The sequence below is a fragment of the Bufo bufo genome, chromosome 6 (assembly GCF_905171765.1).
Source record: "Bufo bufo chromosome 6, aBufBuf1.1, whole genome shotgun sequence".
NCBI lineage: Eukaryota > Metazoa > Chordata > Amphibia > Anura > Bufonidae > Bufo > Bufo bufo.
The window spans coordinates 171672391-171816569 of NC_053394.1; the positions used below are offsets into that span (position 1 = coordinate 171672391).

Below are 144179 nucleotides of genomic sequence, written 5' to 3' on the forward strand. Positions count from 1 at the left end.
ATTCAGGTCTGGGGAACGGGCGGGCCAGTCCATAGCATCAATGTCTTCGTCTTGCAGGAACTGCTGACACACTCCAGCCACATGAGGTCTAGCATTGTCTTGCATTAGGAGGAACCCAGGGCCAACCGCACCAGCATATGGTCTCACAAGGGGTCTGAGTATCTCATCTCGGTACCTAATGGCAGTCAGGCTACCTCTGGCGAGCACATGGAGGGCTGTGCGGCCCTCCAAAGAAATGCCACCCCACACCATTACTGACCCAATGCCAAACCGGTCATGCTGGAGGATGTTGCAGGCAGCAGAGCGTTCTCCACGGCGTCTCCAGACTCTGTCACGTCTGTCACATGTGCTCAGTGTGAACCTGCTTTCATCTGTGAAGAGCACAGGGCGCCAGTGGCGAATTTGCCAATCTTGGTGTTCTCTGGCAAATGCCAAACGTCCTGCATGGTATTGGGCTGTAAGCACAACCCCCATCTGTGGACGTCGGGCCCTCATATCACCCTCATTGAGTCTGTTTCTGACCGTTTGAGCAGACACATGCACATTTGTGGCCTGCTGGAGGTCATTTTGCAGGGCTCTGGCAGTGCTCCTCCTGTTCCTCCTTGCACAAAGGTGGAGGTAGCGGTCCTACTGCTGGGTTGTTGGCCTCCTCCACGTCTCCTGATGTACTGGCCTGTCTCCTGGTAGCGCCTCCATGCTCTGGACACTACACTGACAGACACAGCAAACCTTCTTGCCACAGCTCGCATTGATGTGCCATCCTGGATAAGCTGCACTACCTGAGCCACTTGTGTGGGTTGTAGACTCCCTCTCGTGCTACCACTAGAGTGAAAGCACTGCCAGCATTCAAAAGTGACCAAAACATCAGCCAGGAAGCATAGGAACTAGGGATCGACCGATTATCGGTTTGGCCGATATTATCGGCCGATATTGAGGATTTTGAACGTTATCGGCATCTATTTTGCCGATATACCGATAACGTTTTGAGAACACAGAACGCGCTGCTCTCAGCGCTCTCTGTGTTCCCTCCGCAGCACAGGGGAGAAGGAAGCAGTGTCTCCTCCCCCTGTGATGCTGCTGCCGCTGCCGCCAATGAGGGGATAGAACATAAGAGGAGGGGAGGGGCTGTGGCCGCTGCGCCACGAATGAAGATAAGCCTTTCATTCATTCATATACAGGAGGCGGGAGCTGGCTGCAGAATCACATAGCCGGCTCCCGACCTCTATGAGCGATAGCTGCGGTCCGCGGTAGTTAACTCCTCAGGTGCCGCGGATCGCAGCTACCGCTGATAGAGGTCGGGAGCCGGCTATGTGATTCTGCAGCCAGCTCCCGCCTCCTGTATATGAATGATCGATAGACTTATCTTCATTGGTGGCGCAGTGCGCCCCCCCAAGCCCCCCAGTATTAATCATTGGTGGCGCAGTGCGCCCCCCACCCCCATCCCGGCCAATAGTAAAAACATTGGTGGCGCAGTGCGCCCCCCCCCCCCAGTATTAATCATTGGTGGCAGTGGCCACAGGATCCCCTCTCCCCTGCTCCTCCGATCGGAGCCCCAGCTGTGTAAGCCTGGGGCTCCGATCGGTTACCATGGCAGCCAGGACGCTATTGAAGCCCTGGCTGCCATGTTCAGCTCCATGCTGCTGTGTGCACTATGCACAGAGCAGCAGGGACAGTGTGAGATCCTATTCACCCTGATAGAGATCTATCAGGGTGAATAGGACAAAGGTTCTAGTCCCTAAGGGGGTTAAAAGTTAGTAAAAAAAAAAAAACACAAAAATATTAAGTATAAATGAAAAAGATTTATAAAAAAAAAATACACATTAACAATAAACATATTAATTTTCAGCAGATTTGTGTAGGAATTTTTTTTTTTTTCTCAAAAATGAAAATTCCCAGAATATCGGTATAAATTATCGGCTATCGGCCTGAAAGTTCACAAATTATCGGTATCGGCCCTAAAAAATCAATATCGGTCGATCCCTAATAGGAACTGAGAAGTTGTCTGTGGTCACCACCTGCAGAACCACTCCTTTATTGGGGGTGTCTTGCTAATTGCCTATAATTTCCACCTGTTGTCTATCAATTTGCACAACAGCGTGTGAAATTGATTGTCACTCAGTGTTGCTTCCTAAGTGGACAGTTTGATTTCATAGAAGTGTGATTGACTTGGAGTTACATTGTGTTGTTTAAGTGTTCCCTTTATTTTTTTGAGCAGTGTGTGTGTGTGTGTGTATATATATATATATATATATATATATATATATATATATATATATATATATTTACAGTACAGACCAAAAGTTTGGACACACCTTCTCATTCAAAGAGTTTTCTTTATTTCCATGACTATGAAGGCATCAAAACTATGAATTAACACATGTGGAATTATATACATAACAAACAAGTGTGAAACAACTGAAAATATGTCATATTCTAGGTTCTTCAAAGTAGCCACCTTTTGCTTTGATTACTGCTTTGCACACTCTTGGCATTGTCTTGATGAGCTTCAAGAGGTAGTACCCTGAAATGGTTTTCACTTCACAGGTGTGCCCTGTCAGGTTTAATAAGTGGGATTTCTTGCCTTATAAATGGGGTTGGGACCATCAGTTGCGTTGAGGAGAAGTCAGGTGGATACACAGCTGATAGTCCTACTGAATAGACTGTTAGAATTTGTATTATGGCAAGAAAAAAGCAGCTAAGTAAAGAAAAACGAATGGCCATCATTACTTTAAGAAATGAAGGTCAGTCAGTCAGCCGAAAAATTGGGAAAACTTTGAAAGTAAGGGCTATTTGACCATGAAGGAGAGTGATGGGGTGCTGCGCCAGATGACCTGGCCTCCACAGTCGCCGGACCTGAACCCAATCGAGATAGTTTGGGGTGAGCTGGACCGCAGAGTGAAGGCAAAAGGGTCAACAAGTGCTAAGCATCTCTGGGAACTCCTTCAAGACTGTTGGAAGACCATTTCAGGGGACTACCTCTTGAAGCTCATCAAGAGAATGCCAAGAGTGTGCAAAGCAGTAATCAAAGCAAAAGGTGGCTACTTTTAAGAACCTAGAATATGACATATTTTCAGTTGTTTCACACTTGTTTGTTATGTAAATAATTCCACATGTGTTAATTCATAGTTTTGATGCCTTCATAGTCATGAAAATAAAGAAAACTCTTTGAATGAGAAGGTGTGTCCAAACTTTTGGACTGTACTGTATATATAATATAATATTTTTTTTTATTTTTTGCATCGCTATATTCTGACACCCATGACTTTTTTTATTTACATCTTTTTTTTTTTTTTTTTTTCTTCCAAGTACACAGCTGTGTGAGGGCTTGTTATTTTCGGGGTGAGCTTTAATTTTATTCTGTACCATTTTGGGGCACTTTATTAGTGGTGGTCTTTTTTTGTTTTTGTTTTTTTTTGTTTTTTCAGGTGACAAACGGGCAGCTTGGCCATTTCAGAGTTTCGTTTTTTTTTTTGTTTTTTTTATCCATCGCAATGTTCACAATGTAGGATAAATAATTTTAGAATTTGATAGTTTGGACATTTATGTAAGCGGCAATACCAATTATGTTTACTGATCACTTATGGTAATTCGAATTTGAAGTTATTTTGGTTTTTTTTATATTTAGAAGAAAAATAAAACCTCTTCACCGTTTTTTTTTTAAAAACTGACTTGAACATGCCGTCATAGATTGCAGTACTATACCATTTCAGTCTATGCAGATTCTCCGTACTTCCTTTTAGTCCTTAGCACGGGCAGGATTTAACAGACAGTTTACTATGGCAAGGCCTGGGAACTATCACAAGGGACCAAGCCGCCATATTGACTGATCTGCACCCCACAATTTCAAGGCATGCAGAGCGGAGATTAGATGTAGTCTCTTCCCTCAGACTACACTCTCAGATGCCACAGTCACTATTGACCTTACCATTTGAAGGGTTATATGACCGGCATCAGCATTCTCGCTGGTCATTGCGGTAGTGGGTCAGCGGTATTACACACCCAGCATCTGTTCACAATCTGAGCCTGCTCCACAGACAGTGATAACTCTGGAGTACAACTCATTAACATAGTAAACCACAACCATTTTCCACCCTCTTTTCAAAACTAGAGTAAGTGGTGTAAAAAAAATTGAAAAGTCTAAAAGTTTTTGCGCAATTAACCCCAGAAATTTGCAGAGACTTATTTTGTAACTTTTTGAAACCAGAATTCTGGAGAGGAGGTTTGATGAATTACCCCCTAATCCTATGTAGTCACCTACTGATGCTGTTCTGTATGTGTTGATTGTGTTTTCTCTTTTGCACAGGCTTTGGGAGGTGGATACTTGCATTGGGGTCACTTTGAAATGATGCGGTTGACTTTAAATCGTAAATTTGACCCCCAAGTGACATGGAGTAACTGGCTAATAGAAGCTCCCCACAAACCCATAACCCGCAAAGGACTTGGTCAGCGTATGGGTGGTGGAAAAGGTGCAGTGGACCATTATGTCACTCCGGTGAAAGCTGACCAGCTGGTTTTAGAAGTGGGAGGTCATTGTGAGTTTGCCGAGATCTTGCCAGTGCTAACTCAAGTGGCCAAGAAGCTTCCGTTCCCAGCCACGGCTGTAAGCCGAGAAACCTTGAAGCAGCTCCAGGAAGAGCTGGAGGAGAAGCAGAGAAACAACCAGAATCCATGGACTTTTGAGCGCTTGGTATCTCGTAACATGATGGGCTGCCGGAAATATCTTAGTCCGTATGACCTGCAGTACAAGGGCAGATACTGGGGCAAGCGCTGCATGAAGGATCGTGTCTGAGGGGACTGTTGCTATTATGGTAATGCTTCTGGCTGTAGCATATAATGGCTTCTTCTGGACTACGTGCCTCCTTTTGTTATCTGTAATAAATGATGATAATAATAATACAAACCGGTCTGTAAGCCATTCATTTCTTTTTCTTTTTTTCACAAACACCCTGATGCCATTGTTGTAATTGCTGTAATCTACAATGTATGTTACGTGCCTAATATGTTTCTAAAATCTTAAACCTGTTGTCGCGCCATTAATCCAGCATGAAATTTGGATTGCATGATATTTATTACATGTTTTATACACAGCGGGCCCAGAAGGGTGGTGCATTTTCTTTCCAGTTTCCTGGGTCAAGCTTTTAGATCAGCCTAGAGAAATCAGAACCAAAGACATGTTTTTTTTTTTTTTTTATTTGTTTTTTTTTTGGGGGGGGGTTCCAACTTTACAAACTACTGAAGTTATTCAGTGAAGTCACACGCAACTTCGTGAATAACTAATTTCGGCTCATTGGAGCCCATACATTCTAATACTGTACAGAGACTAATCTCCGTACAGTATTATTCCGAAGCTTTGAACAAAGCCACTTCGGATGAAGCATCTGAAGCTGGCATTGCTCAACACTAATTACGTGACCTGTCGCAACCGCTGTGTGGCCGTACCCTTAGGTGCAGCTTAGAGATGAGTGAATTAAAGGGGTTGTCCATGTTCAGAGCTGAACCTGGACGTATCCCCTTCTTTACCCAGAGAGCCTCTCTGATACGCGCATCGAAATGCTCATATTGGAGGGGCTTCCTGCTTGAAAAAGGGGATACGTGCCTTTAATTCATCTGGTTAGCAAGAGTTCTCCACCTATGAGGGGCTGTCACCACAGGTGAAGAAGCACCCACCTGCCCTTTGACAGGACATTTAGGCCCTGTGTCACTGCTCCGAGTAGTGACACAGGTGCCAAAGCTCAAATTTGGCTTCGGAAGCAGTGACTGTTCATGCACCACAGGTTTTTACCCACTAATATCAACTTTCATGCAATTTTTATGGAAAATTACATTTTGATACAAAATTGCATGAAGGTGTCTGTGTGTATAAAGTGGCATTTTGACAACATGCAGGGTGTCCACTTTCAGAAAATATATTGGTATGGCAGGTTGGCGTGATTTTTCTTTTTGTAAGGCTACTTTCACACTTGCGCTTTCCCTTTCCGCTATTGAGATCCATCATAGGATCTCAATAGTGGGGGAAACACTTCAGTTTTGTCCCCATTCATTGTCAATGGGGACAAAGCTGAACTGAATGAAACTGAGTGCACCAAAATGCGTTCTGTTTGGTTGCGGCCCCATCGCGGACAGAGTAACGCTGCAAGCAGAGTTTTTCTGTCCGTGATGTGGTGCGGAGCAAGACAAATCCATCCTGACTCACAATGTAAGTCAATGGTGCCGAATCCGTTTTCTCAGATCCGTTTTCTTTTGTGTCAATCTCCCATTGACTTGCAATGGTTTTAGAGAACAGATGCAGACAGTTGTATTAATTTGGTGGAAACACTTTTGCTGATCCATGACTGATCCAGCAAAAACGCTGGTGTGAAAGTAGCCTAACTTAGCTTTTTATTGGTACATGTAAAAATTTAAAATTGTCCTGGCTACCAGAAATGTAAGAGATTAAAACAGACCTGGCAATGAAAAGGTTAAGACCTTTGTCAATGTGCCGCAGCCCAGTTTGTTTTTTATGAAAGGGGTTATCTGAGAGAATTTGTTTTCGGACCCCTGATATTTAGTTTGCAACCTGCTCCTAGCCTCAGACTTCTCACGTGTAGGCGTATTCCTCCCAGTAACACATGCCGGATGTGAGGTGTGTCTCCAGGATGTTGCTGTCTTCACTCCCAGCACCCGCACCAATCAGCTGTTTGAAGGGCGACAACCTATCCTAAGGATAAGCCATCAATACCTGTAGTCCCGACAACCCCTTTTTATTTGTATAGTTTTAAGGAAGATCTTAAATGGGGGAAATTTACCAAAACCTTTACATAAGGTTCAAGAGTGAAACAACATGAGAACAAAGGGGCTTAGACTGAAATTAGTTGTGGGGGAAGATCATCAGCCGAAAACTTTACTGAAGGAGTAGATTCTTGGAACTAACTTCCAGGAGATGTGGTTGGAAAATTAATAGTATTATTGATTTAAAAAAAAAAATTTTTTACAGCTGATACCGATAATCTGTCTACTTTCAGGCTGATAGCCGATAATTTATACCGATATTCTGTGCATTTTCATTTTTGAAAAAAACAAAAAATTTCTACACATCTGCTGAAAATGTTTATTGTTAACGTTTAGCTTTTTTTTTTTTTTTTTTTTTTGGTAAATCTTTCTTTTTCATTTATACTTAATATTTAGATGGTTTTTTTTTTTGGTTTTTTTTTAACTAACTTTTAGTAAAAAGTTTATATAGAACCCGTCCTATTCACCCTGATAGAGTTCTATTAGGGTGAATAGGACCTCACACTCTCCCTGCTGTCCTGTGCATAGTGCACACAGCAGCAGGGAGCCGACTATGGCAGCCAGGGCTTCAGTAGCATCCTGGCTGCCATGGTAACCGATCGGAGCCCCGGGATTACTCTGCTGGGGCTCTGATCAGAAGCTGCCACTGTACCACCAATGAGGAGGGGAGATGGGACCCTGTGGCCACTGCCACCAATGATTAATGCTGAGGGGGCGCACTGTGCCACCAATGGTTTTTAATACTGGGGTGGGGGGGGCGCACTGTGCCACCAATGTCTTTAATACTGGGGTTGGGTGGGGGGGCACGCTGAGGGATAACTACCGCAGATCGCAGCTACCTGTCATAGAGGTCGGGAGCCGGCTATGTGATTCTGCAGCCAGCTCCCGCATCCTGTTGAATGAGTGAGTTAACATCATTGGTGGCACAGTGGCCACAGCCCCTCCCCTCCTCTTCTCTTCTGTCCTCTCATTGGTGGCAGCAGCGGCACAGGGGGGAGGGATCAGTCGATCCCTAGTATGCATGCCTGGGATAAGCGTGTATGGAATGGTCGGGGAGCTTACTGCTTTATATTGAAACCAGTACAGACACAGTAATCCTCACCTAGTGACGGCTGCACGCAGACAAAACTTTATCATTTCAAAGTTGGTCCAAGCACTATATAGATTTGAAATGAATCAGCTCATTAACCCTTAATGATTGGTTACTGTTTCTGGACGGTGGCCGTGCCAGTTGTCAGTCTGCACTGACACATTATTGTGTTGTTGCAGAAGTTGGGGGGGTTGTTTGCTCCAGGAGTGCTCCTGTGGTGAGAGCAAACTGTTACTAATGACTCAGTCTAGAGCAGAGAAAGATCCAATCCCGGGTGTTAACCCTTTGATTGCTGCTGTCCATTTGCTTCAATAGGAGCAACGCTGCAGTAACCAGCTCCGTCCATGGTGTAGTCTCGTTGGAGGAGGTACTGTAGAATAACCGATCGTTGGGAGTGCAGAGTGCTGGTCAGATAGTGATGGCCTATCCTGAGGATAGGCCATAACTTGTAAATGGTTGGACAACGCCTCCCAGCATAAGAACTCATTGCTTATTCAGAGGATATAAAACAAGTAGCTGATGAGCTGGGATCCCCATTGATCATGAGAATCGGGTCCCGGAGTGAATGGAGCAGCGTACTGCTCTATTCATTCTGTATTAGTGTTGGGTATAGCTGAGCACTGTTCTTGGCTATCTCAGGCAGTCCCATAACCAATTAATGGAGTGGCAGCATGCATACTTCTTTCCAGGGACTTCAAGGCCCCATTCTTGTGATTTTGGGGCTCCCCGTGGTCTGAAACCCACCATTCAGATACTTATTACCGATTCTGTGGACAAGTACTTAGTAGGACAACACCGTCAAGCATCTGCTGATAATCTTTTAATGCCAGATACCACAGGAGACCTTTAAAGGGCTTGTCGAGATCATGGGTCAACAGGTCAGAGCATAAGGAGGCCTACACCGTGTTATGCAGTTATTTAAAGGGCGTCTCTCAGCTACGTAGAAGTGTTTTAGACTGCTCATATCGCGTTATTGAACAGTTGCCCACCATTAAACTAGTACCTGTATTGTCTTTTCCACTTAGAGATCATGAAAAAAAATGACTTGATAAAGTTATGCTAATTAGGTCGCACAAGTGCCCAGGCCCCTTGCCGATGTGCTCCGATAACCGCTCCCCTTTTAGTCCTCTGACCTCGTACTTCTTCATCGCATGGTGCATGAGCGCGAGTTCCACTGCATTTTGGAAAACCAGTACAGCTAAAAGCCATCTCCTTAGGTAGAAGCAGTATTAACATTGCAATATCCAGGACGCACGCCCTCTATGCTCCCTGGATGAACAGTCACATCTGTAGGAGCAATAGACATAAAACCTTCCATACGTTACCATCCATGGAGTAGTGTTGATGGTACCCAGCATCGTTTGATAGCACATCTACAGTAAACTGAACACATAACACACTGATAATTTCACAAATTCTTTAATCATCAATATTCCTCATAGTCTCTTTAAATCCAGTGTCTTCTTAATCTTGGTTACAGTTCCACAGGTTTATGTTGTTTCACATCTTAATTCAAGGGGAAGAAGAATTGGCAAAATATATCTCATAAAATGTCCAATTTTCAACTCCACTAATCTACTCATTAGTTTATCCTGCTTATATTGTACATTTTCTACTCCATTCACTACCGAAGCTGCATTCAAACCAACAGGTAGCGCTCATCTCAGTTTCTCACTAGTTCATTGCTGTGTTGTTGGAGATGTAGTGTTTAGAAATGCAGTGCATAGTGGGATCTCAAGTAGGTTGTTAGTTAATTGTATTGATTAATTTAAATGGCAACCATTTCAATTTTGAAAGCGGCTTTGGATGTGACCAGAGAAGAGGCTGTAATGGCACTCACGCTCTATATAAGATGAGCAAAGTATTTTTACTTAGTGTAATATATAAATTTAAGGTGCAACTGTAGAGCTACACGTTAGTCAAAGTTCATGTAACATAGATGACCACCCATTACAGGTTCCATCTTTTACAGTATTGGTAATGCAGCTACAATGCCACCCACTACCACATAATACACTTCCATAGGTTACAATCAACAATAACTTAATATGTACACATCAACATAAATATTTTATTGGTTAGTTCATATAGTGCTAAGTTCTACCCCAGTCCCTTGTGACCCTCACCTCAGGCAAAGATTCCTCCGATTGTGGAAGCTGTGATAATGATGAGGATCACACAGCAAATCAGAATCATTATCTTCTTCTGCAGCATGTAAGATGTTAGAGAAGGGAAGGCTCAAAATAAATTGACACCTTAAACTTTTATCTACTATGGCATAATTGGAATGTTTTGGCTTGTCCACACTGGCATTTTCAGGTTAGGCCTTTAAAAAAAATGTTTGTGATGCTATGCCTCATTCTTCCTGCGGGGGTGCTGTAGTCAGACCAGTGCTGCAGACACCTGAGCAGGAGAATTCAAAGCAATGGATGTATATATTATTTCTATTGTTACATGCCCCTTCATACAGTCTGTCCCTGAGAGATCAGGTAGTTTATTTTTATACCACTAAAAAGGCTGTGTGGATAAGCTGTAAACATGAAAACCTCTGGGATATATTTTTGAAGGGGGTGTCTACTTTCAACTCCATGGCAAATGTTCAACTGGTATACCCAAACCCTCAAAGGAGAATATAGCATGTTATTGTGTTCAAATCAGCTAATTTACCTACAGCCATTTTGGTGAAGATAAACATCCCCTTTAGGAAGGACACCGATTAAGCACAGCCACAGTGTGTTTAAAGGAACTGTCAGAGATTAGAAAAACGCACCACTTTTGTGCATGGGCTGTGACTAGTATTAGTCATTGGGGCAGAGCTGCAATATCAGATACGCGCTCCATGAAGAAAAGTGGTGCTTTTTCTGGAAATAAGCAGACTCTTCTTTTCTAATCTTGTACTTCGAACCCTTTAAAACCATGTTTCATGAGCAAAGACAGGATAACACAAGAGGGAAGTGAAGGGGAGAGGTCTGTTCCTTCATTTAGTATATGTTTTTTTATATTCTACAATATATACAAATTTACAAAAAGGAAAGTAAGAAATACAGTAGATGATAAACAATTTTCTCTCACTAGAAATAATTGAAAAAAGAGGTAAATTTAAAGGGGGTTTCCTTATAAGCACTATTATACGCTAGGACAATCAGCACCCACTTAGGCCTCTTTCACACGGGCGTGGTTCTAAGGGAAAATAATAGCATTTTGAATACAGAATGCATAGTAAAATAGGGCTGGAGGGGTTAAAAAAAATAAATAATAATAATTAAACTCACCTTAATCCACTTGCTCGCGCAGCCCGGCTTCTCTTCTGTCTCCTTCTTTGCTGATTGCAGGAAAAGGACCTGTGGTGACGTCACTCTGGTCATCACATGATCCATCACCATGGTAAAAGATCATGTGACGGACCATGTGATGACCGGAGTGACGTCACCACAGGTCCTTTTCCTGCAATCCGCAAAGAAGGAGACAGAAGAGATGCCGGGCTGCGCGAGCAAGTGGATTAAGGTGAGTTTAATTATTTTTTATTTTTTTTTAACCCCTCCAGCGATGTTTTACTATGCATTCTGTATTCAGAATGCTATTCTTTTCCCTTATAACCATGTTATAAGGGAAAATAATAATGATCGGGTCCCCATCCCGATCGTCTCCTAGCAACCGTGCGTGAAAATCTCACCGCATCCGCACTTGCTTGCGGATGCTTGCGATTTTCACGCAACCCCATTCATTTCTATGGGGCCTGCGTTACGTGAAAAACGCACAAAGAGGAGCATGCTGCGATTTTCACGCAACGCACAAGTGATGCGTGAAAATCACCGCTCGTGTGCACAGCCCCATAGAAATGAATGGGTCAGGATTCAGTGCGGGTGCAATGCGTGCAACTGTGTGAAAGGGGCCTTAGAAACAGAGCATCAAGCCTATTGTATACCAAATACGACATATGTGCTTTTTTTTCCTGGTGGTACGATTTGGGGACATGTTGTTTAGTGGCAGCTTTTAAATGGGAATCTGTCACCAGTTTCTGTTGACCTCAGCCACTTTTAAATCCTGACAGCTCCAGCGCAGGCCAATGAGTCCCTGTATTCATGAGCTCACGGCTCTCCCCGCCCACCTGCCTCTGATTGACAGTTTGTTTCCATATAAGGCCTCATGCACACGACCGTTGTGTGCACCCGTGGCCGTTGTGCCGTTTTCCGTTTTTTTTCGCGGACCCATTGACTTTCAATGGGTCCGTGGAAAAATCGGAAAATGCACCGTTTTGCAGCCGCATCCGTGATCCGTGTTTCCTGGCCGTGAAAAAAATATGACCTGTCCTATTTTTTTCACGGCCAACGGTTCACGGACCCATTCAAGTCAATGGGTCCGTGAAAGAACACGGATGCACACAAGATTGGCATCCGTGTCCGTGATCCGTGGCCGTAGTTTAGTTTTTATACAGACGGATCCGAAGATCCGTCTGCATAAAAGCTTTTTCAAAGCTGAGTTTTCACTTCGTGAAAACTCAGAACCGACAGTATATTCTAACACAGAAGCGTTCCCATGGTGATGGGGACGCTTCTAGTTAGAATACACTACAAACTGTGTACAAGACTGCCCCCTGCTGCCTGGCAGCACCCGATCTCTTACAGGGGGCCGTGATCAGCACAATTAACCCCTTCAGGTGCGGCACCTGAAAGGGTTAATTGTACTATCATATCCCCCTGTAAGAGATCAGGGCTGCCAGGCAGCAGGCAGACCCTCCCCCCCCTCCCCAGTTTGAATATCATTGGTGGCCAGTGCGGCCCCCCCCCTCCCTCTATTGTAATAATTCGTTGGTGGCACAGTGTGCGCCCCCCCCCCTTCCTCCCTCTATTGTAATAAATCGTTGGTGGCACAGTGTGCGCCCCCCATTGCCCCCCCCCCCCTCTATAGCATTAACAACGTTGGTGGCCAGTGTGCAGCCTCCCATCTCCCCCCCCCCTCCCCCCCCCATCATCATTGGTGGCAGCGGAGTTCCGATCGGAGTCCCAGTTTATTCGCTGGGGCTCCGATCGGTAACCATGGCAACCAGGACGCTACTACAGTCCTCGTTGCCATGGTTACTTAGCAATAGTACAATAGTAGAAGATTAATACTTACCTGCTGCTGCGATGTTCGTGTCCGGCCGGGAGCTCCACCTACTGGTAAGTGACAGTGACAGGTCTGTGCGGCGCATTGCTAAATGAACCGTCACTTACCAGTAGGAGGAGCTCCCGGCCGGACACGAACATCACAGCTCCCAGGTAAGTATGAATCTTGTACTATTGCTAGTAACCCGCTGCCACCAATGATCGGGGGGGCGCAAGATGGGAGGCCGCACACTGGCCACCAATGTTGAAAATGCTATAGAGGGAGGGGGGCCAATGATTGCCACCAACGATTTATTACAATAGAGGGAGGAAGGGGGGGGGGGCGCACACTGTGCCACCAACGAATTATTACAATAGAGGGAGGAAGGGGGGGGGAGGCGGGGGGGGGGGGCACACTGTGCCACCAACGAATTATTACAATAGAGGGAGGAAGGGGGGGGCGCACACTGTGCCACCAACGATTTATTACAATGGAGGAAGGGGGGGGGGGGCCGCACTGGCCACCAATGATATTCAAACTGGGGAGGGGGGGGGGTCTGCCCCCTGCTGCCTGGCAGCCCTGATCTCTTACAGGGGGATATGATAGTACAATTAACCCCTTCAGGTGCGGCACCTGAGGGGTTAATTGTGCTGATCACGGCCCCCTGTAAGAGATCGGATGCTGCTAGGCAGCAGGGGGCAGTCATGTACACAGTTTGTAGTATATTCTAACTAGAAGCGTCCCCATCACCATGGGAACGCCTCTGTGTTAGAATATACTGTCGGAAATGAGGTTTCACGATCTAACTCATATCCGACAGTATATTCTAACATAGAGGCGTTCCCATGGTGATGGGGACGCTTCAAGTTAAAATATACCATCGGATTGGAGAAAACTCCGATCTGATGGTATAAAAGGGACTCCGGACTTTACATTGAAAGTCAATGGGGACGGATCCGTTTGAAATGGCACCATATTGTGTCAACGTCAAACGGATCCGTCCCCATTGACTTGCATTGTAATTCAGGACGGATCCGTTTGGCTCCGCACGGCCAGGCGGACACCAAAATGACTTTTTTTTCATGTCCGTGGATCCGCCAAAAATCAAGGAAGACCCACGGACGAAAAAACGGTCACGGATCACGGACCTACGGACCCTGTTTTTGCGGACCGTGAAAAAAAACGTTCGTGTGCATGAGGCCTAAATCAGCAGCAGGTGGTGGGGAATGTCATGAGCTCATGAATATGGGGACTCATTGGCCTGCGCTGAAGCTGTTCAATACAAGATTTTGGCAAAACAGCTGGGTCAATTTAAGAAAGTGACCCAGCATTTTGCTCAGGGGAATCTGTCACTAGTTTATGTTGCCCTTAGTTAGGACACCATAAAACTTGTGACAGATGTCTTTCAGCATGGGAAGATCTAATCATATATTAAGATCCAAACTTAGGAGTCAATGTTTAGTTGCCCAGCACACGTTCTTCCCCCATTACAGTAGATTATTTGGAGATGACAGATAGATTGTGGCATCTACCACCATGGCACCATTGGTACTTGTGTTTAGAAACATTCATATTGGACCTAGTATGTTTACACGACCTAAGACTTTTTTTTTGGCCCATAACTGTAGATCATTGGGGAGGAGGGTTCATTCACCATGGTGTTTTCTTTTCACTCAATCTCTCTCAAAAATCTATGTGCCCCTAAGCCACACCACTAGGGCTCATGTCATATCCCTTCCTGTTTCAGGGATAGTTAAGGTGATCATACATATTCGACAGAAGTTGGTTGATGAATGATGGTTTCGCAGACATGGCCATACACAGTTGTTCAAATTAGCCGCATATGTTCAGTGAAACCGGGAGTCAGCTAAAATGATCATTCATTGTTATATTTCACGTGACAAACATTCATTTTGATCAAAATCATACATTTTGATCAATTTAGACTGTGTATGGCCACCTTTAAATAATAGAAGAAACTATGCTGGGAACAGGCTCCTTAGGAAGATTCTGGTTAAGAGAATCCTTGTCATGTCCTGCCCCTCACAGGTCCTGCACCAGGTATAATACAAATGTAGCCATTGAAATCCATTGAAAAGTTTTCTTGCTATTCTTTAATTAACGCTTTATTCATAAAGATTAGCCAGCTACATCTGTATAGTTCAGCTTTACACAGTGTGCCTTTAAAATTGTCTTTATTTAAATGTTTCCACTAGGTGGCACTGCTCTGTTGCTATTTGTGCTGTTCTATGATTGAAATAATAGGGCGGTTGTGTCAGTATGCCAATACATAGGGTACTTCTCGCCATGCACAGAAATTACCTTTTTAACATGCAATTTCATTTGTAATTCATTAATAGTGGCATTTAACTCTCTAGCACCTGTATGGCTGGCTGGCACTTACGGTGCACCATTCTATGTTTGTTCTGCGTGTATCTTATTTCCGTTTGCCAGAAACATGGGACCCAAGTCTATGACAACACAGGAAGGTCAAGAAAAAGTTCAAGCTTCAAGAAAATGCTAATAATGTCAGTTATGTCAATGAACCTCTATGTGGTCAAGCCCATGATGTACCAAACACCACACTTTTCCGCATGTTGAGAGAGATGAGGAATGTTCAGAGCTTCACAGCAACAAGTTTTAGTGTCTATTAAGTAATAACCATAAAACCCACCAAACCTAAAATACAGGTTAGACTGGTCTAAAAATGCACTTCACATTACTAGACATCTTCAAAACAATTTTTAAAGGGGTTGTCTTATCTTAGACATTAGTGGAATACCGCCCCTATCTCCAGAACAGGACCCCCGAAGTGAGCAGGGAGCAGCTGCACATGCGCAGCCATCATCCAGTCATTCCTATAGGACTGCTGAAATAGCTAAGCATAAAAGTGAATGGAGCGGTGGCCACGGTTGTGCGGTGTGGTCTCCATTCATTTCTATGGAACTTTCAAAAATCTTTGGAACTCCAATAGAAATAAATGGAGAGCATGCCATGCACTCTCCTTCACTTTAGGGGGCCCGTTCTGGAGATAGGTGCAGGATTCAGAGGTGACTTTGATGACATATCCTAGTGATATGCCATCAAAGTCTGAGATGACACAACTCCTTTAAGCTACAAATCATTTTCTATTATATATGTTATACTAGTAGAAGGACCCGGCTTCGCACGGGTATATTTCATCGAATGTTTCTGTGTGTCGTTAAGGCTACTTTCACACTCGCGTTTGGTGCGGATCCATCATGAATCTGCACAGATGGATCCGTTCAGATAATACAACTGTCTGCATCCGTTCAGAACGGATCCGTTTGTATTTTCTTTAACATAGCCAAGACAGATCCATCTTGAACACCATTGAAATTCAATGGAGGACGGATCCGTTTTCTATTGTTCCAGATTGTGTCATAGAAAACGGATCCGTTCTGACACACAATGTAAGTCAATGGCTCAGTTTCGTCAGACGGACACCAAAACGCTGCAGGCAGAATGGAGACGGAACGGAGGCAAACTTATGCATTCTGAGCGGATCCTTTTCCATTCAGAATGCATTAGGGGAAAACTGGTCCGTTTTGGACCGCTTCTGAGAGCCCTGAACGGTCTCACAAACGGAAAGCCAAAACGCAAGTGTGAAAGTAGCCTAAAAGATATCGACAGTATCCCCCATAACAGTGACCTCTACTGTACCCCGCCCCCTTAACAGTGAACTCCACAGCCCCTCGCCTCTTAACACTGACCCCCCCACAGTGCCCCACCTCCTTAAAATGGGACCTCCACAGCAGCCCATCCCCTTAACTTTGACCTTCACAGCAGCCCGTCCCTTTAACAGTGAGTATCACAGCACCCCACTCCCTTGACATTGACCTCCTCAGGGGCCTGCCCCCTTAACAGTGACCTATACAGCACCTTAACACTGACCTCCATAGAGGACCGTCCCCTTATCTGTGTCCTCCACTTTTCCCTGCCCCCTTAACAGAGACCTCCACAGCACCCGTCCCTTTAACAGTGACTGCCACAGTACCCCGTTCCCTTAACAGTGACCTCACAGTACCCTGCTGACTTAACAGTGACCTCCACAGCAGCTGCCCCTTTAATAGTGGCCCCTGCCCCCTTAACAGTGACCTCCACAACGGCCTGCCCCCTTAACAGTAACATCCACAGTGAACGCCCCTTTAACAGTGACCTCCACAGCAGCTGCCCCTTTAATAGTTGCCCCTGCCCCCTTAACAGTGACCTCCACAGCGCCCTTCTCCTTTAAGGCTAGGGCTACACGACAACATTTGTCGCACCAATGTTTACACAGCCCAATAATTATCGGGAACAATGCAGACGCTCCCGATCATCAGCAAAGATGAGAGCTGAATTTACATGCAGCAATTACCTGCACAGTACGGAACATGCGATCGATATAGCGATTGCTTGTCCCCATAGAAAATCATTGTTCCAGCGCAGCAGATTGATGTTTATACAGGTCCTTCTCAAAAAATTAGCATATTGTGATAAAGTTTATTATTTTCTGTAATGTACTGATAAACATTAGACTTTCATATATTTTAGATTCATTACACACAACTGAAGTAGTTCAAGCCTTTTCTTGTTTTAATATTGATGATTTTGGCATACAGCTCGTGAAAACCCAAAATTCCTATCTCAAAAAATTTGCATATTTCATCCGACCACTAAAAGAAAAGTGTTTTTAATACAAAAAAAGTCAACCTTCAAATAATTAAGTTCAGTTATGCACTCAATACTTGGTCGGGAATCCTTTTGCAGAAATGACTGCTTCAATGCGGCGTGGCATGGAGGCAATCAGCCTGTGGCACTGCTGAGGTGTTATGGAGGCCCAGGATGCTTCGATAGCGGCCTTAAGCTCATCCAGAGTGTTGGGTCTTGCGTCTCTCAACTTTCTCTTCCCAATATCCCACAGATTCTCTATGGGGTTCAGGTCAGGAGAGTTGGCAGGCCAATTGAGCACAGTAATACCATGGTCAGTAAACCATTTACCAGTGGTTTTGGCACTGTGAGCAGGTGCCAGGTCGTGCTGAAAAATGAAATCTTCATCTCCATAAAGCTTTTCAGCAGATGGAAGCATAAAGTGCTCCAAAATCTCCTGATAGCTAGCTGCATTGACCCTGCCCTTGATAAAACACAGTGGACCAACACCAGCAGCTGACATGGCACCCCAGACCATCACTGACTGTGGGTACTTGACACTGGACTTCAGGCATTTTGGCATTTCCCTCTCCCCAGTCTTCCTCCAGACTCTGGAACCTTGATTTCCGAATGACATGCAAAATTTGCTTTCATCCGAAAAAAGTACTTTGGACCACTGAGCAACAGTCCAGTGCTGCTTCTCTGTAGCCCAGGTCAGGCGCTTCTGCCGCTGTTTCTGGTTCTAAAGTGGCTTGACCTGGGGAATGCGGCACATGTAGCCCATTTCCTGCACACGCCTGTACACGGTGGCTCTGGATGTTTCTACTCCAGACTCAGTCCACTGCTTCCGCAGGTCCCCCAAGGTTTGGAATCGGTCCTTCTCCACAATCTTCCTCAGGGTCCGGTCACCTCTTCTCGTTGTGCAGCGTTTTCTGCCACACTTTTTCCTTCCCACTGAGGTGCCTTGATACAGCACTCTGGGAACAGCCTATTCGTTCAGAAATTTATTTCTGTGTCTTACCCTCTTGCTTGAGGGTGTCAATGATGGCCTTCTGGACAGCAGTCAGGTCGCCAGTCTTACCCATGATTGCGGTTTTGAGTAATGAACCAGGCTGGGAGTTTTTAAAAGCCTCAGGAATCTTTTGCAGGTTTTTAGAGTTAATTAGTTGATTCAGATGATTAGGTTAATAGCTCGTTTAGAGAACCTTTTCATGATATGCTAATTTTTTGAGATAGGAATTTTGGGTTTTCATGAGCTGTATGCCAAAATCATCAATATTAAAACAAGAAAAGGCTTAAACTACTTCAGTTGTGTGTAATAAATCTAAAATATATGAAAGTCTAATGTTTATCAGTACATTACAGAAAATAATGAACTTTATCACAATATGCTAATTTTTTGAGAAGGACCTGTACACCATGATCTGCTGCACAGGAACGACATGAACACAGATGAGCAAGCATTTGCTCATTCATCGGAAGATTGCCAACACTTTTTACACTGGCAGATTATCGAAACGAGTGCTTATGCAAACACCCAGATAATCTGACAGATCATGGGTCCATGTAAAAGAGTTATCTCAAAAAAGTTGATCTGGCAGTCAACTTTTCCAACTTCTGATAATCTACTGGGGGAGGTTGTCGCTGTCCATGTTAGAACTGTAGCATTATATGTTGGCCCACAATCAATCAGTGGTTAGCAATCTATCGCTCTTTGATCTACATAAAAAAGTGCACAAAGTACAACTAAGTGATAGTCATAGCATATAGGAAAACAAATATATCCTTCATATAAAACACGCCCATTACCACTAGTACACAATGCCCATTTTGTTCTACTTTATACTGCATTTTGCCATAATGGCCACAGACAATTTAATAAGGCCAGTGTTGACATCTAGTTCCTAGTTGACCTGACTCACAATAGAGTTGGGCATCAATACGTGCACCAAAGAGACATCTGATATATGGTCATAAGGGGTCTGCAACTCTTGTACGTTAAAATCCGAAGCTAGAAGCACAGCAGTCTGAAGTGGAGAAGGCATGATTACTAAGCTGAGCTAACTTAGTGCCAGGCCAGAACCTCTTTAATAGCTACAAAACACCGACATATTGTGTAGTATTTTAAAGTGCCTATCGCCACTGTGAATCACATGCTAAGCTGTCTGTCTCCAGTGCATATACATAGAAGGAAGGCCATTGATTATAGTATGTTTTTGGATGTGAAAGGACACTAGGGCACCCGGAGAAACCCTGAACACGCACAAGAAAAACATACGAACCCCAAGGAGATGGAGATCTAGTTTTGAAGCATTGGCCTACAACACAATGGGCACAGGCTTAAAGAGCCCATCAAAAGTCAATTGTTAAAGCAAAGTCAGCTCCTACCAGGTTACTGAACGTTAGCTGAAGAAAGCCTAAAATATAAAAATGTATCAACCAGAATAATTTTAAATGTTTGCTTAAAGTTGCGGTGTTAGTCATTACACCATCTGTGGTAGTCTGCTGTTTTAACATACTGTACATAGAATGGCTTCTTGTTAGGCACATGCCCATATAGTTTATACAAAATGGTCTTACCAATTGAGCTTCTTGTAAGTGTACAAGATATACAGAAGTAATGTAAGATACAGCATTTACAAGTTTTTCCATCCTTCCCCTGATGTATATGTCAGGACAGCAGAGTAGGTTAATATTGTAAGCACAAGGAAAAAAACAGAGATCCAGGGGTTCCAGGCTGGGAGGAGGTTTCCAGGATGTCTAAACATGGATCCTTTTATTGATGGTGAAAAAAGGTAAACCGGGGTGGTGGAGCAGGTGAAGTTTGGGAGGAAGTTAGGATCAGTAGCTTTGGAAGGATTAGGTGTCATGGATGGAATATAACACTAAGGATAAAAGAAAAAGATATGTTACAAAAAGCTACAAGACACTGAATGACCACGTGTTTAAAGTTCCCATGTGAGATATATAACCTTTACAGGCCATAGAATTCTGAGATGTCTACTTCATAGGTCTAGAACAGGGGTCGGCGACCTCAGCACTCCAGCTGTTTTGAAACTACAATTTGCAGCATGCAACCTTGCTCAGCTGTTCTCAGAACTCCCATAAAAGTGAGTAGAGCATGCTGGGAGTTGTAGATTCACAAGAGCTAGAATGCCATTATCAGTGTCCTGTTCTGAATTCCAGAAAAGCCCAAACATATTAAGATTAGGCTGCACAAGACCTCGGCAAATTGATCTCTAAAAGATCCAACTATCTGTGATGTGGCCAAATTTCAAAGCTGTAGACCAAGTTGAGTCCAGCCAACCAGGGGACAATCTGGTCTGTCCTTGATTGATGCCATGTGTAATACTTTCTAATGACACCCAACTTTATGTGATAAAGTAACATTGTTATTAAGTGCCCTTATAACACTGCCAGACAGGTGCCTTGTAGAGTAGCTACATCCCATCCTGTCCTGTCGTAGGTATGGGCATACAGTGTGGGATCAGGGGTGTAAGCTCTGGGTGCCCAAACCATCTGGGCCCAGTGCTGTCCCCATCACTAGTGACAGAAGAGGTGCTCTGTATGACTACACAGATTGCACACTTCTAAGGCCAGACCTACGGACAACATAAATTATTACTTTTTATACTGTATATCATTCATATCTCCAGTCTAACTTGAACAGTATCCAACCTATATTGGGCACAGAAATCTGCACCACTCCATGTTCTAGCATGTTTAATGTTCCTTTCAGATGCTGAGAAATTTAGCAATACCTATAATATAGAGTATATCTAACCCTGTAGTGATAGCATCTAACGCATCTAATAATTAGGTAGTTATTCCTGATTGTTATCAATAAAATTGTACAGATACTGCGCAGACAATCAGGATTGATAAATCTGAATATGACTGGATGACTTCAGGCTGAAATGATCTAAATTCTGAATGTTACACATTCAGGTTTCGGAGAATATTAATACTGACCCACCAAATGACCTTAAGCTGATTTGTAATCATATTTCATAGTATTATTGCAGCCACCATGCCCAATAGGCCTTATAGTCAAATATCATTAATGACCTCCAAGTTCCCATAAGAACTATACACGGATGACCAATGAATACTTAAAGGGTCACTGAGTTTTCAGCAAACTTTTGATATGTCATACAGGCATATCAAAAGTTTTGATCAGTGGGGGTCTGCATGTTGAGACCCCCACCAATCCCTAGAACGAGGAAAGAGGCAGTCTCATATGGCGCCCTCTCTCTCTCTCCTCGCTGCAGGAGAAGAAGTGAGTTGGAGAAAGTCTATAGCAGGGATCAGCAACCTCCGACACTGCAGATGTTCTGAAACTACAACTCCCATATTGCTCCATTCTCTTCTATAGGAGTTATGAGAACAGCCGAGCATGTTTGCATGCTGGGAGTTGTAGTTTTACAGCAGCTGGAGTGCCGAATGTTGCTGATCCCTGGTCTCTAGGCTTGTCTTGATTCCATCTCCTGCAGTGAGGAGAGAGAGCACGATGTGTGAACGCTTCTTTCTCTTCGTTCAAAGAACAGGTGGGAATCTCAACACTCATCACTCAATGATCAAAACTTTTGGTATGTCTCTATAAAATATCAAAGCTTGCTGAAAACTCAGTAACCCTTTAAAGTTGGAAAACAAGTTCCAAAGAAACCTTTATAGAGTTTGACTGAATGTTTTGGACCAATGTTAAGGTGGATTTACACATGCAGATATTCGGGAAGGTTCTTGGGGACAAAAGTTCCTGCGAACACTAGTTCCCGACAATCTGCCCATCTAAAGGTTTAGCCAACCAGTGAAACGCTCGTTCATCGGGTGAAACTGTGAGTGCTTGAAAGTAAACTGTTTCTGGGCAGCAGATTGTTCTGTTTAAACTGTACTCTGCTGCCCAGAAACAATGCAGTTGTATGAGGACGAGCAATGCTTGCTTGCTCTAATGGGTCTCATCACAACTGAGGATGTGGTGATCCGACCTCACAAAAGGTGGCATTCAACATCTGTGGTATTGGCGCAAAAGAACTGCTATTTTACTTGCCCCATACCTTCAGAAAAAGGCAAAAGGGTTCATGACCAGACAGCTTTACATAAATCTCCTTTAGATAATGTCTTCTATAGTATAAACTATTTAACATTCTCTTGTTTATCCAGGTTTTTTCATAACCCAATTGTCACTTTTTTGTCTTTCCTAAATTCCAAAAACATCTTTACTTACAACTGTGATTCCCCCAACATCAGGTTTGTAGTCTCAGTGCTTCAGTCCCACAGATAAGCCGATAATCAGGGCAATAATTGCTAGTAGAATAATTACCACCACAATAATTATGATCATTTTCTGGAGGGAGGCAACATCAAGGAGAGGGATGAGCAACTGATTACAAAAATATCCTTTGCAGATACAGTAGTATTGAGTGTCGACAGCAGTACCAAGGTGATGATTACCTTATGCAGGCCTTAGATCTGCCACTCATAGGACAAACAGTTCAACAATTTTCATTATCTAAAATTTCATAAAAATGTATGCAGCCCTATTTGGAAAATGCTCAAGCAATTACCATTCAACCTTATGAGTATTTTGAAGGATTTTCCAAGCAATGCTACACATCAATTCCAAACATCGCATTGACACCTATATGTTAGATAAATTATTCCTGTGTCTACAGGCAGTCATTGTCTACATCACAAGGATATGATCTGACTCATGTATGTTGCATAAGATCATTAGTTTTGTAGTCCATGGGTCAGGGAAGTCCTCACTCAAAAAAACTGATCTAATTCCTACATGCACTGGATAGCTGACATTATTACTTATCCAATAAGTATTTCAATCCCCATTGACATGATTGACAAGCAAAGAGAACAATATACAAAATGAAGGACTGAGGGAAAGGGGAACAAGCACATTTCCATCTAAATACACAGCTATTATCTGAACCCGGACAATAGGTTAAAGGGGTTGTCCCATGAAAAATAGTCTACAGTTTTAAAACCAGCACCTGGATCTGAATATTGTAATTGGATGTAATTGAAATATGTGTATAGCCACTGAGTTATTTAATAAAATGCATCTGTATAGCGCCACCTGCTGTTTGTTCTTTTTTTATATTTGTTTGTCCGCTCACTGAGAAGGCCGCACATGCTCAGTTTCATCCATCAACTGTTTCCTGAGCTGTGATAGGGAGGAAACTCCAGCAGAAAAGACACGCCCCCTGAGCTGTAGCAAAAAAGACACTCCCCTTGATATAAATCTAGCAGAGCAATGAATGGGGATATTTCTGGACCCATGTGAGGTACAGGGCTGGTTCAATCTTTGTTAGAAAGAGATTGTCATGTTGTAAATAAGCTTGATTATTTTTTTTTTTACATTAATCATGGGTTAACCTTTTTAACTACATTGTAACGTGGCATACTACTGACAAAACAAGTTGTGAAACTACATGCTAGGGGTGTGGAGAAGGTTGCTTGAGGTCAATTCTCACCCGCCTGGCCTCACTCTGGTATTTTACTGCTTTCTTTGTGTCAGCCACTGCTCGTTCCACAAAACCTACAGACTCATCCATGTTATTTTCTATGCGGTCTATAAGTGCACCCTTCATGAAGAAAAGACGGAGTAGCAAAAGAAGTAATAGGAAGATAGAAGCAAAGAGAGAGGGGAGGAAGTCGAAACAAAAAGTATGATAGAAGGATGGCAGGTACAATGTAAGTGGTTAGGAGATGTAGTGAATTACATGGAACAGGAGAATTCGAGAACCATAGCCAGTGGCCGTAAGGACAATGGAAGTAGGATGGAGAAGCAGGAGATTGAAAGAGAGTTAGATGTGCAGAGATACATACATATACAGTAGTCAGATACTGCACAACCACATTACAATGTCATGTCAATGGTCTTCTGCGTGGACCTTCACTAAACCTCCTAATTGCCGTATATACAGAGTACTATTTGTTTGTAATGTGGTGGTCTCCTCTTCTCACCTTTCGTGCTTTACTCTGATATTTTACAGCTTTTGTGGTCTCTACTCGAGCTTTCTCTACATGTTCCACTGCCTTCATTACGTTGATCTCTATATTATCTGTCACTTCCCCCTGAAATAGACAAAAATCCTTAATAAATGTAGTCAGAGAATATGTTTCAGGAGAAGGAATACAGCCAGTGACAGATGTCGTTACCTGAGCTATGTTGAGCCTCAGTCTCCAAGCAAAGCATTAAGGATAGAAAATAGGACACAACTGAGATATCCAGCAGCTTGTGTGACTTTAAGGACCAATAGAATATGCAATCTTCCCACTATTCCCACTTCCCGCTATGTATTTATTATTAGTTTACTCTCATCTGCTATCTACATTCTCATGGTCTCTTTGTCCTCATAGTTTTCACATTATCCCATATGTTTACCTGGTTCTCAACCAACATGGCAATGTCCAGGAACATATCATGGAGTTCTTTCAAGCTGCTCTCCAGACGTACAATATCACGATGCCGAGACTCAATCTCACTCAAAGCCTGACGAGATATCTGTGAATCATTAATTATCTGAAAAATAACAAATACAAACACAACTGCTTACAATCATGATCACTCAGTCTTTGTCTGCTGGCCATAAATACATCTTTAAAAGCTATGAGCACCTTTGGGGGCATTCTTTGATAATGCATTTTATTTTTTGGGCTAAAAATAATTTTTTTTATTGGTCTTTATTAATATTTTTAAGTTTTTTATCTACAGCTTTGTGTTTCACTGAATCTGGAGACTTTTGCTTCTCCTCCTCATGGACTCTGTCAGAGCTGCCATGATGGCTCAGTCTGAAGCCCTTATCTTTGATTCCCTGATAGCTCATACACATTTAAGATAAATTCTCATCAGTTTGATAAGAATTTACTTTAAATGGAAGTAAAGATAAGGGTTACAGATCGAGCCAAAACCTCAAGAATGTCACTATTCTCTTACAATAGGGAACGTACAATATTTCGTATTTAGAGCAGCATTTTGTGATCCAGTGGCTGAGATACAAAGTAAAAACCATAGTCAGCCATTTTGATGTACTGAGATGAGCCAAGTGGTCTCCCAGTCATCCACCTTCATACACAAACACCTAACTGCTGTCTCCCCCCATCACTTTCTCTACTTTTCTGCCAATCTTGTGTAAGTTTGTTACGCAGACCTGGCTTGTTAGCAATAACACTCCAGAATTTTGCTTAATTAACAGGGAACAGTATGGTGGAACAATGTGGACTTCCAGCCTCTGCTTACTACAGGGAGATCTTCTCTTCTCTCTCTCCATCCTCCAGCCCCTACCATAGGAGCACAGCCACCGCAGTGTAGACTGTATAGTACTGACCTCCACCCCTTCTTTGTGACTTGCAGCCTCACCCCCTCAGTCAGTTATCCACATAGAGCCTCAGTGCAATAGTACAGCATGCCAGTGTCAAGCATTTGACAGGAATATGTGATGCCACTCTTGGAGTCCTTCTTCTTGCCAGCTTTTATGGGAGGCATTTGTTCTTCACACTCAGAAGCAGGCATGTGGCCCTCAGTGTAGGCCTAAGTGTCAGGGACAGTGTGTAGGCAACTGGGGATGAGGCATTGTGTTGGCAAAATATTACCTTATGAGGCATCTGCAGCTGTTAAACACTTATGAACGTTGGGAATAAAAAAAACTGTTAATAGATGTTTTTGCTGCCTTGGGTATCTATATGCATCCCACATAAATGACTACTTCAAGTGTGGCTGCTCTGAACATATTTACATTTTCTCTGGTGTGGGGGTGTCGCCTTTTAATACTTTAAATGTATAAAAAGGTTCTTGGAGGACCATCATAAAATGGCACCTGGACAATCAGTGAGTTAAACGACCCTTTGTGCCAGTGTTATCAGCCCCAGCCATAACCCTTTATAGCCAAAGAAGACACTGAAACACTGTGGAGGACATTTATAAAAGCTTTTATGCCTCTAATGTGATGTAAAAAAAAAGTCGCAAATTATGACGAACACAATATTTACGCTATAATTTGCCACTTTTTTAAGTTTCTCGCCAGGGCTGGATGATTTTGTAAAAAAAATAAATCTAATATAATCTAATAAAAAAAAATCTTAAATCCTATGGACGATTTTCGAATTAGAATCTCAGTTTTCTTGTTTTCGTTAATTGAACTGAAGAAATACCAAGGCACAATTCAATAAATTATTTTCATCATAGAAATGAATTTTAAACATATATTACTGCAATAATTGTACGTAACTTCACAGTTATGTACACGGTTCCTGTATGAAATTCATTGCTTTTTGACGCAGTTTATAAATTTTACAGGTGAAACACATTTATTTAATGTTTTACCTATAAAATAAAATTTTAAAAACGCATCAAAACTGCATGCACTTTCATCCGAGTTCCAACCATCACCGTGTGAAATTGAATACATGCTCCCTAACTTAAAAGCAGCAGCTGCCTTCACAAGATGGAAGAGCGCATTGCTCATACCGCATACTGAAGCACAGCCAGGGAACAGGTTAAGGCCTCATGCACATGAACGTTGTGTGCCCGTAGCCGTACTGTGGCCCGCATACGGCGGGTCCGCAATACACGGGCACCGGTCCGTGTGCACTCCGCTTTACGGATTCGGACCCATTCACTTGAATGGGTCCGCAATCACGGAGATGCGGAACGGAAGCACGGATCGGAACCCCACGGAAGCACTATGGAGTGCTTCCGTGGTGTTTCTGGCCGTGCCTCTGCACCGCAAAAAATAGAGCTTATTCTATTTTTTTGCGGTGCGGACAGATCACGGACCCATTCAAGTGCATTAGGGACCGCAAATTGCGTCCGGGACTGCACAGTGTCTTGCTCAGACTGCAGACTCTATGATCATCTCTTCCAAAAATGCCTGCTATCTACCCAGCCCTGCTGCAATTTTTGGACTGCTGTGACGGTCAGAGAGGTGCAGTGCAAGGCAGGCTTATAAGGAGGAGGCTGCAGCGAGGCAAAAGACGGTGGGGCGGGCCAGGCAAGCGGCATGGCGGGAGCAGTGCTACAGCGCCATTATGAAAATTAATTTGACAATTCTGTAAAAAACAGAATAGGCAGAGGCCTCAAAGGGGAATTAATCGCCCAGCTCAACTTCTCACCACTTTTCTGAAGTTATGCAGAAAAGGGGTAAGGCTTTGCTATGAAGGGCCTAGTGCGGCATGCTAGATTTACTATAACTTACACCAGAAACTGACGTAAATTATAGATAAAGTATATTAGAGTATATAGTATATTATATTTTAGCAGTGCCAGATATATGACTAATTTATTAAGAGGCATTTGCCTCCTAATTAATTGGGCACATATTTCTCCAGTGCAGGAGGATCAAAACTGGCACATGAGATTACCAGTCTTGATAAATCTCCCCCAGTATCTGTTGCAGGAAAGTACTATTGTGAGCCGGGACTATTGCTCCCCTATAAATAGTCAGCTGTGCTCCTGAGAGAAATCTTTATATTCTAGCTTCTCACCCCAGATGTAAAAATATTAGGATTTCCACTTTCAAGCATTTCTTCTAGTTCAGCATCTGTTGTACTTTTTCCAGCTGGAAAACAAGACAATGTCATCAACGTCACATTCCAGTCATCGTAGTTTTAAAAGATAGATACACTATTCATTCAATTATTTTCAGAGATGTCATCTTTATGCTGCCAGTGCTGTTGTAGAAGAGACACATCCTCTATTTAGATTGTGAGCCCCACTGGGGACATCAAGTGATGACTACGTCTCTAAAACTCTGCGGAATATGTTGGCACAATATAAATAAGTAAAAATGAAATATTTCAGGTTCTTTCGTTTGCATTATGGTCATGAAATGTCATAATGGAGTTTAAGCCGTAGCATACTTATACTTGAGCAGCTCTACATACAGTATATCAGATAAAATATTTCTGGGGGAAAAAAGAAGACAAAATATATGGACGACTGACTGATTTCCAGCTGTCTCTGGATCCGCCCTTTGCTTCGCTCTCTGAAATCCACCTGGGCTTCATTGTACTTTGTCATAACATCCACAAACTTCCGAGAGAGAACCGAATGCTGCAGAGAAGACAGAAAATCATATGACCCCCATAGCATCAGACTGGCCCACCAGAGTACCAGAGGATCCTTCAGTGTTCCAGGCTTTGGCATATGCAAAAACAACAGAACCACAAAGAACCAGCAGAAGTCAACCCAATTTGGGGCCAGCTATATGACACTGTGGTTTATATCTTATATAATGTATTACATTTTATTCATATGTTCTGTGTGTACAAAGATATTAGCAAAAATGAAAATTAACTATAGAACTTTCCATAAGTGATAACCAAATAATACTTTGAGCAATCTAATTATAATATTAGTTTATATGCAAGGTGGCATCAGTGTAGGCCTTTATCTATCCTCAGTATGGAGGTAGTATGCCACGAGTACTACTGTATGGCAATTCCACACTTCTGTCAGTCATAACACCAAGGTTTAGACACATTACTATCATAAAATGATGACCAAGGGTAAGGCTAGTGTCATCAGGTGCAAGTACATCAGAATCTCTAGTTTTAATCTCCTGAATGGCAACTTGTCAGTATACTGATTCCTAAAAAGTAGTTATATGACGACCACTGCTATATTCACATGGTATAACTATTGTAAGGAACCTTTATTAATATTTTATAGAAAGTAGTGGATTTAGCAAAGGTATATGGATGACATACTGTAGACAATCTAGCCTTTGTCTAATGAACTCCTGTTTGTCCACTTATTTCTAGGTAACCTTACTTCTTGTTCATGACATTACATGGATTTCCATTTAGGTAAACTAAACTGGACTATACCACACCCCAGAGTAATTCTTCATATGGCATACCTGAGATTTACGTATTCGAAGGTCAGCAGAGGACTGTATGGCGTCCTGCTCTATGGACTGTTCCATTGCTATAAGGGAAAGGTAAGAGTTTATAGATTAGGTGGAAATTCCAAGGAGGAGGCTAGTTTATGCAGCCAGTTATATCCCTGAATCTTAAGTCTAATGTTTACTTTTTTGGACCATCATGATATTGAGGGAAAACTACTCATTATGTTGCAGGTGACAGGACATGCCTGTATTAGTAATTGGCCATACAGGAATGACTCACATTTTAAACGTGACCTGACGTTGTTTGCAGCTTTTTTGATCTCTAACGTCAAGTTCTCCAATTCATCCTTAGTTTCTTTAAAAAGAAAAAAAAAAAACAACAAGATCATTTTTTTTTGTCCAATGATGTCTAAGGGCGACAAGAATGGCAAAACATACATGCTTATTTACTACAGACAGGCCAGACCAAAAGCTACATCATACATTATGAAGGGGTACTTGGAGAATTGTTTATACACTAACTAGTTCTAAATCCTCAATAAGGGCAGTAATGTACTAATTCCCAGATCGAGAGCCTTTTAGTGAGCATAAACTGGTTGGTCCCATATAGAATATAGGTGGTCTCTATGCCAGAATAGGAGGTCCTGAATGTTGTCTCCCCCACTTCTTTCCTATCTTTTGTAGAAAAGCAGTATAACCATGTTACAGGCCCTATGAAGAGCAATATCAGAGGTTCACAAAATTCTAGGTTAAAGGACATTTGACCTGCCTAAACTGGAGTACACTGTCTTCTTGAGTCCAGAGATTTGGAACATAGATCCTAAAACTGGCCATACTCTTTAGAATAAAGTTATAATGTGTATGAGGACAGCCTGACAGTTTTCTGATTGGATTTCAACATGCCCAATCTAGTTTTTCTCTAGGAAATAAGCTATTGCCACAGATGTCTTGTGATGTGACAGGTTCCCTCTATCGACGGTCTAGCTCTTCACATGTTACAAAACCTTGTAGAACATGTAAAAGTATAGACAATGAGCAGGACCTAAGGTTTTACTACTGCTGACTTTGGGCCTTGCTTTAGCTTTCTACGGTAAATCAAATCAAATACTCCCCTGAAATGAAGTCAGTCCCATCCTCCAACCACGCCAAGTACTTTAGCAACTAATTGTCAGAGGTCAAGTTTTCCACCATGTAATGAGTCACCTAACCTGCTGATTCTACTGTTCTATACACTATGACATTACACACTCTGTTCAGGTAGAGGCGCTGATAGGATCACACTGTGAAGTCTCTTTGTCTCAATAACACTCTCAGAGATCTTCTCGATGTTCTGCCGGATCTCCTCAATCTAAAAAAAGACAAAGGGTTTATGAAGAACATGGATATCCTACTGCCCGTCTTTATGTAGGTGAGATAGGAAAGAAAATAAGAACAAGAATAAATTTTCATCTTCATGCAATAAAGAAAAAAAAGGACAGATCCAACTATTCCAAAACATTTTCGTAGGTCGGACCACAACATCAGGCATGAAAATTTTAGTAGGTTTAAAAGATAATTTCTAATCCCAGAGAGACAAGAGGGTCTGGTAATACAAGTTAAAGGTAATACAAATTACATATTGATGGCCTATTCTCAGGATAGGTAATCCATATCAGATTGGCAGTGGTCTGATTCCCGTGACCACCACTAATCGCCTGTAAAAAGAGGCCTTTGTGCTCTATGAGCGCTTAGGCCCCTTTCTAGGCCATGTGACATCATGTTCATCGGTCACATGGCCTAGGCACAGCTGACCTTCATTGAAGTGAATGTGGCTAAGATGCGATACCAAGTACAGCCGCTATCAAATGTACGGTACTGTGCTTGGTAAGCAGCAAGGAGGCTGCAGTGCTCACCAGAGCTCTGGCGCTGCGGTTTCCTCAAACATCTGATCAGTAGGGGTGCCAGAAGTTGGACCCTAGCAGATCTCAAATTGATGACCTGTCCTGAGGATAGTATACACTATAGGAAAAAGCACTGGCTAGGACTATACATGGGAACACATGCGCAGCAGCTCTCGTCCCAGCCACCTCGTACCTGCGCGGCAGTAGTAGATGTAACCCCTGGATACAAGCAGTGTAACGTGATGGAAAAATTAATCAAGCCAGAGAAGGAGTCAATATGGACAATCACAATACATTAGTAAGACAACCCCTTTCAGGAATGCACCTTTCAGTTACTGTTGGATATCTGATGAAGAGACCTAAAGTAGTCTTGAAAGGTAGCTCTGCTGGATAACACTGTACACTAGGGTTGCACCAGGTATCAAATTATCGATACCTAATCGATACTTTTGCACCGGTATTGATTCGATTTGCCTTTTACCGATACTAGGCTGAGCTACTGCATAGCCTGGTATCAGAGAACATGGTGGATGTTGCTCTCAGCACGTGCCATGTTCCAACAGCAGCACAGTGGAGAAGAAGTCACTCTCTCCCTCCCCCTGTGCTGCCGCTGCCACCAATGAGAAGACAGAGGGGAAGAGGAGGGGAGTGGCTGTGGCCACAAAGCCACCAATGAAGGGGTTAACTGCCACTGATTGCAGCTCCCTTTTATAGAGGTCGGGTGCCGGCTATGTGATTCTGCTGCCGGAACCCGCCTCCTGTATTTGTATTAAACGTAAGTTATCTTCATTGTAGGGTTGTTGCCGGTATCGAAATTTCGATACCCAATCGATACTTTTGTCCCGGTATCGATACGATACCGGGATTTCCATTTTTTCCAATACTGGCCTGCGCTGCTGCGCAGTCTAGTATCACAGAACATGAGCGTGCTGCTGTGAGCGCGCTCATGTTCCCTCAGCAGCACAGGGGAGAAGGAAGCAGTCTCTCCCTCCCCCTGTGCCACTGCTGCCGCTGCCACTAATGGGGAGAGAGGGGCGGAGTAGGGGAGGGCGCACTGTGCCACCAATGATAGTACGACCTTTTTTTATGGGTTCGGACTTAGTTAAGTTACCAGGCTACATGGAACGGTGCCCAGGGATCTCCCTGAACCTACTATTATTCCTGGGCACCGCTCCGTTCGCCCACTGTGCCCCAGTTACAGTCTCCTGCTCCGTATGCTAATTATTACTATCGGAGCGATGGGGAGGAGACATCAGCTTCTCCGAGAAGGAACGTCCACTAGAGAAGCTGATGTCTCCTCCCCATTGCTCCGATAGTAGTAATTAGCATACAGAGCAGGAGACGGTAACTGGGGCACAGCGGGCGAACGGAGAGGCCGCTCTATGTAGCCTGGTAACTTAACTAAGTCCAAACCCACGAAAGGTAGTCTTTAACTTTTAATACAGGAGGCAGGTGCCGGCAGCAGAATCACATTGCCGGCACCCTGCCTTTCACAGGGAGCCGGCACCTGAGGGGTTAACTGCCGCTGATTTGCTGCCAGTACCCGCCTTCTGTATTAAAGCTTAATTATCATTGGTGGTGCAGTGCGCCCCCCTCCCCCCCAGTATTAGAATCATTGGTGGCGCAGTGCGCCCACCCCCCCTCGACCCCCCCAGTATTAAAATCATTGGTGGCTCAGTGCCCCCAACCCCCCCAGTATTAAAATCATTGGTGGCTCAGTGCCCTCTCCCCCCCTCAACCCCCCCAGTATTAAAATCATTGGTGGCAGTGGTCACGGAGTCCCCTCCTCTTCATTGGTGGCAGTCGCAGTTCTGATCGGAGCCCCAGCAGTGTAATCCTGGGGCTCCGATCAGTTACCATGGCCGCCAGGACGCTACTGAAGCCCTGGCTGCCATAGTCGGCTCCCTGCTGCTGTGTGAACAGAACACAGGGCAGCAGGGAGAGTGTAAAGTCCTATTCACCCTGATAGAGATCTATCAGGGGAATAGGACAAGGGATGAAAAAATCCCAGGTTCTAGCCCCTAAGGGGGGAAATAGTTATTAAATAAAAAGTAAAAAAAATAACCCCACCAAAATATTAAGTATAAATTACATATAAAATGTATAAACAATAAATAAATAAACATATCGCCACGTCCAAAAAGTCCAAACTATTAAAATAGAAAAAAATCTATGCGGTGAATGCCATAACAGAAAAAATAAAATAAAAACTGCGCGATTCGCCATTTTTAAAAAACATTTTTTTTGCATGGTATCAAGTATTGTAATACATTTTTATAGTATCGAAATCTAATCAAAAATTTGGTATCGCAACAACTCTACTTTATTGGTGGTGCAATGTGCCCCTCCTAGTATTAAAAACATTGGTGGCACAGTGCACCCCCCCAGTAATAAAGTCATTGGTGGCGCAGTGCGCCCCAACCCCCCAGTATGAAATCATTGGTAGCAGTGGCCACAGGGTCCCCCCCCCCTTCATTGGTGGTGCAGTGGCAGTTCCGATCGGAGCCCCAGCAGTGTAATCACGGGGTTCCGATCGGTTGCCATGGCAGCCAGGACGCTACTGAAGCCCTGGCTGTCATAGTCGGCTCCCTGCTGCTGTGTGTACTATGCACAGGGCAGGAGGGAGAGTGTGAAGTTCTAGTCACCCTAATAGAGCTCTATTAAGGTGAATAGGACAAGGGATTAAAAGATCCCATGTTCTAGCCCCTAAGAGAGGAAAAAGTTATTGAATAAAAAGTAAAAAAACAAACATATTACATATCTCCACGTCTGAAAAGTCCAAACTATTATAAAAAGTTATATAAAAAAATATCTCCTATGTGATGAACGCCATAACAGGGAAGAAAAAATTAAAAATGCGCGATTCGCCATTTTTTTGTCACCTTGTCCCCCCAAAAAATAGGATAGGACTGTTCAATTATGGGCTGGACGTTTCATAAAATGCGGAATGCACACTGCTTTTTTGTTTTTTTTGTGTATCGAGGTATCGCAATACTTTTTTATGGTATTGAAATCTAATCAAAATTCTAGAACGGTAATCTCACCTGAGAAAAGAAATCATCCATAAAGGCCGCATTGTCAATGGAGATGTCAACTTCTTCTGTGTCGTCTGTGTCTTGAGTCTACAACACAGAGGAAAATTGCAGTTTTACAAACATGGCTAGTACTTTACAGGTGTAAAATGTACAAGTATAAAATGCACATGACAATAGCCTAATGCACAATAAGCTAAAACTGCAGACGGTGCTCTTTTGACTCATGCACTTTATTATTCTACTTCCCAGCAGCCCCTGTGGTTCAGGGCTGATTCACTTTAAATCATTATCTTATCATTACATATTACGTGTGAAATCTTTTATGATTTTTTTTTGCCAATAAATGAAATATTTGTTGAATAGATTATTTGTTGTCATGTTATTTTTTATATATACTGTATATTTTCTTGCACTGTGCACTTTATACCAGTGGATATTTCTCAGTACTTTGTCTATATTGAAATTTTCTTTGAGAGAAAATTATTAATACTTTGCTATTTTTTGCACAATTGCTGAGCCATACTGTATCTGATTCTAGCTTTGTTCTGCATTGAGATCATGTTATTTTAGTGACTTTTCTGTCTTTCTCTCTTTGAATAGTTTTCAACCTCCCCTTCTTGTTGTATTGCTGTTGTTTTGTGAAATAAAGATATATTTTTATCACACATTTCCCTAAGGCCTCATGCACACGACCGTTGTTTTGGTCCGCATCCGAGCCTCAGTTTTTGCGGATTGGATGCGGACCCATTCACTTCAATGGGGCCACAAAAGATGCTCCGTTCCGTGGTCCGCAAAAAAAAATAGAATAGGCAGTTATATTAATGGCTGTCCGCGCCGTTCCGCAAATTGCAGAACGCACACGGACGCCATCTGTGTTTTGCATATATATGCAATTTGTGGACCGCAAAACACACAACGGTCATGTGCATATAGCCTAAGGGCTCATTCAGAAGACCGTATTTGTGTCTCCGTGTTCCGCGGCCCTGCAAAAAAAAATAGAACATGTCCTATTCTTGTCTGGAATTACAGACAAGAACAGCCATTTCTGTCATAGGGCTAGCTGTTCCAATCCGCATTTTGCGGAACACACATGGTCGTCATCCGTGTTTTGCAGACCGCAAAAACGGATACCATCATTTGAGTGAGCCCTAATGTGTTGCTGTTTTGTATGTGACTAGTTTGTTTCTGACTCATATATAACACCCAATGTCTATTTGCTTTTACCCATCTTCTCTAAAGGCTGTATTAGACAGGCAGATTATCTGCCAGATGATCGCTAAAGAGCGTTCGTAGTAACTCGTTAGCGATGATCTGGCAGTGTAATACTGCCGCCGCGTTCAAACGCTTGTTCACCGGGCAATCCAAATCTTTCAACTGGTTTAAAAATCATTGCTTGCAGGTGGCAGATGGTGTTGTCTAATCTTGATCTGCTGCTGGCAAACAATGGTTCAGAGTGGGGAAGAGCGATGGCATTAGCGATCGCCCCTCCCTATACTGAGGAGGAAATCGCTGCGTGTAATAGCAGCAGTCTTCTCCGCTAACGAGCAGGCAGACACTTTCCTCCCAACAATCGCCTGCCTGATCTGCAGGTCTAATCCAGCCTTAACGTTACCTCTATTGTTCACTCATGATTTATTGTTAACTTGTTTGCGCTGACAATTTATATGATACCATTCCATTCCTGTGATGTTTCCAGCCCTGTTTCAGTCAGTCATTCCATGAGTCATGGCTGGTGTCTTGTGATCGGACTAAATCTCATCATCCTGACAGGCTCTGACAGTCTCAGAGGTTTAATGTTACTCTAACTAGCGGCCGGTTCTTGTCTCTTTCCCAGCCTTACCGGCTGCAGTTGACTAGAAGCCTCTGCTGTGGGCCAGATGGTCAGTGGATAATCTCCCTAAATACCTATAACACGTTATTAAGGTTTTTACTGTTTGGGGGAGGGGAGAGCGTCAGTGCTCTAAACAAAGTCAGAGTCACAGTGTAAAGAGACAAAACAAGTCATTGTATCTTCTAAGCTACAAACGGAGTCTATTGGTTGGCTAGCTAAGGGCTACATTGAACTTCTACCTTACTTCTACAAACAAATGCCAAACCCATTCCCAGTAGGACAGCACCTACTGTCTTTAAGTTCCAGAAACATATAGGGCTAATTTCCAAATGAAGTCCAACAAATATTATTTTTAGATTTTGGGGAAATGATCTTCCTAGTAGTAAAACTAAACCTTTGCAAGTTATACCTCTGGGTTCACAACATGAGTACTGTCCAAATACCATGCTACACAAGAATGTGTAGGAAAAAGGTGGATAGATCCATCACTCAAATAAAAACGAATTCCTTTATTGACTCAGAACATAGTATTAAAACCACTGTCGTTTACGCGTTTCGGGCATACAAGCCCTTCCTCATAGCATACAAGACATAGAAAATGATGAAAAATATATATACTGACAGGCATGTTGGAAAATCTGGTATGGATGGAGTGGGAGCTGGAGTGGAAACATCTTAATAAAAGAGTAATTTAATATACCAAGCCCAGTACAGACACATATTGCAGAGTGTGTATTTAAAAAGAAGACGAAATGCAGTGTGAATAAGGGCATCAATATAGGTATGACAAATCGGTTCATTCCATTAGGAAACCTACATCCCATGGTGAGCAGCCAGTACGTACGCCTCACGTCTCAGCAGGGCTTGTTTTCAATTGCCTTTTCTTTTGGGCTGGTTAACCCTTTCAATGGCTTTTACCTGCAAGGTCTGGGTGTTGCCTTAGTGGCTGTTCACATAATGTGCAGCTGCACCTGACAGGTTTTTTAATTGCGGATTTTTGATACTATTTAGGTGTTCACCAATGGCTGCGGGTGCTACACCCAATATACCCGATCCAGCATGAAATACATTCAATAACATAAATAATATAATTGGTGTTACAGTTAATGAAAGTATTGATATTGTGACATTAGTTATTTGCTGTGGAGGTCAAAGATTTACAGGGTGTGACATATTTGCATACATTGCATCTGTTGTGACCACATTTGTGAGCCAGTGTTGTGCATTTTTGCCAATGTCACTGTTTGGAGACACATACATGGAGGGAGCTAAAGTATTACCTATTAACACCCCGTTTGGCCACAAATCTGCAACCATTCTTGAGAATATTTTTGATTTGAGGGTCATCATCCAAGATAGGTGAATGTTTTTTAAGGAGATGAACAATCTGATCATATTCTAAGGAATAATTGGTAGAAAAAGTAACTAAACCAGTGTTACGATTAGTAGTGATACATTTTTGGGGGGACAGCGCCATCACTGAGTAAAGATTATCTATTTTTGGCGATCGCAATATTTTTGGCACAATTGAGAGATCAAATAGGATAAGCCTCTTACTTTGAGGCGATTACCAATGATGACAATATATATATATATAAATAGTGTAACGTGCTGTAGGTTTACGATACAACTTGGTAATAACCCAGCTATGACAAGAATCTCCAATCAGAGTTTGATCCAGAAATGAAATTTAATATGGGTGGCTATTGTAGGTGAAAATAAGTAAAAAAAAGTATTGTTATTTAAATGCTCAATAAAGGCTGACATAAACGCCACAGGCCCCCTCCAAATGAGGAGCATATACTATTTGGGGTAGGGGAGAGGGTCAGAGCTCTAAACAAAGTCAGGGAACACACACAATATAAAGAGACAAAACAAGTCATTGTATCTTACAAACTTGGAGTCTATTGGTTGGCAAATAGCAGGAGGGTCTAGCTAAGGGTTACATTGAACTTCTACCTTACCTTATTTCTACAAACAAATGCCAAACCCATTCCCAGTAGAACAGCACCATTTTTATTAGACCCACTCTTGTCTATATACACAGGAGTGACTGCAGACCATGTTATATCTATATGTTCTACAAACATATAGGGCTAATTTCCAAATGGAGTCCAACAAATATTATTTTTAGATTTTGGGGAAATGGTCTTTTTAGTAGTAAAGCAAAACATTTTCAAGTTATACCTCCCGGTTCACCACACGAGTACTGTCCAAGTACCATGCTACATAACAATATTTACTCATTTATCATACTGAAATGTGAAGTAATTCCTGTAAAACATCGACAAAGTTGTTGAAATGATTGAAAGATTCATTCTTAAAGGGGTTATCTCGTGATTAATGTAAAAAATGAAAATCAAACATCATATAATACATGACTACTTCTTTCTAACAAAGCTAGAACCAGCCCTGTACCTTACATGGATCCAGAGATCTCCTTATTCATTGCTCTGCTAGATTTATATCAAGCTGGCAGCTCAAGGGGCGTGTCTTTTCTCATGGGGTATGTCCTCCTCTACCTGTAACTGTGATAACTTCTAAAAGAAACACGGGCTAGTAGTAGTTGAATGATGGAACTGAGCATGTGCGTCCACCTCAGCAAGCTGGACAGAGAAATAAGGAAAAGACCAAACAGCACTTTCTGAATAACATACTTATAACATTTTGTTGCATTATGATACTGTAATTTTTGTGATCGCATGAATAATCTATTACCTAATGAGCAAATGTTTTGCTCGTTTATCAGTTAATCAGTGGCACATTTACACCACCATCGCTAACGGGATTCTCGGCCCATGTAAAGGGTCATAAACATTATGTTGTAAGGCCTGTCATGCTCCCACTAAGAACAGATTTTCTTGTTGTATCCTTTGGTTTCCTCCAGAACTTTACTAAAGGTGGCCATACACCTTAGATTCCTGTTGTGGGATTGTCAGGTCACCATCTTTAGATGGTTGGTCAGAATTACTGGGATCGGTGAGTCTGACTGGCATTTGTGTAAATGCACCTTTAAATTACCGGCTCTGATGAGTTCTCCCTTCTGCTCATCCTGGACATTAATAGATGGAAACGTAAGAATGTTTGTTAAAGGGAACATGTCACGATGAAACCTGGCTGGAAGATAGTATGTCATTTAAAAGGGAATATTTTACCAGGAAATTCAGTGTAAAACCAGGAACAATGGTAGATATTTAATAAGCTAATTATGCCACTATTGTGATGTAAAAAAGTCACAAATTATGGCGCACGTCGTATGTGTACCATAATTAGTAAATTTTTACGATTTTCAGCACTTTTCCTAAGTGTCAAGAAAAGGGGTGAGGATTAAGAGGAGGGACTTCTGGATTTACTATAGCTTTCGCCCGAAAGTGACGTAAGTTTTAGCTGAAGTCTATACCAGCCTGTAGCTAGTTTCTGACGCACGGCAGTACAGGGAGATCAAGACTGGCATATGGGTATGCTAGTTTTGAAAAATGTCCCTCAATATCTTTTAGGGTTGCTCAGCTGAATGTAATGATACCTTTCAGTTAGTGATCTGTTGCTTCATTCTGGAGAAAAAGTGCTATGAATTCATATGCAAATATAAGCCCCTCTCTCTCCTTTATTACCAGTTCCAGGTTCCTGCACAGTCATATTTTCTGGTCCTGTCACTCAAGAAGGAGATGGGGGGGTCTAGGAGAGGACATAGGAGGAGAAGGGGTGCACAGAATGACCTGGGCCTGCCCTCAGTGCACTATATTGCTCATTTGCATATAGATTAAAAATACTTTTTCTCTAGAATGAAGCAACCGATCACTAACTGAAAGGTATCATTACATTCAGCTGAACTAGTCCTACAAGGAATTGCATACTAAATTAACACTGAATTTCCTGGTGACATATTTTCTTTTAAACGACACCCTATCCCTCAGCCAGGTTTGGTCTGCGCCGATAGAAAACAAATTGACTTTTTGTTTCCCCACATTTCTCAAAGATAGAAACTAGTCAGGTAAAAAAAAAAAACATACAATGAAGGCCTCGTGCTCACAGCTGTTGCCCGGCTGTGCCCGTTTTGCGGCCAGCAAACAGCAGGTTCGCAATATACAGGCCCTGGCCGTGTGCACAACGCATCATGGACGCGGACCCATTCACTCCAACCCCATGGAAGCACTCTGTAGTGCTTCTGTGGGGTTACTCTGCATGCTTTCGCCCCGCAAAAAAAATAGAACATGTTTTACTTTTTTGCAGTGCGGACGTATCACGGACCCATTCAATTTGAATGGGTCTGGGGCCTGGATCCATTAACGGCAGCCGCAAGGATGTTGCCGTACAAATTGTGGTCCCCAATGCAGGGCAAAGGCGTTTTTTGGAGATCCGGTGACGTACCAGGGCTCTCCATGTAGGGTTGGACGATATCAAAAATATTCAGACGATAACGATATTAAAAAATTTAGCGCGATAACGATATATATCGCGATAAATACCCGTTTAAAAGGAAAAAAAACACAAAAAGACGTTATACTGTATGGGGGCCACAAGGAGACGTTATACTGTATGGGGGCAGCCACAAGGAGACGTTATACTGTATGGGGGCGGCCACAAGGAGACGTTATACTGTATGGGGGGCCACAAGTAGACGTTACACTGTATGGGGGGCCACAAGTAGACGTTACACTGTATGGGGGCAGCCACAAGGAGACGTTACACTGTATGGGGGCAGCCACAAGGAGATGTTACACTGTATGGGGGGCCACAAGGAGGCGTTACACTGTATGGGGGGGCCACAAGGAGGCGTTGCACTGTATGGGGGGCCACAAGGAGGCGTTACACTGTATGGGGGCCACAAGGAGGCTTTACACTGTATGGGGGGCCACAAGGAGGAGTTATAATAAGGTCTTGTGACCACAGGCCACCATACATGCAGTAATACTTTGCGATATACCTTTCCCGCGGCTGCCTCGCTTGTGTGCTCTGATTCTGACATCAGATGCCGGTGGGCAGAGATTTGAATATGGGAGCAAGGAGGAGGGAGAGCCGGGGCGGCCGCTGCGGGAAGTAGTAAGTTTATAATTTCGTCACCAGAGCACACACTAGTGAGGCAGCCGCAGGAAAAGTCTCTCCAGAGACACCAGTACTCACACAGGGGATCGATTCGCCACATACAATAGAGCCGGCACTGGTGGGTGACGACGGTGATGATGTCAGATGGTGGGTGGAGACTTGACTAAGGGAGGCGGAGCAAGAAGGAGCCAGGCCAGGAGCGAGAGGAAGTAATGTTATTCAGCGGCAGCGCTATGCAAGGTGCAGGGGCGGGCGCACGTTTAGAAGCGGTCAGCGCACAATGTGAGCTGACCACTTTGATGACGTCACAAAATACCGCGGTATTTTGGAAACAGCAATATCGCCATATCGCCGTTTTTTTAATACCGCGGTATATCGTGATACCGGTATATCGCCCAACCCTATCTCCATGGGGCTGCCAGGAACCCCAGTGACATCACCAGCACTGATAGGCGGGATTTAGCTCTGCCCTAGCCAGTAAAACAGCTAGGGCAGCGCTAAAGCCCGCCCATCAGAGCCGGTGACGTCACCGAATCCACTGCCGGGCGGAATTTTCCGCCCGGCAGTGTGTTATTGAAAACAAAATAGACCTTGCCCTGCGCGATCTAGCGCAGGGCAAGGGAGCGCATCGGCGCATGAGATGCTCCGATGCTAGCCTCAGGGGGGCTGCCTGGGTGAAAATAAGGGCATGTCCGGGTTCAGCTCTGAACCCGGACAACCCCTTTAAAGGAATCTTTCAGCAGCTGAACTACAAACTTTCGGGCGCATTGGTGTATTGTATCACAGTAGTAATTAGGATGTAATATCTCACTAGGATAAATTTGATATGGTTTAGGGCTCAGTGATATTGCCTAAAATTAACATCTTCTTTTTATCCAACTAAAGCTTATATTAAACGGGCAGATAATCTTGAAGATCATCGCTAATGAGCGTTCTTATAAACTCAGTGCCGCCAGAAAACACTTGTTCATCGGGTAATTGGAATCTTTTAGCAGGTTTAAAAGTCATTTCTTGCCGGCGGCAGGACCTTTGCGCCACAATCTATTCCTGAAATACGCCTAATATAGTTTTTAATGTGATCCTTTAGCACCAGTTCACATGCGGCGCTGGATGGCGGCCGTCGCTGTTTCTGTGCTGTGCTGGTGGAGCTGTGGGATCCGAGGCCTAGGTGGCTCCGCTGTACAGCGGGGTAGCTGGTTGGCTGCTGGATCCCATTGCCTGCTGGAGCAGTGTGGAGACGCGGTGGTCGCCACACGGCACTGCGCTACGGTTAGAGTAGGTTCCCACTTAACAAGAGGCAACCTTGTCGCGGTAAGTGGGCCTATGCTCTTTGATCAAACTGTATACTAATGCCTCTTAATAGTGCACAGCAAATGATTGATATAACCGCTGTATAGCTGTCACGGAACCATGAACCAGACGTACAACAAGAGATAAGAGAAAATAAGAAGGCTTTATTGAAAATAAAGCTGTAAAGCAAAAGTCCAAACGGATGGTGAAACCGAGCAGAGTCTTTGCGAAGCCAGAGGTCAGGAACCAGAGGGGTAGTCAGACGAAGCCAGGATCAGGAACCAGCAGGGTAGTCAGACGAAGCCAGGATCAGGAACCAGCAGGGTAGTCAGACGAAACCAGGACCAGGAACCAGAAGGGTAGTCAGACGAAGCCAGGATCAGGAACCAGAAGCAGCAGCAGTCTTAGAAGCATGTGAACACAAGAGGACCAAGCAAGGAACTGAAGCCACAGACCTCCTATATATATGAGCTAGGCATCCAGCTCCTCCCAGTGGGAAGGAGGAGCCGCAGGGTGGAAGGCTACAAGAAACCCAGAAACCAAGATGGCCGCCAGCACATGTCAAACGAAGGAGAACAGCAAGAAGGTAAGACAATGACAGTACCTCCCCCTCAAGGGCCCCTCCTCCGCGGAGCACAAAACGGTTTCTGAGGGAAGCGTGCGTGGAAGGCTCGGAGCAAGGCAGGAGCATGGACATCTGCGGAGGGAACGAAGACCACTGGGCTGGGGCCACTGTAAGACAGCCGAAACCTTCTCAGGATCCATGGAGAACCCCTCAGCGGAAATGATGTAACCTAAGAAGGTTACCTGGGATCGGTGAAATTCGCATTTCTCAAGCTTACCGAACAGCTTGTTCTCTCGTAACCGTTGCAACACTCGTCTGACATCCAGAATGTGGGCCTCCATGGATTCAGAATATACCAAGATGTCATCCAAATAGACCACCACACACTGCTGCAACAGGTCACGGAAAACATCGTTGATGAATTCCTGAAAGACTGCGGGCGCATTGCACAACCCAAAGGGCATAACCAAGGATTCATAATGACCGGTCCTGGTGTTAAACGCGGTCTTCCACTCATCGCCCGCCTTGATCCTTACCAGGTTATATGCCGCCCTCAGGTCGAGTTTGGTAAAGACCGTGGCCCCTTTAAGGCGATCGAACAGCTCGGAAATCAAGGGTATCGGGTAAGCGTTCTTGATCGTGATGCGATTGAGACCCCTGTAATCGATGCAAGGCCTCAACTCACCGCCCTTCTTTTTCACAAAGAAAAATCCAGCCCCTGCCGGGGACGAAGATTTGCGAATGTGTCCGCGTGAAAGCGCCTCCCTCACGTACTCCTCCATGGCCTCATTCTCCGCTACCGACAGTGGATAGACTTTGCCACGAGGAGGAACGGCACCAGATTGTAACTCTATGGCACAATCGTATGGGCGGTGCGGAGGTAGGGCAACCGCGCGCACCTTATCGAATACATCCCGGTACTCCTCGTATTCAGGAGGCAACAGAGAGTCCGAGGAAGTACACAGCAACTTGACAGACCCATGGATGCAACTAGCCCCACACTGCGGTGACCACGAGAGGATCTCGACCGATCTCCAATCGAAAGTCGGATTATGCTTCTGGAGCCAGGGGTACCCCAAGACCACCGAGTAGTGTGGAGACGAAATAACCTGGAGGCAGACCGACTCTCTGTGAATGGCACCAATGGCTATCCCCACTGGAAGGGTCTCATGAGTCACGTGTGGCGGCAGAAGGGGTCTGCCGTCTATCGCCTCAAGAGCCAGTGGGGAACCTCGAGCCTGCAGAGGAATGGAATTGGCGGCAGCGAACACACTATCAATGAACAAACCACCAGCACCAGAGTCCACCAACGCCTGGGTCGTCACCGAGCCCCCGACCCAGGAGAGGACAACAGTGATCAGTGGTTTGTCAACACGGGAAACCGGGGACGAGGAGACTCCACCCAAGATCTGCCCCCGACAGGATCTCAGGTACGAGCGCTTTCCCGGACGGTTCGGACATGCCAACCGAAAATGCCCACCGAGACCACAGTACATGCATCGGCCCTCGCGTCTCCGGAGTACCCTCTCCCCCTCGGACAGGCGAGCAAACCCCAGCTGCATGGGTTCACCCCCAGACAAGTCATCCCCAGGAGGCGTGGGAGGAGAGGGAGGCACGGGTGGGACAGCAAACGTAGGCACCAATCTGTTAGAAGACCTCCGCAGGTTCTCCTTAAAGGAAGGTCTCTCCCTGAGTCTGGTGTCAATCAAAATCAGGAAAGAAATAAGAGACTCGAGCTCAACTGGTAGGTCCTTAGCTGCAACCTCATCCTTCAAGGCATCCGAGAGACCATGAGAGAAAGCAGCGACCAGAGCCTCATTATTCCAGCCCACCTCTGCTGCCAGGGTACGAAACTCAATGGCGTATTCAGCTACGGATCGTGAACCCTGTCTGATGGACATAAGGAGCTTCGCAGCAGAGGCAGCACGAGCCGGCACATCGAATACCTTCCGAAGAGAAGCAACAAAACCGGAAAACTCGGCAACCACCGGATTGTTGTTCTCCCAAAAAGGGCTGGCCCAGGCCAAGGCCTTGTCCGAGAGCAGCGAGATCAAGAAGCCCACCTTTGATCTCTCAGTAGGAAAGGCATGTGGCAGCAACTCGAAATAAATGCCCACCTGGTTAAGGAAACCTCAGCATTGAGTTGGCTCTCCCCCAAAGCGCCGTGGAAGAGGGGCAGAACCGGTCATACCCCGAAACACCGCAGGCGCAACAACAGGTGTCGGGGTAGACTCTGGCGCAACAACCGGAGCGGCAGTAGGAGCGAGCCGAGGAGCGACAACCGACCCATCGGCAACGAGAGCGAAATGAGCCGTGCGTTCAAGCAGGGTTTGCAACGCCACAGCGAACCGACCCAACAGGTGATCCTGCTGATCAAGTCTGGCAACCAGCGTGGGTAGCGAGGATGGCCCTGTACCGTCAGAAGTCATGGCTTGGTCCTAATGTCACGGAACCATGAACCAGACGTACAACAAGAGATAAGAGAAAATAAGAAGGCTTTATTGAAAATAAAGCTGTAAAGCAAAAGTCCAAACGGATGGTGAAACCGAGCAGAGTCTTTGCGAAGCCAGAGGTCAGGAACCAGAGGGGTAGTCAGACGAAGCCAGGATCAGGAACCAGCAGGGTAGTCAGACGAAGCCAGGATCAGGAACCAGCAGGGTAGTCAGACGAAGCCAGGACCAGGAACCAGAAGGGTAGTCAGACGAAGCCAGGATCAGGAACCAGAAGCAGCAGCAGTCTTAGAAGCATGTGAACACAAGAGGACCAAGCAAGGAACTGAAGCCACAGACCTCCTATATATATGAGCTAGGCATCCAGCTCCTCCCAGTGGGAAGGAGGAGCCGCAGGGTGGAAGGCTACAAGAAACCCAGAAACCAAGATGGCCGCCAGCACATGTCAAACGAAGGAGAACAGCAAGAAGGTAAGACCATGACAATAGCCATGTTTTATCATAAGAAATGCTGCTTATTACATACAGTAGTCAATAGTATAGGAATGAGGAGGTGCGATTTAGTTTCACTCTACAAACCATGATTTAAATGCTCTATAGTCTTTTCTCCCCCATACTAAGTCAGCACTCCTCCCCATGTGGCACAGGTGCTCTTTACTTAAATTAGCAGTAGTCTGCACAGGGTTTTAATTCCTACCACATCTCAGTTGGAGTTCCTGAGAAGCTGTGAACAGGTGATCCTTTAGCACCAGTTCACATGCGGCGCTGGATGGCGGCCGTCACTGTTTCTGTGCTGTGCTGGTGGAGCTGTGGGATCCGAGGCCTAGGTGGCTCCGCTGTACAGCGGGGTAGCTGGTTGGCTGCTGGATCCCATTGCCTGCTGGAGCAGTGTGGATACGCGGTGGTCGCCACACGGCACTGCGCTACGGTTAGAGTAGGTTCCCACTTAACAAGAGGCGACCTTGTCGCGGTAAGTGGGCCTATGCTCTTTGATCAAACTGTATACTAATGCCTCTTAATAGTGCACAGCAAATGATTGATATAACCGCTGTATAGCAACAGCTTATGTTTTATCATAAGAAATGCTGCTTATTACATACAGTAGTCAATAGTATAGGAATGAGGAGGTGCGATTTAGTTTCACTCTACAAACCATGATAGTTTTTAATGTGACTGCATTCCAAGAGCCATACATTTTTCTATGTAGCCGTACACTGGGCTTGTTTTTTGCAGAATGAGAAATTGTGTTTATTGGTACCATTTTAGAATACATTGGGGGGATGGGGAAAAATGCAACACTGATTTCTCTTTTTTGCATTTTTGAAATAATTATCTTTATGATACAGGTTGCGATGGATGTAGTAATACCATATATGATACCCTATATGTGTGCATCGGTGGATCTGTTTTATAATTTTTAGACAATAAAGTCACTTTTAAGGAAAAACATGAACTTTACTGACTTTTCATTTTTTTGATCTAGTCCCACTAGAGGACATCACCAGTTGTATGTCAATGTATATCAATGCCTATCGCTGTAACAGTGGCATGCTGACTATTAGGCTGTGTTTTTGTTGGGCCCCTGACTGCCATACCCTGGCATTGTCACCCTGTGATTAGATTACAGTGATTGTCCAGCCCTACATATGGTATACTGTTATGGTTACTAGAAGATAGAATGAAACTCAAATATCCTAAGTGGTTGAGGACCCCAATCCATGAACACAGCGAGGACAGGAAATTTTAACTGGTTCTGAACTCTTCTGCTGAAGTCAGAGGATAGCTCTTTAATGGTTTATCTTTAAGGTAGGTCTTAGTGCCCATTTAGACTGGTAGATTTTCTGTCAATCAGCGATAAAGGAAGTTGATTGGAGCTTTTTTAGCTCCATTTACATGGATCAGTCGTCCCTGCTTATGACCTAATTGTTCACGTACAGTTTCATTATTGATGGCAGCACATTCCCGTTCACATGGTTTGAGGTGATGCTGAGAAATGACGTCTGCATAAAAGATGTAATCTGTTAACTGATTGGTGGACATGTTTACACAGAGCAATGACTGGGAATGAGTATTCCAAAGTGTAATCATTTACTCAATCATCAACCTATGTAAATGTTGTGCTAAAGGGGTGACCCCGCCTAGGAGCCAACGATCCCAATGCTCCTAACCTGTGCCCCATTAGAAAAAGAAGCACTCCCCTGTCCAAGGACCCCCAACTGAGCTCTCACTACTGCCTTTCAGGATTGGAAGTGGCTTGGTTCCATAACCACTGTGGCCAATCACTGGCCTCACTGGTCATGTGTACTTATACGGCACATCCCACGCCTGCACCATCCATTTTAGTATTAGGCGTAGGCGCAGTGAGTGAAGGACGGCAGTAGGCGAGCGTCCTTCACCCACTGCGCCTGCTCTCAATACTAAAACTTTCCGGTGGGCCGATGCCCAAGGGGCCATCTGGGCCTTCCTCATGGCCGGAAAGTGGAAGTTTTTGGGGATGTATTTTGTGATGGGCTGTGGTATTTGGCTCTGTTGGGGTGGTCCTGCCTTCCATCAATTTGGACTTAACTACAAAACGGGGCCAATTTTAGTATTTTTTCCAGGGCCACTTTAGGTTCCCAGTCCCCCCCTGGTCATTACGATTACTTTTCATATTCAGTTTGCACTTCGTGGCAGCACATGCCCTATTTAAATGAGGAGATGTGCTTCTGACAAATGATTATTTTAATGCCTGTGTCAAGGATGCAAACAGTCAACAGAGTTTGCTTGTTTGTCGGCTGATTGCCTGGATGTTTACACTGGGCAATGATTGTGAACAAACGTTAATGGGAACCAATGTTCGCTAGGAATGTTAATTCGCCTGATCATCAACCCATGTAAAAGTGCCTTTAGGCAACCTCTTTTTTTTTTTTTTTACAGGATATTGTATTATTCTTGCCCAGTTCTAAAAAAAAAAACTTTGTACTGAGACTCTGACTAGTCTGACCCATCCATATTTCCCAGCTCAATTCTCCTAAGTAAATATTAGATAAGGTCAGCAAATAACAGCCCCCAGGTATGCAGCCTTGCAGAACAAGTGAATAACCTTTGACAATCAGCCCTGTATGAGCTTACAAGTTTCTCATTCATGCATTTAATAAGCAGATCAGCTTATCAGTCATCACAGTTCAAACAGCAGAAATCAATGGAAAGACATAGGTCTTTCATTACACTGATCATGAGGTTCTTCTAGTAATCAATCCACAAGCGGTTTAATGTTTCACCATATTTTCATGCTGCCCATATAACAATGTTAAGATCATCTTAGGCCATATGAAAGCAACAATGTGAAACTTGAGTACCAGATAGCAAGTCTGATATGATATTCAATACTTACTACCATGTATGGACTATTTGTTAAATAATATTTATATAGTCTTAAAATTCATGGTCATAATACTTAGCTGTTGCCCCATTAAGTGTCATCTAGTATCTAGTCTGGGTAGATGTTCTTTCAAGGTTTTAACTCATCCAACTTCCCATATCCATGAGACAATTGCTGCAAGCAGTTGTTGACCCTCTTCTACCAACTATTAGGCATGAATGGAGGTCTAGAAATAAGTTTACATGGGGTTTTGTGAATGTGGGTTCCAACTCTGAAGTGCACTTGTTTACGAAGATGGACTTTTACAAGGTGGAACTAGTGTGCCAGTCATCTGTACCTTCCAAGTGCATATTATGGAGTGATGGCATCCAAAGCGGAGTGTGGACCCCTTAGCAAAATATAAGAATTGATCTCCTTTCTGGTGATAGTTGAAGTCACTATACTTAGAACCACCAAGTACAGGATGTCCTTATATACTGTATCTTTGCCTACAGCCCATTTTTACAACCCCTGAGTTGATCCCCCTACATTCTTGTTAGGGATCTGTTCACATCAACATTGTGACTTGCATTAACAAAATAAAAGCCACAACTCTGTGCTGGATCCATAACACAATAGATACTGGTGGTGCTCAACAGACTCCCATTAACTTGTAATATGGTTCAGTAGATATTTCCAAAGTGTCTGCCATTTGTATGGGAAAATCAGCACTGCATGGATGAATGGTGAAGACCAGTTTAATGCAAAGGTTATTACCAACAATAAAAACTGAAAGTGGAGTAAACCAGTACTGGACCCAGTCTCTCCAGGGGACACATAATATACAAACGCCCTTGCATGAGCGGTTTCCAAAAGTGGGCAGTCCCTTTATGCTTAGAGGGGTTGTCCAAGTTGAATGACTGCTTCCCTAGCAGCAACTAATTACTGGCCTCAGTAGTGTAAAGCATTTGGTTTGTTATGTTTAACTTGGGCAACCCATTTAAATCTACTGAAGAAATAGGGGTTATTGTAATCTTATTCTATAAGTTTAGTGCAATCACAGCCTCCTAGAATAGCATAAATATTATAGAATAAATCTTACAGAAGCATATAGTGCAGTCTTCATTGAGAACCTTTCATTTTTTTGCCCATTTTGTTATGTTCCAGCCTTGTAATAAAATTTTAAAAAATCTAGTTTTTCTCCATCATTCTGCACTCAATGACCCATGATAACAAAGTGAAAAGACAATGGAGGTAATTTACAAGTGATATACGCCACCAGTTTTCTGGTGTATATCTGTCGCAGATTGCGGCACACAGGTTATTTGCTCTGCAATCTGTGACCTTTCCCTGCTCACGCCAGGTCTAAAAGAGAGGGCTTATCATTTTCTACGCCTGTTTTAGGCATAGAAAATGGTCTAAATTTAAGGCAGCAAGCAAGCTGGCTTACATTTAGGCTACTTTCACACCTGCGTTAGGTGCGGATCCGTCTGGTATCTGCACAGACGGATCCGCTCCTATAATGCAAACGCTTAGATCCGTTCAGAACGGATCCGTTTGCATTACCATGAACAAAAAAATAATTTTTTTTTTTTTTTTTTTTGTTCATGATAATGCAAACGGATCCGTTTTGACTTTACATTGAAAGTCAATGGGGGACGGATCCGTTTGAAAATTGAGCCATATTGTGTCAACTTCAAACGGATCCGTCCCCATTGACTTACGCTGCAAGCTGCGTTCAGGGGTCCGCCTGCTGAGCGGAGCGGAGGACAAACGGTGCCAAACTGATGCATTCTGAGCGCATCCGCATCCACTCAGAATGCATTAGGGCTGGACGGATCCGTTCGGGGCTGCTTGTGAGAGCCTTCAAACGGAACTCACAAGCGGAGCCCCGAACGCTAGTGTGAAAGTAGCCTAAGACAGGCGGTGGATGCACCGAAGTTATGTGGAGGCCAGCGCCTGTACATAACTTTGGCAGGTCCACAGCCAGCGCAGGGGTTATTAAGACCGGCGTCTAAAACTACTGTCTTAATAAATTACCCCTAATGTACAAAGTCTTTGCTAATATATTGAAAATTAGAAATTTAAATCTTGCATTGACATAAGCATTCAGACCCTTTACTCAGTACTTAGTTGAAGCATCTTTATCAGCAATTACATACTCCAAGGTTTGCACGCCTAGATTTGGGGATTTTCTGCCATTCATCTCTGCAGATCCTCTCAAGCTGTCAGGTTGGATGGGGACCATCGGTGGACAGCCATCTCCAGAGATGTTTAAATGGGTTCAAGTTAGGACTCTGTCTGGGCTACTCAAAGACATTTACAGAGTTTCTTTTTGGAAGGTGAACCTTCATGCCAGTCTGAGGTCCAGAGCACTCTGGATTACAGTTTTCATTAAGATTATCCCTATATTTTACTTTATTCAGCTTCCCCTCAAACCTTATCAGTCTCCCTGTTCTAGCCATTGAAAAACACCCCCACAACATGATGCTGCCACCAATATGCTTCACCGTATATGTAGCTGGCCAGCTAAGACCTGTCCTAGGTTTATACAGCTAGACCTGCCAATAACCTTAATACAGTTCCTATGTTTGTGTGTTAAAAACAAAAGCAGAGTTATTTACAGTGACTTCATGTTTGGATGGCATATAACTGTTATATTTTGTGTTCACAAAAGCAGAGAAGATAATATGCCTTTAAGATTCATTATATGAATGTGAGGTAAGCTCAATGACACAGCAGAAACAACAGAAAGCATAGAGTTAAACTGTTGTTGCTGGGAAGGAGTCTAGACCAATCACAGCCAGCCTCACACACAGCCTGTGTGGGAAATCCCCCTAGCAGGAGCTGCTAGATTCATTACACCAGAGGAGAGAAGCTGAACAGACATTCACTTCACTAAGAACTGTGTTTTATAGTAGCAGAGAGGCCAAAATAGGTATTTAAAAGAGTTATATAATGTTCCTACTATTAATATAGTGATTAGAACTGTATACTGAACCAGTTATATGTGTGTTTACTTATAGTTCACAATCCAAATTCAAATTCCATATTGCAATCCAAATTGCATACAACCATACCAGATCATACTTAACCAATCTGAAAATAGTTACTGCTAACTGCATATTGCAAATTGCGACCAATTTCAGCAAGTAGAACTATTAGTTAGACCTCAGATATACCTCTCAGAGAGATCATAAAGTGTTTAAATAACTTAAAGTGAGAGTACAGATACTCAAGAGAGAAATATATCCACCATTTTATGTTGAATGACAAGATTGAACAGTTGACTCACCATCTTATGCATACCGCCATCTTGTGATATCTTTTCAACACGTATTATGTACATGGACTATCTGCTGCGGAGGCAGCAGTGTTATATATGAAGAAAAGTTGAAGTTAATAAATAAGTTATTTCAAGCATTTGGTGTGCTCTTTTAACCTACTGTTTCCATAGAACGGCACTAGAGGAATTACAGTGTAACAAACAGTCTGGTTAGACTAAAAGTCAGAGATATCTGAATTCTTCTAATGCCACAGCGCAAAAGGCACTTCATAGTGCTGCGCCTGTCACAGTATATATGATATTGGGCAGGTGATGAACAGTGTCTGGTTCCCTACAATGCTTAGGATTGAGGAAAGTTCTTGATTTCATCAGACCAGAGAATCTTGTTTCTCACAAAGTCCTTTAGGTACTTTTTTTTGCAAACTCCAGGTGGGCTTTCATATGTCTTTTACGGAGCAGAGGCTTCTTTCTGGCCACTCTGCCATAAAATCCAGATTGGTAGATTGCTGCAATGATGGTTGATCTTCTGAAAGTTTCTCCATCTGCACACAGGATATTTGGAGGTCAGACAGAGTAGCTATTTAGTTCTCTTGGTCACTTCTTCCCCGATTACTAAGTTTAGTGGGGCGGCCAGCTCTAGGAGGAATCCTGATTGTTCCAAACTTATTTCATTTAAGAGTTATGGAGGCCACTGTGCTCTTGGGAACTTTCCGTGCAGCAGAACCCTTCTCCAGATCTGTGCTTCCACACAATTCTGTCTCTGAGTTCTATCGGCAGTTATTTCCTCCTCCCTCCTCATGGTTTGGTTTTTGCTCTCATATGCATTTTCAGCCATGAGACATTACCACATTTACCACAGGTAAATTCAGGTGACAGATGCCCTTTACGCATATATATTTTTTTAAACTGCTCATTATTTTCTGTTTTCCTTGTTATTATCTATATATTTAACAAAAAAATCCTGCAGTTTTCATATTAATCACTATGACTAATTATAGGCACCACTTGGTCTGTTCAGATCACTTTTCTGAAGTCAACTCATTATCATCAAAAACAGGATTACAATGACAGATATAATCTATATAGAGATTACACAGGATCCAACATTCACAGTTAGTGATTTCCATGGCTTATCTTCTCCCTCCTTACTGCTGCACAGGTTACAGTTGGATACCAGGCCCAGACCTGCAGCCCTACCCCTGGCAAGTCACAGCTGAGGTATCCCCTACTTCCTCACCAACTGTGGAAGTAGGGGACTTCATAGACTGGTACTGGGAGGAACCCCAGTTGGCAGGTGGAGATGGGACCGTAGTTACTCCACCGTCCCAACAGGGTGGCTGGTCAGGCGGCCAAGATCCCCAACTGCCACTGGGAGTACAGGGAGAGGAGATTGTCGGTCCCTCATCTCTGCAACAACCAGAATCACTGGTAGTGGAGACAGCCGGTCTCACTACCCAGCGGCAGTATACTCTACAGGGAGAGGAGACAGTTGGTCTCTCTCAACAGCGGCAGATGGGGTATCCAGAGGAGGGGGTAAGTGATAGCCCCCCTCCACAGCTCTCTCCCAGCCCAATACTGAGTGTAGTGGGTAATGCTTTAAACCCCACTGACCCCTCTCCAGCAGAAGAGCTGGCATCAGAGCAGAGCGCCGCTGGCCTCTGCCCTAACCATTCATTTACTACCCAGCAGGAGTTGGCACCATGCACCCCAGCTGAAGCGCTGGCATCAGGGCAGAGCGACGCTGGCCTCTGCCCTCCCCTATCCCCTTCTCCAGAGCCGGACTTCCCACAGTCTACCCCAGCGGAAGAGCTGGCATCTGGGCAGAGCGCAGTCAGCCTCTGCCCTCCCCTATCCTCTGCTCCAGAGCCGGACTTCCCACAGGCTACCCCAGCGGAAGAGCTGGCATCAGGGCAGAGCGCAGTCGGCCTCTGCCCAACAAGTACCTACAGCTCCAAGCTAGAGAACCACAAGGGAGCAAGGAGTCGCAGATGCCCACTCAACAGCTGGGGACATACAAAATTCAACAGGTCCAGTATTGGGTTGTGGTTGCACTGCCAGACTTACTCAGGTACTGACCGTGAGGTCAGGTATCTGGTTAGTCTTCCCTGGGAGGGGGAGATGTGTGGCGAAACCAACCTCGCCACTGGGTTTTGGAGGGGCCTGAGTACTAGCCTCTTGCCCCAGGATTATGGGCCCTCTCATCAGCCAGGCCTCATTTGTTCACAAAGGACTTGGACTAACTTGAACCCTGGTCTAATTCGTGCCATTTTGGGATGTTGAATGTCTATGTGTATTGAAAAGGGTGGGACATTGTATACGTTGAGTAGGGAGGTCTGTTCCATTGTCTCTCTGTGTGTATTGGTGATGTCCTTTGTCCTGAGAGATAATTGAATTACTTCTCGGTTGTCTCCAGGACAGAGGATATTGTGTATTCGTCTGTCTGTGATGATTGCATCAACCCAGTGTGAGGTAATTCTATCACGGACAGAGGGGAGGATTTTGTGTGGGAGTGTCTGAGTGCATTGTACATGGTTATTGGCTGTTTTTACAAAACCCTGGGGTGGTAACTTTGTTGGAAGATGTGTATAAAATGCTTGTGTGTTAAAATAAAGAGAGTTACTGTTTTATACCTTCATGAAGTCTTGGCTCATGTTTGGCTCATGGGATAACTACACTCTTGGGGATTGCTATATCATAATACTCCCCTGAGTATAAGCTCTTGTAAGAGCTTGCTCCTGGTTCCTGTCTCTGGATTTAGGAGAGGTTCACCCACTGGAGCCTGGACGTAGGTCCAGGGTGGGTAGGAGACGGCGAGACCTCCACCAAGCTTCGGTGGTTCGTGGGGTCTGCAGTGCTGACGGTGTCGAGTGGAGTGCTTGGAGTCCTCTGGAAGCACTAGGAGCACCTATCGACGGAGGTACCCGGTCGGGGTGCTAGGCGTTCCGTTACAGCTTTATTTCCGGATTTTTAGCCAAAGCAGAGATCAACTAAAAAGCTTTCATATGTGCGTGTATTACATGGACGCAGGGGCGTAGCTATAGGGGGTGCAGAAGTAGCAGTACCGGGCCCAGGAGCCTGAGGGGCCCCAAAGACCCTTGTACCACATGAGAAGACACCTGTTTTATAGAAGGTGCATGCTGGTCAAGTTACACCTCTGGCCCCTGGCCACAAAGCAATGATGGAAGGGGGGCCAAAACTGAACTCTTGCACCAGGGCCCATGAACCTTTAGCTACGCCCCTGCTTGGACGCCCCATTTAATTTATTAGAAACTGCACAAGAGTGCACAGGCCAGGGAATGATCATTATTTCCCAGCTTGTGCTCTCTCTTACTTAGCCCACCAGTCACAATCATTTCTCTTCATTGCACCTGCTGTGGGGTAGAGCACCAGCCAGGAAAATGGTGAATCAGGGGGCTGAAGGCTGCATTCAACTGCCTCTGAATCCTCAGGACACAGAGACTTTTGAAAGTGGGGCATGCCACAGTCCTCCCAGGACCACAGAACAGCCACGGAAATCCGGGACTGTCCCATCGGATCTGGGATGGTTTAGAGGTATGCCAATCTCTGGCTGTAGAGGTTAGGTATCAACACCACGGAGGTCACTACTGAGGCCAGTGATTGGCTTGGTCACATGTTGTGAAGACACATAATCCCTAGAGAAGGAAAAACAAGGACCGTTTGGCACTTGGGAAAGCATTGTCACTGGAGCAGCATGGAAGTAATAAGGTGAGTGTAACTCCTTTTGTTGTTTTTTAAGTAATCCTTTTTAAAAATAGGATTTCATAAGGGTTGGACAATTCATTTAACACTTAAGCTATATTTGATGGCCACAAGAATACTGATTTGCATTTAACTCTGTCCACTCCAGTCCACTTCAGCTGTCACTCATTGCTTCATGTTCTAGGGCCTCTTGAAGAAAATATGTCTGAAGTAGGTTCCTCACAGATTTTAATTTAAGGAACATGTATTTAGGGAGGAGTACAGACTAGTTACATACACTGCCTGTCCAAAAAAAAAAGTCTCCACCGAAAAAAAAAAGAACCGTCTTTAGCTTTGATTACAGCACACATTCGCTGTGGCATTGTTTTTATAAGCTTCTGCAATGTCACAAGATTTATTTCCATCCAGTGTTGCATTAATTTTTCACCAAGATCTTGCATTGATGATGGTAGAGTCTGACTGCTGCGCAAAGCCTTCTCCAGCACATCCCAAAGATTCTCAATGGGGTTAAGGTCTTGACTCTGTGGTGGCCAATCCGTGTGTGAAAATGATGTCTCATGCTCCCTGAACCACTCTTTCACAATTTGAGCCCAATGAATCCTGGCATTGTCATCTTGGAATATGCCTGTGCCATCAGGGAAGAAAAAATCCATTGATGGAATAACCTGGTCATTCAGTATGTTCAGGTAGTCGGCTGACCTGACCAACTGCAGCAACCCCAGATCATAGCACTGACCCCACAGGCTTGTACAGAAGGCACTAGGCATGATGGGTGCATCACTTCATCTGCCTCTCTTCTTACCCTGATGCGCCTATCACTCTAGAACAGGGTAAATCTGGACTCATCAGACCACATGACCTTCTTCCATTGCTCCAGAGTCCAATCTTTATGCTCCCTGGTAAATTGAAGCCTTTTTTCTGGTTTGCCTCACTGATTAGTGGTTTTTTTACGGCTACACAGCTGTTCAGTCCCTATCCCTTGAGTTCCCTTCGCATTGTGCGTGTGGAAATGCTCTTACTTTCACTATTAAACATAGCCCTGAGTTCTACTGTTGTTTTTCTTCTATTTGATTTCACCAAATGCTTAAGTGATCACCGATCACGATCATTCAGGATTTTTTTCCCGCCACATTTCTCCCTCGACTAAGATGGGTCCCCACTATCCTTCCAGTTTTTAATAATGCGTTGGACAATTCTTAACCCAATTTTAGTCATTTCTGCAATTTCCTTTCCTCTGCTTGATGCATGCCAATGATTTGACCCTTCTCAAACAGACTAACATCTTTTGAACGACCACGAGATGTGTCTTTCAACATGGTTGTTTAAGAAATGAGAAGCAACTCATTGCACCAGTTGGGGTTAAATAACTTGTTGCCAGCTGAAAGATAATCGCCCATGCAGTAATTATCCAATAGAAGGCTCATAACTATTTGCTTAGTTAAATCAAGGAGGCAGTGTATCTTCTATATAGTATGGAAATGTTCATGATAAAGACATGTACTTATAATAACCTGCCTTATAGTGTACTGTGCCAGCACCCAGTAGACCACCAAACAGACAACAATGACTTTTGTGGTGTTCACTTGTGTTGATCGAGCACCAAAGTGCTCGGGTGTTTGGGTGCTCGGGTCGAACACCTCGGGATGCTCGGGTGCTATACTGAGCACCCGAGCATAATGGAAGTGAATGGAAGAACCCGAGCATTAAACCAGGCACCCCCTGCTCTGAAGAGAGGATGGGGTCTGCTTCGTAGGAAAAAGTCAGAAATTGATGGAAACACCACCAAAATGGTTCGGGAAATGCATAGGGAGGATGTCTGGATGCATCTTGGACTCCCAGGTCACTGCTGGGAACGATGTTGTCCAAGTAGTACACTTTTACAGACTGACAATAATACGCACAAAACCGAAGATAAAATCGATTTTAGAGGAAAAATTGTTGGGAAATATTCTTTCCTGTATATTTACTTGTATATAAAGTGCAAGTGCTGCCAAAAATTACAAGGAAGAGGCACTACGATACAACCTGTATATCACATAATGGAGGGCCTCATTCACATTGTGGTACAATTGTTCAGGTAGTGGGACTCCTACACTCATAAAGCCGTTGGAAAGGGCTTTCAAAAATTACAAGGAACTGGCACTCCAATACACCCTTTATTACACATAAAGGAGGGCATCATACACCCTTTAAAAATTATAATTGACGGCCTGCTGGTGACCCTCAAAAACATTAGGAGCAAGGGCCTGCTGGTGACCCTCTAAAACATTACGGACGAGGGCCTTCTGCTTAGCTGACGATCTAAAACATTAGGGGTGAGGGTCTGCTGCAGAGCTGACTCTCTAAAACATTAGGGGCGAATGCCTGCTGCTGATCTAAGCATTGAAAAAATTATGGGCGAGTGCCTGCTGCTGAGCTGACCATTGAAAAAATTATGGGTGAGGGCCCGCTGGTGAGCTGACCCACTAAAACATTACATGCGAAGTCCTGCAGATGAGCTGACCCTCTAAAAAATTGTAGGTGAGGGTCTGCTGATGAGCTGACCCTCTAAAACATTATATGCGAGGGCCTGCTGGTGAGCTGACCCTTTAAAAGATTGTAGGTGAGGGCCTGCTGGTGAGCTAACCCTCTAAAACATTACATGCGAGGGCCTGCTGGTGAGCTGACTCTCTACAACATTAGGAGCGAGGGCAGACTAATAAGCATGTTGATATGAAGGAAGAGGACCAGGTGGAGGATGAGAAAAGGAAGATTGAACCATATACCCTTTTTTCTGGTGGAAGGGGCGCATGGGAATACAGTGTATTCAGTACATTATAAAAAACACATTTAAAGTGCCTTTATGTTCAGCCGCTTTCCTCTGGTGGAGTAGAAAAGTCAGGGGCAATCCAGGCCTTGTTCACTTTTGTAAGAGTCAACCTGTCAGCATTTTCAATTGACAGGCGGATGTGCTTATCAGTTATTATGCCCCCAGCAGCACTAAATACCCGCTCTGACAAAACGCTGGCGGCAGGGCAGGCCAGCACCTCCAAGGCGTAGAGCGCCAGTTCGTGCCATGTGTCCAGCTTGGACACCCAGTAGTTGTAAGGCACAGAGGGATCATTGAGGATGCTGACACGTCTGCTACGTACTCCTTCACCATCTGCCAAAACTTTTCTCTCTTTGTGACACTAGGCTGCGCATCAGGGTGAGGGTGCTGGTGGGGTGCCATGAAACTGTCCCAGGCCTTAAAGAGTGTTGCCTTGCCTCTGTTGGAACTGCTGTGTGTTCCCCTTGTGTCTCCCCCTCAGTTGCCCAAAGAACTACGCACTCTGCTGCCAGCTGGAATTTTTTTAGCAATTTTTCCACAAGGACCTTCTGGTATTGCACCATTTTGCTCGTCCTCTCCACCACAGGAATAAGAGATAAGATGTTCTCTTTGTAGCGGGGGTTGAGAACGGTGAACAAACAGTAATCGGTGTTGTCCAAAATACGTAAAGCGTGTGGGTCACGGGAAAGGCAGCCTAACATAAAGTCAGCCATGTGTGCCAAAATCCCAACAGGCAAGACTTTGCTGTCGTCATCAGGAGGATCACTCTCAATCTCCTTATCCTCTTCCTCCTCTTCTGCCCATCCACGCTGAACAGATGTAATTAAACTTCGATGGGTACTACCCTCTGTAGCGGAGGCAACCGTTTCCTTCTCCTCCTCCTCCTCCTCCTCCTCCTCATAATCATCATTCAATTTGCGCTGAGAAGACGAACTGAGGGTGGGCTGGATATCACCCTGTGTAATGTCTTCCCCCATTTCCACCTCTTCCACATGCAAAGCATTGGCCTTAATTGTGAACAGAGAGCATTTACGCTGATAATAGCGTTATTGCCGCTCACTATCTCTGTTGATTCCTCAAAGTTTCTTAAAACCTCACAGAGGTCAGACATCCATGCCCACTCCTCGCTTGTGAAGAGCAGAAGCTGACTGGAAAGACGACGACCATGTTGCAGCTGGTATTCCACTACTGCCCTCTGCTGTTCACAAAGCCTGGCCAACATGTGGAACGTCGAGTTCCAGCACGTGCTCACGTCGCACAACAGTTGGTGAGCTGGCAATTGTAAGCACTGCTGCAGCGTTGACAGACCAGCGGAAACTGCCGATGACTTGTGGAAATGGGCACACACGCGGTGCACCTTCACCAGTAGCTCAGGCAAACTGGGGTAGGTTTTGAGAAACCACTGAACCACTAAGTTGAAGACGTAATCTAGGCATGGGATGTATGTGAGCTTCCTGAACTCCAAAGACGCCACCAAGTTACGGCCATTATCAGACACAACCATGCCTGGTTCGAGGTTGAGTGACGAGAGCCACAGCTCAGTCTGGTCTCTTATCCCCTGCCACAGCTCTGCGGCGGTGTGCTGTTTGTCACCTAAACAAATCATCTTAAGCACGGCCTGTTGACGCTTCCCCACTGCAGTGCTACACTGCTTCCAGCTACTGACTGATGGCTGACTGGTGCTGCAAGAGGATTATTCTGAGGTGGAAGTGGAGGAGGAGGGGGAGGAGGAGTAGTGGGGGTTGGAGCCACTAACGTAGGTGGTGGCGGGAAGCCTGATGGAATTAGGGCCCGCAATCCTTGGCGTCGGTAGCACCTGTGCCATCTCAGGGTACGACTCGCTCATGGCCTCCACAACGTTCACCCAGTGTGCCGTCAGGGAAATGTAGCATCCCTGGCCAAAAGCACTTGTCCATGTTTCAGTCGTTAAGTGGACCTTCCCAGTAACTGCTTTGGTCAAGGCACGGGTGATGTTACGGGACACATGCTGGTGTAAGGCGGGCACGGCACACCATGAAAAATAGTGGCGGCAGTGGTGTGACCGACAGACACATATTGTGGACCCAGGCGTTCGGCCCACCTATTACGGTGCTTTGATGCCATGTGGCGGATCATGCTGGTGGTGGTGAGGTTGCTAGTGTTCACGCCCCTGCTCATTTTTGTATGGCACAGGTTGAAAATTACAATTCTTTTGTTGTCCACTCTTTCCTAAAAAAAACGGCAGACTGCGGAACACCTACCCCTTGGCAAGGGAGATTTCCGCAAGGGTGTGCTTCCGGGAACAGTTGCGGGCCTGTTTGGTGTGGCCCGCCTTCTCCCTTTTGCCACCCCACTGCCTGTTCTAGCCTGTTGCGGTGCTGCGGATACCTCCCCCTCTGTACTGCTGTCCTCGCTCGGCTTGCCACCTTCCCAGGTTGGGTCAGTGACTTCATCGTCCACCACCTCCTCTTCCACTTCCTCACTCTGCTCATCCTCCTGATTTGTTGACCTAACAACAACCTCAGTTATTGACAATTGTGTCTCGTCCTCATCATCATCCTCTTGAGACACTAATTGCTGTTGACTTATTGGCGACTGTGTCTCATCATCATCATCCACCTCGTGAAGCAACAATTGCCGTTCCCCACCGTCATCTTCTTGTGACTGAGGATGCTCAAGTGTTTGGGAATCAAGGCAAAAGATCTCATGTCCCTCTTCAAGCGAGCTTGTCAAGAGGCCCAAATAAAGGAATGGCGCTGAAAAGAGCTCCTCGGAATATCCGAGTGTGGGATCACTTGTTTGGCAAGACTCTCCATGGTGGGAGAAAGGAGGATCAGGGTGAGAATTGTGTTGACCAGACTCTTGGCTACTGAGACTGGACTTGGTGTAAGACAGGGTGGTGCTTAACCAACTGGAAGCATTATCTTCTGCAATCCAACCAACCAGCTGGTCGCACTGGTCTGACTTCGAGAGCGTTGTCCTGTCCCGCCCTGCAAACTGGGACATGAAGCTAGGTATCGTGGATGATTGTTTTTCTAGTTCTCTGGCAGCAGGCACGGTTTCAACGCACCCAGGGCAATGGCCTCTGCGTGGACCATCAGCATCACGGCCACTTCCCTGTCCCTTACTACTCGCCTTCTTCATACTAAATGTTATATATGCTTGAAAGTATGTCACACGTACAGTAGCGTAGGATTAGTAAGTGTTTGCGCAAAAAAATAAAAAAAGGTATTTGGGATGTGGAAACGTCACACAGAAGAAATACCACAGATAATGTCGCTGATGTCTGCAGCAGTTAATATAAAATTACAGGGAATGTCACAGGTATTTGGGATGTGGAAACGTTGCACAGGAGATGTAGCCCAGGTAATGTCACTGTCCGCAGTGGACACCATCTACGGAAAAAGTACTTTGGATGTCACTGACATTTTTGAGATGTGCACATGTTACACAGGAGAAATACCTCAGATAATGTCGCTGATGTCAGCAGCGGCTAATATAAAATTACAGGAAATGTTACAGGTATTTGGGATGTGGAAACGTTACACAGGAGAAATACCGCAGATAATGTCGCTGATGTCACCAGTGGCTAAGATAAAATTACAGGGAATGTCACAGGTATTTGGGATGTGCACACGTTACACAAGAAGATGTAGCGCAGCTAATGTCACTGTCCGCAGCGGACACCATCTACAGAAAAAGTACACTGGATGTCACTGATATTTTTGGGATGCGCACACGTTACACAGGAGAAATACCTCAGATAATGTCGCTGATGTCAGCAGCGGCTAATATAAAATTACAGGGAATGTCACAGTTTTTTTTTTATGTGGAAACGTTACACAGGAGAAATACCACAGATAATGTTGCTGATGTCACCAGCGGCTAATATAAAATTACAGGTAATGTCACAGGTATTTAGATGTGGAAACATTACACAGGAGATGTAGCCCAGGTAATGTCACTGTCCGCAGCGGACACCGTTTACGGAAAAAGTAAACTGGATGTCACTGATATTTTTGGGATGTGCACACCTTACAAAGGAGATGTAGTGCAGCTAATGTCACTGTCCGCAGCGGACACCGTCTATGGAAAAAGTACGCTGGATGTCACTGATATTTTTGGGATGCGCACACGTTACACAGGAGAAATACTGCAGATAATGTTGCTGATGTCAGCAGCGGCTAATAAAGAATTACAGGAAATGTCACAGGTATTTTGGATGTGGAAACGTTACACAGGAGAAATACCGCAGATAATGTTGCTGATGTCAGCAGCGGCTAATATAAAATTACAGGGAATGTCACAGGTATCTGGGATGTGGAAACGTTACACAGGAGAAATACCGCAGATAATGTTGCTGATGTCAGCAGCGGCTAATATAAAATTACAGGGAATGTCACAGGTATTTGGGATGTGGAAACGTTACACAGGAGAAATACCACAGATAATGTCGCTGATGTCACCAGCGGCTAATATAAAATTACAGGGAATGTCACATGTATTTGGGATGTGGAAATGTTACACAGGAGATGTAGCACAGATAATGTTGCCGTCTGCAGCGCCCCTAACTATTGCACACTATTTAGCGCAGGATGCGCTAAAAATAGATATTGCTGCCACACACAATAGTCCTTAAAAGGACTTTTGGGTCTGTAAAGTTTTAGCAATTTAGCGCAGGTTGCACTAAAAATATATATTGCTGCTGCCACACACAACAATAGTTTTTAAAGGACTTTTGGGTCTGTAAAGTTTTAGCAATTTAGCACAGGTTGCGCTAAAAATATATATTGTTGCTGCCACACACAACATTAGTCCTTAAAATGACTTTTTAGTTTCTGACAAGTTTTTCAACTTCCCCCCAAAAAAATTTCACTCCCTACACTATCTTTCCCTTCCTCAGCACAGCTCTCCCTGACTAAAACTGAGCCGAACACGTGTCATCAGGTGCTATATAGCACCCTGAAGACGCGTTCCGCCCAGCCAATCACTGTAATGCCAGTAACCAACATGGTTACGGCATTACAGTGAAGGGCAGTACTTACCTGCACGTTTATTGGCTGTGTAGCAGCCAACAAACGTGCGGGAGGAGACTCGAGCATTGCGGTATTCGGCCGAGCATGCTCGATCAACACTAGTGTTCACCAATATAAAGTTGTAAATTCTGGTGTTTGAGTAACATAGAAAGAATTTAAATTCTTGCTAGAGCTAGCAGATCCTGTAGAGCTAGCAGATCCATGTGCAGACCCCACTGGTTCAGAGGAGAGGGGCCGAGACTGGACCCTGGTTCCTGAAGATTTTTAATCCTCCAATTAGCTCTATCTCAGGCTGTATAGCTTATATAACTGTATACCTGATATACTGTACATTTTGGAAACCAGCTACAAAGGAGGATGATAGGGGGACACACACACAGGCTAGCAGGTTGCAGGGAGAGGAGGAGAGGCATAGATCCTGCTGTCCCTGTATAACTGTAGATGACCCTAGGAGGATGGCTAAAATAGACATTTGTGTATGCTATCACCTTCGCCCCATACTTGTCCTCTCACATATGGGGTGTCTGTTTTGATTGTTTTCACAGAAAAGTAGTGAGAGGATGAGCAGTTTCCCAACTAATTAGTGCCTAATTAGGCTGTTTATTGATGTCATGAACCAGATCTTTACCAGCGCCTGGATCATGGCATCATATAAATTGCACCAAACACTTACCACACACACAAACACCAATAAAGTTTACATTTTACACTGTTTCTGTGAGGTCACCTGTCACCTGTGAGTCATTTGATGTCATTGTGTATTCTCCCTCTGACTACGTGGCATCAGTACTGGAATCACTGTAAGGCCCCTTTCACACGGGCGATTATTCCGCACGGGTGCAATGCGTGGTGTGAACGCATTGCACCCGCACTGAATCCTGACCCATTCATTTCAATGGGGCTGTGTACATGAGCAATGTTTTTCACGCATCACTAGTGCGTTGCGTGAAAATCGCAGCATGTTCTATATTCTGCGTTTTTCACGCAACACAGGCCCTATAGAAATTAATGGGGCTGCGTGAAAATTGCATCCGCAAGCAAGTGCGGATGCGATGCGATTTTCACGAATGGTTGCTAAGGAGATGAGGGTTGAGCGACCCCGGACCCCATTTACTTTATTATTTTCCATTATAACATGGTTATAATGGAAAATAATAGCATTTTTTTTATTACAGAATGCAAAGTCAAATGTCAATTGAGGGTTAAAAAATAATAAAAACATTACTCATCCACCATATCCACTTGATCGCGCAGCCGAGATCCTCTTCTTTGTTCTTCTTGAAGGACCTGCAAAAGGACCTTCGCTGACGTCATCGCACTCCCCACGTGGTAAGCGCAGTGACGTCAGCACAGGTCCTGCTGAATGAAGATAGAAGGTCCTTCTATCTTCATTCAGCAGGACCTGGGCTGACGTCCCCACTTGATGAGTGCGACTATGTCAGCGAAGGTCCTTTTGCATGTCCTTCAAGAAGAACAAAGAAGAGAATCCCAGCTGCGCAATAAAGTGGATGGGGTGAGTAATGTTTTTATTATTTTTTAACCCTCAATTGACATTTGACTTTGCATTCTGTATTAAACAATGCTATTATTTTCCATTATAACCCATGTTATAATGGAAAATAATAAAATCTACAGAACACCAAACCCAAACTTCAGTGAAGAAGTCCGGGTTCGGGTCTGGGTACCACATTCAGTTTTTTATCACGCAAGTGCAAAACGCATTTAGCCCGCGCGATAAAAATTGAACAACTTAATGCGAACGCAGGCAAAACTGAATGGCTTTGTATGCGAACTCGCTCAGTTTTCACTGAACGCAGACGGAACGCATCCGGATCTAATCCAGAGACGTCTGCAAGGGGCCTAAGGTCTGCAGCACTCCCATTGTATCTTACCATTTTTTAATTGGTAGAAATTTATTTAGGACTCACCTGACTTCATTTGATCTATGTTCTTTGCCTGTTTCTGGTGCTGTATTTATTTTATAAGCTAGGCTCTGCAGCTATGATGGTATAATAAACTTATTTCTGGTGCTGTATTTATATTATGAGCTTAGGTCTGGGGCCATATTTGTATAATGAGCTTAGTTTTAGTGCTATATTCATATAATGAGTTTGGTTCTGTTGCTGAATTTATTTTATGAGCTTGGTTCTAGATTTATGTTATAAACTTGATTCTGTTGATGGATTTATCTACTGTAGCTCCGGTGTTATACTCATTAAATGATCTTGCTTCTGAGGCAGTATTTGTATAATGAGTTTGGTTCTGGTGCTGGATTAATATAATTAGCTTGACTCTAGTGTTGAATTTATGTTATAAGCTTGGTTCTGGGGCTAGATCGATGGTATGAGTTTGGTTCTGGCGTGGAATTTGTTATGAGCTTTGTTCTGGTGCTCTATTTATGTACTAAGCTTAGTCCTGGGGCTTGATTTATATACTAAGATTGGTTCAGATTATGTATTTATATACTGAACTTGGTTCTGGGTCTGTATTTATGTACTGAACATGGTTCTGGTGATGCATTTATATACTGAACTTGATTCTGGGTCTGTAGTTATGTACTGTGCTTAGTTCGGTGTTGTACTTACTGTATGTAGTGATCTTGGTTCTGGGTCTGTATTTATGTACTGTGCTTAGTTCTAGTGTTGTACTTACTGTATGTAGTGATCGTGGTTCTGGGTCTGTATTTATGTACTCTGCTTAGTTCGGTGTTGTACTACAATATGTAGTGATCTTGGTTCTGAGTCTGTATATACTGTATGTGTTAAACTTGGATCTTATACTATATATGTATTGTGGCAATGTGAACATTGAGGTGTTGTTTCCCCAGGTTCCAGTCCGGGACTTGAGGCATGCTCATGTCCAGGGATCCTATTTAATCCTGCTACTGGATCTTGGGTGTGTCTCACTCTGGAGTGTCTTGTGAAGCAGAGTCCTGGTGAGGCTCTGTGTGAGTGGTCTCAGCCGGGTGGGCTGAGGGGCCACGAGGCTATGCCATAGCCTGAACTTTGGGGGACGCGGTGACGCCTGTGAAACAAGGATCACGAGGCCAGAGTCGGGAGGACTACTGGGCCACAATCCCCCAAAAGGTATTGAAGTGTCACAGCCTGGAGGTTGCTGGACTGAATGGCTGAGGAAAGCCGCATTTGTGTTCCATGTGTGAAGAGGGCTCTCTAGGTGAGTCAGGGATACACTTGTGTTTAGTTAGAGCCTAGCCGGGCAAGGGTTCGTTATTTTGTGTGGATGTCACACGTGATAAGTTGAAGCTGCGACTTCTTAACCTGTGCTTAGCTAAAGTGTCTGAAATAAAGCAAGAGTTTGGAAATTATAATCGTGTCTGCGAAGATATCTGTGAGTGTGACCCCCTGAAAAGAGACTATCCCCTACAGTATGCTCAAAGGTAAACTTTTTAGGGGGTATAAAAAGTCTAAGTGAATGGTCTGCCCACACATATGATTATGCATATACACTTACCTAAAGAATTATTAGGAACACCATACTAATACGGTGTTGGACCCCCTTTTGCCTTCAGAACTGCCTTAATTCTACGTGGCATTGATTCAACAAAATGCTGATAGCATTCTTTAGAAATGTTGGCCCATATTGATAGGATAGCATCTTGCAGTTGATGGAGATTTGAGGGATGCACATCCAGGGCACGAAGCTCCCGTTCCACCACATCCCAAAGATGCTCTATTGGGTTGAGATCTGGTGACTGGGGGGGTCATTTTAGTACAGTGAACTCATTGTCATGTTCAAGAAACAAATTTGAAATGATTCGAGCTTTGTGACATGGTGCATTATCCTGCTGGAAGTAGCCATCAGAGGATGGGTACATGGTGGTCATGAAGGGATGGACATGGTCAGAAACAATGCTCAGGTAGCCCGTGGCATTTAAACGATGCCCAATTGGCACTAAGGGGCCTAAAGTGTGCCCAGAAAACATCCCCCACACCATTACACCACCACCACCACCAGCCTGCACAGTGGTAACAAGGCATGATGGATACATGTTCTCATTCTGTTTACGCCAAATTCGGACTCTACCATTTGAATGTCTTAACAGAAATCGAGACTCATCAGACCAGGCAACATTTTTCCAGTCTTCAACAGTCCAATTTTGGTGAGCTCGTGCAAATTGTAGCCTCTTTTTCCTATTTGTAGTGGAGATGAGTGGTACCCGGTTGGGTCTTCTGCTGTTGTAGCCCATCCGCCTCAAGGTTGTGCGTGTTGTGGCTTCACGAATGCTTTGCTGCATACCTCGGTTGTAACGAGTGGTTATTTCAGTCAACGTTGCTCTTCTATCAGCTTGAATCAGTCGGCCCATTCTCCTCTGACCTCTAGCATCCACAAGGCATTTTCGCCCACAGGACTGCCGCATACTGGATGTTTTTTTCCTTTTCACACCATTCTTTGTAAACCCTAGAAATGGTTGTGCGTGAAAATCCCAGTAACTGAGCAGATTGTGAAATACTCAGACCGGCCCGTCTGGCACCAACAACCATGCCACGCTCAAAATTGCTTAAATCCCCTTTCTTTCCCATTCTGACATTCAGTTTGGAGTTCAGGAGATTGTCTTGACCAGGACCACACCCCTAAATGCATTGAAGCAACTGCTATGTGATTGGTTGACTAGATAATTGCATTAATGAGAAATAGAACAGGTGTTCCTAATAATTCTTTAGGTGAGTGTATAAGAAAAATAAAATAGTCAATGGAAATATGACAATGTAAGGCTACTTTCACACTAGCGTTCGGGGTTCCACTTGTGAGCTCCATTTGAAGGCTCTCACAAGCGGCCCTGAACGGATCCGTAGAGCCCCAATGCATTCTGAGTGGATGCGGATCCGCTCAGAAGGCATCAGGATGGCTCCGCTTGGCCTCCGTTCCACTCAGCAGGCGGACATCCGAACGCAGCTTGCAGCGTTCGGGTGTCCACCTGGCCGTGCGGAGCCAAACGGATCCGTCCATTCTTACAATGTAAGTCCAATGGGGACGGATCCGTTTGAAGTTGACACAATATGGTGCAATTTCAAATGGATCCGTCCCCCATTGACTTTCAATGTAAAGTCTGGACGGATCTGTCTGACTAACTTTCACACTTAGAATTTTTTCTGAACTATAATGCAGACGGATCCGTTCTGAACGGATCCCAACGTTTGCATTATAGGAGCGGATCCGTCTGTGCAGACACCAGACGGATCCGCTCTGAACGCAAGTGTGAAAGTATGCTGTATCAATGATCCTAATGATGGAAGACATTTGGCCAAAGGGTCAAGCAGTAGTAGAATAGTGTGGTTGGCATCAACATCTTGTCTGTGTGTATAGAATTCTTTCACGTTGTCTAATTACTGTGCACTCGTAACAAAGTTCCCATATTCTCCACTGAATAGTGAGACACCTTACATTTACTACATTATTAGAAGATGGTATCTACAGATATGTAACTAAGGCTACTTTCACACTAGCGTTCGGAGCGGATCCGTCTGATGTTTCATCAGACGGATCCGCTGCGATAATGCAGACGTTCGCATCCGTTCAGAACGGATCCGTCTGCATTAAAACTTAGAAAATTTTCTAAGTGTGAAAGTAGCCTGAGCGGATCCGTTCAGACTTTACATTGAAAGTCAATGGGGAACGGATCCGCTTGAAGATTGAGCCACATTGTGTCATCTTCAAGCGGATCCGTCCCCATTGACTTACATTGTAAGTGTGGACGGATCCGCTCACCTCCGCACGGCCAGGCGGACACCTGAACGCTGCAAGCAGCGTTCAGCTGTCCGCCTGGCCGTGCGGAGGCGAGCGGAGCGGAGGCTGAACGCCGCCAGACTGATGCAGTCTGAGCGGATCCGCATCCATTCAGACTGCATCAGGGCTGGACGGAAGCGTTCTGCTCCGCTCGTGAGCCCCTTCAAACGGAGCTCACGAGCGGACAGCAGAACGCTAGTGTGAAAGTAGCCTTACTTCCTAGCATGGCTGCTGCAGCTTCTTAAAGGGAATCTATTACCAATATGTTGCCAATATAACTCATGCTAAGGTGCTGAAACCATTGCACTCAAACATTGTTTAAAGCATATCTTTCATATGTTTATGTGGATTTCTGATAGCAAGAAAATGAACTTTGTGTGATATGCAAATGAGACACAAAGTGCTCAGAATGGCATTTCCAATATTTCAAAGTACCTCTCCCATGTGCGGTGTCACCGATGCCCTCGCCCTATGCCTGTGTCCACATCCTGCACAGGCGCACACACTGTACTGTGGTGTGCAAGCCCAGGCAGACTGCCAGTCTGCACCTGCACTGAATGTGGACACAGCAGTGAGGTGACATCACAGGGAGAGGGCACTGGTGACATGGTATGGAGTTAGGAGCGCACAGGGAAGGTACTGGGAGTGGAAGAAGAGGTGGGCTTGGGCTCTTTGAAAGATTGGAAATGTCCTCCTGGGCAGTTGCATATTGTGCAAACTTCATTTTCTTGTGATCAGAAATGCACATAAAATACCAAAGCTTTGAGTGGAAAATAGTACCATTAGTTATATAGGTGAAATATTTGTAATAGATTTCCTTTAAGTTATGCCTAGTCCTAATATCAAGAAAGATAGCCAATCTGTATGACCAAAACTGGAGAAATAGAGAATATTCTCTTTAAAGTTTACAATGGAACATTGTATGTTTTAGTTACACCCATGTTTGTCTGCACATATGTAGACAGCTTTGTGTATTCACGGTCAACTATGACGGCAAACGCTCCATTTGGAGTCACGTGTTTCATGGGTTCTGCTACTTCAGGTAAATCCAACAATATCTTTATTCCCTATACCCTGTATTGTACAATATTGAATGACAATGTAGGCCTGGTCATTTCCTCAGCAGCCCAACGTTAACCTGTTACTGAACCTGAAGGTACATGTACATCCAAGGTGGGAGGTTGGAGGTACATTTGCTTGCTGGTGTTGGTCAGCCATACCCTCATTCCTCACTAAGGGTCCATTCACACGTCCGTAATTTGGGTCCACATTCGTTCCGCAATTTGCGGACCCATTCACTTTCAATGGGGCTGGAACGGATGCAAATCCACATTTCCTGGATCCGCATCCGCATTTTCGGGATCCGCATCCGTTATTTCGGGATCCGTTTTTTCGGGATCCGCAATTTTGTTCCTGGAAAAAAATAGAACATGTCCTATTCTTGTCCGCAATTGCGGACCAGAAAAGGCATTTTCTATTATAGTGTCTGTGATGTGCGGATCCGCAAATTGCGGATCGCACATTGCAGGTGTCCGTGTTTTGCGGATCCGCAATTTTCGGATCCGCAAAACACTTACGGACGTGTGAATGGACCCTTATAGAGGGCATCAGTGAAACCTCCAATCCCAGCCTTTAACCGTCAAAACAGTGGAATAAATGCTGATTTTGATGTTGATACTGACAAACAAAGGAGGGACCTGTCTTTGTTAGCTCATCGTTTAACTTGTCAGTGGAATTTCCAGGGTTCAAGGTTTATTCTCAAAGCCCATAGCCTGTGTGAAGACCTCAGACCGACAAGAAAGAGTAGATGGATAATCAATTATAAGGCCCCTTTCACATGGGCGAGTATTCCGCGCGGATGCGATGCGTGAGGTGAACGCATTGCACCCGCACTGAATACCGACCCATTCATTTCTATGGGGCTGTTCACATGAGCGGTGATTTTCACGCATCACTTGTGCGTTGCGTGAAAATCGCAGCATGCTCTATATTGTGCGTTTTTCACGCAACGCAGGCCCCATAGAAGTGAATGGGGTTGCGTGAAAATCGCAAGCATCCGCAAGCAAGTGCGGATGTGGTGCGATTTTCACGCATGGTTGCTAGGAGACAGTCTATTCACTGTATTATTTTCCTTTATAACATGGTTATAAGGGAAAATAATAGCATTCTGAATACAGAATGCTTAGTAGGTGATCAATTGAGGGTTAAAAAAAATTAAAAAAATTAACTCACCTTCTCCTCTTGTTCGCGTAGTTCCCGGTCTCTTCTTTACTTCTTTAATGATGAGCTGTGGGCTAAAGGACGTGTGGTGACGTTAATTTTTTTATTTTTTTTTAACCCTCAATTGATCACCTACTAAGCATTCTGTATTCAGAATGCTATTATTTTCCCTTATAACCATGTTATAAGGGAAAATAATAAAATCTACAAAACACCTAACCCAAGCCCGAACTTCTGTGAAGAAGTTCGGGTTTGGGGACCAAACATGCGTGATTTTTCTCACGCGAGTGCAAAACGCATTACAATGTTTTGCACTCGCGCGGAAAAATCACGGGTGTTCCCGCAACGCACCCGCACATTTTCCTGCAACACCCGTGTGAAAGAGGCCTAAGACTGAAGACTACATTGAACCTCTGGTGGGGCCTTTCTAATGCCCAGGTTAGACTGATCTCTTTTTGCTCTGAGATGTGTGAATCTCTATAAAGTTCCCCTTATCCAAAAAGAAGCAAAACATTAAGGGGATGAGACCCACAAAGTAATGTATGGAGGTGGTGAAGAGCAGCTTTTCCCCGGGTGGAGGGGTGTGATAGCATGACCAACACCAGCAAGGGTCCTGTTGCAATTTCTGTTATGGAGCCTTTTGCTCTATGCGCATCACTGTACACAACATTTTAGCTGCTACAATGGAAAGGTCTCAGCAGTTTATAATCAACTAATCTAGAACAGCAGGGTCACCAGCTTGTTCTCATCACGTGACCACTCTGATCCAGGAGGTGGTCGGCGATCCCCTTTATCCAATATACTCTAGTAGATTAAATGTATTAGTAGGTCAGCTGGCCATGTGGCATGCTCCCACAAAAAAATTTGATTTGGATTTGCATTCGGTCTTCATTCAACACGTTTTAAACAAATTCCATGTAGGATCCCTATATATACTTTATATTTTTGTTTAACCTTAAAGGCCAAGGCATTTTTTATTTTTGTATTCTTACTTCCGAGCTTACAAGAAAACAGATGTCTGCTTGGATGTGAGAAAAATGTGCCAAAATAAGGATTCTAATCCCTTTGTTTAACCCTGCACTCATATAAAACTGTCATCCCTGATGATTACTATACTGGGAACTGTAATTGCTTATGACTGTGGCATCTAAAGGGTTAAACAGCAAGGATGAGAGCTTTCTGCAGAGAAATTGAACACTTGCTGAAGGTTCCCTCAGATTACAGAGATGATTGCTGGAACTCCCTGTGGTCAGCTTACTATCAGAGGACCCTTTTAACAATTAGATAGTGTCCAAAGTAGACAGTTGGATTAACAGGTGATCAGTGTCTCCACTTGACAATTTGTGACCCGGTCCTCACTGATTGAAGTCACTATTTATGAAGTGGCAAGCGAGAAGGGAGAAGCACAAATTTTTGGGCACCATTCCGTGGCTGAAGGCCAAGCTGCTGCACACACTCTTTACTTGGGACCTTATTTCCATCATAGAAGCTGCATACTGACCAACTAGAGTCAAGCTACTTCATGATTTGCTATAAAATGTATAATTTCTATGTAATGAATGAATAATAAAATAACGGCCGCTAGATCAATCCCACTTTGCTCATCTAAGACTTGGGAATGTTTATTGCAGCTATAGTGATGTTCTGCACACAAAGGTCTACATGGTGACATCATAATGTGCAGCTCAAACTCACGTGACATCTCATCCATACAAAATGCATTAATTTGAACTCAACATATCACTGGACACTTTATAATGGTCATAACTGCAACACTGTGCAAACTTAAGGTGCGGACAAGGTAGGGAGATGCACATTGATTCATAGAAATGCAATGAGCAGAAATCATAAAGTTTCCTTAACCTTTCCATTAACCGGCAGACCTTGATTTGTACAAAATTATGATATATCAAAGACTGTTATGGGAAGTGGGTTTATAATGATGAGGAGAACAGATCTCTACCTATACTCTTCTGGATTCCCTTTGAAACTCAAACCTGGAGAATCAATACCACCGTTTCAATGGGCAGTGATGCGAGTAGACTCTGGTATTATGTACTGGGGTGGAGTATGTGTTCTGGAACTGTGGACTGGGTGACTGGGTGGTGGAGTAGTCTCAGATACAGTGACTCTAAAAATTACTGACCCTGGTATGTCACAGCAACAAAACCAGTCCAACTGGTTCCCAACGGATCAGCATCAACTCCCATTCCGGGACCTTTCCATGTGTCACTCACCGCTTTTAGCTGCTCCAGTCGGTCCTTCATGGTGGTGGAGGTCTCTATTTACTCACTGGTTATCTGTCTGACTCGTTTTTCTCCAGGAACTGCCCAGGTTCAAGACTTGCATGAGAAGATCAGTATGTCTCTCTGCCCCACTATAAGTCCCATTCTTCTTGACTTCTTGAAGGGCCAGACATGATGCAATCAGCTTGTGTGTCTCTGTATGTGACACCGTCTCTGTCACTCTGTCTATTTTCACAGTCTTGTCTGATCTGGTTGTTCTGTGTTTAGTTAAATCCTTTGCAGTCTCTGTGTCACACTGATCTGGTCTGTCACATACACTCAACTCCTCCCTAATCCTAGCAGGAAGAGAGGCAAGGAGGGAGGAAGGAGGGGAGGGTGATGGTGTACAGAGACAGAGAGAGATGACATCACCTTTTACCTGTGCAGGTGTGTGAACGCCCACATCCAGCTACGCAACCAGCTCATACAGGGAAAACGCAAGATAATAATATACGTGTACAGATTTCCCTGATCAGATATTCATTAATCTAATATTTGTTTTGTCCACCATTTATCAACATCAATTTTTATGAGCATTTTTTAGCTTTTTTGTGTCTAAGAACACTCTTTAACCACCTCAGCTCCCCTAGCTTAAACCCCCTTAATGACCAGACCACTTTTTACAATTCTGCACTACACTACTTTCACGGTTTATTGCTCGGTCATACAACTTACCACCCAAATGAATTTTACCTCCTTTTCTTCTCAGTAATAGAACTTTCCTTTGGTGGTATTTCATTGCTGCTGACATTTTTACTTTTTTTGTTATTAATCGAAATTTACCGAATGTTTTGCAAAAAAATTACATTTTTCACTTTCAGTTGTAAATTTTTTCAAATAAAACTACATTTCTATATAAATTTTTCTCTAAATGTATTGTTCTACATGTCTTTGATAAAAAAAATGCAATAAGTGTATATTTATTGGTTTGCGCAAAAGTTATAGCGTTTACAAACTACGATACAAAAATGTGAATTTCCGCATTTTGAAGCAGCTCTGACTTTCTGAGCACCTGTCATGTTTCCTGAGGTTCTACAATGGCCAGACAGTAAAAAAAAAACACAAATGACCCCATTTCGGAAAGTAGACACCCTAAGGTATTCCGTGAGGGGCATGGCGAGTTCATAGAATTTTTTTTTTTTTGGCACAAGTTAGCGGAAAATGATTTTTTTTATTTTTTCTTACAAAGTCTCATATTCCACTAACTTGTGACAAAAAATAAAAACTTCAATGAACTCACTATGCCCATCACGAAATACCTTGGGGTGTTTTCTTTCCAAAATGGGGTCACTTGTGGGGTAGTTATACTGCCCTGGCATTTTAGGGGACCTAATGCATGAGAAGTAGTTTGAATTCAGAATGTGTAAAAAATGCCCTGTGAAATCCTAAAGGTGCTCTTTAGAATTTGGGCCCCTTTGCCCACCTAGGCTGCAAAAAAGTGTCACACATGTGGTATCACCGTACTCAGGAGAAGTAGGGCAATGTGTTTTGGGGTGTCTTTTTACATATACCCATGCTGGGTGAGAGAAATATCTCTCTAAAAGACAACTTTTCCCATTTTTTTTATACAAAGTTGTCATTTGACAGAGATATTTATCTCACCCAGCATGGGTATATGTAAAAAGACACCCCAAAACACATTGCCCTACTTCTCTGAAGTATGGCGATACCACATGTGTGACACTTTTTTGCAGCCTAGGTGGGCAAAGGGGCCCAAATTCTAAAGAGCACCTTTAGGATTTCACAGGGCATTTTTAACACATTTGGATTCCAAATTACTTCTCACGCTTTAGGTCCCCTAAAATTCCAGGACAGTATAAATACCCCACAAGTGACCCCATTTTGGAAAGAAGACACCCCAAGGTATTCCGTGATGGTCATGGTGAGTTCATGGAAGTTTTTATTTTTTGTAACAAGTTAGTGGAATATTAGACTTTTTTAGAAAAATAAATAAATTAAAAAAATCATCATTTTCCGCTAACTTGTGCCAAAAAAAAAGAAATTCTAGGAACTCGCCATGCCCCTCACGGAATACCTTGGGGTGTCTTCTTTTCAAAATGGGGTCCCTTGTGGGGTATTTATACTGCCCTGGCATTTTAGGGGCCCTAATGCGTGAGAAGTAGTTTGAAATCCAAATGTGTTAAAAATGCCCTGTGAAATCCTAAAGGTGCTCTTTAGAATTTGGGCCCCTTTGCCCACCTAGGCTGCAAAAAAGTGTCACACATGTGGCATCGCCATACTTCAGAGAAGTAGGGCAATGTGTTTTGGGGTGTCTTTTTACATATACCCATGCTGGGTGAGATAAATATCTCTGTCAAATGACAACTTTGTATAAAAAAAATGGGAAAAGTTGTCTTTTAGAGAGATATTTCTCTCACCCAGCATGGGTATATGTAAAAAGACACCCCAAAACACATTGCCCTACTTCTCCTGAGTACGGCGATACCAAATGTGTGACACTTTTTTGCAGCCTAGGTGGGCAAAGGGGCCCAAATTCCTTTTAGGAGGGCATTTTTAGACATTTGGATTCCAGACTTCTTCTCACGCTTTAGGGCCCCTAAAATGCCAGGGCAGTATAAATACCCCACATGTGACCCCATTTTAGAAAGAAGACACCCCAAGGGGTGAGGGGCATGGCGAGTTCATAGATTTATTTATTTTTTGGCACAAGTTAGCGGAAATTGATTTATTTTTTTTTCTCACAAAGTCTCCCTTTCCGCTAACTTGGGACAAAAATTTTAATCTTTCATGGACTCAATATGCCCCTCAGCGAATACCTTGGGGTGTCTTCTTTCCAAAATGGGGTAAATTGTGGGGTGTTTGTACTGCCCTGGCATTTGAGGGTCTCCACAATCATTACATGTATGGCCAGCATTAGGAGTTTCTGCTATTCTCCTTATATTGAGCATACGGGTAATGAGATTTTTTTTCTTTCCGTTCAGCCTCTGGGCTGAAAGAAAAAATTAACGGCACAGATTTCTTCATTCACATCGATCAATGTGGATGAAAAAATCTCTGCCAAAAAAAAAAAGGAGGGGAAAGGCGTCTGCCAGGACATAGGAGCTCCGCCCAACATCCAAACCCACTTAGCTCGTATGCCCTGGCAAACCTGATTTCTCCATTCACATCAATCGATGTGGATGAATAAATCATTGCCGGGATTATTATTTTTTTTTTATATATACAAAGTGTTTGCCAAAGCATATGAACACCGCCCCTCAGCTCATATGCCTCGGCAAACGTATCTTTTTTACTGCAGAGGAGAAATCTCGTCTTGCAGCGCCGCATACACCGACTTTTGTGTAATCTGACAGCAGCGCAATGCTTCTGTCAGAATGCACATCAGTGCTGCAGCTTGTTCATCGGTTGGTCCACCTAGAAGGTAAAAAAAAAAAAAAAGAAAAAACCAGGCCGCAACGCAATAAATTTATTAACATTAAGTTTATATAACATTTGAATGGAACATTAACTTTTTATAAACTTTATTTAACTTTTTGAACAGAACATTAACTTTTTTGCATGATTTATTATTATTTTTTTTACCTTTTATAGGACAAACCTCTCCTTCCCCATGGGACAATGTGCAAAGCGCAAATCGCCCAGAGATGTGGCAAAGTACATTATGCACTTTGTCCCAGGTGAAAGGAGAGGTTTGCAGCAGCTGTGAGTGAAAGGGCCCTAACAGCCCTGTGTGCCTGTCCTGTGTAACGCAATCCATATGCTAAGTGTACCTGTGTGTGGTACTTCCGGAAACACTCAGGGTCAGGGCAGTCAGGACAGAAATAGCGGGTGTCACGCCTTATTCCACTCCTGCTACAGACACAACATTTTTTTCCGGGGTGGCGGTCGGTTTGAGGTACCAGCAACGACACTGGGGAAATGTCGCTCGTGTAGACGGCTCACTACACTGGCGGATGGGGCCACGGAACCTCCTGGATACAGGAGGTTCTCGATGATCTCTTCCTGAAATTTGAGGAAGGATCCTGTTCTCCCAGCCTTACTGTAGAGAACAAAACTATTGTACATCGCCAATTGAGGGGCTTTTCAATGACACTGGTTGCTCGTTCAATTTGTATTGTTGTGTCTGCGTGAATGGAGGAGAGCATGTAAACGTCACGCTTGTCTCTCCATTTCACCGCGAGCAGTTCTTCGTTACACAAGGCAGCCCTCTCCCCCCTTGCAAGACGGGTGGTAACGAGTAGGGATGAGCGAACCCGAACTGTACCGAATTTTGGGGTGTCCGTGACACGGACCCGAACCCGAACATTTTCGTAAAAGTCTGAGTTCGAGTTCGGTGTTCAGCGCTTTCTTGGCGCTTTTTGAAAGGCTGCAAAGCAGCCAATCAACAAGCATCATACTACTTGCCCCAAGAGGCCATCACAGCCATGCCTACTATTGGCATGGCTGTGATTGGCCAGTGCAGCATGTGACCCAGCCTCTATATAAGCTTGGGTCACGTAGCACTGCACGTCACTCTGCTGATACAAGTGTAGGGAGAGGTTGCAGCTGCGACGTTAGGGCGAGATTAGGCAGTGATTAACTCCTCCAAAAGACTTCAATCAGTGATCGATCTACAGCTGTGGATCATTGAACTGTGCTATTCAATTGCTCACTGTTTTTAGGCTGCCCAAAACGTTATTTAGTCACTTTTTTCTGGGGTGATCGGCGGCCATTTTGTGGCTTGTGGTGCGCCAGCACAAGCTGCCACCAAGTACATTTAACCATCAATAGTGTGGTTATTTTTTGCTATATCCTACATCAGGGTCAAGCTAGGGTTGGACGATATCAAAAATATTCAGACGATAACGATATTAAAAAATTTATCGCGATAACAATATATATCGCGATAAATACCAGTTTTAAAGAAAAAAACACAAGGAGACGTTATACTGTATGGGGGGCCACAAGGAGACATTATACTGTATGGGGGCCGCCACAAGGAGACGTTACACTGTATGGGGCACTGGGGCAGCCACAAGGAGATGTTATACTGTATGGGGCAGCCACAAGGAGACGTTACACTGTATGGGGCGGCCACAAGGAGACGTTATACTGTATGGGGCAGCCACAAGGAGACGTTATACTGTATGGGGGCAGCCACAAGGAGACGTTACACTGTATGGGGGCCACAAGGAGACGTTACACTGTATGGGGGCAGCCTCAAGGAGACGTTACACTGTATGGGGGCCACAAGGAGACGTTATACTGTATGGGGGCAGCCACAAGGATACGTTATACTGTATGGGGGCAGCCACAAGGAGACGTTACACTGTATGGGGGCCACAAGGAGACGTTACACTGTATGGGGGCAGCCTCAAGGAGACGTTACACTGTATGGGGGCCACAAGGAGACGTTATACTGTATGGGGGCAGCCACAAGGAGACGTTATACTATATGGGGGCAGCCACAAGGAGACGTTATACTGTATGGGGGCAGCCACAAGGAGACGTTACACTGTATGGGGGCAGCCACAAGGAGACGTTATACTGTATGGGGGCAGCCACAAGGAGACGTTATACTGTATGGGGGGCCACAAGGAGACGTTATACTGTATGGGGGCAGCCACAAGGAGACGTTATACTGTATGGGGGCAGTCACAAGGAGACGTTATACTGTATGGGGGCAGCCACAAGGAGACGTTACACTGTATGGGGCAGCTACAAGGAGACGTTATACTGTATGGGGGCCGCCACAAGGAGAAGTTATACTGTATGGGGCTGCCACAAGGAGACATTATACTGTATGGGGCTGCCACAAGGAGACATTATACTGTATAGGGGCTACCACAAGGAGAAGTTATACTGTATGGGGGCAGCCACAAGGAGAAGTTATACTGTATGGGGGCAGCCACAAGGAGACGTTATACTGTATGGGGGCAGCCACAAGGAGACGTTATACTGTATGGGGGCTACCACAAGGAGACGTTATACTGTATGGGGAGCCACAAGGAGACGTTATACTGTATGGGGGGCTACAAGGAGACGTTATACTGTATGGGGGGCCACAAGGAGACGGTATACTGTATGGGGGGCCACAAGGAAACGTTATACTGTATGGGGGCCATAAGGAGCGCAGCCGCAAGGAGACATTACATACAGTATGGGGGCAGCTGCGCCTGCAGCAGCCACAAAAGGAGACATTACTTAGTTAGAGTATGGGGCTGGGGGGCAGCAGCTGCCCCCCCATGTCTTATGGCCACTTGTGTGACTGTGACTTGTCACCTGCCTGCCAGGCTGCCACCACCCTAATTCTTTCTTGTTGGTCATGCTCATCATGTCATGGGGGAGCCGGGAGGTACTGGAGGGAGTCGAGGGACTCATGATGGCTCACTGCGGAGCATGCAGCCACTGGCAGGCATGAAGGACTGAGTGGGCTGTGGGCCAAGACATATAACTGGAGTAATAGGCAGAGTGGACTGGAGTGACATTACAAACCTTTTACCACTCACTGCTGTAGTCTGTATGTACTGCGCTCCTCTAGTCTCAGCCTGGGGGCGTCACCTGATTCCGACCTTAGACGTCGGTCGGTGGGCGGAGACAGTCACAGCACATTCAGAGCAAGCAGGAGGAGCCGCTTGTAGATATAGATAATGATGGGGGAGGGCAGCGGCGCCGCGGACTCAGTTTTTAAAGCTGTGACGTCACGAAATATACCGCGGTATTAGGAAACGGCGATATCGCCATATCGCCGTTTTTTTTAATATCGCGGTATATCGAAAAACCGGTATATCGCCCAACCCTAGGTCAAGCTGTCATCAAGTGCATTTAACCATCAATAGTGTGGTTATTTTTTGGCCATATACTACATCAGGGGCAAGCTGAGCCTGTCACCCAAGTGCATTTAACCATCAATAGTGTGGTTATTTTTTGCTATATCCTACATCAGGGTCAAGCTGTCATCAAGTGCATTTAACCATCAATAGTGTGGTTATTTTTTGCTATATCCTACATCAGGGTCAAGCTGTCATCAAGTGCATTTAACCATCAATAGTGTGGTTATTTTTTGGCCATATACTACATCAGGGGCAAGTTGAGCCTGTCACGAAGTGCATTTAACCATCTATAGTGTGGTTATTTTTTGGCTATATCCTACATCAGGGTCAAACTGTCATCAAGTGCATTTAACCATCAATAGTGTGGTTATTTTTTGGCCATATACTACATCAGGGGCAAGCTGAGCCTGTCACCCAAGTGCATTTAACCATCAATAGTGTGGTTATTTTTTGGCTATATCCTACAACAGGGTCAAGCTGTCATCAAGTGCATTTAACCATCAATAGTGTGGTTATTTTTTGGCCATATACTACATCAGGGGCAAGTTGAGCCTGTCACCCAGCGCCTAAAAAATAGGCCTCACATTTATATTCATCCAAATCTGTCATTACTGCTTTAGCTGGTCAAGTTATTTAGTGTCCGTCAAAGCACAGTTTTTGTTCTGGGTTGAAATACAATTCCCAATTTTGCAATTCTCAAAATTAGTGGTTTCTGCTGTATCAGGCCTACTTTAAATCTATCCCTAAAAGAGTATATTAGATTCAAGGTGCTGATAGGGTAATTCTCAAGAACTTCACACACACGCTACAGTGCAGATCCAAGTCTAATTCTGTGATTAAACGTATACCTGTCACCCAGCGCCTAAAAAATAGGCCTCACATTTATATTCATCCAAATCTGTCATTACTGTTTTAGCTGGTCAAGTTATTTAGTGTCCGTCAAAGCACAGTTTTTGTTCTGGGTTGAAATACAATTCCCAATTTTGCAATTCTCAAAATTAGTGGTTTCTGCTGTATCAGGCCTACTTTAAATCTATCCCTAAAAGGGTATATTAGATTCAAGGTGCTGATAGGGTAATTCTCAAGAACTTCACACACACGCTACAGTGCAGATCCAAGTCTAATTCTGTGATTAAACGTATACCTGTCACCCAGCGCCTAAAAAATAGGCCTCACATTTATATTCATCCAAATCTGTCATTACTGTTTTAGCTGGTCAAGTTATTTAGTGTCCGTCAAAGCACAGTTTTTGTTCTGGGTTGAAATACAATTCCCAATTTTGCAATTCTCAAAATTAGTGGTTTCTGCTGTATCAGGCCTACTTTAAATCTATCCCTAAAAGGGTATATTAGATTCAAGGTGCAGATAGGGTAATTCTCAAGAACTTCACACACACGCTACAGTGCAGATCCAAGTCTAATTCTGTCCGTAAACGTATACCTGTCACCCAGCGCCTAAATAATAGGCCTCAAATTTATATTCAGCTAAATCTGTCATTACTGGTGTGCCTGTATTAGTGTAATACGGTACCTAAATAGATAGCCAGATAGTGTTAGGTGTCTGTAAAAAAAGGCCTGAATTTGAATTCAATACATTGGCCTGAATAATATTTTTCTTATTGTGGTGAACGGTAACAATGAGGAAAACATCTAGTAAGGGACGCGGACATGGTCGTGGTGGTGTGTTAGTGGACCCTCTGGTGCTGAGAGAGGACGTGGCCGTTCTGCCACAGCCACACGTCCTAGTGTACCAACTACCTCAGGTCCCAGTAGCCGCCAGAATTTACAGCCATATTTCGTGGGGCCCAATGCCGTTCTAAGGATGGTAAGGCCTGAGCAGGTACAGGCATTAGTCAATTGGGTGGCCGACAGTGCATCCAGCACGTTCACATTATCTCCCACCCAGTCTTCTGCAGAAAGCGCACAGATGGCGCATGAAAACCAAGCCCATCAGTCTTTTACATCACCCCCATGCATATCAGGGAAACTGTCTGAGCCTCAAGTTATGCAGCAGTCTCTTATGCTGTTTCAAGACTCTGCTGGCAGGGTTTCCCAAGGGGATCCACCTAGCCCTTCCCCAGCGGTGGAAGACATAGAATGCACTAACGCACAACCACTTATGTTTCCTGATGATGAGGACATGGGAATACCACCTCAGCACGTCTCTGATGATGACATAACACAGGTGCCAACTGCTGCGTCTTTCTGCAGTGTGCAGACTGAACAGGAGGTCAGGGATCAAGACTGGGTGGAAGACGATTCAGGGGACGATGAGGTCCTAGACCCCACATGGAATGAAGGTCGTGCCACTGACTTTCACAGTTCGGAGGAAGAGGCAGTGGTGAGACCGAGCCAACAGCGTAGCAAAAGACAAAGAGGGAGCAGTGGGCAAAAGCAGAACACCCGCCGCCAAGAGACTCCGCCTGCTACTGACCGCCGCCATCTGGGACCGAGCACCCCAAAGGCAGCTTCAAGGAGTTCCCTGGCATGGCACTTCTTCAAACAATGTGCTGACGACAAGACCCGAGTGGTTTGCACGCTGTGCCATCAGAGCCTGAAGCAAAGCATTAACGTTCTGAACCTTAGCACAACCTGCAAGACCAGGCACCTGCATGCAAAGCAAGAAATGCAGTGGAGTAAACACCTTAAAAACAAGGAAGTCACTCAGGCTCCCCCTGCTACCTCTTTTGCTGCTGCCGCCTCTGCCTCTTCTGCTGCTGCCACCGCCTCGGCCTCTTCCTCCGCCTCTGGAGGAACGTTGGCACCTGCCGCCCAGCAAACATGGGATGTACCACCAACACCACCACCTGCGTCACCAAGCATCTCAACCATGTCACACGGCAGCGTTCAGCTCTCCATCTCACAAACATTTGAGAGAAAGCGTAAATTCCCACCTAGCCACCCTCGATCCCTGGCCCTGAATGCCAGCATTTCTAAACTACTGGCCTATGAAATGCTGTCATTTAGGCTGGTGGACACAGACAGCTTCAAACAGCTCATGTCGCTTGCTGTCCCACAGTATGTTGTTCCCAGCCGGCACTACTTCTCCAAGAGAGCCGTGCCTTCCCTGCACAACCAAGTATCCGATAAAATCAAGTGTGCACTGCGCAACGCCATCTGTGGCAAGGTCCACCTAACCACAGATACGTGGACCAGTAAGCACGGCCAGGGACGCTATATCTCCCTAACTGCACACTGGGTAAATGTAGTGGCGGCTGGGCCCCAGGCGGAGAGCTGTTTGGCGCACGTCCTTCCGCCGCCAAGGATCGCAGGGCAACATTCCTTGCCTCCTGTCTCCTCCTCCTCCTCCTCAGCTTCCTCCTCCTCTTCTTCCACCTGCTCATCCAGTCAGCCACACACCTTCACCACCAACTTCAGCACAGCCCGGGGTAAACGTCAGCAGGCCGTTCTGAAACGCATATGTTTGGGGGACAGGCCCCACACCGCACAGGAGTTGTGGGGGGGTATAGAACAACAGACCGACGAGTGGTTGCTGCCGGTGAGCCTCAAGCCCGGCCTGGTGGTGTGCGATAATGGGCGAAATCTCGTTGCAGCTCTGGGACTAGCCGGTTTGACGCACATCCCTTGCCTGGCGCATGTGCTGAATTTGGTGGTGCAGAAGTTCATTCACAACTACCCCGACATGTCAGAGCTGCTGCATAAAGTGCGGGCCGTCTGTTCGCGCTGCCGGCACACATCCTGCCGCTGCTCGCCTGTCTGCGCTACAGCGTAACTTCGGCCTTCCCGCTCACCGCCTCATATGCGACGTGCCCACCAGGTGGAACTCCACCTTTCACATGCTGGACAGACTGTGCGAGGAGCAGCAGGCCATAGTGGAGTTTCACCTGCACCACGCACGGGTCAGTCGCACTGCGGAACAGCACCACTTCACCACCAATGACTGGGCCTCCATGCGAGACCTGTGTGCCCTGTTGCGCTGTTTCGAGTACTCCACCAACATGGCCAGTGGCGATGACGCCGTTATCAGCGTTACAATACCACTTCTATGTCTCCTTGAGAAAACACTTAGGGCGATGATGGAAGAGGAGGTGGCCCAGGAGGAGGAAGAGGGGTCATTTTTAGCACTTACAGGCCAGTCTCTTCGAAGTGACTCAGAGGGAGGTTTTTTGCAACAGCAGAGGCCAGGTACAAATGTGGCCAGACAGGGCCCACTACTGGAGGACGAGGAGGACGAGGATGAGGAGGATGAGGATGAGGATGAAGCATGTTCACAGCGGGCTGGCACCCAACGCAGCTCGGGCCCATCACTGGTGCGTGGCTGGGGGGTAACGCAGGATGATGACGATACGCCTCCCACAGAGGACAGCTTGTCCTTACCTCTGGGTAGCCTGGCACACATGAGCGACTACATGCTGCAGTGCCTGCGCACGACAGCAGAGTTGCCCACATTTTAACGTGTGCGGACTACTGGGTTGCCACCCTGCTGGATCCACGGTACAAAGACAATGTGCCCACCTTACTGCATGCACTGGAGCGTGATAGTAAGATGCGCGAGTACAAGCGCACGTTGGTAGACGCGCTACTGAGAGCATTCCCAAATGTCACAGGGGAACAAGTGGAAGCCCAAGGCGAAGGCAGAGGAGGAGCAAGAGGTCGCCAACACAGCTGTTTCACGGCCAGCTCCTCTGAGGGCAGGGTTAGCATGGCAGAGATGTGGAAAAGTTTTGTCACCACGCCACAGCTAACTGCAACACCACCTGATACGGAACGTGTTAGCAGGAGGCAACATTTCAATAACATGGTGGAACAGTACCTGTGCACACCCCTCCACGTACTGACTGATGGTTCGGCCCCATTCAACTTCTGGGTCTCCAAATTGTCCACGTGGCCAGAGCTAGCCTTTTATGCCTTGGAGGTGCTGGCCTGCCCGGCGGCCAGCGTTTTGTCTGAACGTGTATTCAGCACGGCAGGGGGCGTCATTACAGACAAATGCAGCCGCCTGTCTACAGCCAATGTGGACAAGCTGACGTTAATAAAAATGAACCAGGCATGGATCCCACAGGACCTGTCCATCCCTTGTGCAGATTAGACATTAACTACCTCCCCTTAACAATATATTATTGTACTCCAGGGCACTTCCTCATTCAATCCTATTTTTATTTTCATTTTACCATTATATTGCGGGGCAACCCAAAGTTGAATGAACCTCTCCTCTGTCTGGGTGCCGGGGCCTAAAAATATCTGACAGTGGCCTGTTCCAGTGGTGGGTGACATGAAGCCTGATTCTCTGCTATGACATGAAGACTGATTCTCTGCTGACATGAAGACTGAATCTCTGTTATGGGACCTCTCTCCTCTGCCTGGGTGCCTGGGCCTAAATATGTGACAATGGACTGTTCCAGTGGTGGGTGACGTGAAGCCTGATTCTCTGCTATGACATGAAGACTGATTCTCTGCTGACATGAAGCCTGAATCTCTGTTATGGGACCTCTCTCCTCTGTCTGGGTGCCGGGGCCTAAAAATATCAGACAGTGGCCTGTTCCAGTGGTGGGTGACATGAAGCCTGATTCTCTGCTATGACATGAAGACTGATTCTCTGCTGACATGAAGCCTGAATCTCTGTTATGGGACCTCTCTCCTCTGTCTGGGTGCCGGGGCCTAAAAATATCTGACAGTGGCCTGTTCCAGTGGTGGGTGACATGAAGCCTGATTCTCTGCTATGACATGAAGACTGATTCTCTGCTGACATGAAGCCTGAATCTCTGTTATGGGACCTCTCTCCTCTGTCTGGGTGCCGGGGCCTAAAAATATCTGACAGTGGCCTGTTCCAGTGGTGGGTGACATGAAGCCTGATTCTCTGCTATGACATGAAGACTGATTCTCTGCTGACATGAAGCCTGATTCTCTGTTATGGGACCTCTCTCCTCTGTCTAGGTGCCGGGGCCTAAAAATATCTGACAGTGGCCTGTTCCCGTGGTGGGTGACATGAAGCCTGATTCTCTACTATGACATGAAGACTGATTCTCTGCTATGGGACCTCTCTCCTCTGCCTGGTTGCCTGGGCCTAAATATGTGACAATGGACTGTTCCAGTGGTGGGTGACGTGAAGCCTTATTCTCTGCTATAACATGAAGACTGATTCTCTGCTGACATGAAGCCTGATTCTCTGCTATGACATGAAGACTGATTCTCTGCTGACATGAAGCCTGAATCTCTGTTATGGGACCTCTCTCCTCTGTCTGGGTGCCGGGGCCTAAAAATATCTGACAGTGGCCTGTTCCAGTGGTGGGTGACATGAAGCCTTATTCTCTGCTATGACATGAAGACTGATTCTCTGCTGACATGAAGCCTGAATCTCTGTTATGGGACCTCTCTCCTCTGTCTGGGTGCCGGGGCCTAAAAATATCTGACAGTGGCCTGTTCCAGTGGTGGGTGACATGAAGCCTGATTCTCTGCTATGACATGAAGACTGATTCTCTGCTGACATGAAGCCTGATTCTCTGCTATGGGACCTCTCTCCTCTGCCTGGGTGCCTGGGCCTAAATATGTGACAATGGACTGTTCCAGTGATGGGTGACGTGAAGCCTGATTCTCTGCTATGACATGAAGACTGATTCTCTGCTGACATGAAGCCTGATTCTCTGCTATGGGACCTCTCTCCTCTGCCTGGGTGCCTGGGCCTAAATATGTGACAATGGACTGTTCCAGTGGTGGGTGACGTGAAGCCTGATTCTCTGCTATGACATGAAGACTGATTCTCTGCTGACATGAAGCCTGAATCTCTGTTATGGGACCTCTCTCCTCTGTCTGGGTGCCGGGGCCTAAAAATATCTGACAGTTGCCTGTTCCAGTGTAGGTGACATGAAGCCTGATTCTCTGCTATGACATGAAGACTGATTCTCTGCTGACATGAAGCCTATATCTCTGTTATGGGACCTCTCTCCTCTGTCTGGGTGCCGGGGCCTAAAAATATCTGACAGTGGCCTGTTCCAGTGGTGGGTGACATGAAGCCTGATTCTCTGCTATGACATGAAGACTGATTCTCTGCTGACATGAATCCAGATTCTCTGCTATGGGACCTCTCTCCTCTGCCTGGGTGCCTGGGCCTAAATATGTGACAATGGACTGTTCCAGTGGTGGGTGACGTGAAGCCTGATTCTCTGCTATGACATGAAGACTGATTCTCTGCTGACATGAAGGCAGATTCTCTGCTATGGGACCTCTCTCCTCTGTCTGGGTGCCGGGGCCTAAATATATGACAATGGACTGTTCCAGTTTTGGGTGACGTGAAGCCTGATTCTCTGCTATGGGACCTCTCTCCAATTGATATTGGTTAATTTTTATTTATTTTATTTTTATTTTAATTCATTTCCCTGTCCACATTTGTTTGAAGGGGATTTAACTACATTTTGCTGCCTTTTGCAGCCCTCTAGCCCTTTCCTGGGCTGTTTTACAGCCTTTTTAGTGCCGAAAAGTTCGGGTCCCCATTGACTTCAATGGGGTTCGGGTTCGGGACGAAGTGCGGGTCGGGTTTGGATCCCGAACCCGAACATTTCTGGGAAGTTCGGCCGAACTTCTCGAACCCGAACATCCAGGTGTTCGCTCAACTCTAGTAACGAGCCGTTGGGGGAAGCCCCGGCGACTAGGTCGCGCGGTGCCACAGCAGCCAATCTGTTCTAGAAACAAATGCCTGAAGAGGGGCACACTTGTGTAAAAATTGTCCACATAAAGATGGTACCCCTTGCCAAATAAGGGTGACACCAAGTCCCAGACTGTCTTCCCACTGCTCTCCAGGTAGTCAGGGCAACCGACCGGCTCCAGGGTCTGATCTTTACCCTCAGACTCGAAATTTGTGTAAAATGTATAAGGGACTCGTCTATGCAGATGTTTTGCTCAGGGGTATACAAATCAGCAAATTTGGTGTTATGGTGGTCTATGAGGGGCCGAATTTTGTGGAGACGGTCAAAAGCTGGGCTGCCTCTGGGACGAGAGGTGCTGTTGTCGCTAAAGTGCAGGAAACGCAGGATGGTCTCGAATCGTGTCCTGGACATGGCAGCAGAGAACATGGGCATGTGATGAATTGGGTTCGTGGACCAATATGACCGCAATTCATGCTTTTTTGTCAGGCCCATGTTGAGGAGAAGGCCCAGAAAAGTTTTAAATTCGGAAACTTGGACGGGTTTCCACCGGAAAGACTGGGCATAAAAGCTGCCCGGGTTGGCGGCTATAAATTCAGTGGCATATCTGTTTGTTTCTGCCACGACTAAGTCCAAGAGCTGCGCAGTCAAGAACAGCTCAAAAAACCCCAGTGCCGATCCGATCTGAGCTGTCTCAACCCGAACTCCAGACTGGGCGGTGAAAGGGGGAACTACTGGTGCAGCTGAAGTTGGGGGCTGCCAATCAGGGTTTGCCAGCACCTCAGGGACTCTAGGGGCTCTACGGGCCTGTCTTTGCGGTGGCTGCGACGGGGAAACTAATGCACGTGCCACCGTACCAGCTTCAACTGCCCTTCTGGTGCTCGCCACTTCACCATGTTGTACAGCAGTGCTGGTACTAGGTCCAGGATGGGCTGCGCTGCTGGTGTATGCCTCACCATGTAATCCGACAGCGCCAGCCCCACTCTGCTGCCCTTGAAGCGGATCCTGTGCAACCTGTGGTCTAGCAACACAGGGCCGGGTACGCCTGGTGGTATCAGGGACCTCAACCTCCTCGTCCGAACTTTGGGTCAGAGTGCCACTGCTTTCTACAGGTTCATATTCTGACCCGCTAGATTCGTCAGATGAGGGTTTCCATTCCTCATCCGACTGGGTCAGAAGCCTGTAAGCCTCTTCAGAAGAATACCCCCTGTTTGACATTTGGACTACTAAATTTAGGGGGTATTCCCTGAGACTACCCAAGAAAAAAGCAAGCCTGTCTTACAAATGGGAGGCTAGCGAAGTACCGGAAGCCACTGCAATTGATAAAAAATATCAAAACAGATTTTTTTATCGCCGCAGCGCTTGTAAAGTGATTGTGCAGTGATCAAAAAAATATATAATTTTTTGTCACTGCGGCGGGGCGGGCGTGGGTGAACGCATGTGTTGGCGACTGATCAGGCCTGATCGGGCAAACACTGCGTTTTGGGTGGAGGGCGAACTAAGGTGACACTAATACTATTATAGATCTGACTGTGATCAGTTCTGATCACTTACAGATACTATAAAAGTACCAATGCTGATTAGCGATACGCTAATCAGCGAATCAGTGACTGCGGTGTGGTGGGCTGGGCGCTAACCGAGGCTAACTACCTAACAAAGGGGCCTAAACTATCTTAAACTTAACCGTCAATACTAGTGAAAAAAAAAAGTGATAGTTTACACTGATCACTTTTTTCCCTTTCACTAGGTGATTGACAGGGGTGATCAAGGGGTTAATTGGGGTGATGGGGGGTGATCTGGGGCTAAGTGTAGTGTTGGTGTGTACTCACAGTGATGTGTGCTCCTCTGCTAGGACCAACTGACGAAAAGGACCAGCAGAGGAGCACAGAAGCCATTTAACACCTTATATTTATAAATACAAGGTGTTAGGGCTCTTTCACACTTGCGTTGTTTTGTTCCGGCATAGAGTTCCGTCGTCGGGGCTCTATGTCGGAAGAATCCTGATCAGGATTATCCCCATGCATTCTGAATGGAGAGAAATCCATTCAGGATGCATCAGGATGTCTTCAGTTCCGGACCGGAACGTTTTTTGGCCGGAGAAAATACCGCAGCATGCTGCGCTTTTTGCTCCGGCCAAAAATCCTGAACACTTGCCGCAAGGCCGGATCCGGAATTAATGCTTATTGAAAGGCATTAATCCGGATCCGGCCTTAAGCTAAACGTCGTTTCGGCGCATTACCGGATCCGACGTTTAGCTTTTTCTGAATGGTTGCCATGGCTGCAAGGACGCTAAAGTCCTGTTTGCCATGGTAAAGTGTAGTGGGGAGCGGGGGAGCAGTATACTTAACGTCCGTGCGGCTCCCGGGGCGCTTCAGAGTGACGTCAGGGCGCCCCAGCGCATGGATGACGTGATCGCATGGATCACGTCATCCATGCGCATGGGGCGCTCTGACGTCATTCTGGAGCGCCCCGGGAGCCGCACGTACTGTAAGTATACTGCTCCCCCGCTCCCCACTACTACTATGGCAACCAGGACTTTAATAGCGTCCTGGCTGCCATAGTAACACTGAACGCATTTTGAAGACTGATCCGTCTTCAAATGCTTTCAGTTAACTTGCGTTGTTACGGATCCGGCGGGCACCTCCGGCAAATGGAGTACACGACGGATCCGGACAACGCAAGTGTGAAAGAGGCCTTAACTGGCTTGTGATTAAATTTTTTGAAAATCACCAGCCTGCCAGCGATCATTGGCTGGCAGGCTGGTGACGAAATACTCCTCTAACTTTTGCCGGCCCGCAATGCGCATGCGCGGGCCGGCTCTGCCGAAATCTTGCGTCTCGCGAGAGGACGCGCCGGCGCGTCCAGGAGGAATAACAGGGCCATCTGTTTATTGGGTAACTCTCTCTTTTTTTTTATTTATTAGGGAGCTCTTAAAGTACCAGTTTAATAGCTAATATTGCCAGTTTATGGGGAAACACTGTGTAAAATGGATCATCTGCTTGGTGCCGTTCATGGAGAAACAGTCTGCTTTAGGGGAGCTCTACATATTGCTGTTTATGGCTGACAATGTTTAAAAGGGGACTCTCTCTGGCACTGTTTAAGGAGAAAATCTGTCTAGTGCTGCCTCAGAGGGAACTCTGGCTGCTTAAAGGGACTCTGTCAGCACTTTTGACCAAGCTAAACGGCTGACAGCAGTAGCTAGAGGTTGGGGAGAGCACCAGACCTTTTATGGAGATTTTCTTATCAGGAGTTGTGAGAACTTTTAGGGTCCACTCACACATCCGTGTGTGTTTTGCAGATCCGCGAATCCGCAAAACACGGACACCGGCAATGTGTGTTCCACATTTTGCCGCCAATGTGCGTTCCACATCGCCGCCACTATAATAGAATATGCCTATTCTTGTCCGCAATTGCGGACAAGAATAGGACATGTTCTATTTTTTTTCTGAAACAGAAGTGCGGGTCTGCATTTCCGGATACGGGCAGCACATTGTACGGCCCCATAGAAATGAATGGGTCCGCAAAATGCGGAACAGAATTGCGGACGTGTAAATGGACCCTTATTCTGCCAGATTCTGGTCTTGCAGTGTCCTCTGCATTGAGCGCCTTTGCACCCCCCCCCCCCCCCCCCCCCCGTTCTTAGTGACAGGTGCAGCATCCAACCATCGGACCAGTACATCAATTGCTCCAATCAAAGGCGAGGGACTGTGAAGCCCCTCAATGCAGAGAGCACTTCACACCGCCTCTTGGGGAATTGCAAGAGCAGAATCTGGCAGAATAAAACTTCATATTCACTTACTCCTGATGAGAAAAGCTCCACAAGAGGTTTGTTTGTTCTGCTATTATCCTGCAGATTATCGTGACAATTGATGGGAAGGAAGGTTCATACAAATGCTTGTTCCCAATGCTTGGGCTGTGTAAATGTGACACAAACTACCAGACAAATGTGCAAAGCACTGGTTTGTTGGATGATTAGTTGATTATACAGCAACACATCATCCTGTGTAAACATGAATGTGCTGCTGACAAACAAGGAATTTGTAAGTGGATGAACAATCACAGTAGTGATCCTTCTTCCCCATACAGAAGGGATGATTGCTGTTTGTGACTGTAGCTCACAATATTAAGCAGTGATCTGAAACAAATGATGTGTTTCCAATCATTAACCTTAGCATCGAAACGCCTAAATGAGCCCTAAAATGTAATTCTGATTGGCAATGCTCATAGGGAGAATGACAGCCAACACTGTTTATGGCAAGTTCCTCTACAAAGACACCTAGAAGTGGACAGTGTTTGTTAATTTCCTCCCTGGCATGGGCATGGTCACCTGATCCTCTTCAGCCAACCCTTGGATTTAGCAGTAAGGTGACCACAAGGGACACGTCACTGCTGAAGCCATCAATTAGCTGAAGAGGATCTGGTGACCATGACCAAGCTGGGGAGGAAGTAAACAAGGCCCAGACTGTATAAGTAAGACTCAGGAGCCAGTGCAGACGACCGAGCGATGGGGATCGGGTAAGTATCATCCTTTCAGTAGGAGAGGCGGGCTGCCGGCACCTGTTACAAATTATGTGTCCTGGACAACCCTTTTAAAGAGGTTCTACAGTCCCAAAATCGAATTTTTATTTGCTCATCATACGCCTAACATTGCATATTTATGCCTTGAATGTCTGTTTTTCATGTCTGTGCTTACCTATCTGGGCATCAGAGTATATGAGCAGGAATGTTTCATAACTTTCTGTTTTCTTCAGTGTCTAGCTTTATTTAACCAAACCTAGCATGCTTTGCACTGGGATGTGTCACAGGGCTGACCCCGCCTCGTCCGCAGTAGCGCTACATCTCCTCTGGCGATGTTAGTACACACATATATGAATCCTGCTAGTCTCTTGCTTGTTAGGTTGCCGAATCACAAAACTAACAGTCCACAGGCACTTCCTTCACCATCTCCAGAGTGCACTAAACAGGCAAGGCAAGAGAGCAGGTTCATATGGGGGCCAGTGGATGATGGTAGAGCCAACAACAAGGCCATTTGGCTACAGTAAATAAAGTCTTTCATTACTGAATAGATAGTGGGACAATGTCATACAGTAGTTCCTATAGGAACTATGAAAAGGGTAAAAAAAATAATAAAGTTTTTAAAAAAATAAAAATTCAAATCACCCCCCGCCCTATAAAAAAAATACATAATGGTTATCGCCACTTGCGAAAACGCCAATACTATAAAAATATAAAAATATTTTCCCCATATGACAAATTGAAAAATGGAAAAAAAAACATAAAAATGGCTGATACGCCATTTTTGGTCGCTTCATTTCCCCAATTTTTTTTATAAAAAGTGATCAAAAAGTAGTACACTCCCCAGAATGGTATCAATGAAAAGTAGAGATCATCCCACATAAAAATGAATGCTTACACAGCTCCGTACACATAACTAGAAAAAAAGTTATAGGGGTCAGAATATGGCGACAAAATTATAAAAACCCTGGAAAAATTTGTTTTATTTTTTTCAGTATTAGAACTATAAAAACTATAAGGTATCACCAGATTCATACTGACCTATAGAATAAAAGTAACTGGTCATTTTTATTGCACATCGAACATCGTAAATAAAAAAAAACGTAAAACTGTTGCACAATAGCTTTTTTCCAATTCCACCCATTTGGATTTTTTTCCTGCTTCCCACTATGTTATATGCAATATTAAATGTTGGCGTTTGAAAGTACAACTTGTCCTGCAAAAAACAAGCCCTCATATGAAGTTATGGCTCTGGGAAGGCAGGGAGTGCAAAACGGAAACGCAAAAACAAAAAAACCTCTGGGGTAGAAAGTGTTACATTATCTAGAGTACATCCATGTTCCTCAATGTAAGCTACTTGCCTGTATTTTTTAGCTGTGATAGGCCTGTGACTTAAAGGGGTTTTGCCACTTCAGCAAATAGCATTTATTATGCAGAGAAAGTTTCCATGGTTACGAGCACCCTGCAGTCCAGCAGCATGGAAACTATAGAAAAAAGGACCAGCCTATGTGAGCTTCCACGGTCCTGGCCACCAGGGAGGCTGGCATTTTTTCTTATAGTGTGCAAGCACGACCACCACTGATGGACTGCAGGGTGGTTGTAACTATGGAAACGAGCAGTGTATAATGTCATGGAAAAATTAGCCCAGCCAGCAAAGGAAGCAATATGGATAACAATACATTAGTAAGTGCCATGTATTCATTTTCTCTACATGATAAATGGATGCGGACAGCACACATACCATTTGTGTGCTGTACTTTTTTTTATTATTTTTTTTGCGGCCCCATAAAAATGAATGGGTCCGCATTTGATCCGTAAAAAATGCAAACCAAAAATAAGTTTGTGTGCATGAGGCCTGTGTGTATACATATGTACATAGCACTCAGTCACTAATAGTTAACCGGAGGCGGTCTTAAAGGGTTGTCTCACTTCAGCAAGTGGCATTTATCATGTAGAGAAAGTTAATACAAGCCATTTACTAATGTATTATTATTATCCATATTGGTTCCTTTGCTGGCTTGGTTCATGTTTCTATAACACTATACACTGCTCGTTTCTATGGTTACAACCACCCTGTAATCCAGCAGTGGTGGCCATGCTTGCACACTATAAGAAAAAATGTCAACCTCTCTGGTGGTCGGGACCGTGGGAGCTCAAGTAGACTGGTGCTTTTTTCTATAGTGTGGAAGCACGGCCACTGCTGTTGGACTGCAGGGTGGTCGTAAACATGGAAACTTTCCCAGCATAATAAATGCTATTTGCTGAAGTGGCAAAACCCCTTTAAGCTTATATTACACCTGCAGATTTTGAAGGCAACTGTTGGGAGAGAAGCGTTCCTTTCTGGCAATTGCCTGCTCGCTATCGGAGGAGACCACTGCTATTACATACAGCATATGGGGAGGAGTGATCGCTAATGCCATCACTCGTACCCACACTGAATCAATGTTTGCCGGCAGTAGATCATGATTACACAGCACTAGAGTTAAGCGAACCCGAACTGTAAAGTTCGGGTTCGTACCGAACTTTAGGTTTTTCGGCACCCGGACCCGAACAGTTACGTAAAAGTTCGGGTTCGGCGCTTTCTTGGCGCTTTTTGAAAGGCTTCTTCCACATCCCCGGAAGAAGCCAGATCACTGGCGAAACTGCGTTGGGTCAGGAGGTGGCTGAGAGATCGACACACCACTCAGGGTATGCTTATTTATTCTCTTTAATCACCAAGTTGTTTTTTATCCTCACATTTGCCTCCAATTCTTTTTGGTTGGGGCTTATTGTCCTGAGGTATCTTGGTGACTAGTATCTTATAACTTTTTCCCTGATCCCTGGTGTGATGGCCTCTCCTTGGGTCCTATTCCTCTCCTTTTGTGTTCCACCTTTGTGCGGCTTTTTTACCATCATGTATGTGTATTTTTACACTGTTAATAAAGTTTATTGATGTTCACTATGTAAAAATTTTGGTTCTAATTTTTGGTGACAGTTAAGGCTCCTTGTGGGTCGGCAATTTTAGCAATTTATTTCTGTCCGGTATTAATTTGGTAGCCATTGTTGGATCTTAACAAGGTTCCAAGTAGAACTTCAACAAGAAGAAATGAGAGTGAGACAAAACATTTTTTGAGCATTTAATTAATTGAAAATAACGATTAAATTGAAACAGGCTGTTTTTCAGCTGATCAAAAGTTTAGGACCACATGCCTTTAAAAGGCCAGATCTGTGCAAAGATGTGGATTCATTGTCATTTTCTGCCAGATAGTCACACGTTGTGATGGTAAAGGCCAAAAAACTCTCCCTTTTTGAATGTGGTCGGGTTGTTGAACTGCATAAGCAGGGTCTCTCACAGCGCGCCATCACTGCTGAGGTGGGATGCAGTAAGACAGTCATTTGGAATTTCTTAAATGATCCTGAGGGTTATGAAACAAAAAAGTCAAGTGAAAGACCCAAAAAAATTTCATCAGCACTGAGCCGGAGGATCCAATTGGCTGTCCGTCAAGACACTGGACGATCCTCAACCCAAATTAAGGCCCTTACTGGTGCTGACTGCAGCCCCATAACCATCAGACGGCATCTGAGACTGAAGGGCTTCAAAAACAAAAAACATCTTCAAAGACCTCGTCTCCTTGAACACCACAGAACTGCTCGTTTGGACTTTGCAAGAGAGCACCAAACATGGGACATTCAAAGGTGGAAGAAAGCTTTATTCTCTGATGAGAAAAAATGTAACCTTGATGGTTTCCAACGTTACTGGCATGACAAGCAGATCCCACCTGAGATGTTTTCTACGCGCCACAGTGGAGGTGCGCCATAATGGTCTGGGGTGCTTTTTCCTTCAGTGGAACAATGGAGCTTCAGGAAGTGCAGGGGCGTCAAACGGCCGCTGGCTATGTCCAGATGTTGCAGAGAGCATTCCTCATGACTGAGGGCCCTCGTCTGTGTGGTAACGACTGGGTTTTTCAACAGGACAACGCTACAGTACACAATGCCCGCAGGAAAAGGGACTTCTTCCAGGAGAATAACATCACTCTTTTAGCCCATCCTGCGTGTTCCCCTGATCTAAATCCAATTGAGAACCTTTGGGGATGGATGGCAAGGGAAGTTTACAAAAATGGACAACAGTTCCAGACAGTACAGTCGTGGCCAAAAGTTTTGAGAATTAGATAAATATTAGAAATTGGAAAAGTTGCTGCTTAAGTTTTTATAATAGCAATTTGCATATACTCCAGAATGTTATGAAGAGTGATCAGATGAATTGCATAGTCCTTCTTTGCCATGAAAATTAACTTTCCACTGCATTTCATTGCTGTCATTAAAGGACCTGCTGAGATCATTTCAGTAATCGTCTTGTTAACTCAGGTGAGAATGTTGACGAGCACAAGGCTGGAGATCAATATGTCAGGCTGATTGGGTTAAAATGGCAGACTTGACATGTTAAAAGGAGGGTGATGCTTGAAATCATTCTTCTTCCATTGTTAACCATGGTGACCTGCAAAGAAACGCGTGCAGCCATCATTGCGTTGCATAAAATTGGCTTCACAGGCAAGGATATTGTGGCTACTAAGATTGCACCTCAATCAACAATTTATAGGATCATCAAGAACTTCAAGGAAAGAGGTTCAATTCTTGTTAAGAAGGCTTCAGGGCGTCCAAGAAAGTCCAGCAAGCGCCAGGATCGTCTCCTAAAGAGGATTCAGCTGCGGGATCGGAGTGCCACCAGTGCAGAGCTTGCTCAGGAATGGCAGCAGGCAGGTGTGAGCGCATCTGCACGCACAGTGAGGCGAAGACTTTTGGAAGATTGCCTGGTGTCAAGAAGAGCAGCAAAGAAGCCACTTCTCTCCAAAAAAAAAACATCAGGGACAGATTGATCTTTTGCAGAAAGTATGGTGAATGGACTGCTGAGGACTGGGGCAAAGTCATATTCTCCGATGAAGCCTCTTTCCAATTGTTTGGGGCATCTGGAAAAAGGCTTGTCCGGAGAAGAAAAGGTGAGCGCTACCATCAGTCCTGTGTCATGCCAACAGTAAAGCATCCTGAGACCATTCATGTGTGGGGTTGCTTCTCATCCAAGGGAGTGGGCTCACTCACAATTTTGCCCAAAAAACACAGCCATGAATAAAGAATGGTACCAAAACACCCTCCAACAGCAACTTCTTCCAACAATCCAACAGTTTGGTGAAGAACAATGCATTTCCCAGCACGATAGAGCACCGTGCCATAAGGCAAAAGTGATAACTAAGTGGCTCGGGGATCAAAACGTTGACATTTTGGGTACATGGCCTGGAAACTCACCAGATCTTAATCCCATTGAGAACTTGTGGTCAATCCTCAAGAGGCGGGTGGACAAACAAAAACCCACTAATTCTGACAAACTCCAAGAAGTGATTATGAAAGAATGGGTTGCTATCAGTCAGGAATTGGCCCAGAAGAGCATGCCCAGTCGAATTGCAGAGGTCCTGAAAAAGAAGGGCCAACACTGCAAATACTGACTCTTTGCATAAATGTCATGTAATTGTCGATAACAGCCTTTGAAACGTATGAAGTGCGTGTAATTATATTTCACTACATCACATAAACAACTGAAACAAAGATCTAAAAGCAGTTTAGCAGCAAACTTTGTGAAAACTAATATTTGTGTCAAAACTTTTGGCCGCGACTGTAGATGACCTTCGTGTGGCCGTCTTCACCACTTGGAGAAATGTTCCCACTCACCTCATGGAAACGCTTGCATCAAGCATGCCGAAACAAATTTTTGAAGTGATAAACAATAACGGCGGAGCTGCTCATTACTGAGTTCATGTTTGGAAGTTGGATTTCTGTTTTGTGGGGGTTTAGTTTCTTTTTTAGGTGTGGTCCTAAACTTTTGATCAGCTGAAAAACAGCCTGTTTCAGTTTATTCGTTGTTTTCATTAAATTGAATGCTCAAAAAATGTTTTGTCTCACTCCCATTTCTTCTTGTTGCATGTTGAAGCTCTACTTGGAACCTTGTTAAGATCCAGCCATGCTAAATATGATTTTTGGCCATTTTTCAAGTGATCTTAAACTTTTGATCAGGACTGTACTACTTGCCCCAAAAGGACATCACAGCCATGCCTACTTTTGGCATGGCTGTGATTGGCCAACTGCAGCATGTGACCCAGCCTCTATTTAAGCTGGAGTCACGTAGCGCCGCCCGTCACTCTGCTCGGATTAGTGTAGGGAGAGGCTGCAGCTGCTGTGAGGGAGAGATCAGGAAGAAATCTTATCAAGAACTGCTTTTTTTACTCAGCGATCTACAGCAAATTTGTTTTGTGGGTGCAGTGCACAATTTTTTTAAGCCTGCCCTGAGCCAACTACTGCTGAAACCGAACTTTTTTTACTTCAGTTTGTCAATATCAATACATAATCGGCAGCCATTTTATGCAACAATAGTGCACCAGCACAGGCTATCTGCAAGTCCAGAAATACAGTTTTTTTTCTTACTGGGGTTAAAAAAAACTTTTTTTTCATATAGTGCACATCTAGGATTAGACGAGCATAAGTGAGTGTCACATTTAGGCCAGAAATACATCCTTTTGCTTACTGGTGTGAAAAAACCCTCTAATATACTGCACATCTGGGATTAGACGTGCATAAGTGACTGTCACATTTAGGCCAGAAATACGGCTTTTTGGTTACTGGGGTGAAAAACCCTCTGATATACTACACATCTGGGATTAGACGTGCATAAGTTACTGTGAAATTTAGGCCACAAATACCGCTGTCATATAGAGTTAAAAAAAAATATATAATTTAGTGCAATACCCTACATCAGGGTTTTTATTGGCGGTTAATTATTTTTAACAGACTTAACCACTTTTTACTTTGCTTTGTGAACAATAACTATGAGGCAAACATCTAATATGGGACGCGGTCGTGTTGGTGGAGCCTCTGGTGCAGGGAGAGGACGTGGCCGTTCTGCCACAGCTACACGTCCTACTGAAACTACTACCTCAGGTCCCAGTAGCTGCCAGAATCTATAGCGATATTTGGTCGGGCCTAATGTTGTTCTAAGGATGGTAAGGCCTGAGCAAGTTCAGGCGCTAGTCAATTGGGTGGCAGACAGTGGATCCAGCACGTTCACATTATCTCCCACCCAGTCTTCTGCAGAAAGCGCACAGGTGGCACCTGAAACCCATGCCCATGAGTCTGTCACATGACCCCCGTGCATATCGGGGAACTTGTCTGAGCCTAAAGTCATGCAGCAGTCTCTTATGCTGTTTGAAGACTCTGCTGGCAGGGTTTCCCAAGGGCATCCACCTAGCCCTTCCCCAGGGGTGGAAGACATAGAATGCACTGACGCACAACCACTTATGTTTCCTGATGAGGACATGGGAATACCACCTCAGCACGTCTCTGATGATGACAAAACACAGATGCCAACTGCTGCGTCTTTCTGCAGTGTGCAGACCGAAAAGGAGGTCAGGAAGGAAGACTGGGTGGAAGACAATGCAGGGGACGATGAGGTCCTAGACCCCACATGGAATGAAGGTCGTGCCACTGACTTTCAGAGTTCGGAGGAAGAGGCAGTGGTGAGACTGAGCCAACAGCGTAGCAAAAGCGGGAGCAGGGTGCAAAAGCAGAGCAGCCGTCGCCAAAACAGATCGCCTGCTACTGGCCACCGTCACCAGGGACCGAGCACACCAAAGGCAGCTTCAAGGAGTTCCCTGGCATGGCACGTCTTCACACAATGTGCTGACGACAAGACCCGAGTGGTTTGCACGCTGTGCCATCAGAGCCTGAAGCGAGGCATTAACGTTCTGAACCTTAGCACAACCTGCATGACCAGGCATCTACATGCGAGACACGGGCTGCAGTGGAGTAAGCACCTTCAAAACCAAGAAAGGGCTCAGGCCCCTCCTGCTCCCTCTTCTGCTGCTGCCTCGGCCTTTTCCTCCGCCTCTGGAGGAATGTTGGCACCTGCCGCCTAGCAAACAGAGGATGTGCAATGAGCAGGACACTGGGTCAGTGGGCATGCTATGCAGTGGGTCAGTATATATGTGTATAAGTTCGTGACGCCAGTTGCAGCTTGCGCAGGTACTGTAGCAGGGCCCTTTACGATGTTATGAGCTCACGTACTAGGTAAGGAATGCCAGAGGGGGATAATGTCTCTGTATAGCAGATTTGGTAGTGTCAACGGTGTCTTCTACCTTGGTACGGCTGGACTCCTGTATCCCGGCTCACATGCAACAAATTGAGTGTTGTTAATAGGAGTAATTGAGGAATGATGGGATTCCACACAGATAATAGGGTCCAACTTGTCTTTACTTGGTGATATAATATGCAGCTTTGATCCATACAAGTTACAGCTTTAGTCTAGGGTCCCAGCAGGTTTTGGCAATATGTGGCAGGAATTTATATGTATTCTGCATCTGATCATATGCCTAGAGAAACTGGTAGGTATCTATCTTCTGCTCTGTCTGTAGTCTGCTTAATTTGGGTCTGACTAGCTGGTGAGGTACTTATCTTCTCTTTGTCTTAGGATCTTTACTTACAGGACTGCTCGCAGGGTATGATGGTGGCTTCCTGGAGATCTGATAGTTCTGTGGAAGGCTGCTTTCTTTGTCCACCAGCTGAGGTAAGGGACTCAGGCTGGGAAGGTTGATCTGGGGCCTCAGCCGAGGCTTGGATACTTGGTTGGGGTCCCTGTTTCTGGGAGCTCCTACTAACACCGCCTACCCCAGCAGGGGGGTGGCTCACACACACACTAATTTCCTTCTCCTCCTCATAAAGCATGGCATGGGACAGCCCACTTCTGCTCATGTAGGGGAGACTAGACTGGAATGGTCTGTTCCAGGCTAGAAGCGAACTCTGACCTGCTGCATACTGCTGCCACCTGCTGGTGTACATTGAGAATTACAGCATGTATATAAAACAGGCATAGAAATATGTACAAAGGCAAATATACCGTTAAATTACATTAGATAACAATACACATTTACATTTAACATTATGAAGCAGGGTGGAAGACATTTAGTGACATACTTCAGGATGTTACATACCCCGTTACTTTAAGTGAAGCCGTCCTTGGTGTATGCTAGGTGGTGAGGAATAAGCTCTGGGTACCCAATTAATACAACGTGCTGCATGAATATACATATAAGACATTACATAGACAAAAGGTTCCAGCAGAGTTGACCCTTTAAAACGTAACTTTTACTGATTTAATCAAATAAAATAAAACCACCTTTGTGATTCACCAGTGAAACAATTTGTGAAACAAACGATATACAGATATAAACACTTTACACGGGATAACCAACCAGTGGTCTGGTTATAGAGGTATGGTGTACAAAGGGCAGTATACAGGGGAGTATGTAGATAACTAGTCTGTCCCTATACTCACCCTGAATCACTACTCAGCCCAGGGACGTCCCCTGATGGTGGAGACTCCCTGTCCTCGTTCCTGGACTGACTGCCCTATGTATACCCTCCTCTCAATAAGTGATATCTGGCTGTCCCGCATAGATAACGGACATTAACTGTGTCACAGCCAAACGATGCCTGTGTAATACACAGCCCACATAGATGAAAAACTGAGACAAATAATATAATATAAAAGTGCAGAGGGAAAGATAAATCCTACAGCACCATTATGAGAAGCCTAGAAGGAAAATTTGATGACACGATGTTCCCAGGCTATTACTCATCAATACCCCGACGCGTTTCCCCTATTGTTAGGTTCATCAGGGGGTCAGAAAACAGTCATGGGTAAACCGTTACATAAATAGATATTCAAAAGATATACTCATGATACATATGGAGAACATAGGATCGGATACGCAGACGTTGATGTAAATGTGGGACCAAACGGACCATATGATATATCCCACCTGTAAATGAAAGTAAGAGACATATCAAAATAAGCCCTCATGTAAGGTTACTAATATTCCAACCCACAAGGGGGTCACTTACTTATATTCATGGTCTGCCAGCTTGGTCAAAAAGCCCATTTAGATGAGGCCATATTATCCAAAGACTGAAAAAACATATATAGTGTAAAATTCCATTACATGCCAAAGTCCAGATAAGTCGATCAGAAGCAGACCAAACGGTCCCCACTTACATTTCTCTGGCGTTCCGACAGCTTCCTATGTCTCCAGATGGATACACAAACCGGACTGCCTACCTCTTTAAATACCCCCTCCTCAGCTGTTTTGAATTTGGCGCTTTACAAAACGCCATACGCGTCACTTCCGGTTTCCTAAGGTCTCTGATTGCATCACTTCCGGTCTATGGACCGCACGTGTACCGCACTTCCGCCCAGTGGAACGCAGCCGGACGTCACATTCGGTTCCACGATATTGCCGGCTGATAATCTATTCTGGCCAGCAATAAGCCGCGCCTCCACCATCAAATGGATCGCAAACAGAGATGGTATCCGATCCTGTGGAACGCATCACCCTATTCAATCAGGTACAAGGTTCAAAAGACATTCCATCTATGATATTAATTCACTAGATAGGTGGAGGATTATCAGGTGATGAATTTAATGTGATATATATTAATACTGCCTGTAATAAGTACATTGCAGTCTCATATATCCACAAAGCGACATTGGGAGTAACCTACAGAGACGAGTGACTTATATTCAGCTAGATCAGCGCAGATAACATTAGATTGATTACATATTGAGGATAATGGAGCATATGGGGGGGGGGGGGGAGGTCGGTAAGGGCCATAACTTGATAGAGAAAAAATGTTACACAATATTTCACTTGCGGTGCATGCCCAAGATGAAAGGTACCACTAAGCGTATATTTGATGAATAGCGCTTAAAATTTAATATTAGGATGCAAAGGTATCCTAGTCTTTTTATCCTGATTTGTATCTTCGCCGAGTAGGCTCATCCGTGTTCAGGGAGAGCACGCTGAGCACATATTCCATTCAACCTGTTCATAAGAAGCATGAGAAGGTGAGCCTTTCATTGATGCCAAGGGGTGCCTGGCATTTAAAACGATGGATCCAGACACACTCTTTTTGGAGAATTTTGCGATCCCAATCGCCACCCCTTGGAGAAGGGGGGATAGCCTCCAAAATGGAGAAACTAAGACAGTTGGGGTCGCCGCCATGGATATCATTGATGTGTGTTGCGACCGGGGTGATTTTTTTCTTGGCCACATCATTTACGTGCTCACAGATCCGCCGTCTGACTTCCCTAACCGTTTTTCCTACATAATCCATAGGACATGGACACTGACATATATATACTACCCCCTTGCTCTTACAGTTAAAGAAGTCCCTGATTTCATATGTCTGACCAGTAACTGAGCATCTAATAGATTTAGCAGTGGAAATAAATGCGCATGCTTTGCATGAGCCGCATTTAAACATGCCACATGGCTTTCGATCGAGCCATGTTCCCATTCCACTGGGTGTTGTGTAGCGGCGAAGATACAAATCAGGATAAAAAGACTAGGATACCTTTGCATCCTAATATTAAATTTTAAGCGCTATTCATCAAATATACGCTTAGTGGTACCTTTCATCTTGGGCATGCACCGCAAGTGAAATATTGTGTAACATTTTTTCTCTATCAAGTTATGGCCCTTACCGACCTCCCCCCCCCCCCCATATGCTCCATTATCCTCAATATGTAATCAATCTAATGTTATCTGCGCTGATCTAGCTGAATATAAGTCACTCGTCTCTGTAGGTTACTCCCAATGTCGCTTTGTGGATATATGAGACTGCAATGTACTTATTACAGGCAGTATTAATATATATCACATTAAATTCATCACCTGATAATCCTCCACCTATCTAGTGAATTAATATCATAGATGGAATGTCTTTTGAACCTTGTACCTGATTGAATAGGGTGATGCGTTCCACAGGATCGGATACCATCTCTGTTTGCGATCCATTTGATGGTGGAGGCGCGGCTTATTGCTGGCCAGAATAGATTATCAGCCGGCAATATCGTGGAACCGGATGTGACGTCCGGCTGCGTTCCACTGGGCGGAAGTGCGGTACACGTGCGGTCCATAGACCGGAAGTGATGCAATCAGAGACCTTAGGAAACCGGAAGTGACGCGTATGGCGTTTTGTAAAGCGCCAAATTCAAAACAGCTGAGGAGGGGGTATTTAAAGAGGTAGGCAGTCCGGTTTGTGTATCCATCTGGAGACATAGGAAGCTGTCGGAACGCCAGAGAAATGTAAGTGGGGACCGTTTGGTCTGCTTCTGATCGACTTATCTGGACTTTGGCATGTAATGGAATTTTACACTATATATGTTTTTTCAGTCTTTGGATAATATGGCCTCATCTAAATGGGCTTTTTGACCAAGCTGGCAGACCATGAATATAAGTAAGTGACCCCCTTGTGGGTTGGAATATTAGTAACCTTACATGAGGGCTTATTTTGATATGTCTCTTACTTTCATTTACAGGTGGGATATATCATATGGTCCGTTTGGTCCCACATTTACATCAACGTCTGCGTATCCGATCCTATGTTCTCCATATGTATCATGAGTATATCTTTTGAATATCTATTTATGTAACGGTTTACCCATGACTGTTTTCTGACCCCCTGATGAACCTAACAATAGGGGAAACGCGTCGGGGTATTGATGAGTAATAGCCTAGGAACATCGTGTCATCAAATTTTCCTTCTAGGCTTCTCATAATGGTGCTGTAGGATTTATCTTTCCCTCTGCACTTTTATATTATATTATTTGTCTCAGTTTTTCATCTATGTGGGCTGTGTATTACACAGGCATCGTTTGGCTGTGACACAGTTAATGTCCGTTATCTATGCGGGACAGCCAGATATCACTTATTGAGAGGAGGGTATACATAGGGCAGTCAGTCCAGGAACGAGGACAGGGAGTCTCCACCATCAGGGGACCTCCCTGGGCTGAGTAGTGATTCAGGGTGAGTATAGGGACAGACTAGTTATCTACATACTCCCCTGTATACTGCCCTTTGTACACCATACCTCTATAACCAGACCACTGGTTGGTTATCCCGTGTAAAGTGTTTATATCTGTATATCGTTTGTTTCACAAATTGTTTCACTGGTGAATCACAAAGGTGGTTTTATTTTATTTGATTAAATCAGTAAAAGTTACGTTTTAAAGGGTCAACTCTGCTGGAACCTTCTGTACTTTATGACCCCTTCATAAATTATATATTAATTCAGCTGGATATTTATTACATAGACAAAACATTGAACGGTTTCCTCGAGGTTCCGGCCCGCTAGAGTAAGGTGTCCAACACACAGTTTCCTTCTCTTGGTATAACCAGTGAACCTATAACTGCACAAAGCAAACATCACTGACTGACTTTGTATGTTCTGGTCCTGAACATCAAAGAAAGCATGGGGGTGTATTTACTCCGTAATCCCACCATTGTGTAATGCAAAGCCCGCAAATAGAAGGGTGGCTTTATCCTGTATTCCCTTCCCTGCATCATAGCCTGAAGAAATTTGGCTTATAGCACGATCACTATGATGTCTATGAGGAAGCTAGAATATATGGCTCTAAGGTTTGAGGCGCCTTACCTTAGGCAAACGCTCAGTGTCTTCTGGCTAGTCACAGGAGGAGGGTCTTTAATCCCGTGCGCTCCTGGAAATGAGACACCTCCGGATGGGAACAATCCGGAACATTAAACAAGCGGGAAGGAGCAGCCTAGGGCTTCTAATGATTCCCGAAGCAGCAGGGGTACCTGTGAAGTAATTAGACTTGTCAGGTCCTACCCTGGGTACCTATGGGTATATATCACCGGGTGTAGGCCATTAGTATTCAATGTCCCTATGATGACAGTCCGTATGAAAGGGGGAGAGAACAAGAGCTGTGAAAAGGCACACTATAAGTAAGTTGCTACATTTTGGTTAAGTGCAATGGTTAAGTGCAATCATGTTAAACAGTGCATAATTTCAAATTGTGGCACCTGGAAAGATACTACACACAATGGGCATGTTACTTAAACGTTACATAACAGTAAATTAGTTACAATAGTGCAAAAATTATCACAGTATAAGATCACAAAGAGCTCAGGTATCGCGTTTAAGTCTTTTCTTTGGCACAAAGAGCTCAGGTATCACGTTTAAGTCTTTTCTTTGGGTGCAAGATTTTATGTTGCTGTAAAACATATTATATAAAATAGTGCAAATTTATTAAGTGCAAGGATAGGCTCAACAATAACTTGAGTCCTTATTCCTGGAAGTGCTTGAAGTTGTAAAATCCTCTGGAAACTGATAAAAGTTCTTTGCAATCCACAGGGCAAAAGAGTTAATTGTAATCCAAAGGGTTAAAATATTTAATAGCAGCAACAGGCTATCAAGTAACCTGAGAAAGGGGATAAAATGGTTAACTTGGATATGAGGGGTTAAGAGCTGATGGGGGGAGTCCTAACTGACATGACCATCTGGATGAGGACAACCAATGGCAACCTGGAACAAAAGGTTAAAACACAACAACATGCCAAACAGGTCCTCAACCGTCAGGTAGCAGTCCACGGAGTAGCTTCCAAAACAATGTCACTTGTTGGTTTTCTTTATGATGGGGACACCTTACAGGTAGGTGTCCAGCTCTTCATCACTACTAGAGCTGCTGAAGTGCATTAGAGGTTGCTCTAGCCTCTGCTGGTAGCTGAGGGTAGTGTTGGTGGTGGTGCGCCACCGCCCTCTACCTATTGTGGTAGGAATAGGCTGTATCGACAGCCTGGAGAACGCTGCAGTAGCTTGCCGCAGACCGGAATCCACAGCCGGTGCGGGAAGGGGCAGAACTTCTGGTTGCAGAGGCTCAGGTAGACCTGGAGCAGATTGTGAAGGCTGCTTCCAGGGCAGCATGTAAGGCGGCATAAAGCATGGCTGTACTTTAGGATTGAACGTGAGGACGCTGTTATTTATTTGCCCCACCCTCAGGGTTGGTGGTGGTGACAGGTCCGGTATCAATGGTGCCGGTGCAGGCTGTGCCTTTTCTCTGAAGAGTAAGCGACCATCTGGGGTTTCCTGAAGGCATCTGGTCCTGCCCGCAGAGCCTGGATCCTCCTGCCAGGACTCTGGGGTAATGGCAGGGGAAAGTGGTTTATGCAGTAGGTTGACTCCAGCGGCAAAGAGTCCCTGCATGGACCGCATGGGGGTGTATTCCACCTGGTCCTCTACATAAAGGTTATGCCTTTCCTGGGGTAGATAGTGCCGTTTTACTGAGCGGCGGCCCACAAATACTTCAGTCCCTGAGTGGTTGTCCTGCAGGAATCCTACACCCCGTTCTACAGAGAACCATAATACAGTTCCAGTATGCCGGTTCAATTCGGGGTCTCCTGATTTGGGGCTGTCGAGGACCTGCTTTACCCACTCTTCAACGGCCGACTTATACTCCCAGGCCGTCTGGGCAAACGCGGTAATCTAATGGGGTACCTCAGGGTTCAGGCTGCTTAACTGGCTGTAGCTGGGCGGCGGAGTGGAATCACCAGTCGCCTCCGCCGCACCAGTAGGTGGTAGTGGCTTTGTGGGCCTGAGGCTGATGGCAGGTGTTGGAGTCCCAGGACGTGGCGGGGGAACGGACACAACCGGGCCGGGGCCTCAGGGAGCGCGGCAGCTCCTACCTGTTGTCGTGGCCGGTTCCGGTGCCTCCTGCTGGACTTTTTGAGCTTCAGGCGCCATTTTCTTCCATGCCGCTGACTTGTAAGTGGCGATGGGTGCTGCGTCAGTGGCGTCCTCCGCGGGAACAGTCTGGACGTCGACCTCCATCTGGCGTGGCACGTCACCTTCTGCGGGGGCGCTTGACAAGGTGGAGGAATCCACGGCCTCCAAAAACTCCATCAGGTCAGGGCCTTGTGCAGCAGGAACTGGGACCTCAGCAGCGGTCTTCTCCGGAACCTCCGAGATGCTCTCATTTGCTGTGAATTTGCAGGAATCCACAGCCTCCGGGACAGCAGCAAATACGGAGGGCCCAGTCTTCTGGACAATCTGGGAAACTTATCTCAGGTGGACGCTCCTCATAGACGGCTTCTCCACAAATCGCCATCTGGTTCCACCGAGGTTGGGGAAACGCCATCTTGGTGTCTTCTTCCCTCCGGCAGATAGCAGGTTCTGAGGGCGCAGCCCAGGGGGTGGAGACTTTATCATCTCTGCTTGCATTAGGAAGTGCATTGGGGGCAGCCTCTCTTTTTCCCGCTCCTGAAGGGGCATATTCGACATCTTCGCGCCTTTCTTGAGGGGGTGTCGCTAGATTTTCCCACTTCTGGGGGGCGTAGACAGCATTTTCGTGCTCCTGAGATGGCGTTCCTTTGTTCCTTTGTCTTTGGGCATGAAGATGAGGCGCCATTTTAAACGAATATGGCGAATTCCACAATATCGAATTAACTCTGTGAATGCTGTAGCGCACGTCTAGCGCTTTCTTGGCACAACAATATAAGTAAGAAAGTCACTTTTTTAGCGATTTTAGCACAATCGTCAGCCCTTATTATACTGTGAAACATGTGGTTTTAAGTCAGTTTTTTGCACACAATTGGATCCGGTTCTGTAGTTAGGGATGGACACACAATTCAATCCTATCCGGTTCGTGACGCCACTTGATGCAATGAGCAGGACACTTGGTCAGTGGGCATGCTATGCAGTGGGTCAGTATATATGTGTATAAGTTCGTGACGCCAGTTGCAGCTTGCGCAGGTACTGTAGCAGGGCCCTTTAAGATGTTATGAGCTCACGTACTAGGTAAGGGATGCCAGAGGGGGATAATGTCTCTGTATAGCAGATTTGGTAGTGTCAACGGTGTCTCCTACATTGGTACGGCTGGACTCCTGTATCTCGGCTCACATGCAACAAATTGAGTGTTGTTAATAGGAGTAATTGAGGAATGATGGGATTCCACACAGATAATAGGGTCCAACTTGTCTTTACTTGGTGATATAATATGCAGCTTTGATCCATACAAGTTACAGCTTTAGTCTAGGGTCCCAGCAGGTTTTGGCAATATGTGGCAGGAATTTATATGTATTCTGCATCTGATCATATGCCTAGAGAAACTGGCAGGTATCTATCTTCTGCTCTGTCTGTAGTCTGCTTAATTTGGGTCTGACTAGCTGGTGAGGTACTTATCTTCTCTTTGTCTTAGGATCTTTACTTACAGGACTGCTCGCAGGGTATGATGGTGGCTTCCTGGAGATCTGATAGTTCTGTGGAAGGCTGCTTTCTTTGTCCACCAGCTGAGGTAGGGGACTCAGGCTGGGAAGGTTGATCTGGGGCCTCAGCCGAGGCTTCGATCCTTGGTTGGGGTCCCTGTTTCTGGGAGCTCCTACTAACACAGCCTACCCCAGCAGGGGGGTGGCTCACACACACACTAACTTCCTTCTCCTCCTCATAAAGCATGGCATGGGACAGCCCACTTCTGCTCATGTAGGGGAGACTAGACTGGAATGGTCTGTTCCAGGCTAGAAGCGAACTCTGACCTGCTGCATACTGCTGCCACCTGCTGGTGTACATTGAGAATTACAGCATGTATATAAAACAGGCATAGAAATATGTACAAAGGCAAATACACAGTTAAATTACATTAGATGCCAATACACATTTACATTTAACATTATGAAGCAGGGTGGTAGACATTTAGTGACATACTTCAGGATGTTACAGATGTGCCACCAACAACACCACCTCGTCACCAAGCATCTCCACCATGTCACACGGAAGCGTTCAGCTCTCCATCTCACAAACCTTTGAGAGAAAGCGTAAATTCCCACCTAGCCACCCTTGATCCCTGGCCCTGAATGCCAGCATTTCTAAACTACTGGCCTTTGAAATGCTGTCATTCAGGCTGATGGAGATGGACAGGTTCAAACAGCTCATGTCGCTTGCTGTCCCACAGTATGTCGTTCCCAGCCGCCACTACTTCTCCAGGAGAGCCGTGCCCTCCCTGCACAACCAAGTATCGGATAAAATCAAGTGTGCACTGCGCAACGCCATCTGTGGCAAGGTCCACCTAACCATAGATACGTGGACCAGTAAGCACGGCCAGGGACGCTATATCTCCCTAACTGCACACTGGGTAAATGTAGTGGCGGCTGGGCCCCAGGCGGAGAGCTGTTTGGCGCACGTCCTTCCGCCGCCAAGGATCGCAGGGCATCATTCTTTGCCTCCTGTTGCCTCCTCTTCCTACTCGGCTTCCTCCTCCTTTTCTACCACCTCCTCATCCGGTCAGCGACAGACCTTCACCACCAACTTCAGCACAGCCAGGGGTAAACGTCAGCAGGCCGTTCTGAAACTGATTTGTTTGGGGGACAGGCCCCACACCGCGCAGGAGTTGTGGCGGGGTATAGAACAGACCGACGAGTGGTTGCTGCCAGTGAGCCTCAAGCCCGGCCTGGTGGTGTGCGATAATGGGCAAAATCTTGTTGCAGCTTTGGGACTAGCCGGTTTGACGCGCATCCCTTGCCTGGAACATGTGCTGAATTTGGTGGTGCAGAAATTCATTCACAACTACCCCGTTGATGTCAGAGCTGCTGCATAAAGTGCGGGCCGTCTGTGCGTGCTTCCGGCGTTCTCATCCTGCCGCCGCTCGGCTGTCTGCTCTACAGTGTAACTTCAGCCTTCCTGCTCACCGCCCCATATGCGACAAGCCCACCAGGTGGAACTCCACCTTGCACATGCTGGAGAGACTGTGCGAGCAGCAGCAGGCCATAGTGGAGTTTCAGCTGCAGCACGCATGGGTGAGTTGCACTGCGGAACAGCACCACTTCATCACCAATGACTGGGCCTCCATGCGAGACCTGTGTGCCCTGTTGCGCTGTTTCGAGTACTCCACCAACATGGCCAGTGGCGATGACGCCGTTATCAGCATTACAATACCACTTCTATGTCTCATTGAGAAAACACTTAATACGATGATGGAAGAGGATGTGGCCCAGGACGATGAGGAGGAAGAGGGGTCATCTCTAATACTTTCAGGCCAGTCTTTTAGAAGTGGCTCAGAGGGAGGTTTTTTGAAACAGCAGAGGCCAGGTACAAATTTGGCCAGCCAGGGCCCACTACTGGAGGACGAGGAGGAGGATGGGGATGAAGCATGTTCACAGCGGGGTGGCATCCAACGCAGCTCGGGCCCATCACTGGTGCGTGGCTGGGGGGATACGGAGGACGCAGACGATATGCCTCCCACAGAGGACAGCTTGTCCTTACCTCTTGGCAGCCTGGCACACATGAGCGACTACATGCTGCAGTGCCTGCGCAACAACAGCAGAGTTGCCCACATTTTAACGTGTGATGACTACTGGGTGGCCACCCTGTTGGATCACCGTTACAAAGACAATGTGCCGTCCTTAATTCCCTCACTGGAGCTTGATCGGAAGATGTGCGACTACATGCGCACACTGGTAAACGCGCTTCTGAGAGCATTCCCGACTGACGCCGGGGGACAAGTGGAAGCACAAGGCGAAGGCAGGGGAGGAGGAAGAGGTCGCCAACGCAGCTGTGTCAGCGCCAGCACCTCAGAAGGCAGGGTTAGCATGGCCGACATGTGGAAAAGCTTTGTCACCTCGGTGCAACAACCGGCCCCAACTGCTGATATGGAGCGCGTTATCAGGAGGCAGCATTTGAACAACATGGTGGAACAGTACCTGTGCACACGCCTACACGTACTGACTGATGGTTCTGCCCCATTCAACTTCTGGGTCTTCAAATTGTCCACATGGCCAGAGCTTGCCCTGTATGCCTTGGAGGTGCTGGCCTGCCCTGCAGCCAGTGTACTCTCTGAACGTGTATTTAGCATGGCAGGAGGCGTCATTACAGACAGACACAGTCGCCTGTCCACAGCCAAAGTGGACAAGCTCACGTTCATTAAAATGAACCAGGCTTGGATCCCTCAGGACTTGTCTGTACCTTGTGCAGAATAGACAGTTCTAACAGCCTCAACCATCCATGTTTGTACTCAAGTGCACTTATTCCTTTTTTTAAATTTTATATGTCCCAATATTTTGGGGGATACCCCTATGTAAAAATGCAAAATAACACACATCTGTGTTGGATACCTATTACTCCTTCGCCGCCGCTTCCACCTAGACCGCCACGTGAGCCTACACGGCCACATCCTCCCATTCACCTCAACCTCTTCCTCCTTCATCATTCCTAATTTTTATTTTTTCAAGGTCTTTTATGTTTTTTTAATTCATTTCCCTATCCACATTTGTTTGCAGAGCATTTGCTATGCTCTTAACCACATTTTGCTGCCTTTTGCATCCCTCTAGCTCTTTCCATGACATTTTTACAGCCATTTTAGTGCTCAAAAGTTCGGGTCCCCATTGACTTCAATGGGGTTCGGGGTCAAGTTGGGGTCCCGAACCCAAATTTCTTTTTCAAGTTCGGCCGAACCCGAACATCCAGGTGTCCGCTCAACTCTACACAGCACGATCTGCGCCTGGCAAATGATAATTTTAAAGCTGCTAAAAGATTCTAATTCCCTCCTGAATGAACGTTTTCTCGTTCATCGGGTACCGTATTTTTCGCTTTATAAGACGCACATGATGATAAGATGCACCCCAGGTTTTAGATAATATATAAATAGATAAAAATAAAATATATTTTTCATCAGACCTCATATCAGATTCTCAAATCAGACCTCCATAAATATCAGGACATTGGATCAGACCCCCATATCAGAACCTCATCAGCCCTCAATGTGAGACCCCCCCCATCAGACCTCAGATCAGCCCTTTATTTCAGACCCCCATCAGACTTCAGATGAGCCCTTTATTTTATAACCCCCTCAGATCAGCCCTCAATGTAAGACCCCCATCAGACCAGATCTCAATGTGAGACCCCCATCATGACTCAGATCAGCCCTTTATTTCAGACCCCCTTCAGACCTAAGATCAGCCCTCAATGTCGGACCCCAATCAGACCTCAGATCAGCCCTCAATGTCGGACCCCAATCAGACCTCAGATCAGCCCTCAATGTCAGACCCCCATCATACCTCAGATCATCCCTCAATATGAGACCCCCAGTCACATAACTGCATGCATCGTCAGGTCATAGTGCACGCACGGGGTCAGGACAGTGCAGCGCCAGCCCCAGGAAGGAAGAGGGTGAGTACCGGAAGCGTTCGCAGCGCTTCACTCCCCACTCCCAGCACCTAATGCACACTAGTGAGCGCTTCCATAATGGAAGCACTCACTAGTGTTCGCTTTATAAGACACACCGCCATGTCCCGCCACTTTGGGGTGGGGAAGGAAGCGCGTCTTATAAAGCGACAAATATGGTAATTGGTGGCAGTGTAACACTGCCAGATCATTGCTAATGAGTGTTCATATGAACACTTGTTAGCGATGATCTTCAGAATTATGTGCTTAATTATAAGCTTAACTCAGGTAGTAGTAACATATTCTGGCTACAGTATCATTATGTAAGGTAGCCAATTTAGTTTAAAAAAACAAACAAAACTGTTATAGTATTTATATTGAACAGTAAATATCTTAAAGCGACCCTCCATTCAAAAACCTTTTCTAGTTAAACCCCTGGCTGTATCCATCCTGTCTTTGTCTTCCCCTACAGGTTTTGTTAGAAGGGTATCTGTACAAATGCACAAACAGAAGCAGACTTAGGGCTCATTTAGACTGCCATAAGCGTTTTGCGGACCGCACATGGCCCGCACTATGATAGAAATGCCTATTCTTGTCTGCAATTGCCGACAAGAATAGGACATGCGCTATCTTTTTTGCGGGGCTGCGGAACGGAACTACGGATGCTTTCCGCATCTTTTATGGAACCATTGAAATAAATGGATCCGCACCCATTACGCAAAATTGTCTCATTCAGACTGTCGACTAAATGAGCCCTTATTCATGAGGAGGGTATGATATATGTTGACTATATATTTTCCATTCAGGACCCTTTTATATTGCTGTCCTCCACCCTCCCCTTTTAAAGGGGTTTTCAAAGACTTTTACACAGATGACGTATCCTCTCGATAGGTCATCAGTATCTAATTGGTTGGGGTCGAACACCTAGGACCTCTGCCAATCAGCTTTTTGAGAAGACATCGGCGCTCACAGTAGGCCATGTGATGTCACGTTCATTGGTCACATGACCTAGGTGGAGCTCAGCCACATTGAAGTGAATGGGGCTGAGCTGCAATACCAAGCACAGTGCTTGCTCACCTGAGAGAAGGAAACAACACTACAGCAAGCGACCGTGCCTTCTCAAACAGCTGATTGCCTAAAATCTCACAGGTGACCTTTATTAGGTGGTACATATACAGTACAAACCAAAAGTTTGGACACACCTTCTCATTCAAAGAGTTTTCTTTATTTTCATGACTATGAAAGCATCAAAACTATGAATTAACACATGTGGAATTATATACATAACAAACAAGTGTGAAACAACTGAAAATATGTCATTCTAGGTTCTTCAAAGTAGCCACCTTTTGCTTTGATTACTACTTTGCACACTCTTGGCATTCTCTTGATGAGCTTCAAGAGGTAGTCCCCTGAAATGGTTTTCACTTCACAGGTGTGTCCTGTCAGGTTTAATAAGTGGGATTTCTTGCCTTATAAATGGGGTTGGGACCATCAGTTGCGTTGAGAAGTCAGGTGGATACACAGCTGATAGTCCTACTGAATAGACTGTTAGCTGCTTTTTTCTTGCCATAATACAAATTCTAACAGTCTATTCAGTAGGACTATCAGCTGTGTATCCACCTGACTTCTCCTCAACGCAACTGATGGTCCCAACCCTATTTATAAGGCAAGAAATCCCACTTATTAAACCTGACAGGGCACACATGTGAAGTGAAAACCATTTCAGGGGACTACCTCTTGAAGCTCATGAAGAGAATGCCAAGAGTGTGCAAAGCAGTAATCAAAGGAAAAGGTGGCTACTTTGAAGAACCTAGAATATGACATATTTTCAGTTGTTTCACACTTGTTTGTTATGTATATAATTCCACATGTGTTAATTCATAGTTTTGATGCCTTCATAGTCATGAAAATAAAGAAAACTCTTTGAATGAGAAGGTGTGTCCAAACTTTTGGTCTGTACTGTAGCTGTGCTTTGCTACTCCTCTCATTGGTTGCTGGATGAACATAGAGGTGACTAGGGGCTGCACAATATATGTGCATGGTCTGCTCTCCTGAATGTAGATGCCATGCTCAACAACACAGGTAGGTTTGACTGAGAACACCTTTGCGCTGGTAGGCGGGCACCAGGGGCGTACCTAGAGCATTTGGCACCCGGGGCGAACCCTTTGTTTGGCAGCCCAACCCCCTCCCCCCCCCCCCCCCCAAGAAAGTTAAGAAAACATGCACAAACTTTTTTCAATGTTTTCAATAATATTTATAAATAAAAATAAAACCCCTTAATAAAATAAACCTCTGCACACCCCCTTAACGAAATAAACCCATTAACCCCCCTTAATAAAACCCATTAACCACCCCTTAATAGACCCCTTAACCCTTCCTTAATAAAATAAAAACCTGCACCCCCTTAAACCCCAGTATAATAAACATTGGTGGCGCAGTGCGACCCCCCCTCCCTAGTATAATAAAGATATAAACATTGGTGGTGCAGTGCGCCCCCCCCAACACCCTAGTATAATAAACATTGGTGGCGCAGTGTGCCCCCCCAACATAATAAACATTGGTGGGCAGTGCGCCCCCCCTCCCTAGCATAATAAACATATAAACATTGGTGGTGCAGTGCGCCCCCCCCCCCCAACACCCCAGTATAATAAACATTGGTGGCACAGTGCGCCCCCCCCCAACATAATAAACATTGGTGGGCAGTGCCAATGAGGGTTAAAAAAATAAATAAAAATTAACTCACCACCTCCAATTGATCGCGTAGCAGCCGGTCTCCTGTACTTTCTTCAGGACCTGTCAAAGGACCTGTGGTGATGTCACTGAGCTCATCACATGATACATCACATGATCCATCACCATGGTAATGGACCGTGTGATAGAGGCTGGAGCTCAGTGACGTCACCACAGGTCCTGAAGAAATTACAAGGAGACCGGCAGCAGCTACGCGATCAATTGGAGGAGGTGAGTTAATTTTTTATTTTTTAACCCTCATTGGCACTGCCCACTGCCCACCAATGTTTATTATACTGGGGGGGGGGGGGCGCACTCAATGTTTATTATACTGGGGGGGGGCGCACTCAATGTTTATTATACTGGGGGGGGGCCGCACTCAATGTTTATTATACTGGGGGGGGCCACACTCAATGTTTATTATACTGGGGGGGGGCCGCACTCAATGTTTATTATACTGGGGGGGGCCGCACTCAATGTTTATTATACTGGGGGGGGCCGCACTCAATGTTTATTATACTGGGGAGGGGGGCCGCACTCAATGTTAATGAAGATAACTGACCTGGTAATACAAATGCAGGAGGCGGGTGCCGGAATCAAATAGCGGCACCCGACCTCTATGACAGGGAGCGGCACCTGAGGGGTTAACTGCCGCTGATGAGGCTGATCGCAGCTCCCTGTCATAGAGGTCGGGTGCCGGCTATTTGATTCCGGCACCCGCCTCCTGCATTTGTATTAACAGGTCAGTTATCTTCATTGGTGGCGCAGTGGCCACAGCCCCTCCCCCGGCCCTGTCCCTCTTCTTATTGGCCGCGGCGGCAGCAGCACAGGGGGAGGGAGAGACCATCTGGAGCCCTGCCCCTATCACAGCGCCACGCCTGGCCCACTCGCCACATTTTTTTATTTTTTTTTATCCTCAGTCTCGGCGGGCCCCCAGTGGCGTAGGGCCCCATAGCCATTGCTATGGCTGCTATGGCGATCCCTACGCCACTGGCACCCCCCTTGTGAGTGGCACCCGGGGCGGGCCGCCCCCCCGCCCCCCCCCTTGGTACGCCACTGGCGGGCACAGATGTGTTTTCATCAAAATATATTGGCTGACAGTCTCAGATTTTATCATATCAGAGTGAGGGCTTGTGTTAGTGAATTATTTTCTGTGATTTTTCTTGGCTAAAAGGATAGGTCATTAATATAAATGTCTTGGAAAAACCCCTTAAGCTCTTGAATGTCACTGCAAAAAGAGCAATAGCAAATAATGTCACTGTGACTCATATTGCTATTATTTCTATTAGAAGTTTATAAATGATTTTCTATAAGTTTGCAATAAAGGTCAAGCTGGGAGTGTGTCCCTACACAGTTTGACACTATTCTTTCAGGGCTGCCATTGTCAGACTGTGCAGGGTAATAAGAATATATGCTGCAGATTATTTTTTTTATTAAAACGAGGATGCAAGAAGCTGCTAAAACAGACATGTCAGGAGAGGTTAAAGGTCCATTCCGTGGTTGTGTTGTATGAAGGCACCCCTATTTTTGGATGCTTGTGCCTAAGTCAGCTAAAAAAAAAGTACAGTGTGAGGGACTTTGAAGAGTCTTTGTTGCCTTTTAACTGCCTCTGCAGCCATGTAACCTGTGAGAACTGTGGAAGTGGCACATTGTGTAAGAACTGCCAGTCTATGTATGCTGGGAACTGTAACCGATGTGCTTTAACTCGTTTCTTCAGTAAAGAACTAAAAAACTGCCTTGATTGTTGCCTCCTCTGCCCTGTATTGCTCCTCACATTTCATCACTATCAAGGGTACCCAAGAACCAACATCAGGCAGGAGAAACCCCAGAACCAGGAATGGCCCTGGGGAGCATCAAAGTGAGAGACAACTACAACCACCATTCTCGCTACTATCACTCTCCTCTCCTCTATCCAGGGCACGCTGCATACCATGTGAATAGTACATGGCCTGTCAGTAAGGCAGGCCATAAAAGCGGGAATGGTAGAGGTTCATAATGTGGGATCTTCACCAGTGCCTCTCAGTGATGACCATGCAGCACAAACAAGTGACATGCTAAAGCAACCATGGGAACCTATTAAAACAAATACTGCATAACGAAAGTGACAGAAGAAGACCAAATAGCCAGCAATACACAATATACTCAGGCTTACACCTATCCATGGAAGAACAAAATTCTCGACATTTCTATCAATAACAACCACGCCCAATATTAATATTAAAAATAGTTAATAAAATGGTTAAAAAGTGCATTATGGTAATCTGCTAATAACTAGCTGTATACAGAGAATGTGGGAAATAAGATGAAATACAATGTATTTTTACCAATGCCAATCCCATAAATATGTGAATCTATAAATCTCCACATAAAGTGACTGTCATTGTTGTGATGGGTGCCGTATGTGGCGCTGTTGTCACATGACTTTGTCACACAATGCGCTGACTGGATTGTGTGGCATTCCATATGCATTTGGCCTCCTGACAAAGCCGATCAAAGGGAAACAAGCATTGAGGCGGGACAGGCTCCTTGGCTACAGATCCTCCAATACAGTATGTCCAAGGGTAGGTGATGTTCTCCCTTTCAGTTGGTGATAGCCGTGGGTATGTTACTTATGCTTACAGTGATACCATTATGTGGCGGGCCTTGTTGGTCAGGGTTTGAGTGATGTAATATTTATATGCAGATATCTGGTGTTACTTGGGATTCCTAATGCATTGCAAACACATATGTATGTATGTATGTGTGTGTATGTGTGTATATGTGTATATATATATATATATATATATATATATATATATAATATATGTGTGTATATATGTTTTTTTTGGTATATTGCTGACACAGTGATGCAGTTTATATTTGTTTTTATATATTCTTTTTTTCAAGTCCTCATCAACTCTTTAATACCTCATCAACGTTCCAGCTATTGACTGCATTCACAGTAGTTCCCACTTTTTTGTACTATGATTTTCTATTCTTTTTAGGGACGTGTGATATGACAAACCAGTCTGCTATTTCTATATCAAATGTAAAATATTTTTTACAACTTTGTCTGCTGGTGTAAACTGACAATAGTATTGCATATTGATTTCAGAGGATAAATAAAGGGTCAGTGTTTTTTGTCCGGTCGTGTTGTGGACTTCGTATAGACCCCATTATAGTTGATAGGGCTGGCTGGCATTCAGGTACTGTCCGGCAAAGCAGTGAATGTGAATCAATCACTCTGGTTTATTATATACTGTGGCACTTTCTGTTACTGTATCCAACCAAACCCATGATGCACTTCTAATTTCTCTATCACAGCTCCAGCACCGCCACTAACAACGCCCAGATAGTTGGTAGCTCCTCCCACCAGCTAGTTACATAGTCACTCCCCTATCACTATCCCCGCCCATGGCATAACATCGCAGGAAATGAGAAAGAGCTGCATGAACATGGTCATGTGACCACAGCCCAGAACAGGAGATAGGAACAATAAAGGTAAAAGAAATACATTACAAAATTACAGTTACGTTCAGAAATGATTATTGTAATGGAGTTCCATTTATACCGGAAAATCCATTTACTTCTAGGACCAGTGTGAGGCCAGAACAGTAGGGAAGGATGCCCAGAGATTCTTTTTGCTTCAGGGGCAATTTTTTTTCATACTAGGCCACGCCTCTAACTCCTCCCAAAGCATAACTATACACATAATATTCCTCCTTTGTGCCAGCACACAGTATAATGCCCAAACTGTGCCCCTTTTACAGTAGTTATGCCCAGGTATGTGCCTGCTCACAGTAGTGTGGTCCCTGAAAGTAGTTATGTCCAGGTATGTGGCCCTTCATAGTAGTTCTGCCCATGTACAATTGTGAAGTCACTGGAAGGAGGAACGTTGTAAAGAAAATGATAAAATCACCTTTATTAATTATGTTATTAAAATACTAGGAGGGACGACATAAACTCTATCTAAATCGCTATACAAATAATGAATGGACGACTATCCACACACAAAAGACTGGCGCACAATTAAATCTGATACACTGATGAGCTGTGTCGCTATAATTCAGTGTGTCTGGCCGCTCAGGTGTGGAAAAGGAGTCAACCATAAGCACCACAGAGAGCTATGACCATTACCTGTATATTGATAAGTGGTGATTGATAAGCCTATAGTAAGCCAATGCGGCTAAAAGGTACAACACCACTGACTGGATATGGTCATAGTAATACTCACTGGTGCAAGCGGCTTGATGCGCTGACAAGTGGGCGGCATGTCTGGCTACTGTTTGCTATACCAGAAAACATACACTCTGCCCTATGTCCTACAGGGAGTTGTTAAACATCTGCTCACATCCTAGCATGCACCCACATTGCAGTGACGGGATGCATCCAGTATTCCTGATGTGAGCAAGAATCAACATCCCATAAGCTGTCTAGCATAAATCACCCCCAATACTGCTCTACGTGTTTCACCCTCACTCGTGATCTTCAGGAACATTTAAGATCTGGGCTAAAGACAAACACACCAACCGCCTTGTGTATGCGGCCGCTGAAGCGCTCAGGATATGAGGAGGAGACCCCTCCCCTGGATTGATCGAGCCCCTGGGTCTGCCAATCGCATGGGGCCGGGGGCGTGGCTAACCACAACTGAACCCCGCCCACACTGGCCACCCACTGAATGGAGCGATTCCAACTGGAGTGTCAAAACACTCTCTATGACAACGGGGGACCAATCGGTGGTCATGTGCATTGCGGCAGCAAGGCAAAGTTGGATATAAACGCAAGGTAAATAAAAACTGAGGGCAGAGACTACTGTCTATATCAGGCATGCTCAACCTGCGGCCCTCCAGCTGTTGCAAAACTATATGATCGTATTAAGACAGTGATGCGATATATTACTGAGGCACATAATTATACATAGTAACTCACAGTATTGGGTGACGGGGGATTACCAAGACGTCTGCAGATCCATAAAAGGGACACTAACTTCTCTTATAGATATTTGGGATATCGCAGGAGGTGACGATAGGGATAAATGACTGTGGGGGATACATATACTCCTCTTCTGATTTATAAGAAGCACACATATGAGATTTGTTCATTCAGACCCTGCGTTTGTACCGTCCGCAGTCTGAATATCCATTGTGCCTCCTTCTGCAATAATTTTTTGTCAAAATCCCCCCTCTTGGGGACCTCCTGACAACTTCAATCCCTTGAAATTTTATGGCGTCCATGTCATCCTTATGCAGGGAGGCTACATGTCGTGGAATTGCCGTATCGGCACCATTACGGATGTCACCAAGGTGCTCCCCAATTCTTCTTTGGAATTCGCGGAAGTTTGTCCCTACATATTGTTTGCCACAGTTACACGTGGCCAGGTACACCAATCCCTTTGTTCTGCAGTTCACAAAGATCTAATGCCAAAGGTTCTCCCCGTGACGGTGCTGGTAAATTCCTTGCCCAGAAATATGGCGTTACACGCCACACAGCCCCCACATCGAAAAGTACCTCTCAGATCAGTACGAAGCCATATAGTGTTAGTGGGTGGTTGCAAAAAGCTGGGCACTAGGCGATCCTTCAAATTATGGGGTTCAGATGACTTACTCCTTCCTTCAGAACAGATAAAAATGTGAACGCTGATGAAGGTCTGATGTGACCGAAACGTTCGTATTCTGTTTGTACCTTAAAGATAAATATTGGGCAATTGGATAAAAAGTTTAATTGCAACACTGAAAATCTGTGTGCCTCAATTTCACTACATGTACATTGGCTGATTTCAGCCCTTGATTGGCACCAGAACCAACTGAATTGAGTGCGGTTCTCCACTCCATCATATATTATGACTTGCATGCTGCTGATTCAGAACAGCGTACCTTGATTAAAAAGTTGATTGGAGAGGGGAAAACATATAAAGAAGTGCAGAAAATGACAGGCTGCTCAGCTAAAATGATCACAAATGCTTTAAAATGGCAACCAAAACCTGAAAGACGTGGAAGAGAGAGAAAAACTACCATTCGAATGAATAGAAGAATAGCCAACATGGCAAGTATTCAACCAACAATCAGCTCAAGGAAGATCAAAGAAGGTCTAAAGTTACCTGTGAGTACTGTTACAATTAGAAGACACCTACGTGAAGCCAAGCTATCTGCAAGAAGCCCGCGCAAAGTCCCACTGTTGAAAAAAAGACATGTGCTGAAGAGGTTACAATTTGCCTAGAGAGCACATTGACTGGCCTAAAGAGAAATGGCGCAACATTTTGTGGACTGATGAAAGTAAGATTGTTCTTTTTGGGTCTAGTGGCCGGAGACAGTTTGTTAGATGACCCCAAACATTAAATTCAAGCCACAGTACACTGTGAAGACAGTGAAGCATGGTGGCGCAAGCATCATGATATGGGGATGTTTCTCATACTAAGGTGTTGCAGGGCCGGTACAAGGCAGGGGCCGAAGGAGCGGGTGCCCTGGGCGCTACCATTTGCGGACAGGAGGGGGGCGCAGGTGAAGTGCCAGCCACGGCCCCCCCTACATCATGCTGTGCCCCCCCATGTGCCCCCCCAACTAAAATGACCCCCCCCCCCCCCCAAGTGAGCAGCCGCCGCCGGGCACAGGGAGATGAGCGCTTCCATTGCGCTCATCTCCATTGTAAACTGTCTGTGCCAGCGGAGGTGCAGGGGAGGGAGAGGCGTGTCCCTTCCCTTTCCTCTGATAGGCTGCAGGCAGGCACCGAAGTGGAGGAGAGGCCCCGCCCCCTAATTACTCCTGTTTACCTTTCTAAAGCTAAAGGACCTTTGATGATGTCATCACAGGTCCTGTAAGGGAACTGCACAGTGTAAAGTGTAGTTCCAAGGTTAGACCAGTGCATCTGCCAGGACCTGTGATGACATCATCTTCAACATCACAGGTCCTGCAGAATCTAGCAAAGGAACTGCACCAAAAATGGTGTAGTTCCTAGGTTTCAAAGGTACATCTGCCAGGACCTGTGATGACATCATCACAGGTCCTTCAACCCCTAACAGCAAGTATTAAAAGTTCACAAGCAGCTCTGTATTGATCCATACAGACTGGAATGGAGAGGTAAGAGGAGGTCCTCCACTTTTCATCATTTACCCCCCCCCCCCCTCCATGCCCTGTTTTTACTCATTGCTCACTCATGTATACTACTTCAGACAGTTACCACTACCTCATGTACCTCACAGTGACTATAATGCATAACTGACCACATATTTCTATAAACACTGCATCTACAGTATTATACCTTCTATGTGTCACATCAATACACTGCTCTGTATATATATATATATATATATATATATATATACACACACATACATGCACACACACTGCATATATTACACAGTATTATACATGCAATATGTACAGATATATAGTATATACCGCAGTGCACTGATATGTGAGGTATGAGGTATAATAGATGCTGTGTGTACAGATATCAGTACACTTCTGTATATACTATATATGTGAGGTACGAGGTATAATAGATGCAGTGTGTACAGATATATAGTATATACAGCAGTGTACTGATATGTGAGGTACGAGGTGTCAATACACTGCTGTATTTACTATATACCTGTACACACTGCATCTATTATACCTCGTACCTCACATATTACACTACTGTATATACTGTATACACTGCATATATTATACCCCGTACCTCACATATCAGTACACTGCTGTATATACTATATACCTGTACACACTGCATCTATTATACCCTGTACCTCACATATCAGAACACTAGGGAATATACTATATACCTGTACACACTGCATCTATTATACCGCGTACCTCACATAACTGTACACTGCTGTATATAATATACATCTGCATCTATTATACCTCTTTTGTGTGCCAGGGCTGTTTTGTAATCCCATTCCGGCCCTGATGGCATAAATTATAAAACGCAGCAGCAAGAATAGTTCATGGAACAAAGGGAGGGGCTATAAAAGGGGAATGGGGGCCCAGTTTAGATTCCTGCTATGGGGCCCAGTGATTTTTATGTACGCCCCTGGCTGCAGGCACTAGGCCGGCAGCCTATCAGAGGCCGGCGCAATGACGTCATCGTGCCGCCTGAGCCTTACATTACAGCGTGGGACACAGGAAGAGGCTGCATCGCATCGCTGACACTTAGGTAAGTATAAGTGTTTTTTTTTTTGTTTTTTTTTACAATAGTGTTACTGGCACATTGGGGGGGCTTATTACAAAACTGGCACATGATGATGGGGGGGACTTTATACTGGCACACGATGATGGGGGGGAACTTTATAGTGTCTGTGACTTTCAAAGTCCCACAGTCCTTTGTTCTATTGCTTTAAGTATATTCTTGTTTTGAAACAACATTGATTCTTTCTTAAAAACGGGGGGGGGGGGGGGGGGGGCGCAGTTTGCCATCTTCGCCCTGGGCACCAAATGGCCTTGTCCCAGCCCTGAGGTGTTGGGCCTATTTATCGCATACCAGGGATCATGGATCAGCTTGAATACATCAGAATACTTGAAGAGGTCATGCTGCCTTATGCTGACGAGGAAATGCCCTTGAAATGGGTGTTCCAACAAGACAACGACCCTAAACACACCAGTAAACGTACAACATCTTGGTTCAGCAGTACAGCAGTTCTCAGAAACAGTTATACAACTAAATATTAGTTAAGTGATTCAAAGGAAAGCAAACTCTTCAAACATTTTTCAGTTTATATAGTGAATGTTTGAGTTTGTAAAAAAGAATGCAAACACTGCTATTTCTTTGAACAGTCTAATATTCACTTTTCTTAAAAAAAAATTGAGGAACAACACAAATGTGATATATTTTTCTTCATGTTTTGATTTGTAAAAGAAAGTGTAGTGTTCCCAATGGATTTGTGTGTATGGAAATAAAAGCTATTAGAAGGTTTTTGAGCTTTATTCACTTTTTTAAACACACTGCTATTATTTTGAACACAACTGTATGTGCCCTCTCACATTGTGTGAAAGATCCTGCATATCTATACACTTCAATAGTTTTCTCTTACAAAATAGTGCAAAAATTATCTGAATACAGAAATTTCTAAAATTTACATTTTATGAATTAATGAAACTAAATACAAGGACGGCTCTCATATGCACATGGGAACCAACCAAACAATTTCTGGATCAATATTATGTATGTAATAATGAAAATCTATACCTCAGGCCAAAAAGAGAGACATTTATAGAGCAAAGAGGGACAGAGGAATTTAGGTCAAAAATAGGGACTGTTCCTCCAAAAGAGGGACACTTGGGAGGTCTGCATTACAAATTCAATTAGCTGAGAGCGGGACATACATCAGCCGTTCTGGGACCGCGGGACAGCCACTGAAATCCGGGACTGTCCTGCTGGATCCGGGATGGTTGGGAGTTATGTATTTAGTACTCAACTACATCTGAATATTGAAAGCACTGCAAAAAAGTCCTCACCCCCTCAATCTGCCCCTAGCCTCAAAGACAGGTGCACCTGATCTTAGACTTTATGTAGGCCCAGGTTAGCAGAAAAGTAGGCACTGTATGATATGTTATTTGGCACAGTATGAGCTAGATATGGTTTTTGACCTAGGAATGGCATTCTTATCATATTTTCTTGCATTATCTTTGGACATGTGCACTTACGCCATCTGGTGGCACTCTGTAAAAATTACATTTACACATAAAATAATTGTGGTAGTTACTAGGGTTGAGTGAACGTGAATCGGAATTCAGGTTTGTACTGAACATTGCAGTGTCCGGGTACCCGAACCCGAACACGGACTTTACCACAGAAGTCCGTGTTCGGATGATAAATAAAGCTTGTTGAAAGGCTGCAGTGCAGCCAATCAACAAGTTTTAAAGCTGTGGGCACTTTTTGTAGTATTGGAATGCCGTATCACGTGTTGCGCTGCCATTCTCTTCTAAATAGTGCAGTGAGGGACAGTGTTAGGCTTTTAATCTGGATGTTAACTCTGTGGGTGACCCATAGCCTTTTTTTGGGGTGCAAAAACACCTCCTTTGCACCCGTGACACAAAAATACAATACTGTTTATTAAGTCGTGGACATAAACCCAATTTTTGGGGCACAAAACACTTTCTTTGCATCCGTGACACAGAAATAGAATAGTTAATCAGTCTGTCAATTTTGTGGGTGCCCTCAAAGAATGAGGAAAGCATCAAATAAGGGATGTGGCCGTGGTCGTAGTGCTGCTGGTGTTGGTGGTGGTGGAGCTCCTGCTGCAGGGAGAGGACGTTGTCGATCTGTGCCAGCTACGCACCCAAATGAAACATCTTCCTCTGGTGCACACAGGCCCAATTACCGCTGTACGAATGGTGAGGCCAGAAGAAGTAGAGGCGGTGTTATATTGGATGGCTGACAGTGCCTCCAGTTCCTACACATTGTCTTCCACCCAGCCCCTGCTAAAAGAGCAGAGTTGGCACCAGCAGCCCACGGGCATTTGTCTTCTACCTCAACCCCTTGCACATCAGCCAAGCAGTCTGAGCCCCAAGTCATGCAGCAGTCACTTATGCTTTTTGATGACTCTGCTGGCACGGTTCCATGAGCCATCCACCTGCCCCAGAAGCAGTAGACATTGAGTGCACTGAAGCCCAACGACTTATGTTTGAGGATAAGGAAGTGGGAGCACCATCGCGGCACGTCTCAGGATGATGAGGATACATAGGTCAACTGCTGCAGCTTTCTGCAGTGTGCAGACCGGCAAGGAGGGCAGGGGTGAGGAGTGTGTGGAAGATGATGTGGTCAAGGTCATCCGACTGACATGTGCATTTCGGAGGAAGAGGTGGTGGTCATTCAGCACCAGCCGCACAGCAAAAGAAGGAGCAGGGTGCAAAACCACAGCTGCCAGCCCCTAGCCAGTAGCCTGCTACTGCCCACCGCACCGAGGGACAGAGCACACCAAAGCCAGCTCAAATGAGTTCCGTCGCATGGCAGTTCTTTAGGCAATGTGCTGATGACAAGACACAGGTGGTTTGCACGCTGAGCAGTCGTAGCCTGAAATGACGCACAAATGTTCTAAACACCGCCTGCATGACCAGGCATCTAAATGCAAAGTACGAGCTGCAGTGGAGTAGACACCTGAAAAAACATGAAAGAAAGGCTTCTCCTGCTCACTCTTCTGCTGCGGTCTCGGCCTCTTCCTTCCCCTCTGGAGTAACAGGCACACCACAAAGAGAGGATGTAACAGCAACACCACTAGCAGTGTCACAGAGCATCTCCACACTGTCCCATGGAAACATTCAGCTGTCCATCCCCCAAACTTTGGAGCGAAAGAGGAAGTACCCCCCTACCCACCTGTGAGCCCTGGCCCTAAATGCCAGCACCTGGCCTTTAAAATGCTGACCTTCCGTCTGGTGGAGACGACAATTTTAAAAACCTAATGACGGTGGCTGTCCCACAGCACGTGGTCCCTGCCCTGTATGAATAAGTGGTGGACAAAATCAGGGATTATACTGATAGGAATAGTACTACTTAACACACCACTCCTATCTGGTGGCACAGTAAATTGCACGGCGCACGCGCAGTGCCCCAAATTGGAACTAGGAGGACCAACCAAGCATCTTTTTCCATCTCCCGGTTCCTAAAATCTATTCCATGCACGTCCCCTGATAGGGGACGTAACAGGGATTAAACTGATAGGAATAGTACTACTTAACACACCTTATTATAATAATAATAATAATAATAATAATACTAGTGGACGTAACAGGGATTAAACTGATAGGAATAGTACTACTTAACACACCTTATAATAATAATAATAATAATAATAATACTAGTGGACGTAACAGGGATTAAACTGATAGGAATAGTACTACTTAACACACCTTATAATAACGCAGAGAGAGGCAACGCAGAGAAAGGAGTCTGAAGAAGAGGAGTCAGAGGAGGAAGGTGGCTTTGAGGAGGTGGAAGACCAACCACAGCAGGCATCCCAGGGGGCTTGTTGTCACCTTTCGGGGACCCTTGGTGTTGTACGTGACTGGGTGGAGGAAGAGACCTTCAATGACATCAGTGAGGAAAAGGAACGGGACATGGCTAGCTTGGTATCCAACCTTGTGCAAATGGGGAGTTTGCGGTTGTGCAAATGGGTTGTTTGCGGTGCGTTAAACGGGGAGTTTAGCCTGTCAGAGTTTGGTCTGTCACTGTGAAGCGGGCGTAACCCTTACACTACCTGATCGATACAACATCATACCTGATGTTTTAAAGCACGTTATTCCAAACAATTTAGGAATGTTAGGTGATTTATGCCCCTTATGGATTAAAACCCGACTTTGCGTCAACTACGTAATTTTCCATTGGAGTTTTGCCATGGATCCCCCTCCGGCATGCCACAGTCCAGGTGTTAGTCCCCTTGAAACAACTTTTCCATCACTATTGTGGACAGAAAGAGTCCCTGTGGGTTTTAAAATTCTCCTGCCTATTGAAGTCAATGGCGGTTCGCCCGTTCGCGAACATTTGCGGAAATTCGCGTTTGTCGTTCGTGAACGGAAAATTTTATGTTCGAGACATCTCTAGTGATATATTTATACAGCTGGTTATTACTGACGTGGCGATACCTAATATGTATACTTTTCTGGGGGGATTTTAGTATTAGACAATAAGTTCCCAGCTTCCTAAACCTACGGTATCCTGGAAGTTTAATGGATTTTGGCTACCCACAAGGCAAATGCGTGACATTAAGGTTGTTTTTGGGGAGCTTAATGTGGCTTAACATACAAAAAATAACTCAGATGTTAACCAAATTTCCCCAAACTTCCCATCCTACTAGACTCTCTTTATGCCAACATATTCTGAAGATTTGGGGTCATTTGATAAAACATACCAAAAGTTATTCACATTAAACAATTTTATTCCTTTTTGAAAACATTTAGCTTAAAGGGGTTGGCCCCATAAGTATAAAAAACAATAAAGTGCCCCAGACAATAACTAAAGCCAAGAGGAATTTGTATCATGACAGATATACTGTATATATATCATTTTTCTATTGCATTCGGCATAGTATGCTCCCATTAATGAGAGGCTGTGTGGGCGGAGCAGCTGCAAAGTGAAAGTAAAAATCCCAGCATGCATCACAGCAAAGCGTCTCCAGGGGAGCAGTCACATGACATCTCTGCCTACTTGTGATGCCATAGTGACAACAGCACATTAGGTGTCATTTCATCAGTGCTTTAGCATACCTCCCAACTTTAGAATAGAAGGAAGAGGGACACTACGTGCCCAAGGCTACTTTCGCACTTGTGTTTTTTGCGGATCCGTAATGGATCAGCAAAAACGGTTCTGTTACCATAATATTACCGCATGCATCCGTCATAAACGGATCCATTTGTATTAGGTCTTCTATAACCATAACGGATCCATCTTGAACACCATTGAAAGTGAATGGGGGACGGATCCGTTTTCTATTGTGCCAGAAAAAACCGATCCGTCCCCATTGACTTACATTGGGTGCCAGGCCGTTTGGCTCAGTTTCATCAGGCGGACAGCGTTTTGGTGTCCGCCTCCAAAGCGAAATGGTGACTGATCGGAGGCAAACTGATGCATTCTGAGTGGATCCTTTTCCATTCAGAATGCATTAGGGCAAAACTGATCCATTTTCGACATACCGCCCCCGTACCAGGACCGCCACTGAAATCCGGGACTGTCCTGACGGATACTGGAAGGAGGTATGGCTTTAGGCCTCATGCACATGACCATAGCCTGCCTGTGCCTGTATTGTGGCCAGCGAACAGGGGGTCTGCAATATACAGGCACCAGCCGTGTGCGCACCGTATCAAGTGATGGGTCTGAAATCCGAAAGATACGGTGTGGTCTGGAATGGAAGCACAGATCGGAAACCTATGGAGTGCATCCATGGGTTTTATGTCCATGCCTCCGCACTGCGAAAAAGTACTGTCAGATGCAGATTGCAGACCCCATTTAAATGAATAGGTTCATGTCTGCAGACAGTGGACACACTGTCGGCGCCCATGCATTGCAATGTATACCCACACACACACACACATACACATGTGTGTAGATATATGTATATATACATATATATATTTATATGTACACATACTTAGGCTCCATTCACACATCCGCAATTCCATTCCGCATTTTGCGTAACGGAATTGCGGACCCATACATTTTTATTGGGCCGCACTTCCGGGTCCGCAATTCCGGGTCTGCAATTCCGATCCGAATAGTGGACAAGAATAGGCATATTCTCTTAGTGCCGGCAATGTGCGGTCCGCAAAATGCGGAACGCACATTGCCGCTGTCCGTGTTTTGCGGATCCGTGGATCCGCAAAACACACACGGATGTGTGAATGGACACTTAGACATAAATACATACACACACATACATATAGATACATACACACATATATATATATATACACATACGGTCAGTGCCCATGCATTGCGGACCGCAATGTATATACACATATAAATACATACTGTATATTAAACACGTGTGTTATATTTTGTGTATAAATAAATATGTATGTGTGTGTGTGTATATATATATATATATATATATACACACTCACCTAAAGAATTATTAGGAACACCTGTTCTATTTCTCATTAATGCAATTATCTAGCCAACCAATCACATGGCAGTTGCTTCAATGCATTTAGGGGTGTGGTCCTGGTCAAGACAATCTCCTGAACTCCAAACTGAATGTCAGAATGGGAAAGAAAGGTGATTTAAGCAATTTTGAGCGTGGCATGGTTGTTGGTGCCAGACGGGCCGGTCTGAGTATTTCACAATCTGCTCAGTTACTGGGATTTTCACGCACAACCATTTCTAGGGTTTACAAAGAATGGTGTGAAAAGGGAAAAACATCCAGTATGCGGCAGTCCTGTGGGCAAAAATGCCTTGTGGATGCTAGAGGTCAGAGGAGAATGGGCCGACTGATTCAAGCTGATAGAAGAACAACGTTGACTGAAATAACCACTCGTTACAACCGAGGTATGCAGCAAAGCATTTGTGAAGCCACAACACGCACAACCTTGAGGCGGATGGGCTACAACAGCAGAAGACCCCACCGGCTACCACTCATCTCCACTACAAATAGGAAAAAGAGGCTACAATTTGCACGAGTTAACCAAAATTGGACTGTTGAAGACTGGAAAAATGTTGCCTGGTCTGATGAGTCTTGATTTCTGTTGAGACATTCAAATAGTAGAGTCCGAATTTGGCGTAAACAGAATGAGAACATGTATCCATCCTCTGATGGCTACTTCCAGCAGGATAATGCACCATGTCACAAAGCTCGAATGATTTCAAATTGGTTTCTTGAACATGACAATGAGTTCACTGTACTAAAATGGCCCCCACAGTCACCAGATCTCAACCCAATAGAGCATCTTTGGGATGTGGTGGAACGGGAGCTTCGTGCCCTGGATGTGCATCCCTCAAATCTCCATCAACTTCAAGATGCTATCCTATCAATATGGGCCAACATTTCTAAAGAATGCTATCGGGAACTTGTTGAATCAATGCCACGTAGAATTAAGGCAGTTCTGAAGGCAAAAGGGGGTCCAACACCGTATTAGTATGGTGTTCCTAATAATTCTTTAGGTGAGTGTGTGTATATATATATATATATATATATAATTGTGGCACATTAGTATATGTGAGGGGGGAAACTTTTTCAAGATGGGTGGTGACCATGGCAGACATTTTGAAGTCGGCCATTTTGAATCCAACTTTTGTTTTTTCAATAGGAAGAGGTTCATGTGACACATCAAACTTATTGGGAATTTTGAATGGTTTTAACGTAATTTTATACTTTCAAATAACAATAAATGGCCCACCCTGTATATATTCCAAAAAGCAGGCAGCACTCCAAGGTAAAGGTGTATGTATGTGTGTGTATGTGTGTGTATATATATATATATATATATATAGAATAAAGAAAGACACCGCAGCACGTCTGTTTGGTGAAGAAAGTGGGACCCTTTATTCACCTGTGCGACGTTTCGGTCCGCTTACTGGGACCATTTTCAAGCAATACAGCATTGTGGAGACTGTGAGCATTTTATGCAGTCGTGGTCAATTAACATAAACAAGTGACAATCAATAAAATATACAAAATACAAGAGATATAATAAATATCAGAAGAATACAAATGTGACAGGCCCGGAAGATAGCTAAAATCAAAGCCGTGATCGGCATATAAGAGGCTTCCAGGTATACATATTGGTCAATAATACAGTAAAAATACAGAAGTGACAATTAATAGTGAATCGTTATCACCTGTGAATATGTGAAGTTAACAGGACCGAGCATGGAGTTGGGCGTGCTCGATGGTGGGAGGATGAACTGTTGCGTGATGCGCCGCATGGAAGCGGCGTCCCGGAACTGCAACTGCGCATGTCCGTGACGTCACTGTGAGTCAAACACGTGATCACCCAGTGAAACGTCACGTGACACGGCAACATAACATATCGATGCCGTAACAGTAGTTATATTTACTACTGTTACTTGTATACTTAGAAGGTTACTGTGCAGGATTCCCACCCGATAAGGGGTTAACTGTGACGAGCATAGTGGGAGGGCGATGGCTGCCGCTGTTTCGCCCTCCCCCTTTTCTGTGCACGTAGATGCCGGACGACAGCGCATCGCAAGATGGCATGTCGCCCGACCACATACCCTGGGTGTTCTATCCGTGTATTGTCACAGAATTTTCTGCGTTGATGCTGGTTTTCACCTTACTTACGGCATCGATATGTTATGTTGCCGTGTCACGTGACGTTTCACTGGGTGATCACGTGTTTGACTCACAGTGACGTCACTGACATGCGCAGTTGCAGTTCCGGGACGCTGCTTCCATGCGGCGCATCACGCAACAGTTCACCCTCCCACCATCGAGCACGCCCAACTCCATGCTCGGTCCTGTTAACTTCACATATTCACAGGTGATAACGATTCACTATTAATTGTCACTTCTGTATTTTTACTGTATTATTGACCAATATGTATACCTGGAAGCCTCTTATATGCCGATCACGGCTTTGATTTTAGCTATCTTCCGGGCCTGTCACATTTGTATTCTTCTGATATTTATTATATCTCTTGTATTTTGTATATTTTATTGATTGTCACTTGTTTATGTTAATTGACCACGACTGCATAAAATGCTCACAGTCTCCACAATGCTGTATTGCTTGAAAATGGTCCCAGTAAGCGGACCGAAACGTCGCACAGGTGAATAATGGGTCCCACTTTCTTCACCAAACGGACGTGCTGCAGTGTCTTTCTTTATTCTACATTGTACACCTTGGTAAGGTGTTTTTCGCCGCTGGCACCCATACTTGATTACCAGGAGTGCTGCCTTGATTTCTTTTCCTATATATATATATATATATATATATATATATATATATACACAGTACAGACCAAAAGTTTGGACACACCTTCTCATTCAAAGAGTTTTCTTTATTTTCATGACTATGAAAATTGTAGATTCACACTGAAGGCATCAAAACTATGAATTAACACATGTGTAATTATATACATAACAAACAAGTGTGAACCAATTGAAAATATGTCATATTCTAGGTTCTTCAAAGTAGCCCCTTTTGCTTTGATTACTGCTTTGCACACTCTTGGCATTCTCTTGATGAGCTTCAAGAGGTAGTCCCCTGAAATGGTTTTCACTTCACAGGTGTGCCCTGTCAGGTTTAATAAGTGGGATTTCTTGCCTTATAAATGGGGTTGGGACCACCAGTTGCGTTGAGGAGAAGTCAGGTGGCTACACAGCTGATAGTCCTACTGAATAAACTGTTAGAATTGGTATTATGGCAAGAAAAAAGCAGCTAAGTAAAGAAAAATGAGTGGCCATCATTACTTTAAGAAATGAAGGTCAGTCAGTCAGCCGAAAAATTGGGAAAACTTTGAAAGTAAGGGCTATTTGACCATGAAGGAGAGTGATGGGGTGCTGCGCCAGATGACCTGGCCTCCACAGTCACCGGACCTGAACCCAATCGAGATGGTTTGGGGTGAGCTGGACCGCAGAGTGAAGGCAAAAGGGCCAACAAGTGCTAAGCATCTCTGGGAACTCCTTCAAGACTGTTGGAAGACCATTTCAGGGGACTACCTCTTGAAGCTCATCAAGAGAATGCCAAGAGTGTGCAAAGCAGTAATCAAAGCAAAAGGTGGCTACTTTGAAGAACCTAGAATATGACATACTTTCAGTTGTTTCACACTTGTTTGTTATGTATATAATTCCACATGTGTTAATTCATAGTTTTGATGCCTTCATAGTCATGAAAATAAAGAAAACTCTTTAAATGAGAAGGTGTGTGCAAACTTTTGGTCTGTACTGTACCTCTCATTTCAGTTGTCCTTAAAGGGATTCTGTAACCTGGATTTTAGTGACAGAGCTTACATCATCACATCAGTCTGCTCGTTTTGTATTAAAATATACTAGTATTACTACCCTAAGTGTTGTCATTTGTCTAGAAAATCGCTTTTATTAATATGGTAATTACCTGAGTAAGGAGCCCAAGAGGTTGTCCCTCCGGCTGTTTGAGCCCAGACGCACCCCTTCTCCTGGAGCCCAGCACCGCCCCACTCTAACTTATTCACTCCTCATTGCCGGCTGGCGCTTGTGCAGTGCATTCTGTGGGGTTGGAGAATTTTCCGCTACACCTTCCCCCCCCCCCCTTCATTTGATACACACTCACTAGAGCCTTTTATATTCATTTCAATCAAGGGACAAGCAATATAAATTAGTTTTGTTGTTTTAGCTTTTTAAACCATCGATTCCTTTCAGTGAGTTACTTTATAAAGAATCTAAAATTTTTAATCTACAACATTTTTTGAAACATTTTAATATTACTTATTTTTCTTTTCTAAAAAATAAATAATTCAAAAATAAATTAAAACTATACATATTTTAATTTTATTGTGTACCGTATTTTTCACTTTATAAGACGCACTTGATGATAAGACGCACCTATGTTTTAGAGGGGGAAAATAAGAAAAAACTGTTTTGAACCAAAAAGTGTGCTAAAAATTGTAATAAAATAACAGAATAATATTTCACACTGTTATTAGGGATCTGTTGCTTATACACTGTTATGGGGCATCTGCTACTGACACATTGTTATGGAGGGAATCTGCAAATTACATACGGTTATGGAGGAACTGCAGATAATGCACTGTTATGGGGTGGATCTGTAGATGACGCACTGTTATATTATGCGACTATACCTCCCCTCATCCTGAAGAAGCATTCTGGTCCTGCAGTACATGGATGCATTCTTAAAGAGGACCTTTCACCTGGAAAAACATTGTGAACTAAGTATCCTGACATATACAGCGGCACCCAGGGATCTCACTGCACTTACTATTATCCCTGGGCGCCGCTCCGTTCTCCCGTTATGTCCTCCGGTATCTTCGCTCAGTAAGTTATAGTAGGCGGTGTCTGCCATTGTTCTGTGGGCGTCGCCTTCTCCTAGGCTGTAGCGCTGGCCAATCGCACCGCACAGCTCTCTGCCTGGGAGAAAAAAACCTCCCAGGCTGTGAGCTCTGCGCTGCGATTGGCCAGCGCTACAGCCTAGGAGGAGGAGACGCCCAGCAGAACAATGGCAGACTCCGCCTACTATAACCAAGAGTCCTAAGTCTCCGCCTACTATAACTTACTGAGCGAAGATACCGGAGGACATAACGGGAGAACGGAGTGCCGCCCAGGGATAATAGTAAGTGCAGTGAGATCCCTGGGCGCCGCTGTATATGTCAGGATACTTAGTTCACAATGTTTTTCTAGGTGAAAGGTCCTCTTTAAGGATGAGAGGGGTTATTGTCAAATTTAATATAAACACATTCCAATAAACACCATGTGACGGTATCATCCGTGTCACCGTCTAGTATTCCCTTCTTCCCTTGAAATAGCACCGCCAAGTAATCCACAGAGCAATAAATCGCTATTATCGCTAGTATTGCTGGTATCGATGGTATCGCCAAATAAGTCTATACATGAGCCAAAGCTAAATGCTAGAAATACTTTACTGGAAGGGCACCACATTCAAAAATACAATTTCTTTTATCCCCTGCTCCCATGCAAGGGAGACACCCACAACAAACATACATTAACCCATAACACAAAGGTTACAACCCACATAACATCCTCCCGTCTGCCTGTGATATAATCATGGTACACCATGGTTAACATAATTATCACAGGCGGGACAATACACAATGTCCTCTGTCCTGGAGACAACCGAGTTGTAATTCCATTATCTCTCAGGACAGAGGGCAATCGCCAATACACACAGAGAGACAATGGAACAGACCTCACTACTCAACTTATACAATGTCCCACCCTTTACAATACACATAGACATTTAACATCCCAAAATGGCACGAATTAGACCAGGGGTTAAAAGTTTGTAAAAGTCTCTTGGGCCTGGCTGTACTCCTGGCTTTTCTATCCAAAACCGGTTCTACACAGTCTTTTGTCCTGGAGACAATTGAGAAGTGATCCACTTATCTCCCAAGGACAGAGGCAAGACTCTATTAGCCACATGGTAGCAAAAGACAGCAAAATACATGACTTATATTACTATGCCGCTATTGCATAAAACCAGTGCATACAACATGGGACCATAATCACAGGGTAAGAGGCTGGCAAGTAGTCCTCTCCAAGCACTCGTGGGAAACTCAAAAGAGGGGAGTTTGTCACATATCTTCCCTTTGGGGTTAAGACTAAACAGGTATCTGACCCCCTGACGGTCAGTACCTAGATTAGTCGGGAAGCCCACCCACAAAGAAACATTAGCAGAGTTGCCCACCCACGGTAAATAGTTAACAGGGTAGCTCACCCACCAGGGACAGTACTGGTCTGTTCCGCATCCTCAGTCTCCCTGGTGCAGCTAGGCAAACCGCTGGGGCTACTTGGGGAACAGCGGCCAGCGGTGCTCTGCACTGATGCCAGCCCTTCTGCTGGGACGAGGGGGGTGCAAGCCAGTCCTGTAACAAGGGGGTCGGTGGAGCAGAGGCTAGCGGCGCTCTGCACTGATGCCAGCACTTCTGCTGGGGCGAGGGGGGTGCAAGCCAGTCCTGTAACAAGGGGTCGGTGGAGCAGAGGCTAGCGGCGCTCTGCCCTGATGCCAGCTCTTCTGCTGGGGTGAGTAGGGTGCAAGCCAGTCCTGTAACAAGGGGGTCGGTGGAGCAGAGGCTAGCGGCGCTCTGCCCTGATGCCAGCTCTTCTGCTGGGGTGAGTAGGGTGCAAGCCAGCCCTGTAACAAGGGGGTCGGTGGAGCAGAGGCTAGCGGCGCTCTGCCCAGATGCCAGCTCTTCTGCTGGGAAGGGATCAGTGGGTATCTGTCACGGCCACGGTTTTAGCCGTGACTCCTTGGGAGCCGCATACAGTTGCCCGCGGTTTGGGTTGTTGTTTCAACCGCAGCTTGAGGCTTGATGTTGTATGCCTCAAGTGCGGTTGCCGCGGACAACAGGTACAGTGCAGACCAAAAGTTTGGACACACCTTCTCATTCAAAGAGTTTTCTTTATTTTCATGACTATGAAAATTGTAGATTCACACTGAAGGCATCAAAACTATGAATTAACACATGTGGAATTATATACATAACAAACAAGTGTGAAACAACTGAAAATATGTCATATTCTAGGTTCTTCAAAGTAGCAACCTTTTGCTTTGATTACTGCTTTGCACACTTTTGGCATTCTCTTGATGAGCTTCAAGAGGTAGTCCCCTGAAATGGTTTTCACTTCACAGGTGTGCCCTGTCAGGTTTAATAAGTGGGATTTCTTGCCTTATAAATGGGGTTGGGACCATCAGTTGCGTTGAGGAGAAGTCAGGTGGTTACACAGCTGATAGTCCTACTGAATAGACTGTTAGAATTTGTATTATGGCAAGAAAAAAGCAGCCAAGTAAAGAAAAATGAGTGGCCATCATTACTTTAAGAAATGAAGGTCAGTCAGTCAGCCTAAAATTGGGAAAACTTTGAAAGTAAGGGCTATTTGACCATGAAGGAGAGTGATGGGGTGCTGCGCCAGATGACCTGGCCTCCACAGTCACCGGACCTGAACCCAATCGAGATGGTTTGGGGTGAGCTGGACCGCAGAGTGAAGGCAAAAGGGCCAACAAGTGCTAAGCATCTCTGGGAACTCCTTCAAGACTGTTGGAAGACCATTTCAGGGGACTACCTCTTGAAGCTCATCAAGAGAATGCCAAGAGTGTGCAAAGCAGTAATCAAAGCAAAAGATGGCTACTTTGAAGAACCTAGAATATGACATATTTTCAGTTGTTTCACACTTTATTATGTATATAATTTCACATGTGTTAATTCATAGTTTGGATGCCTTCATAGTCATGAAAATAAAGAAAACTCTTTGAATGAGAAGGTGTGTCCAAACTTTTGGTCTGTACTGTATGTGTGCGGTCCCTTTGGAGTTTGTGTGCGTGTATGTATGCACTGTCGTTTGTCTGTGTGCACTCTGTGTAGTGTGTGGTGTGCACTTACATCTTCCCTTAACTGTGGTTGCCCGTGGCAACGTTTGGTTAGTGTGTACATGTGGTGGCAGTGTCCCGGCCTTGGGGCTGACTCCCAGGACACGGTTGCCACTCATGTCGTTGCCTGCGGCAACAACCACAGTGTGTTTGTTGTGTTGGACACTTTCCCTTTAAGTTGGTGTTTTCCCTTTCCTGTGGTGCTGGAAGGGTTAACTCCCTTCCCAGTGTGTGTGATGTCACTGGGTGTGTCTGACCGTTGGGTGTGGCCTCTTAGGCCTATAAAGCCTCTCACTTTGGCATGGCTCAGTAGGTTGCTTCAGTCATGCTTTGCTGTTGCAGCCTCCTGTGATTTCCATCTTCTTGTAAGGGCCACCCTTCCGGTCATAAGTTCTAATACCGTGATGTGTTGTTGATGTCTTGTGTCTCTGTGTTTTGTGCAGCTATGGATGTCCTGGTCCCTGTGTGTCTTCATGTGTGTGCTGTTTACCTTTGTCTGTGTGGACAGCCTTTCCTTAGCACGGGTTCCAGTCAGCAAGGCTGAGACAGGTTTGTGTGGAACTGTTTGGTTCACCTGTCTTATCCATAGTCATGTTTATGTACCCCCCTTCTTCATGCTGCTTGGCCAGTGAGACTCCTGCTCTTCCGTGCCTAGGAGGAGTGGGTTGTCTTACCCTGCTCCTTAGCCCAGGGACCGGTCGGAGGGTAAGTCAGGGATCCGAGGTTCCTGCGCATGGGTCCTCCTACCATCAAGGTCGGCCCATGCAGGTAGGAGACAGGGTCAGCGTTAGGGACGCAACAGGAGGTGACCTGCTCCCTTATTCTGTGTTCCTGGCGAGTAGCGACTGGACATCTTCCATCACCGCACGGCTGAGGATTTCCCCCATCCTCAGCCGTGACAGTATCGCAGGCTCATCCCCTGCCCCCAGAACTCGGTTGGAGGGATCAGTAGGTATCGCAGGCTCATCCCCTGCCCCCAGAACTCTGTTGGGAAGTAGCTGGGAAGGGGAGGGCTCGCTTACCTCCTCCTCCTGGTATCCCTGCGGAGTTAGCTGGGGATCTGGACCGACCGTCCAGCATTCCTGTAGGACTGGCACAGAGCCCGCGGTCTCATCTGCGCCTGTGTAGAGGGGTTTGTGTTCCCCTTTTCCTGGTATCTCCGGCTGCTGTTGGAAGGTGAGGCCGGTTGCCTCTCCTCCCCAGGACTCTGGTTGCTGTAGGGCAGAGGGACCCAGCATCTCCTCCCCCTGGAACTCAGGTTGCCGCTGGGGAGAGAGACCGGTTGTCTCCTCTCCCTGTGATATGCACTGCCGCTGGAGATCTGGGCAGGCGGCCCAGCATCCCTGTAGGGCCGGTAGAGAGACCTCGGTCCCATCTCCACCTGCCATCTGTGGGTCCTCCCAGGACAAGTCTATGAGGTTGCTCACCTCTGAGGTCGGTTGGGCAAAAGAGGGTATAATTTCCAGGCAATCCTCTGGGCTGAGGGATGGTGGTTGAGCTAGGTTGAACAGTTGACGGTAGCTCTGCTCCAGCTCCCACTCCATGGTGACTAGATGAATCAGGTCTGGCCCCAGGTCGTCCGCTCGGGGAAGGTCCAGCTCGGTTTCCCTGATGTCGTGGATGTCCCAGAACCGACATTCTGTGGGGCATCCAAAGTCATCACGCTCATCAAAGGCTTCCCACAGTAAGCCCGGACCATTATAATCCTCTCCCTCCGGCAGATAGTGGTTAGTCATCCATGGGTTGCGATGGGTGGCATGCCCCTTTAGTGCCCGGTACGCTTTGTCCAGCCACAACTCCCTCCAAATCAGAGTCCACAGTTCTGTCACCCACTCAGCCAAGGGTTGCTTTCCTAGGAAGGGTGACCGCAGGGCCACGAGTACCTGGAACTGTTCCTCACCGGGAAAACTCTCTCTCCGCTGCTGCTGTACCTCCTCTAAGGCGTCATACCACAGCCCCTTTCGAGTGGCATCTCTGTAGTCCAGTATGCCCTCCTCTGATACAGGCCCATCCTGTTGGGCCAAGTACTGCTGCAACCTCCATGTTGCTGTGGATAGGAACGCTGCCCGGTAGCTAGCTCTGTCCCTTGAGCTTCTTCAAAGCCAGGGTCGCTGCACGATTGCCAGCGTTGCCCTCCATGCACCCTAGACTAGTGCCTTCCTTGAATCCTCTGTGCAGGGAAAAAGAAGGGAAAATCCTGTTGCTTGCCACCAGTTGTGATGGTATCATTCGTGTCACCGTCTAGTATTCCCTTCTTCCCTTGAAATAGCACCGCCAAGTAATCCACAGAGCAATAAATCGCTATTATCGCTAGTATCGCTGGTATCGCCAAATAAGTCTATACATGAGCCAAAGCTGAATGCTAGAAATACTTTACTGGAAGGGCACCACATTCAAAAAAACAATTTCTTTTATCCCCTGCTCCCATGCAAGGGAGACACCCACAACAAACATACATTAGAACAATGGAACAGACCTCACTACTCAACTTATACAATGTCCCACCCTTTACAATACACATAGACATTTAACATCCCAAAATGGCAGGAATTAGACCAGGGGTTAAAAGTTAGTAAAAGTCTCTTGGGCCTGGCTGTACTCCTGGCTTTTCTGTTCAAATCCGGTTCTACACAGTCTTTTGTCCTGGAGACAATTGAGAAGTGATCCACTTATCTCCCAAGGACAGAGGCAAGACTCCATTAGCCACATGGTAGCAAAAGACAGCAAAATACATGACTTATATAACTATGCCGCTATTGCATAAAACCGGTGCATACAACATGGGACCATAATCACAGGGTAAGAGGCTGGCAAGTAGTCCTCTCCAAGCACTCGTGGCAAACTCAAAAGAGGGGAGTTTGTCACACACCAATTATGCTTCAGTCCCTCAACAGTGTTTATATTAAATATTACTATAACCCCCCTTATCCTTAAGAAAACATCCATGTACTGCAGTATATGGGTGCATGCATTCCTATTGATGAGTGGGGTTATATTTGATGCATATTTAATGTCCACGTCTGCCCCTTCATACCCTGCTGTCACGCACCCAGGACATTGAGGTAGAGACAGTCCAGGGGATAGCACAGCAGCCAGTAACACTCCCTACCTTCTTTTCTAACAGCAGTCGTGCGTGTATACTGGCAGGAGTAAGCTGATTAATGCATCCGGCAGAGCAGTAGTTCCCGCTGGCGATCACCACCAATTAGAAGTGCAGGGGAAAAGGAGAATGGCTCTCCTCTCTCCTCCTCTGGAATGGACCCCGGCTGTGTATCAAGAACATGTGTGCTGGCAGCATTCAGATTCACTGCTGTCAGGTTCCGGAAGCCCGAGCAGACCTCCGGGACGTTATGCAAACAGGACACAGGCAAGATTCAGACCAGGGACCAAAGGAATACTTTATTACACATGTAATAAATAAACATGACAGCACTGAAAAGCAAGTTAGGCAATAATGGTAGAACTACCACTGAACCAAGTGCACCGGCGGACCAGAGGCAAAGAGCCAGTGAGCCCCGTTCTTCACAGAGCCCCTGGTGGTGGGGATGAACTGGGCTCACTGGTCAAACCTCCAGGAAGGTCCCGGTACACTTGACCGCTACCTGCAGAGAACCACAGAATATACAATCACAGAAATACAGACAACAGGACTGGAACCCAAACAAACTCACAACATGGATCAGACGACAAACGGAAACCAGCACACAAGCAGATGCCTGGATCCCAAGCGGAATGGAAGCATGGCAGTCACAGGCAGAGCCGCACACAGACTAGAGATAATCCCTCCGGAGAACCCAGGAGCCCTCTCACGAAGGCAGGACATACACAAGACTGGATCAGAAGCAGTAAGGCACTGCAGGCAAGACATGGAACAGACTTGATCAGAAGCAGTAGCCACTGCCAGGCTGGACAAGGAACAGACAACAACAATGCATTACCAGGCTACACCACACAGGAGGGCAGATGGCAAAAACCCCTGGGTCAGCAGCAAGGGGCTACACCCAGCAAGGAACAAGATAGACTGACCACAAACCCCACAGCTCACAGATGGATATAGCAGGATTAACGAGGGCATCTGATAAGCCACACCCAGGCCCAGACCAGGGAATTTTAACCCCACCAGAACCAGGAGTACCAGAAGTACAGAACACACAATCACAAGTGTCAGTTCACACAGTCACACAATGCTGCAGCCAGCACGCCCGAACGACAACCAGTAAACAGAGGGTAGCTGTAGCCAATACGAGGTTACAGGCAGCCAGCCTCACACAGCAAAAAGGAGTGACTGAACCGCACAGTGATACAAACACAAATGCATCCAAACTCAAACCCTGTTCACATACAAGGCGGCCGCAGCCAGCATGCATAGCAGAACCAGCAAACATGGGAACACCCACAGCCAGTACACAAAGCTCCTGCAGCCAGCCTGCACAGCACCGGTGACAGGAACCACAAAAATTAAAACGAGGGAAGCCACAAACACAGGTGTCACGGCCTATGGTGTGCGCTGTGACACTGTTGCTACACTTGCAGTTGCCCGCGGCAACGTGTTGCTGTGTGTGCATGCGGTGGCAGTGTCTCGGCCTTCTGGGTGATTGCTGTGACATGGTTGCCACGCATGTTGTTGCCTGCGGCAACGTGTAGCTTTCCATGCTTGTGTGTGCACTTCCCCTTTAAGTGGCTTCCTCCCCTTGTCTGGTGTTGGAAGGGTTTACTCCCTTCCTAGTGTTTTAACACTGGGTTTATGTGGGTGTGGGTGTGGCTGCTTGAGCTATTTAGCCTCTGCTGGATGCCTGAAGCTGGGGGTACTCCAGCCATGGTGTATGCTGGAGCTATCTTCCTGGCATATTCCATCTGTCCAGTGAGGGCCACCCTTGTGGTCATAGAAGATAGAAAATGTTTTTATGGTGTCTTATGTTTTTTGCAGCTATGGGTGTCCTGGGTCCCTGTGTGGTTTGTTGTGTGTGCTGTGTCCTTTTTTATGTTGGTGTGGACACCAGCACTTATGAACGGGTTCCAGTCAGTGTGTCTGTGGCAGGTAGGTGTGTTACTGGTTTCACTTACCTGCCATCTCCATATGCTGTATGTGTTCCCCTCTCCTTGCATCCTAGCC

The 144179-nt window shown here is 45.2% G+C and overlaps 2 protein-coding genes across 3 annotated transcripts in view; one reads left to right on the plus strand and one right to left on the minus strand.

Moving 5' to 3' along the window:
• The window catches only part of MRPL16 (mitochondrial ribosomal protein L16), a 13886-nt gene extending 8992 nt beyond the window's left edge, over nucleotides 1-4894 (plus strand). For both annotated transcript variants that reach the window (XM_040437716.1, XM_040437717.1), the window contains exon 4: nucleotides 4304-4894. In XM_040437716.1, the coding sequence (XP_040293650.1) occupies nucleotides 4304-4789 (486 nt within the window). In that variant the 3' untranslated portion in view covers nucleotides 4790-4894. The remainder of the gene's footprint in view (nucleotides 1-4303) is intronic.
• A 14129-nt stretch (nucleotides 4895-19023) lies between these two features.
• On the minus strand, nucleotides 19024-74248 carry STX3 (syntaxin 3). The gene is made up of 11 exons (XM_040437172.1): nucleotides 73923-74248; nucleotides 34382-34459; nucleotides 30706-30805; nucleotides 29738-29812; nucleotides 29470-29537; nucleotides 28553-28661; nucleotides 28094-28167; nucleotides 24996-25133; nucleotides 24575-24685; nucleotides 22818-22937; nucleotides 19024-20478 (listed from the first exon to the last, which is right to left on the minus strand). The coding sequence occupies exons 1-10, from the start codon at nucleotides 73950-73952 to the stop codon at nucleotides 22851-22853; spliced, it is 870 nt and encodes a 289-aa protein (XP_040293106.1). The 5' UTR covers nucleotides 73953-74248; the 3' UTR covers nucleotides 19024-20478; nucleotides 22818-22850.
• Between the last annotated feature and the right edge of the window lie 69931 nt (nucleotides 74249-144179).

Coding starts and splice junctions, on each gene's coding strand:
- STX3 (XM_040437172.1), bottom strand. CDS start 73,952: ATGAAGGACCGACTGGAGCAGCTAAAAGCG. Junction 29,538..29,737: donor CGTCAGGTCACGTTTAAAAT/GTGAGTCATTCC, acceptor TTTCCCTTATAG/CAATGGAACAGTCCATAGAG. Junction 28,662..29,469: donor TTCGAATACGTAAATCTCAG/GTATGCCATATG, acceptor TCTTCTCTGCAG/CATTCGGTTCTCTCTCGGAA.